Source organism: Pelobates fuscus, chromosome 7 (assembly GCF_036172605.1).
Source record: "Pelobates fuscus isolate aPelFus1 chromosome 7, aPelFus1.pri, whole genome shotgun sequence".
Lineage (NCBI taxonomy): Eukaryota > Metazoa > Chordata > Amphibia > Anura > Pelobatidae > Pelobates > Pelobates fuscus.
In genome coordinates this window covers 20225814-20343700 of record NC_086323.1, presented here as the reverse complement: position 1 = coordinate 20343700, position 117887 = coordinate 20225814, and the positions used below count along the sequence as shown (strand labels likewise).

Genomic DNA, 117887 nt, shown 5'->3' with positions numbered 1-117887 from the left:
ACCGTAGGAATGCCAACCACCGATTTTTATTTTATTTTATCAGACGCGTGAGATTTATTCACTTAAAATAAAATGTATGACATTTTTTTTTAGCAAAACTGCAACTTGCAATTATTTTGGAGTTTGATATATATATATATATTTTACAAATGACCTGTTTTTACCAAAAGTTTGCAATTCAGTTTTCAATTTGCTAAAATTCGACATTCGTGTTTTCAGGTGGCTCATTAATAGGGCTGTCCTGGAAAATGAATCAGCTGGTTGACCAGATTCCATTTGGATCCCCAGCAGAGTTGTTAGGGTAATTATATATGTATATTATACACTTTCACTTTTTATTGTAATTTTGTGGTGGGATTGAGTAATTATCTGCTGGGTGACTAGAGCTGCACTTGTTTTGTTTTTCTTTCACTGAAGGAATATTGATAACGCCGACTCCATCGTATATATATCGGTTTGGGTTTGTTTTATATTTCACAAAGCTTAGATAAAATGCATAATATTCAAATCTGAAATACAGAAAATCTGAGCACCTACATTGGGGCCAAGACAAAAAAATAGTCCAGAAAGCTACTCCTGGGACTATCCCAACCTACATTAAATTGGAATCTAAACAAGACGGATTTCTTGACAGAGACAGCAGCAGCCCAGGGGGATTATTAGTCAATTTATTATTAAACATATTGGAGGCTGTTTAGGGACAGATGGTTATTTGATCAATACTTTACCTTTATTATCTGTCTCCATGAGTCCTTCTATCCACTACCATCTCTTGAAACTGAATCTATACGGCTCACTCACCGTTTAGGCAATATACCTTGACAAAGACTAACTCCAATCCACTCGGTAGGATTTTAGTGCCGATCCAGTTAAGGACTAGGGCTGATGAGTGTTCTTTGGGATACAGACATTCTTTTTTATTCAGTTGAGGATGCCTTTTTTGTTCAAATTCTGATTTAGTATTCAAATCTGTGCTGGATAAAATGTGACCATGAATTTAGAATTTTTAAAGTGTCCCTGAGTAAAACTAGATGTCACATTTGTACTTGGGGCTGCAATGTATTTTCCAATAGTACCATGCCACTCCCGCTCCCCCAGCCTCTCCCCAAACTGTAGATTTTTTGTGTGTCTTACTATGCCCCAAATCTCCCTCTTACATAAATTACATGCGCATACTCACAATCAAACACACAGTGGTGTAACTACCAAGGTCATAGCAGTTGCCAATTAATTCAGCAGAAAGTAAAAGAAAATGATTCCTATCACTGTGCCGAAATGCCATGTAATATCAGCAATTTTTGCAATGCCAATTCCGAGTTGCCAAAATCTGTGCTGAAGTTCACCCACTGCACCTTCACTTGTAACACGCGAGAATGGTACAATGATGGGACTATCTTCCCGAGAGTGAATCGCAAGGGAAGTACATATTGGAAGACTAGAGCCTTCATCATATCCTTTTATTATAGAAGAGGAAGCACCTCCTACTGAAATCAAATGGGCCATCAGACAGGTGATTTTGTTACCATGCTGTTTTGACATGCTCCTGGCATTAAATCCAACAAAATGTTCAAGAGGGAGCTGGAAGACATGTCCCTGGAACATTGTGGACTAGGAGTCTGTCTGACCTTGTCACTAAGTGGCAGCAGGCTGCCTCTAATCTACAAAGTGTCCTCTTGTAATAACTCTGTATCATAGTCAATTTACTCCTGGAACAGTCTTAAATGTTGGGAAAGGTTGGGGTAAGAGCAATATCATCACTAGATTCCTTACCACCAAGACCAGGTTGCAGACACTACTTGAGTACTCTGTTCTACCTCTTTAGTAAAGAGTGCCACTGGTGACACCGACAGTCTCTGCTGAACTTTTCCTTAGTTGCTTAAATGATGGAGTAACTCAGGCAAAAAGTCTGGTTTCACCAACCCCTTGCTCCGAGCATCCTAAAACACAGAAGCTGTAACGCTTGAAATAGCTGCGGTAGTAGGAGCTGCACTGCTAGTGGAAATATCAGCAGAAGTTATTGCAACATGACAAGGCTGAGACACATCCAATTGTCTCCTGGTTGTTTAATTAGACTTAATGGGCATGCTGCTAATTCCACTAATTAGCGAATATATTCATTAAACAAGTATTCAAGACTGGCTAATGTCAATTATGTACTGTACATATTCCTGTCCAAATAGTGTCATTCATTGGTTAATGCACTCAGCCAATGAATGACCATTGTATCATCTTCTGAGCCAAATGCTCATCGCCCGTCATTAAAAGACCAATGGAATAAAAATAACCACTAGAATGAGCTGTAGTTGTAATGAAGAAACCTCTTAATGGGGATGTATTGCACATACTGAGTGATCCTCACATTCCCCTCTAAAGAAGAAAGAATTGGTGGATATTTTGGATATTGCTAGAGGTTTCCAGGACCACACGGCATCAAACAAGACTGGAGAAAATCTGCAAGACACTGAAAACCTAAATTTTTACTTACTGTAAATTTATTTTTCCATAGTCCAAGCGGCAGTCATAACAAGTGGGATGATATATAAAGATAAAAACACAGGATGGGAACAATATCACCTAGAGAACCCACCATGGGCGTCATTTCTGTGTGAGAATACATATGTGAATGGAGAAAGGCAGGAAGCTACAGCTTATCCCTGCTTCTTTCTCCTGACTGCATCCACAGGGGAGCAGCAGCAAGCAACTGCAGGGACAGCCTACAGATCAGGTAAGTGAGACATGGGGAGAGGGGGGGGGAGCTACAGATCAGGTAAGTGAGACATGGGGGGGCAGCTACAGATCATATAAGTGAGACATGGGGGGGTAGCTACAGATCAGGTAAGTGAGACATGGGGGGGGCAGCTACAGATCAGGTAAGTGAGACATGGGGGGGCAGCTACAGATCAAGTAAGTGAGACATGGGGGGGCAGCTACAGATCAGGTAAGTGAGACATGGGGGGCAGCTACAGATCAGATAAGTGAGACATGGGGGGCAGCTACAGATCAGATAACTGAGACATGGGGGGCAGCTACAGATCAGGTAAGTGAGACATGGGGGGCAGCTACAGATCAGATAAGTGAGACATAGGGGGCAGCTACAGATCAGATAAGTGAGACATGGGGGGCTGCTACAGATCAAGTAAGTGAGACATGGGGGGCAGCTACAGATCAGATAAGTGAGACATGGGGGGCTGCTACAGATCAAGTAAGTGAGACATGGGGGGCAGCCTACAGATCAGATAAGAGAGACATGGGGGGGCACCCTACAGATCAGGTAATTTAGACATGGGGGGCAGCCTACAGATCAGGTAAGTGAGACATGGGGGGGCAGTCTACAGATCAGGTAAGCGAGGGATGGTGGGGCAGCCTACAGATCAGGTAAGTAAGGGATGGGGGCAGCCTACAGATCAAGTAAGTGAGGCATGTGGAGGGCAGCCTACAGATCAGGTAAGTGAGACATGGGAGGGGGCAGCCTACAGATCAGGTAAGTGAGGCATGTGGGGGGCAGCCTACAGATCAGGTAAGGGAGACCAGAGAGGTTCTGCAAGGGGCAGGAGGGGTCAGTAAGGAATAGTAAGGAGCAGGAGGCGGCAGCAAGAAGCAGGAAGGGGTAGGAAAGGTTTGCAAGGAGCAGGAGGGGGCTGCAAGGGGCAGGAGGGATCTGCAAGGGGCAGGAGGGGTCTGCAAGGAGCAGGATGGGTCCACAAGGAGCAGGAGGGGTCAGCAAGGAGCACAAAGGGTCAGCAAGGAGCAGGAAGGGGCAGCAAGGAGCAGGAAGGAACAGAAAGAATCAGAAGGAGCACAAAGGTAAAGTAGGAGAAGGAAAAGAAAGGGTCTACATGGAACAGACAGGGCCGGTGCAAGGATTTTTGCCGCCCTAGGCAAAAGAAAGATTTGCCGCCCTCCCCCACCCCCCTGCTCTCACCTACCCCCCCCCCCTCTCCTCTCCCACCCACCCCCCAGTGACATCGCAATGCCCCATCCATATGATCTGCCATATGAACTAACGCCAGTGCTGCACACAGTGTGTGTTTACATTAAAAAGCCTGCAGGGACAAACTATAGACACCAGAACCACTTTATTAAGCTGCAGTGGTTCTGGGGACTATAGTGTCCCCTTAATGTGAGGTAAATTATAGATTAGTGTCACTAATAATATACTAGATTGCCTACTTACAATCAGATGAGGATGGTGATGGGCTCTGGCTGCACTCTGGCTCCACTGGTTCTGGTGTAGAACAGGATCTCTGGAGGCTGTTTGTAACTGTGTTCCCAAAATTAAATGTTCTGGGAGAACGGCAAGCAGCTCCATTTTTTGGGGCCCCTTACACAGCTCAAGGTCTGGGCCCCAGGGCCTGACGGTGAGTATGCCCATAAGGCCCACCCATAAGTCCACCTACATGTTCCACCCATGAGTTCGCTCACAGGGAGGGGAGTGTGTAGGAGATGTGTTATGTGTTACTGTAGAGAATCTAATGTGTGTGCTTATGGAATGTAGTGTATAGGGATACCAGTTTGTGTAGGTGATGCAGTGTGTTTGTGTGTAGTGGAAGCATTGTGTTTTTGTGTAAGGGATAAAAAGCAGTGTGTGTTTGTGTATAAGGGATGTATTGTGTGTTTCTTGTTGTGTGTAAGGGATGCATTGTGTGAATTTGTGTTTGTATGCATAAGGGATGCAAAGTGTGTTTCTGTGTATGTAAGGGATGCAGTGTGTGTGTCTGTAAGGGGTTCGTTGAGTGTGTGTAAGAGATGCATTGTGTTTCTGTGTCTGTGTAAGAGAAGCAGTGTGTGTTTGCATGTGTGTGTAAGGGATGCATTATGTGTTTCTGTGTATATGTGCAAAGGATGCATTGTCGTTATGTGTAAGATTTGCATTGTGTGTGTGTGTGTGTGTGTGTAATTGATGCATTGTGTGTTTCTCTGTGTGTAAGGGAAGCATGTTGTGTTTCTGTGTGTATAGGGATGCATTGTGTGTGTGTGTGTGTGCGCATAGTGTGAAAGAGCTCCCTGTCCTGCCCCCTGTCCTATAGAACTCTCCCTTCCATCCCTGTAATCTCTTCTTCTCCCCCTGTAATCTTCTCTTCTCCCCCCCCGTAATCTTCTCCCCTCCCCACCTGTAATTTTATTTTCTTCTCCCCCCTTCCCTCCCTGTAATCTCTTCTCCTCCCCCTAATCTTCTCTTCTCCCCCCCCCCCCCCCCCCGGTAATCTTCTCTTCTCCTCCCCTCCTGGTAATATTCTCTTCTTCTCCCCCCCTTCCGGTAATCTTTTCTTCTTCTCCCCCCCTCCCCCTGTAATCTTCTCTTCTTCTCCCCCCTCCCTCCAATCTTCTCCACTCCCCCCTCATTCCCTGTAATCTTCTCTTCTTCTCCCTCCAATCTTCTCCACTCCCCCCTCCCTCCCTGTAATTTTCTTCACTCCCTCCCTGTAATCTTCTCCCCCTCCCTCCCTGTAATACTCTTCCCCCCTCCCTCCCTGTAATACTCTTCCCCCCTCCCTCCCTGTTATATTCTCCCCCCTCCCTCCCTCCCTGTAATATCCCCCCTCCCTCCCTGTAATATTCTCCCCCCTCCCTGTAATACTCTCCCCCCTCCCTCCCTGTAATATTCTTCCCCCTCCCTCCCTGTAATACTCTCCCCCTCCCTCCCTGTAATATTCTCCCCCCTCCCTCCCTCCCTCCCTGTAATATCCCCCTCCCTCCCTGTAATACTCTCCCCCCTCCCTCCCTGTAATATTCTTCCCCCTCCCTCCCTGTAATACTCTCCCCCCTCCCTCCCTGTAATATTCTCCCCCTCCCTCCCTCCCCCAATATTCTCCCCCTCCCTCCCTGTAATACTCTCCCCCCCTGTAATATTCTTCCCCCTCCCTCCCTGTAATACTCTCCCCCCTCCCTCCCTGTAATATTCTGCCCCCTCCCTCCCTGTAATATTCTGCCCCCTCCCTCCCTGTAATACTCTCCCCCCCTCCCTCCCTGTAATATTCTCCCCCTCCCTGTAACATTCCGCCCTCCCTCCCTGTAATATTCTTCTCCCCTCCCTCCCTGTAATACTCTTCCCCCCTCCCTCCCTGTAATATTCTTCCCCCTCCCTCCCTGTAATACTCCCCCCTTCCTCCCTGTTATATTCTCCCCCCTCCCTGTAATATTCTTCACCCCTCCCTCCAATACTTCTCCCCCCTCCCTCCAATACTTCTCCCCCCTCCCTACAATCTTCTCCTCACCTCCCCTGTAGCGTGGCCGAGCTCCTCTCCGGTCCGCGACCCGGCCGGACTGACAGGAAGTGCACACTGAGTCCTGCTTATTATTGCCCCTTCCAGCTTCTTGCTGACCCATTCTGTTCCCAGGGCCGGCGCTTCCTATAAGGCGAACTAGGCAGCCGCCTAGGGCGCCATATAGGAGGGGGCGCCCTGTGCCCCCATCGCCAGCCCTTTAAATGCCTCAGCCGCCTGAGCGCTCTATAGAGAGCGTTCAGTTGGCTACCGCACTGCCGAACGCTCTCTATAGAGCGCTCAGGCGGCTTCATTCATTGCAAGGGTCACTATAGTCACCTGAACAACTTTAGCTTAATGAAGCAGTTTGGTGTATAGAACATGCCCCTGCAGCCTCACTGCTCAATCCTCTGCCATTTAGGAGTTAAATCCCTTTGTTTATGAACCCTACTCACACCTCCCTGCATGTGACTTGCACAGCCTTCCATAAACACTTCCTGTAAAGAGAGCCCTATTTAGGCTTTCTTTATTGCAAGTTCTGTTTAATTAAGATTTTCTTATCCCCTGCTATGTTAATAGCTTGCTAGACCCTGCAAGAGCCTCCTGTATGTGATTACAGTTCAATTTAGAGATTGAGATACAATTTTATTAAAGACACGGAGGCTCATATTATGCATAACTCTTTCTTTATTTCCTCAGCAGCAAAGATAGAGGAATATAAATATTATCAAAAACGAAAGAAAAAACTGTACAGGCACAACAGGCAGCCAATCACATAATAGAGGAAGTAGCTATATAAGTCCTGTGTCTCCCACAATCCCCCTCTTTCTTTGCTGCTTCCTCAGACAGCTAAGTATTTTACTTGAGCTCTCCTACGCATTGCATTTTGTTTTGTGATGTTTACTTGTGGTTCATGTTTCTGATTATGCTTATTACTATTATTGTTGTTTTTATTCATTGTTGATATTTTCTGGTACCCACATCGTTGGTGTATTTGGGGGTTCCCCTGGGACTTTGCCCGCCGCCGCGGGCTGTTTTTCCCCTCCCTCCCATCCCTGTTTGCCTCTTCTGAGCGCTATCTCTGCCGCGTGGGTCCTTCTCTGTGACCGCGGCTGAGTGTGCTCGTTTCCCCTCTCGCGGGCTGCCCGCGCGGGTAGGTGCACGCGCCCCTTCCCCCGCCGGGAGCCGGTCCGCGAGCGCACTCTGACACGTGCGGCGGCCATTTTGGGCGGTCACTCGCATCACCCTGTTCTGCCGTGCGGTCGGTCCCTGTCCTTCTCCGGGTTCCCCTGCTACACCAACGATCAGGTTTAGCTTGTTTTCTGTTCTGCTGGGTTAATCAACCCATTTCTAGTGTTTCCTTTTCGGCTTATATTAGTGCCCGTTTTTCTATTGTGCCTCATTATGCAGGATAGTAAGGATGGGCCTACTGACCCCTCTGGGGATTTCCCAATAGATAACCCTGAGGGTGCTATGGCCTCTCAGGAACTCCAGGCCTTATTAGAAGCTACTATGGCTTCCTCCCTTCAAAAGGCTATTGCCTCCGCTATGGGGGCTGTCTCATACTCCTTTACCCAGTCACTTCACTCTGTGTTTTTGCCTTCCATGGCTGCCCCTAACCCCCTGGGTGTGGGGTCCCCTTCCCCTGCCCAAACTGTGCCGGGTGCCCGTAAGGCGAAGGCAAAGTCTCGACATATCGGCTCCCACTCCTCGATGCAGGCTTTGCCTGCCATGACTGACACGCCTCTGGCGGTCGCAGATAGCGCGCATCCCACGCGCACAAGAGCCCCTGGCCGGGCTAAAAAGGCTAGATTATGGAAACGGGCTAGAGCCCTGGATGATGGGTCGAATACCGACCGGAGTGTGGAAGATGATTCCGATATTATGGAATATGACTCCTATGTTGAGGGCGAGTCAGGCGAGGATCAACCCCCTACGGGTGTAACCCCTTCTGGGTCCTCTGCCAACCCCCGAGGAAAAGTGCCAGGCCCCGCTGGGGATGATAATAAAGGGCTTTTAGACCCACAGGGTAACCCCCTGTTTGACCCGGATGACCTACGTCACCCGCGGTCTGCTGAATGGGTCCCTCTGGACCATATCGCCCAATATGTGGCTAAGAGAATACGCACACCTCTGTCCAAGGAAGGCCGCAATAAATTGCGTGCCGAATGCCCACGACCTTCCCTCCCTGGCGCTGCCTGTAAGACCCCAGACGTTGACCCTCAAATTGCCCAATTTTTAAATAAGTCTGGATGGAAACCTAAGAAGGGTCTTGATCACTCCCTGAAAGGGTGCCAAGACAAGATCCTAGACATGCTGGGCCCCCTATCAAAACTATACAAGCTTCTTGATGCCGCTCGTACTGGTGACTCTGTCTTGGATGTTGATGTGGCCATCGGGTGGGTCCAGCGGGCTATATGCCTTATAGGGAATGCTAACACAGCCATGTCTTCCGAGAGACGCAAGGCAATTCTTTTAAAAATAGACCCTAAACTGGCCGCTATGACCGTAGCTGAACCTGATTCAGCAGATGAGGGGATGTTGTTCGGCACATCCTTCGTAAAGGACATGGGGTCCTATGTCAAAACATTTACGGCGATCGACAAGGCGCAGGCAAATATGAAGCGCGTATTCGCGCCCAAGGTTTTCGGAGGGGCCGGGCGTAGCAGGAACCGTCCACCCGGCCGTGGTTTCCGAGGCTCGTTCCGTGCCACCAGAGGTTCCTTTTTCCCCTCCCGAGGGTTCCAAGATCCGAAAACGCCTCCCTTCTTTCCGGCAAGAGGGAGATCGTGGGGCTCCAGATACCCACGTGGTGGGTCTTCGGGCAGACGCCCTTATGGTGAGTACCCTTTCTTCCCCTCTCGATCAGGTTCGGGTGGCGGGGAGGCTGGCTTTATTCTACCTAAGGTGGGCAGATATAACCTCAGATGCTTGGGTTCTGCAATGCATAAAGGGTTATCAACTAGATTTCGTCTCCCTGCCTGTTCAAATGTATGCCCCCAGGGAATTATCTCTCCCACAGGAGCAGGACGCGATGATCTCCGCGGAAGTCGGGGAGATGTTCTCGAAAGGCGCCATCGAAGAATTGCCGTTCGCCACTCCAGGCTTTACGAGCAATCTCTTCCTAGTGCCCAAGAAAGGGGGCGGTGTCCGCCCAGTGATAAATCTTCGCCCTCTCAACGCCTTCCTACGCTACCAACATTTTCAGATGGAAGGCATTCATTGTCTCAGAGACCTTCTGAGACAGTCGGATTGGATGGCCAAGTTGGACCTGAAGGACGCGTACTTCACGGTTCCAATAGCAGTAGAGTCCAGGGACTACTTACACTTCACCTGGCACGGACGGCGTTGGCGTTTTACATGCCTGCCATTCGGTCTCTCCTCGGCCCCTTGGTGTTTCACCAAGGTGATGAAGCCGGTGGTGTCGTACCTCCGTACCCGAGGGGTTCGACTGATTATTTACCTGGACGACATCCTAATCATGTCCCAATCGTTGGAATGCCTGAGACTGCATTTGGACTGCAGTCAATCTCTTACAGAACCTAGGTTTCTGATCAACTGGGACAAGTAGGTCCTGAACCCAGCCCAGTCTATGGAGTTTTTGGGGTTCCAGGTGGATTCCGTACGGCAGTTCCTGTACTTGCCGGAATCCAAGATAAAAGCCATCCAGAAGGAGCTTCGTCGAGCTCTTCGTGCTTCGGACTTATCGGTTCGACAGTTGGCAAGGATCATCGGTCTACTCCATTCAGGCAATATTCCCAGGCCCTCTGCATTACCGGGCTCTCCAACGGCTCAAGGGGTCGCACCTACGTTCGGGTCACTCCTACGAATCTCGGATATGTCTGGACGAGGAATCCAGAGACGAGCTGGTATGGTGGCTAGCACACATGGAAGTCTGGAACGGAAGGGCGATTTTCGGTTCCATTCCGGACGTGATCATAGAATCAGATGCCAGCTTGCACGGCTGGGGGGCTCGTTGTGGCAACGTTTCCACGGGAGGCAGATGGTCCGACACAGAGAAGTCGTTACACATCAACTGCCTAGAACTTCTGGCAGGAGCCTTTGCGATTCGCAGCCTTACCCCTGGAAGGGCGAACTGTTGCGTTCTCCTCAAGTTGGACAACGTATCGGCGGTCCGATACATAAATCACCTGGGCGGCACCAAGTCCAGGATGTTGGCTCTCTTGGCGAAGGATTTTTGGCAGTTCTGCCTTTTCAACAACGTTTCGGTGACGGCGGAACATATTCTGGGTCTGGACAATTCAGGTGCGGATTGGAACTCCAGGCATTTAAGAGACTCGGGAGACTGGCGCTTGCACGCCTCGGTCTTCCAAAGCCTAACCGGGTTGTGGGGCGATTCGAGATGGACCTATTCGCCTCTCGCCTGAACACTCAATTGCCGAAGTTCTACAGTTGGAGACCGGACCCGGCGGCTGTGGCGACGGATGCCTTTCTTCAGGAATGGCCACCGGGCCGCCTGTATGCCTTTCCTCCATTCAACATGATTGCTCGTACGATCTCGAAGCTGGTTCGTCACGACTGCTGTCTGGCTCTGATCACCCCTCTGTGGAGATCCCGTCCGTGGTTCCCTCTACTGATGGAGTTGTCCATAGACTTCCCTCGTCTATTACCGAACTTTCAGAACCTCCTTCTGGATCCGGATGGGAACTCGCACGAGTTGGTTCTACGGCACCAGTTGCCCCTGGTAGCGTGGTTCCTTTCAGGGGACGCTGGGTTGTCCCTGACGTTCCACAGACAACTCTCTTGCTCCTCGATAACGCCTGGGCTCCGGGCACGCGATCAGCTTACCGAGCTGCATGGAAGTCTTGGTCTGATTGGTGCATGGAACGGGCAATGGATCCCGTATCTGCCCCTCTCCATTTGATCCTGGAGTTTCTCACAGCCCTGTTCGACTCGGGCAAGGCATACAGAACTATCAATGTTTCTCGTTCGGCCATATCTGCCGGTCACGGAGGTTTGGAAGGTTTACCCGTCGGCAAACATCCTTTTGTATGCCGTCTTCTCAAGGGTATTCGCCTCGTCCGTCCACCTAGGTCGCGTTTTTCGGCCTTTTGGGACGTCAACATAATGTTGCGGTTCCTGTCGGCGTGGTATCCTAACCATGACTTGACCCTTAAGCAGCTATCCTCCAAGATGGTTATGTTGTTTTGCCTGATCTCTTGTAAGAGATCGTCAGGGCTCTTGACTGGGGCGCCTTTGTGTTTACTCCTGAAGGCGTTACTTTCAACATATCTAGAAGGACTAAGTCGGCATCCAAATCCTTCGTATATCCTAGATTCTCGTTATGTCCAGCACTCTGTCCGGTGGATTGTTTGAAGGCCTATCTGGATGCTACGCGAGCGTTCGTCTGACCGACATCCCCTATTCATTTCATTTAAGGCTCCTCATCGCCCAGTCTCGACACCGACGCTAGCGCGTTGGATTCGTTGGCTTTTATCCCTAGTGGGTATAGACACGTCTATCTTTACACCTCATTCTGTACGAGTTGCTATGGCTTGGAAGGCATCCACAGTTGGTTGCCGTCTGGAAGACATCATGCGCGCAGCGGACTGGTCCCGAGAATCAACCTTCAGGGACTTTTATTTCAGACCAATTGAACACATCGCATCTCAGGTGATTGCACAGCTTTGAACTTGCATAATATGAGCCTCCGTGTCTTTAATAAAATTCCCAGATTTTACTAGTAACATGACGTAAAGTCATGATTTTATTAAAGACACGGAGGCGAGTATTATTCCCTCCCACCCTCCCGGTGTGGATTTGGGATAGGAGATGCTTCGATACTATACAGGTATGTTTTCAATTAGGTCTGTATTTGGATCATGTATCTATATCATGTAATTTTATCATGTTTAGATGATTTTGACAGTTTTATATTGGTTTCTAATTCTATATATTTTCTATTCCAGAATCCAGTTTCGTGTAGGACTCCTCACGGTTATGTTTGGTAAGTCTACAGTTTTGAGTTTGGAAATTACCATATTTTTCTATCTTTTTTAGCTTGAAGTTATCGCATTGTTTCCCGTTTCCTGTTTGGATCAAATGGGACATCGTTAATCTTACCTGGTCTTCGGTTTTCGCAAGAAAGAGGGGGATTGTGGGAGACACAGGACTTATATAGCTACTTCCTCTATTATGTGATTGGCTGCCTGTTGTGCCTGTACAGTTTTTTCTTTCGTTTTTGATAATATTTATATTCCTCTATCTTTCCTGCTGAGGAAATAAAGAAAGAGTTATGCATTATACTCGCCTCCGTGTCTTTAATAAAATCATGACTTTACGTCATGTTACTAGTAAAATCTGGGAATTATTTAAGGTAAATTACATCTGTTTGAAAGTGAAACCAGTTTTCTTTTCATGCAGGCTCTGTCAATCATAGCCAGGGGAGGTGTGGCTAGGGTAGCATAAACAGAAACAAAGTGATTTAACTCCTAAATGACAGTGAATTGAGCAGTGAAATTGCAGGGGAATGATCTATACACTAAAACTGCTTTATTTAGCTAAAGTAGTTTAGGTGACTATAGTGTTCCTTTAACCCCTTAAGGACCAAACTTCTGGAATAAAAGGGAATCATGACATGTCACACATGTCATGTGTCCTTGTGGGGTTAAACCATTTGGAAGAAATTGTGTAGGTCATAAGTTCATAAGTAGAAGGTGTGACATGTGCAGAATGGAAAAATTGCAACAAAGTTATAGATGCAATATTAATTTCTGTGGCAAACGCCTCCCTCCTCAGGCAGAAGACACTGTTACTTTTAAAATCCTAAGTGAGTGAGTAATTAGGATTTCTGTTAATTTATCTGTTGATTGGTGTAAATAATTTGTATGTCATCGATGTTTTTTGTACGCACTGTGACTATTGTTTGTATATAATAAATATTCCTTTATTAAGTTCTGTCTTTGTCTGGTAAAGTCTTGCGTTACCTGGTTACACGTTACCTGAAGAGACCAATTTATTAGTGTTTTGAAATTGCATAGATATTGTGTTTAATTGTATCTGGTAGGTTTTTATTCTCATTTACTTGGGTGCCTCTTTGCTAAATTGTCTTGGTGGTGACAGAGTTAAAAATAGTAATAATTATTTTATAATTAAGTGTGAGTGAGGTTAGGGGGGATTTTTATCTTTATTTCTTGTCTACTGCAGACAAATAGGGAGTTGTAACCCTTTCACCCCCAGAACCAGGTCACATGAACACTTCATGTGTAGGGTGCGTTCGTCACAGACGGTTTGTGGCATCTCAGTTCAGACAAATTTTGTCCATGCAATTGTTTCAGGAAAAATGTGTGTATATATTATTATATACTGTATAAAATACTTTTGCAGTACATTAATAGATGTGTATTTCTGCCTATCAGTGAGAAAAAATAATCAATAGAAAGAAAAAGCAGTAAGCAGTAACAATAATCTCTATATGTCTATGATATATTGCTTAAATATAACATATATAAATATAGATTTATGTTTCTTTACTGATCCTCATTTCTTGCCTTTATTTGTCACTTCTTACATGATCTGTGAATAAAATCAAAATATAGCGCTTGTCCCTGAGTCATCTCATTTTTTTTTCTCCCAACAATCATCTTTTCCATTACTAATAATTTTTGGGGGAGCCAACAGAACTCAGAATAACGAATAATACAAAAAATATATAAAAAAAAATTTAAAAACACAGCTAGTCCATTGTCTGTTTATTTCTTTTGTAATTTGGTCATATGGCAATTCAGAAATTTGGACGACTTGATGATCACCCAAACTATGGACATATTGTGATTTGGGAGAAAAAGAATGAACAAGTTTAGGAGAAACTGAATGCACAAGATGCAGGATCACAGTTATGTCAATCTACTGTTATCGTGATCGCCTTGTCTTCTTATCAGATCTGAGTGAGCCAACGAAGCGCGTTCATATATTTTAACACATTCTGTGACACCTTAATGCACATATACTTACAGTATAAATAAATGAATACATTGTAACAGCTCAGTTGTCTCAGTAGCCCTTACCACAGGAGCCTGCCCTAACAGCCAGTGACCAGGGGGTCCGGGGAAGGGACCTGAGTGACCAGGGGGTCCGGGGAAGGGACCTGAGTGACCAGGGGATCTGGGGAAGGGACCAATGTAATGATGTCATCAAGTTCTTTCTCTTCTGGAAGAACTAGATCAGCTTTAGCAGCATCAGAGACAAACAAAACACATACCCACCTATAGACAGCAGAGTTTCCACCAGAGATCCCAGACAGCTGAAGATGCTTTCTATGTAACTGTCCTTTCTGATTGTCTTTGCAATTCAGCCTCAGTGTACTCTGCTCAGACAGCTACACTGTAGCTTTTAGGAGAAAGAAGAAAAAATTACACATATGCCCTCTAGTGGCATTGAGGATATACAAACAGTTAGATGATTCTACCTGTACATGTGTTATGGGAATTATTCACTAAACCAGAAGTGTGGAGATGTATTATTAATGTTAATTGTAAAACACCAGCATATTCCAACCAAGTTCAGAATAGAAGGTGATGAGGGATTTGCTTACACCAAGTACATTTTAACGGAAGTGGGGTTTAATTACATAAATAGGTAAAATGCATTCAGTAACACATGGCTGCCTTCTGGGTTTAGAATATAGGATCCAGGAACAAATATGGCACATTCAGCAAGAGATAATGAAAAGTGAGTTAGGCGTGCGAGCTTATCGAATGGGATTAAAACTATTTAACTCCAAAGTCTTCAAATTGGTGCCCGATTCCTCTGCCCATGAACTTCTACCCCCATGGTTGATACTTCAGTCAGAAAGCCTCTGACCACACGCAATGATAGGCTGGGAGAATCAGTTGATGGTGGTATGAAACACTGCAGATACTGAGTCTCGTCCCTCTTCTGCAAGTGTATCGCCACCTTTGGCTGCGCCATTGGGGAATAATTAGCCAGCCCAGAACACGAGTTCAGGCTGACTTATGTCAATTCTGTGCATAGTTCTATGAACAGAGGGTCAGCTGATACTCTCAATGAATGGCTAACAGAATTGGCTTGCGGCTTCTTCAGCTCTACAGAAACGAGATGCACGTCTCCAGGTAAGAAGACAAACCATCTGCAAAATGTTTTGCTCCATTACCGGGGAGAGAGAACAGGGTACTCCTGGCATCATAAGTATTACAGTAGCCCTTTAATAGGAATGCATTGCACATACTCAGTGATCCTCCCATTCACCTCTAAAGAAGAAAGAGAATTGGTGGATCGCTTGGATATTGTTAGATGTTTATAGAATCACACGGCATCAAACAAGTCTGGAGAAAATCTTCAAGACACTGATATACAGACACAGGTTTCTTTGCCTTACCTTTTATTGCAATTAATATCTTTTCTCTCAATTGTATAAAACTGAGGTTTATATTCCTCCCATATCATTGTTTTAAAACTGCAAATAAACTAATTATGTTATCTCCTTTTAAAAAAAATATTTGATTTCCAATATGATAGTGATATTTACATGCAACTTATTTTTAAAAATACCAAAGTTTAGAAAAGTAAATTACATCAACTAATTACAGATTACAGTTTGCCTAACTGTCACTCACATAACTGACAAATGAATTGCAAATTATTGAACAAAACAACCAAATTTGTAAAAGTGATCCAACTCAGCTAGATTTCTGTGTAAGTGTCTGTTTTGGACTCAAATTTGCAATTTCCATTATGGTAAATAACCATTTACAAAGGAAAAAACATAGTGTGTGTCAGATAACTGACAAAAAAAACTATATAAAGGTAGATACATAGAGTATTTTTTTTTTTTTAAATCTCTAATTTCTTAATAAAACAATGTTCATTATTATATTCAATTGAATCTTTAGGTAATTAAGTACATTTTTTTAAACAACCTCTCTAAATAATATTAAACAGACTATATGAAAAGCCCACACATGATATAATTTGCCCCTTATTTTTTATAGACACACAAATATAAAAAATATAAATTTATGCCAATGTATGTAGGTATACATTTGATTTCTCCATAAATGATCATTATCAATTTTAAAATCAATATACTGGTCATATTCCACTGCTTGATGTCTCCCGCAATGTCGACTCAAGCAATGCTGCGTAGATTGGAGGCTGGAACGGACCACTACATCAATTCGAAAATGTTCACCTTACTATTAAATGAAATTACCATGATGCCATTTTGAGCTGACACATAATTTGCCTTCATTCCTTTCTGGCATTCTTGAGATACAGGTGAATTCCATTCTTTGACCTCAGTACCAGCATTGTTATTTTGATGGGAGTCTGGGCTGGATCCAATGACAGCTCAAACGCATTTAGAGTCAAAGCGAGAGCCACCTTCAACTCATTCATTGCAAAGTTCTGGCCGATGCAATTTCTGGTAAAATAGGAAACACACAATCAGTGACAGAAAACATGGTATGCTTTGCTTCTGGTTTTAAGGGATACTAAATGGTGTATTTACTGAACTCTCGTTTCAGGTAGACTTTTGGGATTCCAAAACGATAGACCAAGGTATGAAGTCAATGTTTAACCCTGAACCCCTTCACCAATGGTGGAACTAATGTTGTATGTAGATTCACAGTGTTCCTACAACAGGTCATTGAAATACATGGTAGCTTTTTAGCACTAGCTCTATTTAATTTGTCTCCAACTTTGGAATTAGTGTAGGACCCACCGATATTGGGGTACTGTGAAGTAGTGGTGAGCTTTACACAAATGGCCATATGCTGCAACTGAATCCCCATATTTGTTTGCTGAGATAGGTGATTTTAAGTAGCCTTCTAAAATGGCATGAACTTGTTTGGGGCCCCCTCCAGCACAAGAGTGGTCAAAAGGTAAATTCCCATTTATCGCAAGGCGTTTTTGAGAGCAGGGTTTGTGTGTTTTGAATGTAAGCATGTTTTTATATGGAGTATGTGTGTGTGAATGTAAGAGTGTATTTGTATGTACTTTTGCTATTTGAATGCTAGGGATGTGTTTGTGTTCAAATTCTGGTGTGCATTTGTGTGCAGTGCTGTTTGAATACAGGTGTACATTTGTGTGTAATGGTGTTTGAATACAGGCATGTGTTTGTATGTAGTGTTGGCAGTTGAATGCATATGTACACTTGTGTGCACTGTTCCTCTTTGAATGTAGCTGTGTGTTTGTATACAATGCTGGTGTTTGATGCAAGGGTGTGTTTGTGTATAGTGTTGTATTTGAATGCTAAAATTTATGGACATATACAGGGAGTGCAGAATTATTAGGCAAATTAGTATTTTGACCACATCATCCTCTTTATGCATGTTTTCTTACTCCAAGCTGTATAGGCTCGAAAGCCTACTACCAATTAAGCATATTAGGTGATGTGCATCTCTGTAATGAGAAGGGGCGTGGTCTAATGACATCAACACCCTATATCAGGTGTGCATAATTATTAGGCAACTTCCTTTCCTTTGGCAAAATGGGTCAAAATAAGGACTTGACAGGCTCAGAAAAGTCAAAAATAGTGAGATATATTGCAGAGGGATGCAGCACTCTTAAAATTGCAAAGCTTCTGAACGTGATCATCGAACAATCAAGCGTTTCATTCAAAATAGTCAACAGGGTCGCAAGAAGCGTGTGGAGAAACCAAGGCGCAAAATAACTGCCCATGAACTGAGAAAAGTCAAGCGTGCAGCTGCCAAGATGCCACTTGCCACCAGTTTGGCCATATTTCAGAGCTGCAACATCACTGGAGTGCCCAAAAGCACAAGGTGTGCAATACTCAGAGACATGGCCAAGGTAAGAAAGGCTGAAAGACGACCACCACTGAACAAGACACACAAGCTGAAACGTCAAGACTGGGCCAAGAAATATCTCAAGACTGATTTTTCTAAGGTTTTATGGACTGATGAAATGAGAGTGAGTCTTGATGGGCCAGATGGATGGATTGGTAAAGGGCAGAGAGCTCCAGTTTGACTCAGACGCCAGCAAGGTGGAGGTGGAGTACTGGTTTGGGCTGGTATCATCAAAGATGAGCTTGTGGGGCCTTTTCGGGTTGAGGATGGAGTCAAGCTAAACTCCCAGTCCTACTGCCAGTTTCTGGAAGACACCTTCTTCAAGCAGTGGTACAGGAAGAAGTCTGCATCCTTCAAGAAAAACGTGATTTTCATGCAGGACAATGCTCCATCACACGCGTCCAAGTACTCCACAGCGTGGCTGGCAAGAAAGGGTATAAAAGAAGAAAATCTAATGACATGGCCTCCTTGTTCACCTGATCTGAACCCCATTGAGAACCTGTGGTCCATCATCAAATGTGAGATTTACAAGGAGGGAAAACAGTACACCTCTCTGAACAGTGTCGGGGAGGCTGTGGTTGCTGCTGCACGCAATGTTGATGGTGAACAGATCAAAACACTGACAGAATCCATGGATGGCAGGCTTTTGAGTGTCCTTGCAAAGAAAGGTGGCTATATTGGTCACTGATTTGTTTTTGTTATGTTTTTGAATGTCAGAAATGTATATTTGTGAATGTTGAGATGTTATATTGGTTTCACTGGTAAAAATAAATAATTGAAATGGGTATATATTTGTTTTTTGTTAAGTTGCCTAATAATTATGCACAGTAATAGTCACCTGCACACACAGATATCCCCCTAAAATAGCTATAACTAAAAACAAACTAAAAACTACTTCCACAAATATTCAGCTTTGATATTAATTAGTTTTTTGGGTTCATTGAGAACATGGTTGTTGTTCAATAATAAAATTAATCCTCAAAAATACAACTTGCCTAATAATTCTGCACTCCCTGTAGACATAAACTGCTACACACATACTGACCAGGATACGCACACACCACCACACACAGATACACACGCACATACTGACACCACTATACATACACGCAGACATTCACACTGCCACACATTTACAAACATACTGCCACAGATGCATAAAAACTCTGACACATACATACATACACACCACCACACACAGATACACACGCACATACTGACACCACTCATTTACAAATATACTGACACAGATGCATAAAAACTCTGACACATACATACATACACAGTGTTCTTAGAACACATTTTTAAAATACGCTTTAGCTTATTTAGCACTAGCGCTATTTAATTTGTCTCCCACGTTGGAATTAGTGTAGGACCCACCAATATTGGGATACTGTGAAGTAGTTGTGGGATTAACACTATATAGCCATATGGTGGAACTGAATCCCCATATTTGTTTGCTGAGATAGGTGATTTTAAGTAGCCTAATAAAATTTAACATTTTTTTTTTTGCGCTGTTCCTTAATCTGTATTATGTACATAGGTATACACACAGATACACACATTGACACAAAACAAACAGACATCAGAATGTACATACTTTTTGCCACTTCCCTACTTCAATAGATTTTAGGTCCAGGAGGGTGGCTCTCCTTGGTTCCAGATCTGACTGAGGCTAATGGGAATCTGTTCCAGGCTCATTTCTCAGCCTCATCCTAGCCCTACCCACATGGCATTCCTTAAGCTGAGAGGAAATGACCTGCACTCACATCCTCCGAGCACTGCCAAGCTGACATGGCCATAGTCACGATGTGAAAAGGCTATGTTGCTCATGAATGGGCGCCTGATCAAAGATGTTTATCGTGTGTTTGACGTGTGAAGGACACCCAGTAGGGTGTCTAAGCTTGCTGGACATGGTAATTTTGCCAGTGCTCTTTATTATAAGAAATGGTGAGTGACCGTATCATGTGAAGTCGGTCTCGCATTGTCCAAGGTCTCAGAAACATTAGAGAAACAAATTAAATAATCTAACAATATCCAATGTAATGGGAAACATTAAGACCACTAATTTTTTACCATTTGAGCACAGTTGGATGGAGAACCCCAATGAAAAACAACCTTCTCTGGGCTAACTTGGGTGCTGGGTCCAGTGGGACCAATTTTGAAGATTATAAAGATAGGAAATAGTTCTCAGCTGTTATCTTTAGCCTTGTTTTTTATTTTTCGAGGGGAAATATTTTGCACTCAATGGGTCTGTTTAAAAAAAGCCATAATTGTTAGGAACAGATCATCTCCTTTCACATATTTTATCTTCTCCAGATCAGCTCAATGGGAATCTATGCAGAAAAGTAATTAAGATTTTGCTAAAGGGGAGTTAAGAAAATATTTAATGGGTACCTGGGGCCAGCCGAAAAAGGAATAAATGAATGAGAATGTCTTTGTGTTGCGTCGTCCTGAGAGAACCTCGAAGGGTCGAATACCTGCAAGACACCGCAGATGTCATACATAAGACAAGATAAAAAATATGTCCTAAATTAGGTTATTGATAACAAATACAAATTAAAGTCAGAGAACTTGTATAGCAGCAGAAATCAATGCATTTTCAAAGGATTGCCATATAGATTTATGGTTACCAGGTTATGTGACACCATGGTATAATTGGATTATTAGACTCCTTGCCATGATGGGTGTAGAGACAACAGTAGTTATAGGAGTTTCTTTCAGGATACACCTAGTCCTTTTTAGCTTTAAACAAACATTAACAGTTTATTTCTTACCTCGGGGTCATTCCAGACAGAAGGGTTTCTGTGGATGCTATCGATGCACACAGACACCAGGCTACCTGTGAGTAGCAGAGAAGAACAGCAGTAGAGTCACTCAGTAGCAAGTTAGTAAGACAGATTTACAATGGTAAGAATTAAAAAAGACTGTTACCCAGGGCTGTAATTCAAAGCAAATCTCAATGACTACTTCCAATGTCCAACTCTACCCCTTGACCGTTCAAGTGTTACCTCATGGGTTCCCCACATTGCTACTAGTTATGTGCATTTGTTTTCAGACGATTGAGCATCAATTAAAATTTTAGTTAATTTTGCCAAAAAATAAATAACCTGTCGCCATATAATGAATGACCAATTGAACGAATGGATGACTGAAAAATTTCATTCAATGCCACTCATTCATTTGTTTGCATTATCACCAATGCAAAATAAAACTATATATATATATATTTATTTTGAAGTGCATAAAGAGTACATACAAGCTAAATTTGCCACGACAGCAAAGACAGGCTGAATTAAGCGAACAATAATGTGAAATAGAGGGACTATGCACAATTTCTATAATAAAAGCATGCTGGAACATACCATGTCAGAGGATAAGTGTGTGAGAGTAAGTCACACAGACATTGTGCTTATTCTTAAAAATAAATAAAAAGCCCTATGGGCATTAGTTGGCAGGACATATTCACTTGGGGCCCAAGCACTGGAGTTATATCTAACAATAAATTGTAGCATCGTTTGATAGGACCACTGCAGTAGTGATATGTTAAAAGCACCTGAGTAACGTGAGAGGCGTATGGGAGATTAGAGGGCAGGTGCAATGTCGCATCTGGTCTTGTTAGTAGTGTGCAACAGGAGGTGCTGCGTATTGTTTGAGTAAAACCCCTAACTGAGCGGGGGAGGTGGGGGGGGGAATTAAAATCTCGCCAATTAGCTTTAACCTTTAAAGAGTATTAGATCAGGCAAAGGTGGTAACCCCTGTAAGAGATGCCCAATTATAACATATTGAACAATATTTTTAATATGAAAAATGTGTAAAGATATTCTGTGTGGTATATCTTAACTATTTTATTCTTTATGTGTATTGTATTCCCTAATTTTATCTTTTGCATTTTAGGAATACCAGCCCTTGGCTGTACTCCTAAGATTATTTGGAGTAATCTGTTAAACACTAAAAGAAAAGCTATTGATCTGCAATTGGCTCCCTGGCACTTAACAAAAAAGGTATTGAACTCTGATTGGTATCTCTGGTACTGACCTTCTGGTAGAGACCGCCCATCGCTGAATGTGATTGGCTGACTGATCTGCCTGGCTATGATTGGCACTGGTGTGTTGAGGCGCAAACTCTCCTTAATACACATGGTGGTGTACGGCAACTTACTCAGGTCATCCCTGAAATACACAGACAGCGCTACACCAGAATCTTTACACAGAGATACATACATAGAGAGATACATGCTCAGTCATTTCAGAATTCAGCAAAAGACCAGATTTTGGTCTGTTTGAGTTCCTTTATTAAAATGATATCATATTTTAACTTGGGTTAAATGGTAATCTCTTGTGGAAAGGAATCCTGAATTGCTTTCATGATTTCCTTGAAGTCATGAAAAAAAATGTCCCACCTGTAGTCACCACAGAAATTCCTTTAAATATTATTTTTATTATTTCAATGCAAAGTCTACGTGTAACTACTGACGTCATGGTTTGTAAAACTCCACTGATAATTGAATATTTTTGTTCTCAGAACTGGAAGACGACATGGAGGGTTAGAACCAAAATACATAATTCAACCTACTTTTTACAGCTTCCATGATTGCAATGAAGGGTCCTCAATCACGGTTCATTAAATAGCTCCCAATACCTACTGTTGTGGAAATATACACTCTAGATCTTTTTCAGAATGTGCTTTATCAACATTCACTAATTTTTCAACATACACCATAGTTTGATAAACCCTTAATTTCTCCGACATTATCAACTGTTACAATTAGAACCAACTGACATGGCATATGCCATTTACAACGAACATATTTGGATGAAAAGTTGCCAGGTCTACTGTCAATGATGAACTATATCTCAATTCAAAGAACAAGGTGTTGCAGCTTCCTGCTTCATTGTATCCAGTTTGAGTTCACCTACAAGATGGATGTTCATTTTTTTGCTCAAACTATATATAAATACAAAGGCAGCAAACCAGTTCCCAATGTTACACTCTAGATCTTTTTTTTCCCCCCTCTTTTGTGCTGCTGCTGCTTGATTGATTGGGGGAGTGTTCATTAATTGCACCTGTGTGGGATTTGTATCCCTATAAAGGCACACCCCTAACTCACAGAGCTTGCTCACATTATTTGGAAGCAGACTCTATTAAGTAGACTCTTTCAAGTAAGAGTTAGAAAACCAGGAGTTGAAACTAACTAGGGGTTTAAACTATCAAGGTAATTTTTAATTATATATATATTTTTTCTTTATATCTATTTTATTTTTATTTATTATCTATATCTGGGGAAATGAGTGTTAGCAAGATTGTTAGTTTAACTCAATGCTCATCTTGTTGCATGTATGGATGCCTGGATGTACCCGTCCATGGTCCATACCTCTGTGATGGTTGTGTGCGAGTGGCTTCTCTGGAAGCTCAGATTGGAGATCTTGAGAAGCAAATCGCAACTTTGAGGGAGATCGACAATCTTGAGAGGAGTCTGCTGACTGAGCAGAGTTTAGTGGGGACAGGTAGTGGAGAGGGAGGAGATATGACAGATGGGGAACAGGCATGTAGCTGGGTGGCAGTGGGGCGAGGAAGCAGGGGGGGAGGGAAGAGGAAAGGGCTAGCTAGTCCTGATATGGTGCAACCTAGCAGATTTGCCCGTTTGAGGGAAGATGTTGGGAACATCAGCTCAGGAGTAGCTGTATTAGAGGAAGCTGTTACTTCTAACAGCCGAGGTGACAGCCCCTCTAGTACGGGTGGGGATCAAAATGTAAGGAAGGCAAGACAGGTTGTGGTGGTAGGGGACTCTATCATTAGGAGAGCAGATAGGGCAATCTGCCACTCTGATCGGCTCAACCGGACAGTTTGCTGTCTCCCGGGTGCTCGGGTCCGGCATGTTGCTGACAGAGTGGATGGATTATTGGGAGGGGCTGGGGATGACCCAGCGGTCATGGTCCATGTTGGTACCAATGACAAAGTAAGAGGAAGATGGAAGGTCCTAAAGAATGATTTCAGGGAATTAGGTAGCAAACTCAAGAAAAGGACCTCCAAGGTGGTATTCTCTGAGATATTACCTGTGCCACGTGCTACAGTGGAAAGGCAGCGGGAGATTAGAGAGGTTAATGCGTGGCTGAAGTCTTGGTGCAGGAAGGAGGGTTTTGGGTTTTTAGAGCACTGGGCCGACTTTGCGATTGGGTACAACCTATATAGTAGTGATGGATTGCACCGAAACGGAAGGGGGTCTGCAGTGCTGGGGGATAGGATGGCTAGAAGGTTGGAGGAGATTTTAAACTAGTAGTAGGGGGGGAGGGTCATAGCAATCTACAAAATGGAGATAGGACAGAAAGGAGATGGGCTTTAGAACAGTATAAGGAGGGTGGAGATGGGGGGAGGGGCAAGCTCAGAACAGAGAAGCTATGTAATGTTGGTAATTCACAAAATAAACAAGAGACGCATGATATTAAATGTATGCTTACTAATGCAAGGAGCCTAAATAACAAAATGGGGGAACTAGAGGCATTAGCATACACTAAACAATATGATATAATAGGCATAACTGAAACATGGTGGGATGAGACACATGACTGGGCAGTTAACTTAAATGGGTACACATTATTTAGGAAGGATAGGAAAAACAAGAAGGGTGGTGGGGTATGTTTGTATGTCAACCATGATTTAAAGCCAAATCTTAAGCAAATTGAATGCGATGAGGAAAATGTGGAAGCTTTATGGGTAAATATCTGCTTGGGGGAAAAGAAGGGAAACCAACTATTGGTTGGGATATGTTATAAACCACCTAATGTTAATATTGACGAGGAACAACAGCTGTTTGAGCAAATTGAGAAAGCTGCAAATCTTGGTAACACTTTAATTATTGGAGATTTTAATTACCCAGACATAAATTGGGACATAGGGACTAGTAGCTCAGCAAAGGGAATTAGGTTTTTAAACTTGTTAAATGACAACTTCATGTCACAACTTGTACAAGCACCAACTAGAATGGACGCTTGTCTGGACCTGGTTTTAACAAACAACGTTGATCTTTTGACCAACATTCAAGTAGGTGAGCACTTGGGAAATAGTGATCACAATATAGTGTCCTTTGAAATAAACTCAAAAAAACAAAAGCACATGGGGTATACTAAAACATATAATTTTAAAAAGGCCAATTTCAATAAGATAAGGGAAGCTTTACAATATATTGACTGGCATAAACTCTTTAGTGAAAAGAACACTGAGGATAAATGGATCATCTTCCAACAAATATTAGAAAGGTACATTTCTCAGTATGTACCATTGGGAAATAAGTATAAAAGAAACAAATTAAAACCAATGTGGCTTAGTAGAGAAGTAAAACAAGAGATTAAAAATAAGAAAAGGGCATTTAAAGCATTTAAATCAGACAAATCAGATGCATCTTATAAAAGATATAAGAAAGCAAATAATGCGTGCAAAAAGGCAATTAAACTTGCTAAACTTCAAAATGAAAAAATGATAGCTAAAGAGAGCAAAACCAACCCCAAAGCATTTTTTAAGTACATAAATTCCAAAAAACCCAAAAATGAAAGTATAGGTACACTTAAAAATGAAACGGGGGTGTTAGTTAATGAAGACCAAGAAAAGGCAGGAATTCTAAATAACTATTTCTCCTCCGTATATATAAAAGAAGAACCCATGGCAATCGATGTGCAAATGATTGCTTCTAAAAACTTGCAGAATAATTGTAATTGGTTAACTCAAGACAATGTGCTGCAGCAACTAAAGAAAGTTAATATAAACAAAGCTCCAGGGCCTGACGGTATCCATCCACGTGTACTTAAGGAACTAAGTGTAGAAATAAGTGAACCTCTGTTTTTAATCTTTCAAGATTCTTTTCTTTCAGGAAGTGTTCCAGAGGATTGGAGGAAGGCAGATGTGGTTCCTATATTCAAAAAGGGTTCAAAATCCTTGCCTGGAAATTATAGACCTGTGAGCTTAACTTCTGTGGCTGGTAAAATATTTGAAAGGTTATTAAGGGATAATATTCAAGAATTCCTTGAGAAGAATATGGTTATCAGCAAAAATCAGCACGGTTTTATGAAGCACAGGTCATGTCAAACTAACTTGATTGCGTTCTACGAAGAAGTAAGTAGAAGTATAGATCAGGGTGTTGCAGTGGATGTGATCTATTTGGATTTTGCCAAGGCATTTGATACAGTTCCACACAAAAGATTAGTGTTCAAACTCAAGGAAATCGGTCTCGATGAAAATGCTTGTTCTTGGGTAGAACATTGGCTTAAAAACAGAATACAAAGAGTTGTCGTTAATGGTAAATTTTCAAGCTGGACAGAGGTGGCAAGTGGTGTCCCTCAGGGGTCTGTTCTGGGACCCCTTCTATTTAACATTTTTATAAATGATCTTGAAGACAGCATTGAAAGTCATGTTTCAGTGTTTGCAGATGACACAAAACTTTGTAAAATAATACAATGTGAGCAAGATATTACTTTGCTGCAGAAGGATTTAGATAGACTGGAGGACTGGGCACTCAAATGGCAGATGAAATTTAATGTTGAAAAATGCAAAGTTATGCACTTCGGCGTAAAGAATACACAAGCAACGTATACCCTTAATGGAAGTGAATTAGGGATAACAACACACGAAAAGGACTTGGGAATTGTTATAGACAACAAACTATGCAACAATGTGCAATGTCAATCAGCAGTGGCCAAGGCCAGTAAGGTATTGTCATGCATGAAAAAGGGCATTCATTCTCGGGACGAGAATATCATTTTGCCTCTCTATAAATCACTGGTAAGACCACATATTGAATATGCTGTGCAATTTTGGGCACCTGTTCTAAAGAAGGATATCATGGCACTAGAAAAAGTGCAGAGGCGGGCTACAAAATTAATAAAAGGAATGGAACATATCAGCTATGAAGAAAGGTTAACAAATTTAAACCTATTTAGTTTAGAAAAACGTCGCCTGAGAGGGGATATGATAACATTATACAAATATATTCGGGGCCAATACAAACCATTGTGTGGAAATCTATTCACAAACCGGACTTTACATAGGACACGAGGCCATGCGTTTAGACTGGAAGAAAGAAGATTTCGTCTAAGGCAAAGGAAAGGTTTTTTTACTGTAAGAACAATCAGGATGTGGAATTCTCTGCCTGAAGAAGTGGTTTTATCAGAGTCCATACAGATGTTCAAACAGCTACTAGATGCATACTTGCAAAGACAGAATATTCAAGGATATAATCTTTCAATGTAGGGTAATAACTGCTTGATTCAAGGATAAATCTGACTGCCATTCTGGGGTCAAGAAGGAATTTTTTGTCCTAGCTTGTTGCAAAATTGTGCTTCAAACTGGGTTTTTTTTTTTGCCTTTTGGATCAACAGCAAAAAACAGGTGTGAGGAAGGCTGAACTTGATGGACGCAAGTCTCTTTTCAGCTATCTAACTATGTAACTATGTAATGTTCACATTCACCAATAAAATAACTAACACTGAATCCTTAACCCGAAATTACCCTATTCTCCTTTTAAATATTATTCCTCTTTGAACCAAAAGGTGAATTTCACACTCAGGTTTTTACATTTTCCCAGCATGTGACAGAAGGGAGAAATTTTACTTCAGACATAAGGCTCATATTATGCCAAATCTATCTTTACTTACTCCCATCGCAGTAAAGTAAACACATATAAGGTTTGTGTGCAACATTATGTTCATCACTTTTGAACAGAATGTTGCAGTAACCAATCAGAGAGCAGCATGGTTGATGTAAGTTCTATCTGGGGAACAGCCTAAGTGAGTTTTGAAACTTGAACCAGCTATGGAAACTTAAAGGGACACTCCAGGCACCATAAACTGCAATATTTATCTTGCAGGGTTAAGTCCTCCTCTAGTGGCTGTCTACTAGACAGCCACTAGAGGACACTTCCGTGTTCATAGAACACGAAAAGGGTGTTATACGATGCTGGACGTCCTCACGCTATGTGAGGACCTCCAGCGTCGCCGAAATCCCCGGAGGAAAACATTTAAAGCATTATTCAATGCTTTCCTATGGGGAGGTCTAATGCCCGTGCGCGGCATTGCCGCGCATGTGCATTAGGTCTCCCCTGCCGCTGGCCGCGCATGTGCAATAGGTCTCCTCCACTGGCTGACGTCGGTGGGGGAGGAGCGTAGGCAGAGCCTGACCCAGCGCCGAGGGACATCGGAGCTGGATACAGGTAAGTCACTGAAGGGGTTTTAACCCCCTCAGCAACCTGGGCTGGGAGTTGGGAGGGAGAGAGGACCTGCAGTGCCAGGAAAACGGTTTGTTTTCTTGGCACTGGAGAGTCCCTTTAACATCTGATACAGCTTGCACTTGTCAAAAAAAAATCTCAACTATTAGATCATGCTTCCCCACCCAAAGTCCACCTAAATCCTCTCCCCCCCACTTCTTCAGAAACATTCTCTTCATTCACAATCATCTCTGATTATGATCTCTGTAATGACGCCTGGTACTTCGTATACTCTGTTTGTTCATCTACTCCCAAAATGCTAGGGACTTTCGTGATTATAGTTCGTTCCCGAAATCCAAGCTGTTCAGAGTAAATGCAGCGGTTCATCGGTCACATACCCAAACATCAGTCGAGACTTGATGAAGGGTACAACAGGAATGTTTTATTATGGCCTGGTAACCCACTTTTATACACAGACCCCCAGCAGGGGGTCTCAACCAAGAACATAGCAGAACACTCCCACAACACCCGCATGAAACTCCCACAACTCGCCCAGGAGTCTGTGTCTTGGAGATAATTTAGTGTACTTTACTTAAACAAATTATATCCCAGGCACTAGAGTTACTAATCATAAAACATAAAATATTAAAAATGCACATAAATATTATATCCCCGGATAGCTTGGTTCTGAGCACCCAGATCCAACGAACACCGCCATATCGCCACCGGGGTAAAGTTTTGACCGAGTTCCAAAACAAACAAAAAAACGAACGGTTCCCCTGGCTCATAGGTAGCGATTGTTTGCCTTGTCGTGGAAAGTAGCAGGCATTTGTGAGAATTTAAATAATTCACACCCACTTACAAAAATATACAGAGTAAAAAGGATATACCACCTATTGCAGATATAGATATGGAGGTTACATCTGTAAAACAAATGAGACATACATGTGTTTTCCATATAGGTAAAAACAAACAATTGTATCATATGAGGATTGAACTCACAAGGATGGAGCCTCTTAGGCTCTATGTACTTCGCTCTCGGGTGCCTATTCAGGCTTTCGATAATTTTCAGTTGAAGACCCAGACTCCACAAATTCAAGAGTAAATAAGGGTTTATTAATTGATGAAATATTATATAAAATATTAATAATATAGGACAAAAATAGGCAGATATATGTATAAAATACAGCGTGGTATGGTACTGCAATAATGGCCAAAATTAAAAGCAGCAAAGCACCACAGCATATACACAAAGTAACAATACCGCCAAATGAAAGTCCCAGTAAAAAGTCCAGTAAAGTGCAAACGCGTTTCAGCCCTAGATAGGGCCTGCCTCGGTGCTAAATTCCTGGAGAAACTTCAGGGCTTAAGTAGCCCCCTTGATAAGTCCAACTGCATCCAGCTGTGCTTCAGAAATGCCGCCGGCCACATCACTTCCGGTTTCGGAAAAAAAAAAAAATTCTCCTCCTCTTTGTGACTTCCGGTTGGATGCGGTCATGTGATGTATTTGCGTTCCACCATGCGTTCCACACTCGGGCATGGTGGAATTGACTACAGAAAGTGTTCATATTGAAAGAGGGCATTTGCCCAAACAAATAATACAATAATATAGTAAAATAAATAAACAAATTGAGTAAGCTGTGAATAAATAAATCGGAATAGAAATATAAAATACAAAATATTTGTTAATATAGGTATATATAAAACATCATATATAAAATAGAAGAAATGTAACTCAGGGGGATGTGGAAGGGAGAGGAAACGTCCTAGAAGAAAAGATATTAATATAAAAATGTAAATATAATATTTAAAAAATATATAAAATGTTATATTATAAAAAATGGACTAACTCAAAATCTATGTTGAGACCTTTAGGGCACATAGTGTCCAAAGTGAAAATCCATTTACCCTCTAACTTACTAAGTTCTCGGACATTATCCTCTCCTCTCCAATTCATCCGCTTCTTCCCAATAACCATAAAACTTAAGAGAGAAGTGTCACCATTATGGAATTCAATAAAATGTGCTGACACACTATGTTTAGTGTATCCCCTCCGTATGTTCCCCATGTGCTCCATAATGCGAGTTTTTTTCCTAAGTACCATTTGTCAGGATCGGGACAGGGATCCAACACGCAGAGTACAAAGAGTGGAAAGGTACGTATACCGGGCCTTAGAATGGCCGGACTAACGTACCGAGAGTAAAGAATAGTCAGAGACAAGCCGAGGTCGAGGGAACGAGAAGACAGATAAGCGAGAGACAAGCCGGGTCAAGGGATAACAGAGAAGCAGGGTAGTACAACGAGCCGAGTCAAAACCAATAGAGCAAACTAGAATACCAGAGCACTGAGTGACTAGACAAGCTAGAACCACGACAGGGCAATGAGCTGAAGTAAGGAGTAAGCTTAAATACCCTGGCTCTGGATGGAAATCACGCCTCTGACAAGTACCGATTGGATATCGGACACTTGAGTGACAGATTGCTCGTGATAGCGTCATGACGTCACGTATTGAGCGTCCTGCTAGAAAAGGACGTGGATTCCTCGCGGCCGGTGTTTAAGTGACTGGATGAACCGCGAGGAACGGGGCAAACAGCTCGTCTGGACGGATAAACCACCAAGTCTCTACCTCCCTTAGAGGTAGAGGCCTCAGGTACCCTGACAGTACCCCCCCTCTCAGATACGCCCACCGGGCGGAATGAACCGGGGCGAGATGGGAAGCGGAGGTGAAATGCTCTGCGAAGGCGAGAAGCATGGACGTCCTCCTGAGGTACCCAACTCCTCTCCTCAGGACCATATCCCCTCCAGTTGACCAGATATTGCAATTTTCCCCTTGAAATTCTGGAGTCAATGATGGAGCTGACCTCGTACTCCTCCCGACCCTCCACCTGAACAGGACGAGGCGAGGAGACCTTAGAGGAGAATTTGTTGCAAATGAGGGGTTTCAACAAGGAGACATGAAAAGAGTTAGGAATGCGTAAGGCAGGTGGCAGAGCAAGGCGATACGCAACCGGATTGATACGAGTGAGAACCCTGTAAGGGCCTATGTAGCGAGGAGCAAATTTCATAGATGGAACTTTTAGGCGAATATTCTTGGTACTCAACCATACCCTATCCCCAGGAACAAAAACAGGAGCCGCTCTTCTATGTTTGTCAGCGTGTTTCTTGAACAGCGAGGAACTATGTAATAGAATTTGCCGAGTCTGATCCCATAATTTCTTCAGGTTGGCGACATGATCATCAACCGACGGTATCCCCTGAGAAGAGGAAACCGAAGGAAAAATCGAAGGATGAAAGCCATAGTTCATGAAGAAAGGGCTAGAGCGAGTTGAATCGCAAACAAGGTTATTGTGTGCGAACTCCGCCCAAGGAATCAGACCGACCCAATCGTCCTGGTGTTCGGAAACAAAGCAACGCAGATACTGTTCGATCTTTTGATTAGTACGTTCAGCAGCTCCGTTAGACTGAGGGTGATAGGCAGAGGAGAAGTTCAATTTGATGCCCATTTGAGAACAAAAGGATCTCCAGAAACGTGAGACAAATTGAGAACCTCTATCAGAAACAATCTCTGAAGGAATCCCATGTAGGCGAAAAACCTCTCTCGCAAAAATCTCCGCCAATTCAGGAGAAGTCGGAAGTTTAGGTAATGGCACGAAATGGGCCATCTTAGTAAATCTATCCACCACCGTGAGAATAACAGTCTGTCTCTTGGAAGCAGGCAAATCAACGATAAAGTCTATGGACAAACAGGACCAAGGTTTCTCAGGAATGTCCAAGGGGTGTAAGAGGCCACATGGAGATGCATGAGGTAGTTTAGTCTTGGCACAAGTCTCACAAGCTGCGACGAACTCCTCAATATCTTTTCGAAGTGAAGGCCACCAGAAATCCTTGGATATCAGAGAGTATGTCTTGCGAATACCAGGATGACCAGCTATTTTACTTTCATGAAAACATTGTAAGAGCTCCAGTTGAAGTTCAGGAGGAACAAAGTTTCTTCCCTCAGGAGTGTTTCCGGGAGCTAGATGTTGTGACTTCAAGATCTGGTCAAGTAGCGGAGAATGAATTTTGAGACTGGTATTAGCAATAATATTGCATTTGGGTACAATGGAGGACAAAAGTGGTTCAACTGAAGCAGAGGGTTCATATTGGCGAGATAGCGCATCGGCTTTAGAATTCTTTGACCCAGGTCTGTAAGTCAGAACGTAATTGAAATGGGTAAGAAACAACGACCAACGAGCCTGCCTGGAGGACAGACGCTTGGCCTCTCCGATATAGGACAAGTTTTTGTGGTCTGTCAGAATGGTAACAGGATGTAATGTACCTTCCAATAAATGTCTCCATTCTTTCAAAGCCTTGATAACCGCTAGTAATTCTCTGTCACCAATGTCATACCTGCTTTCAGTACCGGTCAATTTTTTAGAGAAAAATCCACATGGATGTAATGGTTTATCAACACCCAACCTTTGAGATAGAACAGCACCTAAACCAGTCTCTGATGCGTCTACCTCAAGCAAAAAAGGCAGAGAAGTGTCAGGGTGAACTAAAATTGGAGCGGAAGCGAAAAGCTCCTTGAGAGTCTTGAACGCAAGGAGAGCTTCAGTAGTCCAATTCTTAGTATCAGCCCCCTGTTTGGTCATGTTAGTGATAGGTGCAATAATGGAAGAATAGCCCTTAATAAAGCGCCTATAATAATTGGAAAAACCAATAAATCTCTGTATGGCTTTAAGACCTGTGGGTAAAGGCCACTCTAGAATGGATTGGAGCTTATCCGGATCCATCTTAAATCCCTCCCCAGAGATCACATAGCCGAGAAAGGTTACCTGGGTTTGATCAAAGCTACATTTCTCCAACTTGCAGTACAAGCCATGCTGGAGAAGTTTGTGCAAAACCCTCCTGACTTGCTTGTGATGAATCTCAATCTCACTAGAATGAATGAGTATATCATCTAGGTATACAATGACGCACTCTTGCTGAAATTCCCTAAGAACCTCATTTATCAGATCCTGGAACACAGCTGGCGCATTGCATAACCCAAAAGGCATAACAGTATATTCATAGTGACCATATCGAGTATTGAATGCCGTCATCCACTCATGTCCCTGCTGGATTCTCACCAAGTTATATGCCCCTCTGAGGTCTAACTTGGTGAAAATTGTAGAGCCCTTCAAACGATCGAAGAGTTCGGTGATCAAGGGAATCGGGTAGGCATTTTTAATGGTTATCTTATTCAAGCCTCGATAATCAATACAAGGTCTCAAAGAACCATCTTTCTTTTTAACAAAAAAAAATCCAGCCCCGGCAGGGGAGGAGGACCTCCTGATGAATCCCTTGTCTAAATTCTCGTGAATATATTCCTCTAGGACTGAGTTCTCCTTTATAGATAATGGGTATACATGACCTCTGGGAGGCATGGTACCAGGGAGTAGGTTAATTTTGCAATCAAAGGACCTGTGTGGGGGTAAGGTATCGGCTTTCTTTTTGTCAAATACTGCCTTTAAATCTAGATACTGAGGCGGAATTTGTGTCTCTGTAGGATTGTCAGAGGTATTCGATGTATTAGTTAATCCAAGAGGTAAGACCTTCCGCAAGCATTTTTCTTGACAATTCTCTCCCCACGAAACTATCTCCCCTGATTCCCAATTAATAATAGGGTTGTGTCTCCTCAGCCAGGAGTACCCCAGGACTATGGGAATAGACGGAGAAGAAATGAGCATTAAGGATATATCCTCTTTATGCAGGATGCCAACAGTCAAGTTAATCGGTATGGTCTCATGGAAAATAACAGGCTCAAGTAACGGTCTACCATCGATGGCCTCGACAGCCAGAGGTGTCTCTTTTAACTGGGATGGAATAGCATGCTTGGCAGCAAAACCCTGATCTATAAAGCTCTCAGCAGCTCCAGAATCGATTAGTGCCATAGTCTTAACTACTCCCTTCTCCCATTTTAAAGAAACGGGTAACACAAGCCTGAGCTCCTTGTAGTTGTGAATAGAGGACAAAGTAGAAACACCCAAGGCCTGTCCTCTAGAGGAACTTAGGTGCGAGCGTTTCCCGAACGATTGGGACAATTTAGGCGTAAATGACCCCTGACTCCACAATACATACATAAACCCTCCCTTCTCCTGTACTGTCTCTCCCTTTCAGTGAGATGAGTACTGCCTATCTGCATAGGTTCAGGAATACGTAAGTCTTCGAACTCAGAGATTTGAAAGGTAGGCGCTAGTTTAAAGGAGGGTCTACGGGTCCTATCTCGAGTGTTCTGCCTCTCTCTTAAGCGTTCATCAATACGAGATATAAAAGAAATTAAATCCTCCAAATTTTCAGGGAGTTCTCTAGTAGCGACCTCGTCAAGAATTACATCTGATAACCCATTCAGAAACACATCTATATAAGCCTGTTCGTTCCACTTAACTTCTGCCGCCAAGGATCTGAACTCTAGTGCATAATCCACAAGTGTTCGATTGTCCTGTTTAAGGCGCAACATTAATCTAGCTGCATTGACCTTTCTGCCAGGAGGGTCAAAAGTTCTTCTAAACGCAGCTACAAAGGCATTATAATTATAGACTAGTGGATTATCATTCTCCCATAAAGGATTGGCCCATCTCAAAGCTTTTTCAATGAGTAGAGTAATAATAAATCCAACCTTTGCTCTATCTGTAGGATAAGAGCGGGGTTGTAATTCGAAATGGATGCTAATCTGGTTTAGAAAGCCACGACACTTCTCCGGTGACCCGCCATAACGTACTGGTGGGGTAATACGGGAAGAAGCACCTACAGTGGCTACCTCTAGACCTGAGACTGCAGGAGAGATAGAAGGAGTACGTGTCTCCTCAGGTGGATTACTAGCACGAGACAAAAGTGCCTGTAGTGCCAAAGCCATCTGATCCATCCTATGTTCCATGACGTCAAACCTGGGATCCGAAGAACCAAGCTGACTGTTTGTACCTGCAGGATCCATTGGCCCTGTCGTAATGTCAGGATCGGGACAGGGATCCAACACGCAGAGTACAAAGAGTGGAAAGGTACGTATACCGGGCCTTAGAATGGCCGGACTAACGTACCGAGAGTAAAGAATAGTCAGAGACAAGCCGAGGTCGAGGGAACGAGAAGACAGATAAGCGAGAGACAAGCCGGGTCAAGGGATAACAGAGAAGCAGGGTAGTACAACGAGCCGAGTCAAAACCAATAGAGCAAACTAGAATACCAGAGCACTGAGTGACTAGACAAGCTAGAACCACGACAGGGCAATGAGCTGAAGTAAGGAGTAAGCTTAAATACCCTGGCTCTGGATGGAAATCACGCCTCTGACAAGTACCGATTGGATATCGGACACTTGAGTGACAGATTGCTCGTGATAGCGTCATGACGTCACGTATTGAGCGTCCTGCTAGAAAAGGACGTGGATTCCTCGCGGCCGGTGTTTAAGTGACTGGATGAACCGCGAGGAACGGGGCAAACAGCTCGTCTGGACGGATAAACCACCAAGTCTCTACCTCCCTTAGAGGTAGAGGCCTCAGGTACCCTGACACCATTCCAGTGGTGCTATGGAGGTTTTCGAGAGATTAGTCATAGAGGACATTAAAAAAATCCCCAAAAATAAATATGGAAGACGTGAGAACAACCTTCGACCGATAGAGAAAAGAGCCCTTAGGGAATTAAGCAAAGATGACCAAATTATTATAAAACCTGCCGATAAGGGGGGGGGGCTGTGGTTATTCAAAATAGGGACGACTACGTTAAAGAGATCTATAGACAACTGGGGGACTCGAACACTTATTTAAAGTTGCCGGGTAACCCTATGGTGTCTATTAAGGATAAATATTTTAAACTAATAGAGAAAGGACACACACAATTTTTTTTAAATAAAGATGAATATGATTACTTGAATGTTAAAACTTCTAAAATCCCTGTTTTTTATACCCTCCCCAAAATCCATAAAGATAAGGTTAACCCACCAGGCAGACCGATAGTGGCTGGGGTTAATTCCCTATTGAGTCGACTGTCTGAATACATAGACAGATTGTTACAACCTATAGTCACTTCACGTCCTACCTATCTTAAGGACTCCTCCCATCTCATTAGAGAGTTACAAAATATAACATGGGAGGAGGGTCACATATTAGTAACTTGCGATGTTAATAATTTGTATACTATTATTAAACATGACCTAGGATGTGACTCAGTTAGACACAATTTATCAGATAGTTCAGTTCCAGAAACCCAAAGAGATTTTATTATAGAGGGCATTTTACTAATTTTACAGAATAATTTCTTTTGGTTTGAGGGTTCTTATTTTTTACAACTGATTGTGAATGCGATGGGGACCAAGTTCGCACCGGGTTACGCAAATTTGTTTATGTCCTTCTGGGAGGAATCTTTCCTCTCAGGGGATGTACCTTGGAGTGCGAACTTGGTCCTCTATCGCAGGTACATAGATGATATTTTTTTTATTTGGAGGCGGGGAGAACAGCACCTTACTTCATTTTTTAAATGTTTAAATAATAATTCTAGAAATATCACTCTCACCAGTGAATATAGTACCTCCCATGTAAATTTTTTAGACCTGGTTATCTATATAGAGGATTCTTGCATTAAAACCAAAACGTTTTTTAAACTGGTTGACGTCAATAGTTACATTGACACAACCAGTTGCCATTATGCCCCTTGGATCAACAACATGCCAAAAGGACAATATATAAGAATGCTGAGGAACTGTACAGATCACCATCAATTTGATAACCAAGCAAACACATTGACGTCATTTTTTAAAGAGAAACATTATTATCCTACTGTCCTGAAAGAACAGATTCAACAGGTGAAGAACATGGACAGAGTTGAGGTATTAAAACTTAAACCAAAGAAAGATACAATAAGTAGGGATAAAGAGTATGTACCTTTAATTTTAGATTATAATACCAACTCTAAACAAATTAAACATATAGTGAATAAACACTGGCATATTTTAAAAACGGATGGGGATCTTAAAGATATCATAGGTGAGAAACCGAAGGTTTTTTTTAAAGGGGCTAAAAATATTAAAGATCACTTGGTTAAAAGCTTTATTAATTGCAAACAGGGAGACAAGAATGTTTTGAACCAAAGACCAGGTTTTTATCCATGTAAAATGTGCTTACCGTGCAAGAATACTACTTTTAAGAAAGATACACAGAGCACGTTTAAATCCAATGTTACAGGAACTAGTTTTAAAATACGTGATGTTGTCACATGCCACTCCACTAATGTGGTGTATCTCCTCTGGTGTCCCTGTGGGCTCCAGTATGTCGGCATGACCACTAGAAGCCTAAAAACTCGCATTATGGAGCACATGGGGAACATACGGAGGGGATACACTAAACATAGTGTGACAGCACATTTTATTGAATTCCATAATGGTGACACTTCTCTCTTAAGTTTTATGGTTATTGGGAAGAAGCGGATGAATTGGAGAGGAGAGGATAATGTCCGAGAACTTAGTAAGTTAGAGGGTAAATGGATTTTCACTTTGGACACTATGTGCCCTAAAGGTCTCAACATAGATTTTGAGTTAGTCCATTTTTTATAATATAATATTTTATATATTTTTTAAATATTATATTTACATTTTTATATTAATATCTTTTCTTCTAGGACGTTTCCTCTCCCTTCCACATCACCCTGAGTTACATTTCTTCTATTTTATATATGATGTTTTATATGTACCTATATTAACAAATATTTTGTATTTTATATTTCTATTCCGATTTATTTATTCACAGCTTACTCAATTTGTTTATTTATTTTACTATATTATTGTATTATTTGTTTGGGCAAATGCCCTCTTTCAATATGAACACTTTCTGTAGTCAATTCCACCATGCCCGAGTGTGGAACGCATGGTGGAACGCAAATACATCACATGACCGCATCCAACCGGAAGTCAAAAAGAGGAGGAGAAATTATTTTTTTTTTTTTTCGAAACCGGAAGTGATGTGGCCGGCGGCATTTCTGAAGCACAGCTGGATGCAGTTGGACTTATCAAGGGGGCTACTTAAGCCCTGAAGTTTCTCCAGGAATTTAGCACCGAGGCAGGCCCTATCTAGGGCTGAAACGCGTTTGCACTTTACTGGACTTTTTACTGGGACTTTCATTTGGCGGTATTGTTACTTTGTGTATATGCTGTGGTGCTTTGCTGCTTTTAATTTTGGCCATTATTGCAGTACCATACCACGCTGTATTTTATACATATATCTGCCTATTTTTGTCCTATATTATTAATATTTTATATAATATTTCATCAATTAATAAACCCTTATTTACTCTTGAATTTGTGGAGTCTTCAACTGAAAATTATCGAAAGCCTGAATAGGCACCCGAGAGTGAAGTACATAGAGCCTAAGAGGCTCCATCCTTGTGAGTTCAATCCTCATATGATACAATTGTTTGTTTTTACCTATATGGAAAACACTATGTATGTCTCATTTGTTTTACAGATGTAACCTCCATATCTATATCTGCAATAGGTGGTATATCCTTTTTACTCTGTATATTTTTCTAAGTGGTTGTGAATTATTTTAATTGTTTCACTATACCTTTAGGTGTTAAGGGATTACACCTTTCTGTCACACTTACTTTTAAAGTCTATTTTAAGTTGGAAGCGCCTACACAACTATACACCTTGTGTATATTTTGTTTGCTATTTGTGAGAATTTGTCGGTGTTTGCGAGGTCAAGTGTCCAACTCAGAGTTCCAGACACTCAATGACCAAGTCCCGCTGCTGCTTTCATGCTACAACACCTGTTCCTGTTGTGGTAGAAGGGCCAGACGAGTACGAGGTCCAGTCTATTGTGGGTTCCCGTCTCTCAAGGGGAGCCCTTCAATGCCTCATTCACTGGAAGGGTTATGGCCCTGAGAAGAGGTCCTGGGTGGGGATTGATGATGTCCATGCTCTTCGCCTCCTCCGGACTTTCCATTCTCGCTTTCCTGATCATCCTAGTAGTTTACCATCCAGTGGGCGGTTCTAAGAGGGAGGTAATGTCAGTGCCCTCCCACTTACCTTATCAGTCCACCAATCTTCCAATGCCAGGATCGGTCGGCTCGCCGCTCCCACGCCAGGAGAGGCTCCACTCAGCCTCAGGGGCACCGGCCGCTATGCACCCGCCCCATTTAATGATGCGGCTCATGCGTGCCGGCATCATGAACTCAGGAGAGCATCACTTCCGGTATTGCGGTCGCCATTTTACTTGTGGGCAATAAGTAGGGAAAGTAGCAGAGTACCATATATTCGTGCCTGTCACTTCCCTTATGCCCTTTAACCCATATTTTTTTTACAATTTGTATTAGGCAAGTAGAAGGATGTACATATATCTTATATATTGTAAAGATGTCCTCATTTGTGTCAAGCATGCAGAAAAAATGATTGGGGCATAAATGAAAAAATGAGAATATATATATCAATAAACTGTGCATTAAATTTAAATACAATGAAAATTGACATTCCCACAGCATGTATATAAATCCTTTCGAAAAGCTTTAAAGCAGTAGCTACATAAATAGATTATGTAGTGAGATAAGATTTAACTTAGTTAGTAATAGTAATTTTAAATCCCCTGTGATTAAAGTTTCACTTGAATCGTATAGAGTAGATGTGATAAGCATCTTATATAGGGAAAAGAATCTATTCACTCCAAATACATAATAAACATAGAGGATTAATACATGCTGTTCGGGATAATATCATAAAAAATTACACATTTCAAAATCGCCATTAAGGCCGGTGGGAATCATAGTGTTGAGATTGAAAATCCATCTCATCTCTTGTTGTCCCATCTTGGATTGGATCCTCACCCCTCCAATTGATGTTAACAATTTGAATACCCATAAATGTCAATTGGGTTGGGTCACAATTGTGCTTATGTTTAAAATGTGCTGAAAGGCTGTGTTTATCAAAACCCTTCCTAATATTACGGATATGCTCCTGTATTCTTATATAGAGGGATCTAGTGGTCCTACCTACATAACTTAAACCACATTGACATGTGATAAGATAGATGACTTGTTTAGAATAGCAAGTTATAAGTTGATTTATTTTATAGTTATTAGGCTGTTTGCTTGAAATTGAAACTCGCAGGTAGAGAATTAAGTTATAAACTTCATTCTCTACCTGCGAGTCTCAATTTCAAAGCAAACAGCCTAATAGCTATAAAATAAATCAACTTATAACTTGCTATTCTAAACGATGTGATTGGCAAACCAATGAGGAAATCTACCAATGAAGAACCGGACCAGGATATTTAAACCAGAATGAGGAGAAGAGCAATGAACACCGATTGAGAAAGCCCTCAAGTAGGGTGAAACGCGTCTCGTAAGTGAAGGATGGGACATTTTTTTATTCTGTTTTATTTGTTTGTATTTTACTGCCTGCTGGCAAAATAATTTTTTATTTTTAATTCAAGTCTCCTCTGATCTTCACCAAACCTGCTCCAAGAAGGGAAAGTGTCCCTTATTGACACTCAAGCTGGTAAACTCAGAGCCGAGTACCTGGCTCTGAATAAGGTGAGCACCTATTTAAAGATACAGTATACTCACCTTTATAACCTAAGTTACTACACTATATTATCACCTATGACGTTTTTCCCTGTATCTCTTATCTCTGAGGGATTCCACCAACGCTTCAAAAAAAGGGGACAAGTACCACCAGACAGTACTAAAGCGCAAGTGATTTGAGCCTATCCCATCTTAGGCTCTAAAAAATGTGAGTTAGCATTCTGTTTTGATCACTGCACAATGGTTAATCAACATACAGATTTGCACTATTATTTCCCTGTATATGTTTTTCTTTCTATGTATATATACGATGAATTTAAAGTGATACTGCTACAATATCAGGACTAGACGGCCCTTGTTATAGGGTAAGTATCCATTACGATCACTGTATGCTCCACTCATAGAGGTGAACTGCCTCTGGCTTTTCTACCTTTCTTCTAGTTTCTACAATTTGAGGTGGGTGTGAGGGACCCCCACAAGAGTGTTGTAGCATCTACACGATTTTCAATATTTTATAAGCGCCTTTTATACACAGTTTTCTTCGTCTTTTTCTCAGCCACTGATCCACCTGTGCGTTCAGGGCGGACAGGAGTGCTGGTCCGGTGTGACTCTCTGCTTTCAGGCAAGTCAACCCCAAGACGGCGTGACACTGCCGTATCCGGGATGTGGAATAGTACCTGGGGAGCTGGGGGGGTGCCGTTGATGTGGAGCAAGACGCAGCAGCAGAAGAGGACTCAGCTGAGGAGGTTATGGAATAGGATGGAGTAGGAGGAGTAGAGGAGGTGGCAGCAGGCCTGCCTGCAAGTCGTGCGGTGTCACCAACTACTCTGCAGAGCCACGCATTCCATGCTTGGCAGCCGTCAGCAGGTTTGCACAATCGAGTACAGGTTGGGGATTGCCTTTTGTGCAAAGAAATTTCGGCCGGGTACCTTCCACTGCAGTGTCCCAATAGCTACAAATTTTTGGAACGCCTCAGACTCCACCAGCTTGTATGGTAAAAGCTGGCGGGCTAAGAGTTCAGACAAGCCAGCTGTCAGATGCCGGGCAAGGGGGTGACTTTGTGACATTGGCTTCTTACGCTCAAACATGTCCTTGACAGACACCTGACTGTGGGCAGATGAGCAGGAACTGCTCAAGGCGAGAGACGGATGGTTGAGAGGGGGCAAGGAAGACAGCAGTGGTTGACGTGGCTGAAGATGCTGGACCAGGAGGAGGATGGCGGCTTTGAGTTTGTGTGCTGCTACTCATGTGTTGATCCCATAGGTGTTTGTGATGTGCGATCATGTGCCTTCGCAAAGCAGTTGTACCTAGGTGGGTGTTGGACTTCCCACGACTCAGTTTCTTTTGGCACAGGTTGCAAATGGCATAGCTGTTGTCAGAGGCAGACACACAAAAAAAAGGCCACACTGCTGAGCTCTGCAATGACGGCATTCTGGTGGTGGCAACAGCATGCGTTGATTGACATGCTATCTGACTGACCCCGGGTGCCGATGCATTCTGTCTGACTGTGCCACTAGCTCCTTGCGATGACCTCCCCCTGCTTCCAATTCGTCTCCTCCTCCTCTCTGTCTCCCCATCTGAACGTTCCCCCTGTTCTTCTTCTCTTCTAGCGGGCACCCACATGACATCCACGGACGCATCGTCATCATCAACCGCTTCACTTGTATCTGACAACTCAGCAAAGGAAGCAGCAGCGGGTACAACATCATCATCATCACACCGTACGTCCATGTGTGTAATGCTGCCTGACTGAGACATATCCCTGTTATCTACATCCTCTGGCAATAATGGTTGCGCATCACTCATTTCTTCTAACTGATGTGTAAATAACTCCTCTGACAGATCAAGTGAAGCGGCTGTGGTGCTAGTGTTGGTGGTGGCGGCAGGCGGGCGAGTGGTAACTTGAGAGGTGCCCGAAGCTAAGCTGGAGGAGGATGGTGCGTCAAGGTTCCGATCGGAAGCTGTAGAAGATTGGGTGTCCTGTATTAGCCAGTCAACTATGTCCTCAGAACTTTTCGAGTTCAGGGTACGTGGCCTCTGAACACTGGGCATTATTCTAGGGCCAAAGGGAATCACAGCACCACCACCACGACGGCCCCTGCGGGGTGGCCTGCCTCTGCCTGTCATTTTTTTTTCGATTAGTGGTACTATGCGTGCAAGCTACTGTGACAACAGATATGAGTGGCACTGTGCACTGGCAGAAGTTGGCAGCGTAGACGCTGTAGGCCTGACACACACGCTTGCAGACAACTAACTGCTATTCAATCTATTACTGTCAAAAAAATGTTTTTTTAAATGTACACTACTGTTACACCAGATATGAGTTGCACTGGTGTGACACTGTGCCCTGGCAGGCCCTGAAACGCACACGTGTGAAGGAAACTGACTGCTATTATATTACAGTCAAAAAAGTTTTTTGTTTTTTTTTAAATGCAAGCTATTGTGACACCAGATATGAGTGGTGACACTGGGCAAGTGGGCACAGTATACGCTGTGAGCCTGACACACATGCTGGCAGGCAGGCAACTGCAATTAGATTACACAGGAATAAAAAAAAAGCAGACTGATGTTCTAGCCCTAAAAAGGGCTTTTTGGGGTGCTGTCCTTACAGCAGAGATCAGATGAGTCCTTCAGGACTGTAGTGGACACTATTAAATCAGCAGCAGCTACACTGTTCCTCCTCTCACTAAGAATGCAGCTTCCGAATGAATCTAAAATGGATGCTGTCCAGGAGGTGGGAGGGTCTGGGAGGGAGGGTCTGCTGATGATTGGCTGGAATATGTCTGCTGACTGTGAGGTACAGGGTCAAAGTTTACTCAATGATGATGAATAGGGGGCGGACCGAACATCGCATATGTTCGCCCGCCGCGGTGAACGCGAGCAAGCTATGTTTGCCAGGAACTATTCGCCAGCGAACTATTCGGGTTCTCTCTACTCCACAGCTATCCCATTGTACTTTTGTCATTATCCCATATCTTGTACCCAGGAACCAAGATACTCCACCTATTGAGTATGTATATATTCTGTTTGAGATTAGTGTGGATAGAGAGGTTACCGCACAGGCATTTTGAGTTACTTGGTCAGTGTTTGGGTCACATGCTTAGACTCTGTATTTGTATTTTATGTAATTGTTACATATTGTTTCTCCTGAAGCAACCACCTTTTAATCCACACTCAAATTAATTAGTTCGAAAAATAATATATTTTCTGGACAAATTGTTCAGTTCAAAACAAAATACAGTAGTCGCTAGCTTACAGTGCAAGATTGCCATCTTGTGGCAGAAAAGTGCATAATTACTTCAATTAGTTGGCATGTGCCACAAAAAAAATTGTGGCACATGCATAATTGGTATGGATTACAGCTCATAATAGATATACTATGTTTGTAGAAAATATATGTACAGTTAGAAAAGAAATATAAAAATCACACATTGGATGTTCTACCAATTTAACAATTGAAACATTTTCTTTACAATCGTAAGAGAATGTTTAATACATTCTCTAGTTTTGGATTTATGTGTATATGTGTAATAGTGACTGTGACAAGATCCAATGAGTCTTTCTTTAAGTTTAGAACTCTTGAAAGTTAAAGGAACACTATAGTCACCTAAATTACTTTGGCTAAATAAAGCAGTTTTAGTGTATAGATCATTCCCCTGCAATTTCACTGCTCAATTCACTGTCATTTAGGAGTTAAATCACTTTGTTTCTGTTTATGCAGCCCTAGCCACACCTCCCCTGGCTATGATTGACAGAGCCTGCATGAAAAAAAAACTGGTTTCACTTTCAAACAGATGTAATTTACCTTAAATAATTGTATCTCAATCTCTAAATTGAACTTTAATCACATACAGGAGGCTCTTGTAGGGTCTAGCAAGCTATTAACATAGCAGGGGATAAGAAAATCTTAATTAAACAGAACTTGCAATAAAGAAAGCCTAAATAGGGCTCTCTATACAGGAAGTGTTTATGGAAGGCTGTGCAAGTCACATGCAGGGAGGTGTGACTAGGGTTCATAAACCAAAGGATTTAACTCCTAAATGGCAGAGGATTGAGCAGTGAGGCTGCAGGGGCATGTTCTATACACCAAAACTGCTTCATTAAGCTGAAGTTGTTCAGGTGACTATAGTGTCCCTTTAACCCCTTAAAGACCAAACTTCTGGAATAAAAGGGAATCATGACGTGCCACACACGTCATGTGTCCTTAAGGGGTTAAAGACACATCATCCCAACAGTTTCCAACTGGTTGACAATTTGTTTTTTTGCAGCTACTGATACTTTGCTACATAGTTACATAGGCTGAAAAGAGACATGTGTCCATCAAGTTCAGCCTACCTCACATTTGGTTTTTGCTGTTCCAAAAGAAAGCAAAAACAAAAAAAACAAAAAAAACAGTTTGAAGCAAAGAAATTCCCTCTTGACCAAAGAATGGCAGTCGTATTTATCCGTGGATCAAGAAGCTTTTGCCCTACATTGAAAAATTATATAATTGAATATTCAGTTTTTGGAATTATGCATCTAGTTGCTGTTTAAACATATGTATGACCTCTGATAAACCACTTCAGGCAGAGAATTACATATCTTTATTGTTCTTACGGTAAAAAAAATATAAAAAAATATTCTTTGCTTTAGACTAAATCTTCTTTCTTCCAGTCTAAACGCATGACCTTGTGTCCCATGTATAGTCCTGTTTATGAATAGATTTCCACACAATAGTTTGTATTGGCCCTGGATATATTTGTATAATGATATCATAACCCCTCTGAGGCGGCATTTTTCTAAACTAAAGAGGTTTAAATTTGTTAACCTTTTTTCATAACTAAAATCTTTATTAATTTTGTAGCCCATCTCTGCACTTTTTCTAGTGCCATTAAATCCTTCTTTAGAACAGGTGCCCAAAACAGGTGTCTGCCTGTGACTGTGTGCCTGTAACTGTTTGTGACTGTCTGCCTTTAACTGTATGTTTGGCTCTGTGACTGTCTGCCTGTAACTGAGCATGTGTGACTGTCTGCCTGTAACTGTGTGTGTGTGTGTGACTGTCTGCCTGTAACTGAGCGTGTCTGACTGCCTGCTTGTAACGGTTTGTGTGACTGTCTGCTTGTGCCTGTGTGTGACTGTATACAGGCAACTTGGTGAAGCCGTGAAGACTTTTCGCACAGGGCGCCTAATGGCCTAAGGCCGGCCCTGGACATTGCACATTGTTGCCTGGTTTGTTATCTATAATAATTCCAAAATCCTTCTTGTGTGTTATCCTTAACTTTGCTTCCATTTAGGATATACGTTGCTTGTGCATTCTTTACGCCAAAGTGCATAACTTTGCATTTTTCAACATTAAATTTCATCTGCCGATTTTCGAAGACAAAATCGACTAACTCACCTGCATTCACCGTGCCAGCGGCCCGGCAGAGTCTGGGAGAAAAATACCGAGCTCAGATCACAATCTGCTCCAGAGGCCTACAGTGTCAAGCGGAGTGAGGGGGACGGCCGCCCCTTCACCTCACTAACCCAGCATTTAGGGCCCTGTTCCCCCCCCCCTTTGGACCGGTGGGGGTTATCCCGGTCCCCACTGGCAAACTAACCTGACGCACCTGCTCACAGATAGCCCTGCAGGACTGAACACCCAAGAGCATCTTGCAGCATGGCGAGCGTGGAGGAGCCATCCAAGATGGCGGCCGTGCTTACTTCACAAGAGCAAGCCTCACAGCAGCATGAGGGAGACCCTTCTGACCCACTACAGCGATCCATGAAGCGGCTGGAGGAGATCTTCACACGCTTCTGGGCAAAACTTGAAAGCCGCATAACACCCCACCAGGCTCAAAGCGACGGCAGGGTAAGAGGGTACCCTCCAGACAGCACCCCTACTCTAACACACTCATTGCCTACCGCAAGCCCGCCCAGGCAGAGGGCCGCCAGGGGCACCCCAAAGCACCACCCACGAAGACAGAGGATACCCCGCCGACTACGACAGTCTCACAAGACCCCCCACTACACCCGAAAGGGGACAGGACGGGACTCTCAGGGACCTAGAGCTCAGGACTCACTGAAGCTATCAGTCGCACAAACCTGGGGATTGAGGATTAGCATGCCCTGCAAACACTGCGCCACTACGGGCAGTGCCTACCCTGCTCCCATAAAATGCCTCCCAAGTCTGGGCATAGGGTGACTCTGGACTTGCCCTACTACTGCTGGTGCTGCTTGGCGGACTCTGGTTACTATTCTTCCTACCACAGTAAATCGCAGACCAAGTTTTATGTTGTTGACTCCCTTGTTTAGTTTTTTATACCGTGATCCTTCATATGTTAGTAGGAAATATATCCTCATATATGAGGTCGGCCCCAGTGACATATTTAGCCTGATTATACTATAATAGTAGGCAGGTACTATCCCACTCACAAAATCTCACAAGCTTGGCGACTAGCACGTTTAGTGGGTAGCTTAATCTCTCCCACACCTAACCAAGCCTCTCCAACTCCTGCCACTAGAGATTAATAAGCGTCACTTTCCCTTGTCCACTGCACAACCCTGCTTTAGCATGTATACCTATAGTAAACCAAGCCTATGCTGTAGCTACTAGCGTATAAGCAATAACTTCCCATGTCCAGCAATAAGCTCTAGGGCAGCCTAGTCAAACGGGTTATCAATCCTGTTATTAGTACTACTCAATGACCCACCTCAGCTATGGCTTCAGATTAGTTGTGCATTAGTTTTATCTCTAGATGTCGAAACCAACGTAATCCACTCACCTAAGACATGCATAAGACCCTACATAGCCATAGTATTACTCGCGCTAATTGCATAACTGAGCTGCACTCGCCACTGAGACTAAGCAACCTATTGTGTAGCATGTTTATTTTCACTCTGTTCAGCTTTCAGATGCCATAGCCTAGTCCTAGCCTGTATTTAAATAATCTGCAAATGAATAATCGCTTTATCCTAACTTGAAGTAACTTTACTATTCTTAACATAAAATGAGGCTAACGAATATTTAGAGATGATATGTACTGCATTGTATTTCTCCCGACTTGTATGAAACTTTATTGTTTCCCCGCTTACATTCTGTACCCTCAAAATTTTATGCCTCAATAAAAAAAAAAAAAAATATTAAAAAAAATTTAATCTGCCGTTTGAGTGCCCAGTCCATCTAAATCCCTCTGCAGCAAATCAATATCTTGCTCATATTGTATTACTTTACAGAGTTTTGCACCGAAACATCACTTTCATTGCTTTTCTCAAGATCATTTATAAACATGTTAAATAGGAGTCCCTGAACAGAACCTGAGGGACACCACTTACCACCTCTGTCTAGAGTGAAAATTTACCATTAACGACAACTCTATTTTTAAGCTAATGTTCTACCCAAGAAGAATATTTTTCATCTAGACCAATTTCTTTAAGTTTGAACACTAATCTATTTTGTGGAACTGTATCAAATGCCTTGTCAAAAGCCAGATAGATCAAATCCACAGCAACACCCTGATCTATACTTCTACTTACTTCTTTGTAGAATGCAATCAAATTAGTTTGAGATGACCTGTTCTTCATAAAACCATGTTGATTTTTGACAATCACATTCTTCTCAAAGAATTCTTGAATGTTATCCCTTAATAATCTTTTAAATATCCCAGCCGTAGGCAAGGACTTGAACCATTTTTGAATATAGGAACCACATCTGCCTTCCTCCAATCCTCTGGTACACTTCTTGAAAGAAAATAATCTTGATAGATTAAAAACAGAGGTTTACTTATTTCCACATTTAGTTCCTTAAGTACTCGTGGATGAATATTTCCTGGTCTACATTAACTAACACCCCCATACCCGTTTTTAGTGTATCTACACTTTAATTTTTGTTTAGAATTTGTGTACTTAAAATGCTTTGGGGTTGGGGGCAGCCATCCTGTTTAGACACCATTTCAGCTTGCTCTCCAGCAACCTGATACAATCTATGAAATCTCACTAACCGGGTCCCATCCAAACAAACAAAGCACTCACCCGGCATCATGAAGGCGCACTGCATCGATTTATGCCTTTCTTTCAAGCTCCCAAGCAGCCTAGCCAGCACACGCGGTACACCCACTGAACGCCGCTCCGGCCTCAGAATCCGAAAGCAGGGAGCTTACTAACACAAAAACCCTCAAGCTGAAGACACCTTACCTCCTGAATCCCTTCTGAATCCCTCGACGATTCAGCCCCCACCACAGGAAGGGGACCTGAAAGTACTCTTGGGAGACATACAGAAGTTGCTGACAGCTGATGTTGCACATGTCAAAAAGGACATACAAAATGTTTCCGACCGCGTAAAAACTGGGGAGGATGACAACTGAAGTCCACAACACTGTTACCACCCTCAAGGACTCCATCCAACAACTACATGCAGAGCAACAAGTGCTAGCTTCCCAAATAATGCCCCTCGAAGACAAGCAATGCCAGACACACATCAAAATCTGCGGTGTCCCCGCTACAGTTCAGACTGCCGCACTACTCTCCTCAATTTTGTCATAGACAATTGCTAAGAAAATCATCTTAGATGGGACCTATCGAGTGACCATCTCAGACTGCATCTCCCCAACAACCACTTTGAGAAAAGCCAGCATACCATACAGATGGGGAAACACTGGCTCCCTACTTATCCACCGCAATGGGACTGCCCACAATCTCGCATCTATGCCTCAGTCTTTCTGACAGCAGTAGGTCTGCCTCCTGCCCCAGCTCCTTCTACAGCTGGAAATTGTCCGGAAAACGGGGACCCTGACCACAGACGCCTCTTGGCCTGACAACAAGAAGCCCCCAGGCTCTTGACACATGAAACCCCTCAAGGACTACGGCACCCAAATATGTTGCCGGCAACATAACTCTTACCAACAAGTTTACAACTCAGTTCCTTTCCATGTATTTTATGTTTTGTTTATCTTTACTTGCTTTAGTTCGGCAAATGGGCCAGAGTTCCAATTGCCCTGCAGGGTATAATGGAGCCCTCGCACACTATTAGGTCTCCGTGGCTCACTACAGCAAGCATAGTTAATGTCCCACACCTGGAGTATCCCAGGGGCACAGCTTACAACACTCTCTAAGTTTGAAAAAAAAAAAAAATTTTTATATTCTTTATTTTATTTGTGCATAGATAGAACAATCAAGCTTGACGTGCCACAACAGCTAGGGCAAACAGTTCAAGACATGTATAGACAGTTGTATGGCACGTAATAGTGCTGCACATTTTTTATAAAATAAAACATTGCACAACAAGAAAATATAGCCAAGCCTACTAAAATGCTAAAATGAGTGATGTATCAGCAGGGTAAGCAGACATGTCCCAACATTAGATAGAACTGACCGTAACATTAGCGTATTGTAAGTATGGGTATGAGGTGAGTATACAGATGTATATATGTGCAAGATGTCACTCGCGTCTAGGTTATAGACTGAAATTAATATATTCTCTGTGTGTATCCAGATAGGTTCTGAGCGATATCATGTGTGATTAAGAATTACAAACCAAACAAAACACTGAGACGCATATCCTTAGAACATGGCTGTCCTGTGTGGTGGGAAACAGAGAGTTTGCTAGATATAATAGGTAATGAGATGTATCATGCTAAATATATTTAAACATGCCATATAGCAAATAACTGTAAGCATTAGATTCCACTGGGCAGGTATAGTGAGGAAATCATTGTAGTAGAGGGAAACACCTAAAGGATAGCCGGTATTGTGTGCTGTGGAAGCAGCGTTTTGATAGCAGCTGTGAAAGACATTGATATGCCACCTAACCTATGCCCCTGCTTGCAGACCCAGTCCCCGGAAAGTTCGCTCCGGTCCCCCTTCCACAGACAGTCCAGGTTTCGGCTGGAGTTCATGGTTGTGGTCTGTGGTCTTGTGGTCTTGTGCTCCCGGCAGCATAAGGGAGAGATCTTCCATTCAGGCTGGTTGTGCTGGAGGCAAGGGAGCGTATCCCCTTGCTGGTGAGGTGAGTGGTTGCAGGAACAAGGCATTGGATGAAGTGGGGTCGTCCATCGCTGCGGCTTCTTGCGCCGTCTTCTGTGCAGCACCTCTCGGGAAACACGTGGGAGATGCTTATGCTTGTGGTAGCGTGCAGCAGGACGGCTACGGGCACCCACAGGTCAGTCAGCAGGAGCAGTGGTAGGTGCCCTTTCATAGTGCCTCGCTCAGGGTATGGCACAGGTGCGGTCGGGCACCATCGGTAGTGGTTCCGCACATGTCGGCCCCGGCAGGGTGGCCATGGTGCACTGCTGTGTAGCAGGGGAGGTGAGTGTGTCTGATCTGTTTGTTATACGTTCCCAGAACCTCCGACATATTTCGGCAAATCTTGTGTTTAAGTGTTCTCTCCACTCCAGGTCCGCCCGGCGTGGCTAAGCTTGTGCATGGCGGCCATCTTGGTCGCGCTACGTGGCTTTAAAGGCTGCAGGATAATCTTGCAGAGCAGGAGAAAGTGTGCCCAGTGGGGACCGGGATATCCCCCGAAGGTTCAGAAGGGATTTTCAGGCCAGATTTATCAAGTTGCACTATTCTAAATAGCAGCTTGCGTGCATTCCGGGGCCTCTGTTGCCAATATGTCAGCTTTAATCGCTGATTTATAGCGCAATGTGCCAGGAGCTAGTGGAAAGCACGTCCGGCCATCTTGGATGTCAGGCCCCGCCCCCCATAAGTTTGATAATTTAATGCCACTCAGGGTATGTCACCAAACCTGTCTGTATCAAGAAAAAAATGCTTACTATCCTCGTGTACATGTTTATCTTGCTGAAAACCACAATGTTTTGCATGAAAAAAAAGAGTTAATATTGTAATACTTTTACCTCATGAAATGTATGATCTTATTGAAACACGAAAGCACAAAAAATAAAGTATCTTTAAAAAAATTGCTTTGGGTTGGTTTGCTCTCTTTGGCTATCAATTTCTCACTTTTTATAGGATGCCTCTGATTTGTCCATTTAAAAGGCATTGAATGCCCTTTTCTTATTTTTAATTTCTTGATTCACTTTCCCACTAAGCCACATTGGTTTCAATTTGTTTCTTTTATACTTATTACCCAATGGTACATACTGAGAAATGTACCTTTCTAATATTTGTTGGAAGATGATCCATTTATCATCAGTGTTCTTTTCACTAAAGAGTTTATGCCAGTCAATATATTGTAAAGCTGCCCTTAACTTATTGAAATTGGGCTTTTTAAAATTATATGTTTTTGTATACCCCATATGCTTTAGTTTTTGTTGAGTTTATTTAAAAGGACACTATATTGTGATCACTATTTCCCAAGTGCTCCTCTACTTGAATGTTGGTCAAAAGATCAACATTGTGGGGGCGGAGCCTGGCCGTCGACCTAAGCAGACGCAGGGGACACGAGCTCCTGCTTCCCGGGCAGGAAAACCTGCATAATCGAGGGCTAAATAGCCCAAGGAACCACCAGGGTGCATCACCCAAGTCGGGGGTGCACCTCTGGGCACACCGAGACCCTTTTTGAGCTCGTAGGAGGGGGAAAGCCGGGACGGAAAACATGGCCTACAGAGGCCGGAGCCGGGGAGAGGCGGCTGCTCTCTCCGACACCGGATTCCCTCTGCGACGAAGCAGGTTCTAACCCCCCCCCCCTTTGGACCAGTGGGGGATATCCCGGTCCTACTAGCCGGACAGACCAGACAGGCTGACCAGACTCGAGCACACACAACCGGGAGAATCAAGCAGAAGTCAGGCGGAGTGTGTCTAAGATGCAAAGGTGTGCAGCCCTCCTCCCTAGAGGCCCTCGACAGGCTCTGCTCGGCCTTCTACAAGCTACAGTGCAGCAGGGGCATGCCCAGTCTTCAAGCGGCACGGGCGGTGGCCATGTGGATCCGACCGCTGACCCGCCGACGCCATTATCGCGCCCCACTACAGGCACTCCAAGCGGGCGTTCGTCCACACAAGCACCGACAAGCGACTGGGAAGGAGACAGATCACACCAACTTGGGCACCCATACCTACTTACACGCAAGCGGTAAGGTGCAAGCCGTACAACCCGAAAGCCAAGAGCGCACCTCCGACCAGCTGACCACCATGCAGCTACCTGGGACAGGAGTGGCACAACAAGCACCGCTGACATCACCCGCCCGCCGCACAGCCATCACCGCTGAAACAAACCAGAAGGGAAGAGGCGCTCAGTCACCAAACACACACCTAGCCAGCAACCACCATTTACCACTGCAAGGACCGAAGATGCCACAGCAGACCAGCACCTCCCTAGCAGCCCACTCTGGATCCGCATCCACGACCTCCAGAACGGGTATCGACTAGGTACAAGGGGACTGTCTCATCATCTGGCTTCCAGCCATAGCCCACACTCACAACATGTGAACTCTGCTAATTAATTACACGTACCTATACCACACTCGATGGCAGAGCCTAACCGCTCCCACACTTACATGCTAGTCCCAAACACTCCTAAATCTGTTATAATCGCCATGCCTGTTTTATGTGAATGCCCTGGCTTGACTTAGCTCTCGTGACACACAGGTCCAGAGTAACTATGCAATGTAGGTTTGAATAAGTTCTGTCAATGTCTCTTCTCCTTGATGTTGTCCCTCCCTCGGATATGCAGAGCTTTATGTTTTTATGCTATCAATACTCAGTGGCTTTATACTCCCACACATTTGTTCCAGCTTGCTCCTTTCTTCGCCCTACTCACACTGTCAGTTATGCCTAGTCTGTAAAACTCTTGTTCATAACAAAATGTGCCTAGTCAGACAGGAAGTATGTTTAACTAAACCGCTATAATGCCAAAGCGACTGCTGATAGTACTAATCGACTAAAAAACGGGATTAATGCGACTAACTGAAATCTAGCCTGAACATCTACTATAATCAAACTGTACCAACATGTTTAAGCAGCTATAATAATATACATGCATAACCTGTAACATCTATAGACTAGCATAAACATTGATCAAGCCTTATTACAGTATATACCTATTTCTACCAGCCTAACTTAAGTTGCATAAAATATAAAAAATGTGCCTGTAAATCTTTTGCCCCGCATGTGCGCGAGGAAAATGCCTGAGCACTGCTTTCGGGGGACATCACGCCTGATTGTAATATCTATGTGCACTACAAAAATAAAGATCAACATTGTTTGTTAGAACCAGGTCTAAAAGCAACTAGAGTCCCCATATCCTTAATGAACATGGAATCCCCTAGTAATCCTTCACTTTATCTCACATGTTTCTAAATTTAAGTAAGCTCTTTTTTTGTCAATTAGTTTTTTTTTTTTTTTATAAAAACACAGGAGCTGCCCATCCCCAAAATGATGCTGTTCAGTCAGGATTGGGATAACATTTATTGGCCTAGGGATTATGCAAATGAATTACACACACATCTATTTATTATTATTTATAATTTATTTATAAATTTATATTATTTATATAGCGCCATCAAATTCCACAGCGTTTACAATGGGTGGACAAATGGACATGTAGTTGTAACCAGACAAATTGGACACACAGGAACAGAGGGGTTGAGGGCCCTGCTCAATGAGCTTACATGCTAGAGGGAGTGGGGTAAAGTGACACAAAAGGTAAGGATAGTATTAGACTAATGACAGGAGCTATTAACAGTTTAATTTATACGCTTTTATGAAGAAGTGTGTTTTTAATGATTTTTTGAAGTAGTGGAGACTGGGTGAGCATCTAACAGAGGAGGGAAGCGAGTTCCACAGGAACGGTGCAGCTCTCGAGAAGTCTTGAAGGCGAGCATTAGAGGTGGGAGTACGGACAGAAGATAGACGTTAGTCTTCAGCAGAGCCTAAGGGCCTAGACGGGACATACTTGTGTGTTAGGGAGGATAGATAGGTGGGAGCAGCATTATGTAGAGATTTGAAAGCAAGAACCAGAATTTTAAATTGAGCTCTATATCTTACAGGAAGCCACTGTAGGGACTGACAAAAGGGTGAGGCGTGGGGGGTGCGGGTGGACAGGAAGATGAACCTCGCCCCGCATTCATTATGGACTGTAACGGCGCAAGTTGGGAGCACATAAGACCACTGAAAAGCGGATTACAGTAGTCAAGGCGAGAAAAGACAGTGGAATGGACCAGCACCTTAGTCGCATCTAGCGTTAAGTAGGGTCGGATGCGCGCAATGTTTTGGAGATGGAAACGACAGGATTTGGCGATAGACTGAACATAAGGGGTTGAAGGAGAGGTTGGAGTCAAAGAGAACACCTAGGCAGCGAGCCTGCATGGTGGAGCTGATGGTAGCACCGTTGACTTGGAGGGAGACAGACGCAGGAGTAACAACACTTAGGGAGGGAGGAAAGACCAGAATTTCAGTTTTGGTCAAGTTGAGTTTAAGGAAGTGGGCAGCCATCCAGTTAGAAATAGCAGAGAGGCAGTCAGAGACACTAGTCAAAAGGGACTGGGAGAGATTAGGAGAGGACAGGTAGATTTGCGTGTCAACCGCATAGAAATGATATTGGAAGCCAAAGGAGCTAATGAGGCAGTATAGAAGCCAAGGGAGGCAGTATAGATGGAGAACAGTAGGGGACCAAGGACTGAACCTTGGGGGACACCAACAGAGAGGAGTTGGGGAGAAGAAGCAGAGCCAGAGAAAGAAACACTGAAAGAGCGCTGGGAGCACCAGGAGAGAGCATTATCTTATAGACCGATGTTGCGGAGGATGAGAAGAAGCGGTTGACGACCAACAGTGTCAAAAGCCGCAGACAGGTCAAGGAGTAAATGTAAATGTGATGTGTGGATTTAACACATGTAGGCTGCTGGAGATGTGGGGTGTGACATAATGTATCCCTGCAATTTGCACCGATATGACCTGCACAGCATGAGAGATCTCTTATTCTGATTCCTACAACTCTATTTGTGCCATGTCTAATACCTCCACACCATATATATTCATCATAAGCTGGTCAGCCTCTAAAACTGCAATATATTGGTAGTATAGTCCTGCACAGAGGACTATGGAGATCACCAGCCCAAGGACAGACTCACTGAATGTAAAGACCCTGCGCGTTATATTTTAAATAAATAGATTTTCTCACACCTCCTGGGTGGTATGTTTATTCCTCATGCTCGGGTCCTCTACCAGAGGCCTTTAAGTTTGAAGGTTCTGTGCAGTATCTTCCTAGAACTGCACTCTTCTGGACAGCGATCTCAGGTGTCTCACTTGGAATCTGTTAAAGTCACTCCACCAACGTGGGAGTCACAGCCCCTGAGTGCCCCTATCACAACTGGGACTACTACGGTCTTCACTTTCCACATACTTTCTAGCTCTTCTTTAAGTGCTTGGTATTTTTCACTCTTCTCATGTTCTTTCTTAATGATGTTATAGTCACTGGGTATTGCCACATTAAACACTACAGCAGTCTTCCATTCCTTGTCTACCACTACAATGTCAGGTTGGTTGGCCAGTACTTGCTTGTCCGTCTGGATCTGTGGTATCTCCCATCTGGGCAGGTCTGTCTCTTGGTACACAATCCCAGCTACTTGGTTGTGCCTCTGTGCAGATGTCTCTTGGTACACAATCCCAGCTACTTGGTTGTGCCTCTCAGTGTATGCTGTTCCTGCTAACATCTTGCAACCGTCCACTATGTGCTGGATTGTTTCAGAGGCCTCTTTAGATATATTCTATTTCTTGGAGTTTTCATAACTATTTATTTTACATATTTATGTATCCAGTCAAATATTACATGCACAGCATTATGTTGATAATATAATTCAGGTGCTGCATGTACTTTATAGCAACACAATATAGTACAACATTATGCTAAAAAGTAGTTTGGTAACACAACAAAAGGTTCTCACCATTCCAATGTGTCCCTGTCAGCCAGGACCTCTCTGATCTCCTCACGACATCTCTGCTGGTGCTCGGGGTACTTGGCCATGCAGTACAAGATCCAGGAGATCCCACTGGCTGTGGTATCATGTCCTTCAAACATGAAGGTGTCCACCTCTGCTCGCAGATCTTCATCAGACAGACCCTGGCCATTCTCATCCTGCAAGATGAAACAAACAGTAGATAACATGGAAGATTTTTTTTTTTTTTTAGACATTCGCTAGTAAAAAATGTATTGTTTAACAGGAAATATATGAAATTCATGCAAACATTTCAAATAAACACCCTTAAAGGAACACTATAGTCACCTAAATTACTTTAACTAAATAAAGCAGTTTTAGTGTATAGATCATTCCCCTGCAATTTCACTGCTCAATTCACTGTCATTTAGGAGTTAAATCACTTTGTTTCTGTTTATGCAGCCCTAGCCACACCTCCCCTGGCTATGATTGACAGAGCCTGCATGGGAAAAAAACTGGTTTCACTTTCAAACAGATGTAATTTACCTTAAATAATTGTATCTCAATCTCCAAATTGAACTGTAATCACATACAGGAGGCCATTGCAGGGTCTAGCAAGCTATTAACATAGCAGGGGATAAGAACATCTTAATTAAACAGAACTTGCAATAAAGAAAGCCTAAATAGGGCTCTCTTTACAGGAAGTGTTTATGGAAGGCTGTGCAAGTCACATGCAGGGAGGTGTGACTAGGGTTCATAAACAAAGGGATTTAACTCCTAAATGGCAGATGATTGAGCAGTGAGGCTGCAGAGGCATGTTCTATACACCAAAACTGCTTCATTAAGCTAAAGTTGTTCATGTGACTATAGTGTCCCTTTAAGGTTATTTACTGAAAGTAAGAATTCCAAGGAAAAGGGTTTTAAGGCACTTCTTAAAAGATGCAAGACTAGGGGAGAGTCTGATGGTGGTAGGCAGGCTATTCTATAGGAAGGGAGCCGTCCGCGAGAAGTCCTGCAAGCATGAGTTGGCTGTACGGGTGCGAGCAACGGACAGGAGGTGGTCACGGGCAGAGCGGAGAGACCGAGAAGGGACATACCTATCTGTGAAGAGATCTAAGAGTGGCTAAAATTGTTCAGTGCTTTATAGGTGTGAATTAGTACCTTGAATTGACTCCTATAGCATACAGGAAGCCAATGTAAGGCATGACAGAGGGGTGAGGTGTGAGAGAACCGACTAGAGAGGAAAATCAGTCTGGCGGCAGCGTTCATTACGGACTAGAGCGGGGCGGTATGGCTTTTGGGAAGACCAATCAGGAGAGGGTTACAATAATCCCTGCGGGAAATTACTAGAGCATGGACAAGCTCCTTGGTAACATCTTGTGTAAGAAAGGGGAGGATGCGGGCTATGTTTTTAAGATGGAATCTACAGGATTTGTCAACATACTGGATGTGAGGCTCAAAGGTAAAGCCAGAATCAAGTATGACGCCAAGACAGTGCGCTTGCAAGGATGGACTTGTGGGTACCACTAAATTGAAGGGAGAGTGAAAGAGGAGGATCGGTATTAGGAGGAGGAATGACAAGGAGCTCAGTTTTAGAGAGTTTCAGAAAGCGGGAGGACATCCAGTCAGAGACGGAAGAAAAGCAAGCAGTGACACATTGCAGGACGGCAGGCGAAAGGTCCGGGGAGGAGAGATATATCTGGGTGTCATCAGCATACAGGTGGTAGTGGAATCCATAAGAGGTAATACGTTTGCCAAGAGAGGCAGTATAAAGATAAAATAGAAGGGGACCAAGTACAGAGCCTTGGGGGACTCCAACCAAGACAGGACGAGGGGAGGAGGAGTCATTAGAGAAGGAGACACTGAATGAGCGTTGGGAGAGATAAGAGGACAGAGTCATAGAGACCGAGTGATTGAAGAGTTTGAAGAAGGAAAACATGATCAACGGTGTCAAAGGCAGCAGAGAGGTCAAGAAGAATTAGTATGGAGTAGTGGCATCTGGATTTAGCTGCCATTAGGTCGTTAGTAACTTTGATAAGCTCAGTCGCAGAGTGGAGAGGGCGGAAGCCAGAATGAAGACGGTCAAAGAGAGAGTTGGATTTGAGGAAATGAGACACACCGGGTAAAGACAAGTCTTTCCAGAAGCTTTGAGGAAAAAGGGAGCAGGGATATAGGACGATAGTTAGAGGTGGAGGACGGGTCAAGAGATGTTTTTTTCAGGATAGGTACTATAGTGGCATGTTTAATATCAGCAAGGACAATGCCAGAAGAGAGAGAGCAGTTGAAGATGTGTGTTAATGAAGGCCCGAGACAAGTGGAGAGAGATCTGATAAGGTGAGATGGGACAGGATCGAGCGGGCAAGTGGTGGGGCGAGAGGAAAAGGGAAGAGCAGCCACCTCTTGGTCAGTAGCCGGGGAGAACGTCTGAAGGGTAGGAAAGGCATGATCTATGTGTGGGAGAGAAAGAGAACGGCAAGGAGGGGAGAATTCTTTCCTTAGCTGTTCAATCTTGTCGGTAAAGTAACATGCAAAGCTATCGGCAGTAAAGTTAGTTTGGGGGGTGGCCACAGCAGGACGAAGAAGAGAATTAAAGGTGTCAAAGAGACGCCTGGGATTGCGTAAGCATGAACTAATGAGAGAGGAAAAGTAGGACTGTTTGGCGAGGGCTGTGCTGTGTGAACACAATATGAATCTATAATGGAGAAAGTCTGACTGGGTACGAGACTTCCTCCAGGAGCATTCAGCACAATGGGAGCATCTTTGCAGGTAGCGTGTTGATTTAATATGCCTCAGTTGGGGGCGTGTCCTCCTCGAGCTACTTGTTTGGAGCGGTGCTGCAGCGTACAAGGCAGAGGTGAGGGTAGTGTTATAAGTGGAGATTGCCAGTGAAGGACAGGAGAGGGAAGGGATAGATAGCAGTTGTGAATAAATATCAGCTGACAACTGCTGGAGATCAAAAGAATGAAGGTTCCTCCTGAGTTGAGGGGGGTTAGGCTGAGGTTGTTGGGTGAGTGGGTACACAAGAGCAAACGATAAGAGGTGGTGATCAGAGAGAGGAAATGGAGTGTTGAAGATATTAGATACTGTACATGAATAAGAGAAGATTAGGTCAAGGGTATTGCCAGCTACATGGGTGGGAAAATTAGCCCACTGTGATAGCCCGAGGGAGGAAGTAATTGAAAGTAGTTTGGAGGCTGCTGAGGTCAAAGGTGGGTTAATGGGAATATTGAAGTCCCCAAGAATTAGGGATGGAATATTAGAAGAGAGGAAATAGAGTAGCCAGGCAGCAAAGTGGTCAAGGAAGAGGAGAGGGGAACCAGGGGGACGATAAACAACGGCAATGTTAGCATAGAAGGGTTTGTAAAGGCGAATTGAATGTATTTCAAACGATGGGAAAGAGAGGGGGGTGGGTAGAGGTTTAAAGGAGCAGTGACGGGAGAGGAGAAACCCTACACAACCACCTTTACATTCAGAGTTTCTTGGGTTGTGGGTAAGTTGAAGACCACCAAAGGACAAAGATGCAGGGGTAGCAGTGTCAGAGGGGGAGAGCCATGTTTCTGTTAAGGCCAGGGCCAGATTAAGAGCCCAGTGGGCCTGGTGCTGATAATTATGACGGGGCCTAATTACAGAAACTTATCAATCAAAAACACTAAAACAGTCATACCTCCCAAGAGTCATGTATCTGATGGAGTTGGTGTTGGAGGGAAACAGCTTTAAGAAAACACATTCACATTCTATGCTAATCTCTATATCTAATTAATGCTTTCATCTTTCAAGTAAATCCATACCCCATAACAGCAGTGTCCATGGGCGGGGTAAAAGGTTGCACCACTGACACGAATCACGTGACCAGAACTGCCAAAAGGGGCGAACATGCCCAAAAAGGGGGCATGTCTGGCCAAAGAATTGGAAGGCCAGCCTGGCATCAGTGTCCCTATGTATCACAGTGTCAATGTCCCCATGTCACCCAGTCCCCTAGTCTCCCAGTGTCTGTGTCCCCATTTCTCCCAGTGTCCCCATGTCTCAGTGTGTCCCATGTCACTAGGATACTAGGGGACACTGAGAGACATGGGGACACTGAGAGACCCGGGGACACTGAGAGACATGGGGGCACTGGGAGACATGGGGGCACTTGTTAATACAGACATGGGGACACTGGGAGACATGAGGACACAGACATTTGGAGACACTGGGAGAAATGAGGAGACAGACACTAGGGACACAGACATGGGGACACAGACACTAGGAGACATGGGGACACAGACACTAGGGACACTGGCTGGGAGGCATGGGGACACAGACACTTGGGGACACTGAGAGACATGGGGCACTTGGGGACATAGACATGGGGACACTGGGAGGCATGGGAACATTGAGACATTTGGGGACACTAAGGACACAAAGACATGGGGACACAGACACTGGGATACATGGGGACACTGAGACACTAGGGACACTGGCTGGGAGACATAGGGACACTGGGAGACATAGACACTAGCTGGGAGTCATGGGGACACAGAGACATGGGGACATTGAGAGACATGGGGACACAGAGACATGGGGACACAGACACTTGCTGGGAGTCATGGGGACATTGAGAGACATGGGGGCACAGAGACATGGATGGGGACACAGAGACATGGGGACACAGAGACAAGGGGACACTGGGAGACATGGGGCACTTGTGGACATAGACATGGGGACACAGACATTTGCAGACACTGGGAGACATGGAGACACTAAGGACATAGGGCCATGGGGACACAGACACTGGGAGACATGGGAACACTGAGACACTAGGGACACTGGCGGGGAAACATAGGGACACTGAGAGACATGGGGACACTGCCTGGGAGTCATGGGGACATTGGGAGACATGGGGCCATTGAGAGACATGGGGACACAGAGACACGGGGACACATATACTGGGAGACTAGGGGACACTGGGAGCCATGGTGACACAGACATTTGGGGAAATTAAAACACTAGGGACACTGAAAGACATAGGGACACAGACACTAGGGACACTGGCTGGGAGGCATGGGGACACAGACACTTGGGGACACTGGGAGACATGGGGCACTTGTGGACATAGACATGGGGACACTGAGACATTTGGGGACACTGGGAGACATCGGGACACTAAGGACACAGAGACATGGGGACACAGACACTGGGAGACATGGGGACACTGAGACACTGGCTGGGAGACATAGGGACACTGGGAGACATGGGGACACTGAGACACTGGCTTTGAGTCATGGGGACACTGAGAGACATGGGGACACTGAGAGACATGTGTCCACATGTCTCCCTGCTGCCTTTCCCTCCATCCTTCACATACCTGAGCTGTAGTCTGTCTCTGAAGACTGGGAGCTGCTGTCTGGACTCTCTGTGCTGTGTAGCTGCTCCCCCGCGGATCAGTGAGTAGAGAGAGGCAGGGAGATGCTGTAACTTCCTATCCCTGCCTCTCTCCACACACAGTGACCCCTACTAGCCGGTGCTGGTATTGCAGAGTAATCTCCGTTTATACGGAGAAAAATATTTGCATTTGTATTGCTGGTATTACTGCAGTACCGTCACGGCCAGGCAGCTTCCACAATCAGGTGGTAAACCTAAGAGTAGTCTGTAAAAACCAAAATGTAAAAAAAATTTTTTTTTTTTTTTTTTTTTACAATGGGCCTATTCCATGGGCCTGGGCCTGGGCCTGGAGCTGCAGCTCCATCAGCCCCTATGTTAATCCGGCCCTGGTTAAGGCTAGTAAATCTATTGAATGAGAGATGAAGAGGTCATGGACAGCAGTGGATTTTGTAATATTGCAAACAGAGCGTGCATTCCAGAGGGCAGTATTGAAGGAGGATTTAGAGGAACATGAGATGGGTATGAGATTAGTGTGGATCCTTGGGTTAGTAGTTGGAGCCCAGGTGCAGGAGATGGCACAAGGAGAAGGCAAAAAACAAAACACAGTACACATAAAGGGGTAATCCAAAGGTAGGGTTTAGACGAGAAGCAGAAGTCAGGGCTGGCACGGAGTATCGTAGTCAGTAAGGCAGGCAAAGGTCAGAGTCCAGGAAATCAGTCAGCAGAGTAACAAAAATCAGAGTGACAAAAATTCAGCAGGAAAAAACAAACAGGCAAAATGACCAGATACTAGGTTTCAGGCAGAACTGGCTTTTACAGCATGCTGATTAAGAGCAGTTGACCCTAATTGGTAAGGGGCTGCAGGTGGATCAGCACAGCTCCATCCAGGTAAGGGGTCAGGAAGCAGACAAATACAAGTATATACTGAAGCTCCCTCGTGGACAGCAAGGTAGAGAACCTGACTTTGATGCTGGAGCTGTCTTTTAAAGGGGCAGTCACACCTTGTGGTCTGCAGGGTTCGGGGTGCACCTTCCTTAAAATATGTTGATGCTGGACACTTGGCATCTCTGGGTTTGGAAGCACAATCTTATAGTTGTGGTTTTACCCTAACATGACATGTTCCAGCTCTGTTGTTTATTAAAATTAATGTGCGTCTCGTATAAGATGGCAACCTTCCAAACCTAGTGCTGATCACAAAGCCAAGGTGCTATGCTCTCCCAATTTTACTATCTTCATCTGTTTGTGCAGCAACCTGGATTGGCAGGGAAACAACTTACTTGTGCAAAAAGAAGTATATCCAGAAAATCTAGGTGTCTCCTTTTCTGGATTTTTTCCAGCTCTTCATCGTGTTTCACAGACTCTTTCCTCTGTTTGATAACATTCTCTATTAAAGGGGAAAAAAAAACAACAACATTACTGTTTGAGTTACAGGTACTACATTATATATACGTGATGAAGGCACTTTGCAAGTTGAAACTTCAGGAGTCTGGTGCAGAGAACGATTAGACACAGGATAAGACCAGTGAAAGCATTTTCTCTTTAACTTTATTTTATTTAACTTATCTTGTGTAGTTTAGCAATACATTTACAGCAGACCATCTGACGAAAATAACATTCAAGCACATGTGTTCTCATGCATCTCTTTCAAAGTATGCTATGTGCACATGAACAGCAGAGGTTGAACTAATTTACATGTTGTGCCCTGGCTGTGCCCTGGTTTTATCACAAGATTCCCTATATCATATATATAGTAGCAATTACAACTCATGACATATATTGTGTAATAATACTATAGTCTTAACTAGAATACAAATGTCTGTTTATTGACTGCATTCATATAATCTTAAGTATGGGTTCCCAGCATGAAAGGATTAAGTTAAAATCTACTATTATCTCAGATTATATCTTTACTAAGTATCATGAAACAATTAATTTGCTTACATAGTGTCTGGAAATTCAAGTCAATGACTGCTTCTACTGGCAATTACAATTAAAAAATTGATGTTCTAAAAAAGGGCTAGTCCTTTAATGACACAGTCCAGATGTTTTCAAGAGTTATATTGGAATTATCCCTGGAACAATGTGGCCCCTACAGGTACCAGTAGATATTTCTTAAATAAATGGGAGCGGGTAGTTACATTAAAGTGTATGTGTGGTGATACTTTCCCCTCTCAAGACAGTGGGCGATATACTTTATAGACAATCAGCTTGGGTGTGCTGATCAGCTAATCTAGACAGACTAATGAACAAAGGGAACGAGACTGACCTATGTCAGTGAGGGACTTGGCAGCATCACTACGACTTAAGAAAAGGAGACCAAAATCAAATAATCTGACCTTTTAGTTATTTAAAGTAACAATCAAAGCTGAATTAAAGATACTCTCCCTACTGCTGAAAATACAGTCTCTAATTCCAATTTTGTCATAATTAGAGCTAGTACAAACACATAATCTTGTGATTTAGTCTCTGATCTGGAAACATACGTGTTGCAGAGAAACTCAGGATTACATAAATTTTAAATAAAGAAGTTGTTAAGATCCTCTGGTTTAGGTTGTGCTAGGGAGAGGTATATTGAAGATGGCCCAGCTGATAAGATGGATACGAGAACCTGGGAATACAAATATTTGCAATTCAAAAAATAATTTGCCCCCAGAAATGAATTAAATTACCTGTGTGATCATGTGAAATTTTACAAGCTTTTTGAAACTGCCGCCCTTGTGGACTGAGATAAAAAATGAGATCGCTGTGAAACGGGAAGAAACGCAGTCTGTTGTTCACCTGGAACGTGAGGTCATACACAGCCTTTGTGTACTGATTCTCCCTGATAAGAAATGGACATAGCACAAGCACTCAATAAAAAATGGCTCAAATTAAAGTTAGATGGGGGAGTGTGAGAAATATGTCTTTCCAAAACGGGTAGTAGATACCTGGAACTGCCTTCCAGCAGGAACAGAAAGGGCTGATTTAGGAATGCCTGAGATATGCGTAAGGCTCCCCTGAAGGACAAACTTGTAAAACCAACACTGTCACAATGGGTTTACTAAATAGTCCACTAGGGTCTGTCGTTAAAGGATTGTTCCAAGTACTGTGACCACTTCAGAGATTTGAAGTGGGCATGGGGCTTGGAGTCTGTAGATGTAGCAGTTCATTAGGAATCACTGCTCATACATAAATGAACCCTTCTGCTGCCTAAAGTGTAACTCAAACTTCAACCGCATCATTGGGGCTCCACTAGACAGCCCGGAACAAGAGTTCCAGGTGATCAATATTAACCTTCGTCAATATGGCATCTGATGCCAGCATCTACAGGATGCTTTTGCCAGACAGCAAATGGCAACATGACCTGGACTGCCCATGTCCATTTATCAGCCCACACTCCCTAAACTCGGTCCCCCTCCGCCAAGGGGAAGTGACATCAGCAGAGAAAGACTGGGCTAAAGGGAGAACTTGGCCTTTGCGCTGGAAAAGAGGTACGTTTTAATTTATTTTCTTGTCAATAGCTCCGATAACCGTACAGCATCTCTAAAACATGATACATTGTGCTGTGCTATAGGGCCATGGTGGGTTTACATCAATGATGCAGGCAGAGCACAGGTGAGGCTAAACATCAGAAAGCTGATGGAGGAAACACTGACATTTGCTATAATGCTTTGAACAAGTTTGAATATTCTAAATCACTGCTGTTAAAGTCTGAAGAAAAGCAGCACTGAATGACAAAGCCCCATGTTTCAGTGAGGATACAAAGTATACACGTGGTCTCACCTGTCCGTCTGGCAGTTCGTATGGCAGCTGAACGCACATTTCATTATAGTGTCCAGTGTCATCTTGCTGACAAATGGGTAAATATCAATGGACTGGCCTGTGGATCCCTGCTTCTGGAGCTGATCCTGGAGAAGAGACAATAAACATCATGCCACAGGTATTATAAGGGCTGTTACTAGGGTTACCTGGGCTGAGTGCGGTCCTGGAAAACCCAGTTAACCCTGGGTCCTCTGTAATATTTAGAGAGAACTCACACCTCAAATGACATCATTTATACAGTAATGCAGTGGATTCTGGTTTAAATCTTCTAGTTTGGTGTGAAAGCCAATAGTGTAGAGTGTACACAGCATGGTTTAGGGTTAATACAGCAGATGTGGAGATTATCAATATAAATTTACATAACGATCTGAATTAATTCAAAGATTTGGCATCATGAGGCGATTTAAAACGTTAGGGTTGGATATATAGGGCGTGGTACTGTGATGCTACGTTTTTAAGAATACTTAGTCAGTGGTTTACTTAAATAGGAACAGACAGATTTAATAAAACAAACAAAATTGCAATAAATCTTAAAGGCAAAAATGGCTGCATACCAAGAGAGAGGAATTTGAGGCAAGACAAGAGCATGCATATTTCCTGTCCGGCACCATAGAGACTGTAGAGGACATGTTACCAGCATCAAGAAGTCCTCCAACATACTTAAATTAGGCGATTATTACTAAAGGGCACCAAATAGCATGTCTCCTAACAGTCCTGCTTTTGGCAGGAGAGTCCTGATGTTGGTCTGTCCTGCCATTCTGCTTTAGTTTCCATGTGTTCTGCCTCCATTGACACCAGAAAACTGTCCCTGGAAGCACATTGTGAGAGCATTATTAGATGCAATTGTGCTGTGCAACGCTAGGACCATGCAGAGTGCGCTTTCTGCGTTCTCCTGTCAGTATGGACAAGGTGGACCCGTCCATTATAGGCATTGCCGGTGACTTAGTTATGTCACTGGCAATGCTCCCCTGTCCAAATTGCATACCTCCCGGTGTTGGGAGGTATGATGTAGGCATGATGTCTAAACGCTGGTTGTCAGTACCCAGATTCACTTTTTGAATTGCACTGGTCTGTAACAAATGATACTGCCCGATACACACAGAAATATGGGTGCTGGCACACTCTGGGTTTTACATGTAGCAAAATCTGCAGGTGGGTGCGGTAAGTAAAGGAGAAATTCTATTTCTTTATTTACACTGACATTAAATCCGTTGTATACAATGTGCTAGGTGACATTGTAACCATTATGTAAACAGATTTAATTAAAGTTCATCAGTAATATAAATAAAAAAGAAATGACATTACAATAGTGTCCAATTGCATCTTATAACATATCAGTAGGCAGAAATTACAAGTTTAGAAACTGAGCCACGTCTTTACGATATAAAAGAAACACCTAAAACATAACATCTGCCGACAGACAAGATCATGTCCATCAAAAGGGAAATCAGGGCCAGTTACATTACCAGGTGCTATAATATATCAAAGTCTTGTAGCTCCGAACAGGTCATTCATACGAAACTCAGATCATTGGATGCAGAAGTCAAAGAAGATTTGATGTGGTGGCTTTCCCAACCGAGTCATATTCGGTTGGACACCAGACGTGATAATAGTCCAACACCAACTTACACGGTTGGGATACTCGCTGCAGGAACATTTCTTCTATAGGTGGAAGATGGTTCGTAGACGAATCTTTCCTACACTTCAACAGTCTGGAACTATTGGAGGGATCATTTGCCATTCAAAGTCTTTCCCCTCTGACAGATTCTTGTTCAATCCTGCTCAAGATGGACAATGCACCACGAGGCCCAAGACTTTGGCGGTGTTTGCTTGAGATTTCCCCATTCCAAGAAGGTCCAAAAGGACAGCCGACTGAAACTAGTGATACAGGAGACTAGCATTTGCAACGATCTGTTCCTCAGGATCACTCATCTTTGGGACCCATTGGATATCGACCTGTATGCCCCTCACTTAACTTCTGATCTCCCACAATTTTTCAGCTAAATACTGGAATCAGATGCTCTAGCTATGGACATCTTTCTACAAGATTGGACTCCGGCGAGGCAGTGTGCTTTTCAACCATGGTTTCCTCAACTTATAGAGATGTCCATGGACCTTCCTCGGTTGCTACTAGATTTGCCTGCAAGTCTCCTAGATAGGGATGGGAACTCACATGACCTAGTGAATCAGAATTTCCATTGTCTGATGGCTTGTTGATTTCAGGAGGCCCTGGTCAATCGAAGGAGTTCTACAATCAACTCACTGACTCCTTGCAGATGCATTCACTTAATATTCCTAAATCATTATGATTTTATTTATTATGATGTGATATTTGATATTCTTTGACGATATTTTAATATGGTGATATATGTACTTTATTATGAGTTGAGGATTACTGTATTTTTTCTCTCTCTTCTTTTCGGCTTAAAATATCTCCTTCTGGTCTGGAGTGTCTGCTTTGAAGTCATTGTTCATGTTGGTTTCTGTTGGTGGTTTCCCTGTTGGTGACTTAGCATGGTCTTCTGTTGAGCAACAAAGACAGGTTGCTGGAAGTGGGCTGTGACATTATACGTCATGCTCGGTTATGATTGCACTACATGCTGCTAAGCAAGTTTTAGAAAGCAGATAGACAGAAATAACAGGATTATGGAGGAGGGAAGTTTTTTTATATGTGAAATGGGTGTCTTCAGACTGCTGCACATGATACGTCTTCTGCAATGTGTGTTATATGGGTGCAATGTGGCTGATTGGAGTCACAGGAAAAATTGACAAGTTCACTAATATGTTATGTGTGTGACTAATGTGTGCTAAATATCTTAAATGCAATATATCTAATGAGTGTAGTGCAACGGACTGGTGGCTGTCATTAGGTGGCAAGTGGCACATCATTTCTGGCTCTGCTTTTCTGAGCTGGCTGCTCAAAACAGGATACCTTTGTTAAGCCAAGGGTGTAGTCATTGAATACAAAGAATAGCATTTAGATTCATACATTCCATTTAGATATTACATAACGCACTAGGCAAACAAATAGCAAATGCGTTTTTTTACTCATGTTTTGTCGCTTTTGAGTCCTGACAAAAGGGCTGCCTTGATGATATCAGCATGTACATGTCTCCTCATTATGTTCCCGGTCATTATTTCTCCCTCCCAAATAGTAATCTCTGCCTGTCTTAATCCAACTGGAGTAATCCATTGTTCTCCCTTATTTCTTAATTCCACCCAAGCCTGCTAGTGAGTGTGTGTGTATGTGTGTCTGTTAGTGAATGTGTATGTCTGTTAGATAGTGTATGTGTGTCTGTCAGTAAATTTGTGTGTCTGACACTACGTATATATGTCTGTCACTGAGTGAGTGTGCATCTGTCAGCGAGTGTGTATTTATTTCTGTCAGTGAATGTGTATGTGTGTATCTCAGTGTGTGTGTCTGTCTGTGAATATGTGTGTGTATGTGTTCGTCTGTCAGTGAGTGTGTACAACTGTGGGTGAGTGTAACTGTGAAAGTGTGTGTTGTTTTTAAACAGAGAAATTTAGGAGGGGTGGGGTGTGCCTGTGATTTGTCATGCCTAGGGCAGCACAAAACCAGTATACACCACTGTTCTTGTTTAAATTAATACTTTTCTTTTCAAATTATTCTGTTTTTCCACCTATCTATTTTATCTCCCGGCTATTTGTTGTGTTTTCTGTTTTCACTTTCCCAGCTCAGCTGACTGAACAAGTTTGTTCATCAGTACAGCCAGAAATATAAGTAAGCAAATATAATTAATACTGAAGCAGACACCTAGGATTGACTTGGAAACTACTAACATCAAATTGAACTCCTTAATAAAGAAAGATATTACATGTTACCAGCATGACTTTAGTGCAGTCGCCCATTATCTTCACATACGGCTTCAGTACATCATAGTGAAAGCCAGGGGTCAGCAGGCGACGGTGCTGGAACCACTTCTGTCCGGACAAAACCAATAGTCCTCTCCCTGAACCAAACAGAGACAAGTCACAGATACATGTTAGCACATGTCAATCTTTCAGAGATGACGTTCTTTGGTACATGAACGTAATAACTATGAATTACTAAAAGGCATTTGAATTGGGTTGTGTCTTAAACCGTTCTTCAATGACCACTGACTAATGTTCCAATTGGAGCTAGTAGACTTGAAAAATTATTTTGTGGCAGTCTCTCTCACAGGCTCAAATGATGATACTCTTAAATTCAGGGGCCTGTGGAGCATGTTTAAAGTTTAGAAGACCGTAGTCTTTCAACCGCAAAATAGATCACTCGTATGACATAAACACTGCTGTTTTAGACAGGGCATCTGCCCACCACCCCAAGTCATAATGTATCATAATAACATGTATCATAATAATCAACCACTGCTGCCACCAGATGTATTTAATCACTTTGTTTCCATTTTCCCCCCACACATTCACAAGTAAGTAAGATAGAAATGAGTGGGTAAATGGGCATGCTGGCTGGGGAACAATATGTCTGGAAGGGAAAACAAGATGCCTGGAGGGGGAGTAAGAGGGCTAGAGAATATTATCAGTAGTGCACTATGGAGAGCAGTATAAACATAATGATTTAGAAGGGATTTATAGACATAGGGAAAATACTGGGTGGGAAAATATGGAGAGAACATGACAATTAGCTAAGGAGGAATTTAAACAGGGAACACAACAGCTGTATCGGGGATGGAAAGAGACAGATAAAACAAAACATATGACTTGGGAAGAATAAAGAAGGACATGGAACATGGAGAACGAAAAAGAAGGACATTGAACTCTGTGCATGCATGGCTGGGGAAGGAGAAAGAAGAATGTAGAACATTGTGCATATATAGCTGGGGGAGGAGATAAGGACATGGCTGGGGAAGGGGGGAAAGATGCATGGTTTGGGTAGGATTAAGAGTGTATGTGGACAATTTTGATGGAAGGCAGAGGACACAATGGATCATTGCTGGGAAGTTGGGAAATAGGTAAAACAAAGGAGAGAAAGAAAGGCAGGCAATAAATACAAACCTCTCAACTGTCCCTAGTTAGGAGGGACATTCCCTGTTTTGGGCCCAAATCCCTAATGTCCCTCTTTTTCTACAGGCTCCCTATTGTTGATGTGTCTTTCTGTGCCACAGAGCTCCACTGCAATAATACTCCTAGCAATGCGTATTTAACCCTTTCCCAGCGTGTAGAGCAAAGCATTCAGTGCGCGTGGCATTGTGTCACAGGCTTTCTTGCAGTCAATCCATTGGACTGTCTGGTTCTAGAATCCCATGTTACTGCATGGTCTACCAGCAGTTAGTGATTTGATCCTCAGATGTTGTTTACAATCCCCTTTTGAGTATTTCCCATCTATATGACCATCGACCTTGGAGGCTATAATGTCTGACAGGGCCATTCATGTTGTTGGGAGGCAGATAAATGGTCGTTAAATCGATGGTGTTGTTCTCTTGTGAGGGCCCTTTATGACCAGTATTGTTCTGCCTTCTGTTAGCCTGTCCATGTGGGAGCCCATTGCTATTATATTGTTCATTTGTGCTGCTAGGCTTTCAAGCAGCATTGTTAGGTTCTTTATCCAGGAGGTCTGGATCATGTCAGGTCCTGGGGCTGACCAAATCTTTATGTGGGCTACTCGTTTTGGATAACTTCCACTGTGATAGTGACTGGTTTATGTGGTATGCTTATAGGTCTGGTAGCCAGTCGGCCTTAGTATGCGATGCTTCTTTCTTCCAGATGTTCTTCCGGTACTGTTCAGTCTCTGATCTGAGTGGCTCTTTTGTGGATATGTGGTGGTTACCCTGCAGTTGTGCATACACCTTGGATGGTTCTTTGGTAAACAGGGCATTTATTATTTGCTTCTCTGATGTACCTGCTCAGTCTGGTTGCCAGTGCTGTCAGCCTTTGCCCAGGGCCGGCGCTACCTGTTAGGCGGACAGGCAGCCGCCTAGGGCGCCCCTTGGGAAGGGGCGCCGCCAGGAGCGCCGGCCCCCCTAATGCTGCAGCCGCCCGAGCGCTCTGCAGAGAGCCTCAGGCGGCTGCAGCTTTGCCCGGGCTGGTGCGTCCATGAGGGCGCACCGCCTGTGCGCAGCATGAGGAGAGGGACTAACAGGAGGGAAGCGCTCAGCGCTCCCTCCTGTCACTCCCTCACTGTAGCGTGGCCGAGCATCTGTCTCCTGTACCCGGCCGGACTAAAAGGAAGTGAACACTGAGTGTTCACTTCCTTTTAGTCCGGCCGGGTACAGGAAACAAAAGCTCCCTGTACCCGTGGACCATACAGCGCTCGGCCACGCTACATCATAGGTAGGGGAGGGGGGGAAGAAGGAAACAGGGAGGGAGGGAGGGGAGAAGGAAACAGGGAGGGAGGGAGGGAGGGGAGAAAGAAACAGGGAGGGAGGGTGAAAAAGAAACAGGGAGGGGGGGGAGAAAGAAACGGGGGGGAGAAAGAAACAGGGAGGGAGGGGGGGAGAAAGAAACAGGGAGGGAGGGAGGGGAGAAGGAAACAGGGAGGGAGGGAGGGAGGGGAGAAAGAAACAGGGAGGGAGGGAGGGGGAGAAAGAAACAGGGAGGGGGAGAAAGAAACAGGGAGGGGGGAGAAAGAAACAGGGAGGGAGGGGGGAGAAAGAAACAGGGAGGGAGGGGGGGAGAAAGAAACAGGGAGGGAGGGGGGAGAAAGAAACAGGGAGGGGGGAGAAATAAACAGAGAGGGAGGGAGGGGGGAAAGAAACAGGGAGGGAGGGGGGAGAAAGAAACAGGGAGGGGGGGCTGAGAAAGAAACAGGGAGGGAGGGAGGGGGAGAGAAAGAAACAGGGAGGGGGGAGAAAGAAACAGGGAGGGAGGGGGGAGAAAGAAACAGGGAGGGAGGGAGGGAGGGGGGGGAAATAAACAGGGAGGGAGGGAGGGGGGATAAATAAACAGGGAGGAGAAATAAACAGGGTGAGAAATAAACAGGGAGGGAGGGGAAAGAAAGAAACAGGGAGGGAGGGGGGAAGAAAGAAACTGACGGGGGAGGGGGGAAGAAAGAAACTGACAGGGGGAGGGGGGAGAGAAAGAAACTAACAGGGAGGGGGGAAAGAAACTAACAGGGAGAAAGGGAAGAAACTAACAGGGAGAGAGGGAAGATACTAACAGGGAGGGGGGAAAGAAACTAACGGGGGGAGAAACTGACAGGGGGGGAAGAAACTAACAGGGAGAGGGGAAAGAAACTAACAGGGAGAGAGGGAAGAAACTAACAGGGAGGGGGGAAAGAAACTAACAGGGAGGAGGAAAGAAACTAACAGGGAGGGGGGGGGAGAAACTAACAGGGGGGAGAAGCTGACAGGGAAGGGAGGAGAAAGAAACTGACAGGGAGGGGGGTAGAAAGAAACTGACAGGGAGGGGGGGAAGACATTGACAGGGAGGGGAATTGACGGGGAGGGGGGAGTGACAGGAGAGGGAGGGAGGAGTGACAGGAGAGGGAGGGGGAATGAGAGTAACAAGGGAGGGGGGAGAAGAGAGTGATAAGGGAGGGGGGAGAGTGACATTCATCACACACACACACACAATCACACACAATGCACCCCTTACACACAAAGACAATGCACCCCTTGCACACAGAAAAACACACAATGCATTACACACACAATGCATTACACACACACACACACGCAATGCAACCCTTACATACACATCCCTTGCAGCCCTTACACATACAAACACAAATTCACACAATGCATTCCTTACACACAAATCAGGACATCCCCTACACACTCCACCCCCCTGTGAACAAACTCATTGGTGGACCCTGGGACCCAGACCTTGAGCTGTGTAAAGGGCCCCCCAAAAATGGAGCTGCTTCCCGTTCTCCCAGAACATTGATTTTTGTGACCACAGTTACAAACAGCCTCCAGAGAGCCTGGTCTACACCAGACCAGTGGAGCCAGACTGCAGCTAGAGCCCATCATCATCCTCATCTGGTTGTAAGTAGGCAATCTAGTATATTATTTGTGGCACTAATCTCTAATTTACCTCACATTAAAGAAACACTATAGTCCCCAGAACCACTGCAGCTTAATGTAGTGGTTCTGGTGTCTATAGCCTGTCCCTGCAGGCCTTTTAATGTGAACACGGCGGCACTGCAACACTTGCGTTAGTTAACATGGCAGGTCATATGGGTGGGGCATTGTGATGTCACGGGGGGGGGGGGGCGGCAAACTTTACTTTTGCCTAGGGCGGCAAAAATCCTTGCACTGGCCCTGCCTTTGCCTCTGGTGTGGGCATACCCTTGTATTTCTTCACTGGCCAATCTGGCAAATTTCAATGTGTAAAATGTGAAATGGGCAAGCTCTTTATTGGACCCTTTAACGTTACAACCCCCCCCCCCCCCCCCCCCCCCCCAGTAAAACTAATGGTATTATGACATTCAAAGTTAAAATGCCATGCAAAACTTGGGAAATAACAATATGTCTTAATTGCTCACACTTTTGTAGATATTATTCATATTAAATTATGTTTCATATATACATTTCTTAGTCTTATTTCTCCTAAACAAAATTATATATAACAAGTGTGGGTGCACTTAATATGAAAGAGGTAAATTATGGTTGAACAACATATAGCTAAAATTCTAGGTTAAATTTTGATTTAGAACTTTAAAAATGACCTCCATCCTTAAGTGGTTTAACTATAATAAATGTGTTTTCTAAATCTGCCTGTGTAAATAAGATACATTGCTCTTGTTCTAAATTAGTTTCTTTTTCTAAAAACACCTTAGACACAACTGGGTAATCCCTAATTCCTAGACTGTTAGGGGGTACTTGAGGACTGAGTTGGGAACCACTGACCTAGACGGAGTTCTTTGCATGGGTCATGGGACAATATACTTTATTTGCAGTAATATATTATAAAACTGTACCCTGACCTGTATTAGCAGATAACATGGTGACTTTTGAACGTTACCTGTGCCAACTCCTATTGATAATCAACAAGCTTCAGCTTATTAAAAGATTACTTGAGATTTATTAAACCGAGGGCAAACCATTAAAGAAGAATTCTAAATTGACTGGATGTGGTGGGAGCTACAATCCACAGCAGTCGGAGTAAGACAGAGCAAGCAATTTATGGCACTCCAATTTCTGTGAAATAAAACCCAAATAAAAAGAAAAAAATCATTACATAAAAATATTATGTAATACATCATGGTGAATTGTATTTGGGGGTGAATGCTAGAGGAAGGATTGTGGACATGTCCATTTCAGCCTTTGTAAAATTATTATTATTATTATTATTATTATGATGTTATTTATATAATCAAATTCATCAAATTCTGCAGCGCTTTACAATGGGTGGGCATGCTTACCAATCCAGGGAATTAGATGTTCATAGTTCACATTATCCTTGCGGTCTGTAATAACCAGAAGAAAAAAAATGAAATGCTAAATATAACTAAATCCTGGTTATTACAACACTGTAAGCCAATCACTGAATAGGCAATAAGTAGTAACAGACAGCAGTACAAAGTCAGACAGGAATTCCTTACAAATTTACTAATATAAAAAGTATTACACAATACAATAAAAGTACACAGCTCTTGGAGAGGACAGGAAAATAAAACCATGAAGACAAAGTAATATCTCAGAAATGGCTAAAACAAAGGTTTCTTTTTTTTTTTTTTTAGAAACTCACCCAAAATAATCCTTAAAGGGACATTCTACCTACCATAACCACTATAAATTATTATGTATTAATATTATTTATTCTGCGTGTAGCCTTTGGTTATTGGTCTCCTGTTTTTGAGCATTTTTAATAAAATCGGGCTCTGTGTATCAGACACTAAAGGCCCGTTATAAAATATGAAATAAACAGATTTGTAACATCTAGTAATTGGTGTACTGCAAATTAGATTGTCATAATAATGAACCGATGTGTATTTGCTTGTTTTCTTTTTTCACTAGAGCTTCTATTTATATTGTCTACGTCAATGTAATAATTGAGCCAAAGTGGAAGTACAGGGGAAACATATTTTAGTTTCTAAGCAAACTCCCAACAGCCTTTTAGGAGGGACAGACCCTATTTTCCCAAATTTCTCTGTGCCTCCTTTTTATCCAAATATCCAAATTTCCCTCTTTTCTAGAGTTGTTGGTGTGTACAGGGCCGGCCCTAGGCCATTAGGTGCCCTGTGCGAAAAATCTTCACAGAGCCTCCATCCCAGTCATACACGTTCATCCATGTATGTGTGTTTGTATAGGGGATTTATTACATTAATAATAATTTTAAAACAAATATTAATTCTCCCTTCCCAGTTGTTACCTTTCAGTGAAAGGGGGAATGCTGATCTCTGGTGTTCCCCCTTCACCGGGTGCAGACTATGAGTCCTCGTTAGCGCGGGCATTTATAGTGTCAGAGCTTTCCTGTGGTAATCCGCAGCAACGCACTTATTGCCCGGAGCTCTGAAGACAGCTACTTATGGTCTGCAGCCAGCAAAAGTGCAGGCCAAAGGTGCCAAAGGTGCAAACACAGAGGCACTCTCACACACACACACACACGTAGACAGTCACACACACACACGCGCAAACAGTCACACACACACATAGACAGTCACACACACACACACACATGCAAACAGTCTCACACACACACACACACACACACACACAAACAGCTACTTATGATCAGGCCAGAGGTGCCAGACTGCATCCCCTGCATTAACGAGGGGCAGACTAAATATGTCACACACAGGCAGACAGTCACACATGCTCAGTTACAGGCAGACAGTGACACACACACAGGCAGACAGTCACACACACGCACAGACAGTCACACACAGACAGTTACCTCTTTCCATTATGGGATGGTAGGGACTAGGGGGGAGTGGAGGCAGTGAAACTGTAGTCTAGTTGTTGGGGAAGCAAGGACTCCTGCTCCCCCCTTCCTGTGCAGCAGTTACCAGGGGCTTCTGGGAGCTTTTAACCCCGCCCCCGATGCCATGTTAGCCCCTCCGCTCGGTAAGCTCTGCCCTGCTGCCTAGCTATTTTTTCATAGACATAATGAAATCCTCCACCCAGGTACCTGATCCAGCTTCCCCCTGCACAGCTGTCACCCAGGCCATGTGTGAGCTGTGTCGGCCACATGGGGCCACCTGCTCCATGGCGAACTGTGCAGCTGCATGGCTCGCACACCCCTAAGGCTGGCCCTGGGTGTGTATAATATGTGTCTTTAAACTACAATAAATGTGTTTAGAAATCATTCTGTGTAAATAAGATACATTTACTCAAATCATTTTTGTTGCATAAATTGTTATTAGTCAGTCAACAGCCTCGCTCCAGACAACACCTCCACTTACACCCCTAAAATTAAAGAATCCCTCTTTGTCAATTTGACACTAATGCATAGTCAAAGTAGTCTACCTGTCCCCAGCTCAGTTGGCAATTTTGGTAATTTTTCCATTAGCTCATTATATAGTAGATAATAAAGATGACAAATTTGGCCATATCGCAGTCTAAAGGAATGTGTTTTGTTTTGCGCTATTTTTGTTTTAGCTATAATAATGAATGTTTTTAAAAAATTTTATTATTTTTAGTTTAAATATATTTAGTAACTAAATGTAAATGTGTTTTATGAATAAAAATCTTAATCTTTTTTTTTTTTTTTTAAGCCAAACATTTTCAAAACTTTTGGGTGCAAACCCCAATGAAATGAGCTGCACGCACTTACACTTTGATCACTGTATTTCTAATCTAACAGAGCCAATTCCTGGTCCAGCAATGGGATTACGCTGAATATTATCATATTTTTTAATTCGATAATCTTTTTTGTAGTTTTGGTCTACAAACATTGTATGTATTTTTTTTTTCCTGCTTTTAGGTTTTTTGTTATCATCTACATTTAAAGGCACACTTGAGACCCTTACAGCACTTTAGCTTACTGAAATATTTTATGTGTGTAGTGTGTCCTTTAACCCCTTAAGGACCAAACTTCTGGAATAAAAGGGAATCATGACACGTCACACATGTCATGTGTCCTTAAGGGGTTAAAAAAATTAAAATAAAAAAAGGATATTTCAATGCAAATTTACACTATTGTAAATTAACTCTATTGCAACTCCCTGACTTTCAAGCAGACCACTTATCCTGTTACTTCCTGGTTTATTTAGCACCGTGGAGCATAACTTAAAAGGCAGCAATTGCCTAGGGCACCCCATTGAGCTGCATTGAAAAGTCTGATTGGACAGGAACAGAATGTCTGGGCAGGGTTAGAAGGGGAGGGCTTGCAAAGGCTGCAGACTTTTGCTGTTGGTGTTAGATATTCCCCCAATGAAAAAAAAATGCTTAATTAAATACATGTATGTTTTAATAGGGAGTATATCTACTAAACAGTGATTTTATTTATTTATTTTTTTACATTTGGGCAGTGGATTGCCCCTTTCACAGGGAGCAATTGCAGCTTTTTAAAGGCTGTAGAGAAAAGGCTAGGCATACCAGCTACAGACATAGAGCAAGGAATTTGTTCAACTACAAGCCCCAAACAACGATTTTCTTCACTAAACACTGAAGTGAAGTGATTTGAAAATTGAATTGTAAATAAAAAAAAGACTAAAATGCTGATTTGGAAAAATTCAGATATAGTCACAGCTATTTTAGTCTGAATTTGGCAAGTTAGCTTTTAAATCAGTTTGGTGTTTAGCGAATACACCTTTCACTGATTTGGCAGTTCATTAGGATAATGGCTAAAGCTAAGAGTTCATGAATAATTAAAGCACGTTACCTGTCCTTGAGAGTAAAGTTTTGGCATATTCTGGATGAGTGATGTTTAAATATGCAACAAACTGCCCAAACCACAAAGGATTGGCATATGGGAATTGGGTGGCCCAGGACACGAGTGTATCCAGTGTCTTCCCATCTTCATAAAACTGCAGTATAAAACATAACACATCAGACATTAGAGATTAATGGAGAACTAAAACATCAGTAGAAATTACACCATTGGATAAACTATTGAAAATGACATAACTTTTGTTGGTCTTTTTTTATTATTATTATTATTATTAATTTTTATTGGAAACATTTGTCATGTACAGAATAGAAAGAAGTCACGATTACATGCTTTATATTTGCATTACAATACAGTAGTGTTGTTCAATGTTTACTGTAAGAATACATTTACATCATATACACCATTTAGCTGATGGAATAAGTGAAGGAATGCAGTTGTGGATATAACCCTTATCTACAAGTCTGTGTACTCTTGGTGTGGTCTGTACAGGAGTACAGCCTGCGTAGACGGTGGCTTGAGACATAGATATATGTAAAACATTTCAAATATGCCACTGAAATCGCTCGTTGCTTGCTTTTGTAATGGTAGGTCTTCAAGTTTAAATACATTCTAATGTGTCAGTGGCGTACACACAATCCATGGGACCCGGATGCGAAACTGATCCGTGGGCCCACCTCCCTATCTCTCCCCCCCCCCCCCCCGACAGACACACACATACATACATACATAGAGACACACACACGTAGACACATACACACACACATACAGACAGGCACACATATATACAGACACACACACATACAGACCAACACACAGACACAGACAGACACCCACACAGACAGACACATACACATACAGACACACACACACACACACATACAGACATACATACAGACAGACAGACAGACACACACACACACACAAGACACACATACATACAAAGACACATACATACCTACAAACAGACAGGCACAAATACACACAGGCAGACACACACACAAACACATACAGACACACACACACACACAAACATACAAAGGTGCATAAATACAAACAGACAGGCACATACACACACATACAGGCAGACACACACAGACATACAGACAGACACACACAGACAGACACACACACATTCATACATACACAGACAGGCAAACATACAGACACATACATACAGACAGACACATTCATACAAAGACATACATACAAACAGACAGAAACACATACAAACAGACAGGCATACATACAGATAGACAGACAGACACACAGACAGACACATACATACAAACACACATACACACACAAAATGTTTAAGTCACCCTCCTGTTTCCTACCTTTAGGTGCAGGAGGGTGACTTTCCCTGGGGTCCAGTGGTGGCTCAGGTTGATGGGAGTCAGAGTTTCCACTCTGACTCCCTGTTCTTCCTCCCACGCGGCTCTCTGTATGCTGGGAGGAGTACCGTGCAGTCACTTCCTCCCAGCTTGTGATGTTATCACAGGGGTCCGGTCGCGCTGTTAACCCCCTTAAGGACACATGACATGTGTGACATGTCATGAATCCCTTTTATTCCAGAAGTTTTATCCTTAAGGGGTTAAAGCACCCAGCGCTGATCGGGCCCCCTGACAATCCATATCCATAGGGTGGCCCTGACAGCATGGGCCACCCGATGGACCCCTTGGACGGCGGCCCCGGCACGGGCCAGGGCCACAAAAGATGGCGGAAGGTCGCAGCTGCGCCCCTGCGACCGCGGTATGTACAACAGTGTAATGTGTATATCCACAGCTGTTGGGATTTTGTGTAGTCTTTGGAGAGTAATCTATTGTTTGCAGTACATGAGCAGCGACTGAGGGTGGTATTGAACTGGGGGAAAGGAACCAATAACAAAAAGAGTAAGATAGAACAAAATAAAATACTGTAGATAACGTGAGATAAAATAAGAGAGAGCCCTGAGCGAAATTTTAGAAATGGTATTAGTGGTTGTATAGGATCTCCAGTAGTGAATCAGGGGACCTTGTCTTTGATAAGGCATAGTCAACATTGTGGTATTGTGTCAGTGTATCACCTTGTGTAGTTACTTGAAGATAGCTTGAAGTCTCTATTCAACAAGGAGACTATACACGCTTAACTAGAGTTACATAATTACATAATTACATAACTGAAAAGAGACTTGCGTCCATCAAGTTCAGCCTTCCTCACATATGTTTTTGCTGTTGATCCAAAAGAAGGCAAAAAACCCAGTCTGAAGCGCTTCCAATTTTTCAACAAACTAGGAAAAAATTCCTTCTTGACCCCAAAATAGTTATTTACAAAAAATCTAAAACCAATATTTCAATGGAAGAGGTGAGGGGATATATGTCTGTTGTGATTTATGTGGGTGACTCCTCCATATAAGCTATCCATGGTTGCTAAATACATTTATATGTGAAAGCTTTGCCCAGTGAAGACCAGGGCCGGACTGGCCCACCGGGATACCGGGAAATTTCCCGGTGGGCCGCGGCACCTGGGGGGCTGGAGAGAGAGAGGGAGCCCTGCTCCCTATATTGTATTTATATCGGGGCCGCCGGCCGCATGTCGGTGCCGCCGGGTGGCCAGTCCGGCGGAACACTCTGAGGTGATTAGTCACCTTGCGGCCGGCGGCCCGATCTCCTGTGCTGTACTGCTGTCAGTATCAGTGAGTGTGCCGGGCGGCCACCTAAGTGATCCGGCGATACACTCACTGATATTGACAGCAGCATAGCTGTCAGCACAGGAGGACTGAGGGAGGGGGCGGAGCTAACTACCATGCTCCCTCGCGGTTCCCATGATTCCCAGCATGGACACATCATAGAGTAGTGATTACTCTATGATGTGGCTGTGCTGGGAATTATGGGAACCGCAAGGGAGCATGGTAGTTAGCTCCGCCCCCTCCCTCAGTCCTCCTGTAACAGCAGGTACACAGAAAAATAGGGGAAGGGGACAAAAGCTTGACATTTAAAAACAAAAAAATGTTTTTCACTGTAATAGATTGAATAGCAGTTAGTTGTCTGCCAGCTTCTGTGTCAGGCTCACAGTGGATACTGTGCCCACTTGCCCAGTTCCACCACTCATATCTGGTGTCACAATAGCTTAAGCTTGACATTTAAAAACAAAAACATTTTTTCACTGTAATAGATTGAATAGCAGTTAGTTGTCTGCCAGTTCTGTGTCAGGCTCACAGTGGATACTGTGCCCACTTGCCCAGTTCCACCACTCATATCTGGTGTCACAATAGCTTAAGCTTGACATTTAAAAACAAAATTTTTTTTTCACTGTAATAGATTGAATAGCAGTTAGTTGTCTGCCAGCTTCTGTGTCAGGCTCACAGTGGATACTGTGCCCATACTGTGTGGATACTGTAAGCTAATAGCAGTCAGTGTCCTTCAAGCTGGTGTGTCAGGCCTTCAGCGTGTACTCTGCCAACCTCTGCAAGTGCACTTTGCCACTCATATCTGGTGTGACTATAGCGTGCCTTTAAAAAGAAAAAAAGTTTTTCACTGTAAGCTAATAGCAGTCAGTGTCCTTAAAGCGGGTGTCAGACCTTCAGCGTGTACTCTGCCAACCTCTGCCAGTCCACTTTGCCACTCATATCAGGTGTGACAATAGCGTGCTTTTAAAAAGAAAAAAAGGTTTTCCACTGTAATAGATTGAATAGCAGTTAGTTGTCTGCCAGATTCTGTGTCAGGCTCACAGTGGATACTGTGCCCACTTGCCCAGTGCCACCACTCATATCTGGTGTCACAATAGCTTAAGCTTGACATTTAAAAACAATTTTTTTTTTCACTGTAATAGATTGAATAGCAGTTAGTTGTCTGCCAGCTTCTGTGTCAGGCTCACAGTGGATACTGTGCCCACTTGCCCAGTGCCACCACTCATATCTGGTGTCACAATAGCTTAAGCTTGACATTTAAAAACACAAAAATGTTTTTCACTGCAATAGATTGAATAGCAGTTAGTTGTCTGCCAGCTTCTGTGTCAGGTTCACGGTGGATACTGTGTCCACTTGCCCAGTGCCACCACTCATATCTGGTGTCACAATAGCTTAAGCTTGCATTTAAAAACAAAAAAAATGTTTGCACTGTAATAGATTGAATAGCAGTTAGTTGTCTGCAAGCGTCTGGGTGTACTCTGCCAACCTCTGCCAGTCCACTTTGCAACTCATATCAGGTGTGACAATAGCGTGCCTTTAAAAAAAAATAAGTTTTTCACTGTAAGCTAATAGCAGTCAGTGTCCTTAAAGGGGGTGTCAGGCCTTCAGCGTGTACTCTGCCAACCTCTGCAAGTGCACTTTGCCACTCATATCTGGTGTGACTATAGCGTGCCTTTAAAAATAAAAAAAGTTTTTCCACTGTAATAGATTGGATTGTCAGGGTATTTATATCGGCAGACATTTTGTGCTATGATAGAAATACAAAGTGTATATTCTGAAGTCATTGCTAAACAGACCAGACTCCATTTTGTATCTTCAAGCTAACAAAAGAGACACAAAAGTTCTATCCTTTCTCTAAAACTGACTGCTTTGCCCGAGCAAATAGATAAGACATTGAGAATGGGGGTGGACAGACTGTCTAATTGCAAATGGAATATAATAAATTCTAAAAACCCAGACCTGGGTGACAGAGGATTAAATAATTAAATTTTACTTTCTATACCAACAGATTCTCATTGTATTTTGAGTTCATCTATAGTGTTATAAGCTGTCATATTAGGAATTATAGCAGAATTTGCAGACGCATAGTCTGGACAAAACTGAGAAAGACCCTGTGATCTGACAGATAAAATAAGTTATAGGCTACATAAAGATAACATAAATGACATCAAAAATAGCCACCAGGAAAAGTTAACTCTTTCCTGGATAGGTATGTCTAGTGGAACAATACCGCCATCTAGAGTCCAAATATTAAAATGGTTACCTAGAAGGCAACCACACCCCACATTTGTGATTGGCTATCACTTAGAGGAATTTCCCCTTTAAAAAGTTAAGACAAGGGAAGAGTGGGGGATTCAAAGATTGAAGAGAGAGAGATTACAACACTCTCGGGAGATTCAGAGAGATCCAGGCAGAATCGGACACTCAGAAAATCAAGACACTCCATGCAGAGAAAGAGACCCATGACACTTAGCTACCTGAGAACATCTGATGAGAAAATATCTACTTAACTGGTAAATATACAGGCATTTAATTAATTAAATTAAATTAATTAAAATTAATAGCATGATATATGACTGGATAAATCGTGATTAGATTTCATATTTAGAAATTTTAATTATTAAAGAATATATATATGGTTATAGCATCCCATCTGCAGCTGGGATTAATATAGCCATTAATGTATTTGTGTGATTAATATCACGTTAGCATATCATGACCATTTATCCAGCTGTATTGATTGGCTCTAAAATAAGATAAAATATCTATTTAGACAAATTAATTAAAATATCAGCTTATGTAACATAGTAAGATTTCTCATTGGATGCAAGGAAATGATTAAAGACTATAACTTTTAAATATTAATTTTTATTTAAAACCACACAGAAATAGATCTTAAATCCCTAGAGGAGGTCTAGCCAGCATTGAAAGGGTTACTTCTGCCAGAAAGTTATACTGCAGCTCTAAGGAATGCTCTGTCTCCCTATGAAACATTCCCTCTGTGAAGTCCATCGTAAATCTTATCTTGACAGCTTGTAGATTCAATGCTTTATTAACCAGGAAGTAAACTGCCACTTTGTATTGCATATTGTTTTTATATACTGCATATTAATTATTATTGCCATATTGTATTACATATTCATGTTATACTGAAAATTCCATTGATTATTATCATGCATGTTACTTATATTATCATTTGAATATAAAAATAAATATCTATTTTTTTTAACAAATTTGTGATTTTAATTACCGGTATATGGTTATACATTTCACTTATAACGATAAACGTTCTTAAGGATCTGAGAATTTAAATAGTGGGAAATTCTCAAACTGTTTACAATTATTATCCCATAAATATCCCCACAGGATAGCAGTTAGTTGTCTGCCAGCTTCTGTGTCAGGCTCACAGTGGATACTGTGCCCACTTGCCCAGTGCCACCACTCATATCTGGTGTCACAATAGCTTAAGCTTGCATTTAAAAACAAAAAATATTTTTTCACTGTAATAGATTGAATAGCAGTTAGTTGTCTTCAAGCGTCTGGGTGTCAGGCCTTCAGCGTGTACTCTTCCAACCTCTGCAAGTGCACTTTGCCACTCATATCTGGTGTGACTATAGCGTGCCTTTAAAAAAAAAAAAAAAGGTTTTCACTGTAAGCTAATAGCAGTCAGTGTCCTTAAAGCGGGTGTCAGACCTTCAGCGTGTATTCTGCCAACCTCTGCCAGTCCACATTGCCACTCATATCACAATAGCGTGCATTTAACCCCTTAAGGACCAAACTTCTGGAATAAAAGGGAATCATGACATGTCACACATGTCATGTGTCCTTAAGGGGTTAAAAACAAAAAACTTTTTCACTGTTATAGATTGAATAGCAGTTACTTGTCTTCAAGCGGGAGTGTCAGGCCAACAGTGTGTACTCTGCTAACCTCTGCCAGTGCACATTGCCACTCATATCTGGTGTCACAATAGCGTGCATTTAAAACCAAAAAACTTTTTTCACGGTTATAGATTGAATAGCAGTTACTTGTCTTCAAGCGGGTGTGTCAGGCCAACAGTGTGTACTCTGCTAACCTCTGCCAGTGCACATTGCCACTCATATCTGGTGTCACAATAGCGTGCATTTAAAACCCAAAAACTTTTTTCACTGTTATAGATTGAATAGCAGTTAGTTGTCTTCAAGTGGGTGTGTCAGGCCTACAGCGTGTACTCTGCCAACCTCTGCCACTGCACAGTGCCACTCATATCTGGTCTCACAGTAGCTTGCACGCATAGTACCACTAATCCTAAAAAAAACGACAGGCAGAGGCAGGCCACCCCGCAGGGGCCATCGTGGTCGTGGTGCTGTGATTCCCTTTGGCACTAGAATAATGCCTAGTTTTCAGAGGCCACGTACCCTGAACTTGAAAAGTTCTGAGGACATAGTTGACTGGCTAACAGAGGACACCCAATCTTCTACAGCTTCCGCTCGGAACCTTGACGCACCATCCTCCTCCAGCTTAGCTTCGGGCACCTCTCAAGATACCACTCACCCGCCTGCTGCCACCACCAACACTAGCACCACAGCCGCTTCACTTGGTATGTCAGAGGAGTTATTCACACATCCGTTTGAAGAAATGAGTGATGCGCAACCATTATTGCCAGAGGATGTAGATAACAGGGATATGTCTCAGGCAGGCAGCATTACACACATGAACGTACGGTGTGATGATGATGATTTTGTACCCGCTGCTGCTTCCTTTGCCGAGTTGTCAGATACAAGTGAAGTGGTTGATGATGACGATGCGTCCATGGATGTCACGTGGGTGCCCGCTCGGCAAGAAGAAGAACAGGACGAAAGTTCAGATGGGGAGACAGAGAGGAGGAGGAGGAGACGAGTTGGAAGCAGGGGGAGGTTGTCGCAAGGAGCTAGTGGCACAGTCAGACAGCATGCATGGGCACCCGGGGTCAGCCCGACAGCACGCCAATCAACGCATGCTGTGTCCACCACCAGAATGCCGTCATTGCAGAGCTCAGCAGGGTGGCATTTTTTTTGTGTGTCTGCCTCTGACAACAGCGATGCCATTTGCAACCTGTGCCAAAAGAAACTGAGTCGTGGGAAGTCCAACACCCACCTAGGTACAGCTGCTTTGCGTAGGCACATGATCGCACATCACAAACGCCTATGGGATCAACACATGAGTACAAGCAGCACGCAAACTCAAAGCCGCCATCCTCCTCCTGGTCCAGCATCTTCAGCCACGTCAACCACTGCTGTCCTCTTTGCCCCCTCTCAACCATCCGCCACTCCGTCTCTCGCCTTGAGCAGTTTCCGCTCATCTGCCCACAGTCAGGTGTCTGTCAAGGACATGTTTGAGCGTAAGAAGTCAATGTCAGAAAGTCACCCCCTTACCAGCGTCTGACAGCTGGCTTGTCCGAACTATTAGCCCGCCAGCTTATACCATACAAGCTGGTGGAGTCTGAGGCGTTCAAAAAATTTGCAGCTATTGGGACACCGCAGTGGAAGGAACCTGGACGAAATTTCTTTGCACAAAAGGCAATTCCCAACCTGTACTCGATTGCGCAAAAGGAAGTAATGGCATGTAAAGACGTGTTGTTGATGGAGGACATGCAGAGCTTTTTAAGTCCTACGCATCGCCACATCCCTTCGGGATCAACCCTCAGAGAACAACTCGACCGACAGGTAGCAGACTTCTTCACCTTAACTGCAGATATCGACACTCTGAGGAGCGATGAACCCCTTGACTACTGGGTGTGCAGGCTTGACCTGTGGCCTGAGCTATCCCAATTTGCGATAGAACTTCTGGCCTGCCCCGCTTCAAGTGTCCTGTCAGAAAGGACCTTCAGTGCAGCAGGAGGTATTGTCACTGAGAAGAGAAGTCTCCTCGGTCAAAAAAGTCTAGATTACCTCACCTTTATTAAGATGAATGAGGGATGGATCCCGAAGGGACTGACACTGGGCGATACATTCGACTAAAAAAGGCCTGATGAGATGAGCTGCCTTGGGCTAAAAATGGTCCACACGCTGCTGTATTTTAGCTCTGAATGCCGGTTGACTTACGTGACTTATCCGCCACCAACTAGGGTTCACACCGCAATGTTTTAGGGCACTTTCTGCCTGGGAAACAAACATCAATTTTTCTGCCCGCTGCTACAGCAGCGGCTGCAACCTTACCTAATTTTTCAGGCATGTGTACATGCCTAATTTTTCGGCCCTCTGTTGCTGCACTGTGGCTTCAAAAACCAAACCAAAAAAAAGGCACATAACAGGGATTAAACTGATAGGAATAGTACTACTTAACACACCACTCCTATCTGGTGGCACATTAGATTGCACGCGCAGTGCCCCAAATTTGAAGTAGGAGGATCGACCAAGCATCTTTTTCCATCTCCCGGATCCTAAAATCGATGCCATATACACGTCCCCTGATAGGGCGCCAGCTCGTTATTCTCTTGGGCGCCAGCTCGTTATTCTCTTTTTCACTTCACTCGGGACACTTTACTGCACTATGGGCACTTAGACCCACTCTTTGTCTTGCACACTGTTATTCCTAGCCAGCATCTGTGATGGGAAATCAGGCTGTCATCTAAACGTTTAGATTGAGCTTTAGCTTAGAACACCCTTGAAGGTGTTTAAGGAGATTAGGGCTAGTTTAGAGGATTCTTCTTAGACCTCTCTGAGTCTTTATAGCCCTTCTACCTATCCAGCATTTCTGGAAACTAGCTAAGAGAAAGGGTGGCTATGTGTCTGTGATACATTTAACTTTATATCACCTTATTGACACTTTATCACTCCGGTCTCCATACTCTCTGCCTATACCCATCTATTTAGAGGGAATTTCCTTGCCCCTGCCAATATTATATAATAGGTAATAGTATTACCATTATTACACAATTAGGTCTCTGAGGACAGGTGTCAATCCATATCTGCCCAGTGACCCTATGTAGGGGGAACAGTCCCTATTCTGCTCTGTGTCAGTGTGTATCAGGGGCTCTGAGGGCAGGTGTCAATCCATATCTGCCAAGTGACCCTATGTAGGAGGAACAGTCCCTATTCTGCTCTTTGTCAGTGTGTATCAGGGATCCTTAGGACAGGTGTCAATACATATCTGCCAAGTGACCCTCTGTAGGGGGAACAGTCTCTATTCTGCTCTGTGTCAGTGTGTATCATGGTCTCTGAGGACAGGTGTCAATCCATATCTGCCAAGTGACCCTATGTAGGGGGGACAGTCTCTATTCTGCTCTGTGTCAGTGTGTATCAGGGATCCTTAGGATAGGTGTCAATCCATATCTGCCAAGTGACCCTATGTAGGAGGAACAGTCCCTATTCTGCTCTGTGTCAGTGTGTATCAGGGATCCTTAGTAGTGATGTACCGAACTGTTCGCTGGCGAATAGTTCCTGGCGAACATAGCGTGTTCGCGTTCGCCGCCGCGGGCGAACACATGGGCGGTTCGATCCGCCCCCTATTCGTCATCATTGAGCAAACTTTGACCCTGTGCCTCACGGTCAGCAGACAAATTCCAGCAAATTAGCAGCAGACCCTCCCTTCCACACCCTCCTACCTCCCTCCCAGCATCCATTTTAGATTCATTCTGAAGCTGCATGCTTAGTGAGAGGAGGAAAAGTGTAGCTGCTGTTCATTAGATAGGGAAACTGATAGCTAGGCTAGGTTATTCAGTGTCCACTACAGTCCTGAAGGACTCATCTGATCTCTGCTGTAAGGACAGCACCCCAAAAAGCCCTTTTTAGGGCTAGAACATCAGTCTGCTTTTTTTTTCTGTGTAATGTAATTGCAGTTGCCTGCCTGCCTGTCAGCTTCTGTGTCAGGCTCACAGTGCATACCGTGCCCATTTGCCCAGTGCCACCACTCATATCTGGTGTCACAATAGCTTAAGCTTGACATTTAAAAAGAAAAAAAAAGTTTTCACTGTAATAGATTGAAGAGCAGTTAGTTGTCTGCCAGCTTCTGTGTCAGGCTCAGTGGATACTGTGCCCATTTGCCCAGTGCCACCACTCATATCTGGTGTCACAATAGCTTAAGCTTAACATTTAAAAAGAAAAAAACTTTTTTCACTGTAATAGATTGAAGAGCAGTTAGTTGTCTGCCAGCGTCTGTGTCAGGCTCAGTGGATACTGTGCCCATTTGCCCAGTGCCACCACTCATATCTGGTGTGACTATAGCGTGCCTTTAAAAACAAAAAAAGTGTTTCACTGTAAGCTAATAGCAGTTAGTTGTCTGCAAGCGTCTGGGTGTCAGGCCTTCAGCGTGTGCTCTGCCAACCTCAGCAAGTATAATTTGCCACTCATATCTGGTGTCTGTATAGCGTGCTTTTACAAAGAAAAAAAGTTTTTCAGTGTAATCTAATAGCAGTCAGTGTCCTTAAAGCGGGTGTCAGGCCTTCAGCGTGTGCTCTGCCAACGTCAGCAAGTGTAATTTGCCACTCATATCTGGTGTCTCTATAGCGTGCATTTAAAACCAAAAAACTTTTTTCACTGTAATAGATTGAAGAGCAGTTAGTTGTCTGCCAGCTTCTGTGTCAGGCTCAGTGGATACTGTGCCCATTTGCCCAGTGCCACCACTCATATCTGGTGTGACTATAGCGTGCCTTTAAAAACAAAAAAAGTTTTTCACTGTAAGCTAATAGCAGTTAGTTGTCTGCAAGCGTCTGGGTGTCAGGCCTTTAGCGTGTGCTCTGCCAACCTCAGCAAGTGTAATTTGCCACTCATATCTGGTGTCACAATAGCGTGCATTTAAAACCCAAAAACTTTTTCACTATTATAGATTGAATAGCAGTTAGTTGTCTCCAAGCGTCTGTGTGTCAGGCCTACAACGTGTACTCTGCCAACCTTTGCCAGTTCACAGTGCCACTCATTTCTGGTGTCACAATAGCGTGCATTTAAAACCCAAAAACTTTTTCACTGTTATAGATTGAATAGGAGTTAGTTGTCTTCAAGCGGGTGTGTCAGGCCTTCAACGTGTGCTCTGCAGACCTTTGCCAGTGTACTTTGCCACTCATATATGGTGTCCAAATAGCTTGCATTTAAAAACCCAAAAACTTTTTTCACTGTTATAGATTGAATAGCAGTTAGTTTTCTCCAAGCGTCTGAGTTTCAGGCCTGCTCATCTGCCCGTGTCTGTCAAGGACATGTTTGAGCGTAAGAAGCCAATGTCAGAAAGTCACCCCCTTGCCCGGTGTCTGACTATTAGCCCGCCAGCTTTTACCATACAAGCTGGTGGAGTCTGAGGCGTTCAAAAAATTTTTAGCTATTGGGACACCGCAGTGGAAGGTACCCGGACGAAATTTCTTTTCACAAAAGGCAATCCCCAACCTGTACTCGATTGTGCAAAAGGAAGTAATGGCATGTCTGGCACACAGTGTTGGGGCAAGGGTCCATCTGACCACTGATACCTGGTCTGCAAAGCATGGTCAGGGCAGGTATAACACCTACACTGCGCATTGGGTAAACCTGCTGACGGCTGCCAAGCATGGAATGCGTGGCTCTGCAGAGGAGTTGGTGACACCGCCACGACTTGCAGGCAGGCCTGCTGCCACCTCCTCTACTCCTCCTACTCCATCCTCTTCCATAACCTCCTCGGCTGAGTCCTCTTCTACTGCTGCATCTTGCTCCACATCAACGGCACCCCCCCAGCTCCCCAGGTGCTATTCCACATCCCTATTCTGCTGTGTGTCAGTGTGTATCATGGTCTCTGAGGACAGGTGTGAATCCATATCTGCCAAGTGACCCTATGTAGGGGTAACAGTCTCTATTCTGCTCTGTGTCAGTGTGTATCATGGTCTCTGAGGACAGGTGTCAATCCATATCTTCCAAGTGACTCAATGTAGGGGGAACAGTCTCTTTTCTGCTCTGTGTCAGTGTGTATCAGGGGCTTTGAGGACAGGTGTTAATCCATACCTGCCAAGTGACCCTATGTAGGGGGAACAGTCTCTATTCTGCTCTGTGTCAGTGTGTATCATGGTCTCTGAGGATGGGGAACAGTCTCTATTCTGCTCTGTGTCAGTGTGTATCATGAGGACAGGTGTTAATTCATACCTGCCAAGTGACCCTATGTAGGGGGGACAGTCTCTATTCTGCTCTGTGTCAGTGTGTATCATGTTCTCTGAGGACAGGTGTCAATCCATACCTGCCAAGTGACCCTATGTAGGGGGAACAGTCCCTATTCTGCTCTGTGTCAGTGTGTATCAGGGTCTCTGAGGACAGGTGTCAATCCATATGTCAAGGTGTCAATATGTCATATGTCAGGTGTCAATCCATATCCATTGTGATTTAGGAATGTTAGGTGATTTCTGCCCTTTATGTATTAAAACCAGACTCTACATCAACTGTGTAATTTTCCATGGGAGTTTTGACATGGATCCCCCTCCGGCATGCCACAGTCCAGGTGTTAGTCCCCTTGAAACAACTTTTCCATCACTTTTGTGGCCAGAAAGAGTCCCTGTGGGTTTTAAAATTCGCCTGCCCATTCAAGTCAATGGCGGTTCGTCCGGTTCGCAAACGTTTGCGGAAGTTCCCGTTCGCGAACCAAAAATTTTGTGTTCGCGACATCACTAATAAGGAGAGGTTTCTTAAAACATAATGTTTCTTCTCATTTTTTAAATGTCCATGGTGGAGACCCTACTGGGCTTATTTTCCATGCGATTCAACAAATTAATTGCCATTGGAGAGGGGGCCATGTCGAGTCCGCTTTGAGCCGCTGTGAGATGAGATGGATCTTTAATCTGGACACCTTGTCTCCGGGCGGACTCAACGTGGATTTCGAGATGGCAGCCTTAATATGAATTATAAAGATCATAAATTCCATATATTTTTTTAAAAATATTTTTTTTAAATATATTCACTTGATGATATATATTTTTATATCTAACTTCTCCTTATTGTGTGATATCAATTTTGCGTTGGATATATTAATCTATTGTCTGCCTATATAAAAAAATAATTTACTTATTTTCTATATATATTAGCTTCCCTTTAATATATCATATTATATGAACTCCATGCCAGTTTCCAAAATGGCAATCCTGTTAAAATGGACTTCCTGTTTGCATACATTTGGACTAAAGAACGAAAGAAGTGAATTTACGATCATGTGATACGTCCGAAAAAACCTCCGATCACATGATGTGCCTGAATATGAAATTAGCTCCGTCGACGTGATGACGTCTAAAACCAGGAAGTTACTGCATCGCCATCTTGGTATCCCGGCACACAAATGAAAACAAACCAATCGATGTATTATACAGGAGAGAAGGACGGAAAGAATATGCATCACTTATATAGAAGCTAAAGTTAAAAATCTTACCTAAGTATACTTGTGATTATTGGATGTGTTTTATATGTATTTGTGTTGATTGTATAGAAAGAAGGTATTTGACCTTCCCAATATAGCGGTATCTAAACGGAAAGACCATATATGGATTTCATTTAACATGTGTTTTAGATTGTGTAATTACCTATATATATAAATCAGAATGTAGTGAACTTACTAGATTATGCACCTGAGGAAGACCTGTTATGGTTGAAACGCGTTGTGCCTTGTTTTATTGTTGTTTTGAAAGTAAAAAACTTTTTATCTAAATCCATCTGGTGTGGCATCCGTGGTATGGGAGAAAAATACCTGATTACCGAACATCATTGGAGATATAATATAGCCAGAATAAGCTGATTATTCAAACGTTTCTACAGTAAGAGCCTGCTTCCTAAGGCTCTGCAGATCGTGAGTGACCCATTACCTCCGATTAATTCTGCCTACAATGTGTTACAGTATTATGCTATGTATATTTTTCTACTTTTAGGTTGATTCAGAGATTCACCTAATATAAGTATAATACTGGTTTATTTTATTCATTGCACATCCCTATTCCTTTTCTTTGTTTTTATCAGTAATCACAAAACAGTATCCCTGAAACCAGAATGACAGAACCAGGAAAAGAGCAGATGGGAGCGATGGCTAGTTCATAACTAGTGCTTTATAATCATACGATATCCACAACAGTCACACATATGATGGAATGTTCATAACGGGCAGGAAGTTGTTCATTTTTGTGGGTTGTACACAAGACATATGTGACATCTGTTTTTATTCAGGGACACATTAAAAATTCCATATCTGGGGTCTTACTGAGTAAATGTTACAGAGCGAGCAGTACATGGTCACATTTTACCAACAGAGATCTGAAATTTATGCATTTTATCGAAGCTTTGTGAAATATAATCCTAAACTTTGTGAAATATAATTACACTGAGATCCCGTGGAAATCGTATTGATTCACTGATTTCCTACCAGTAGTCAGTGAATATTTTCGGGCATCGCTTGTCATGACCCGCTTGAAAATATAAATGTTGAATTGTGACAAATTGAAAACTGAATTGCAAAATTAAGACAAATATTCTCCAATTCCAATATAGTTGAATTTTTGCTATTTTCCCCCTAAATTTCAGTTTATTGACTAAACCCCACAAGCCTGATAAACAATTTGGTATTTTGCACCCCTGATTGTATGAATGCAATGCTCACCATCTCTTCATACAAGGGGTGACATAGTTTAAACAAACTAAGGAGAAAGGAGCCTGCAGGAAAGCAACTGCGGACAATGAAATGTTCAGTTACTTTGTTGTAACTGAATGTTGTATTTTTATTATTTTTTTTTTATTTTTTTTCGTTCACGACCAATAAAAATGAAACATAGAAAAATAAATCATCTTTGATTTATAAAGTTATGCAAAGGTGTAAACATTTTAAAGAATGCACCAGTCTATTGAGATCTTATCTTGGTTAAAGTGGTCATTCACGACAAATGCCAATTATATTATCTACAATTATTACAAATTATAATGTAGTGGACTTTAGCAGTATAATATCTCTGTGTTATAATGTGTTTGTGCCAACACATGTCCTTTATCGTTTGCAGAAAAAGATTACTTACCATGTAACCCCTTCAGGACCAATATTAGTTAAATCTCACGACACCCATGTCATGTTATCAGATCTGCGGGAGCGAATTAACTGTGTTCACATATTTTAACACATTCTGTGACACCTTAATGCACAATACTTACAGTATAAAGTAATTTATACATTGTGACAGCTCGGTTGTCTCTGTATCCCTTACCACATCAGCCTGCCCAAACAGCCAGTGACCAGGGGGTCCGGGGAAGGGTTGCAATGCTGTCATCAAGCTCTTTCTCTTGTGGAAGAGTTGGATCCCCTTTAGCAGCACCATAGACAGACAGAACACAGCGGCTAAATACAGAATCCTATACCCATCAATAGACAGCAGAGATTCCACCAGAGATCCCATTGTCTGCAGACAGCAGAAGATGCTTTCTATGTGACTGTACTTTCTGATCGTCTTAGCAATGCAGCCTCACTGAGCTCTGCGCAGACAGCGGAAGAGGTTTGTTATATAGCCGTCCTGTCTGATTGTCTTTGCAATGCAGCCTCACTGAGCTCTGCACAGACTGTTGTGTTCACAATCCACTGACACACTGTAGCCTTTAAACGAATAAATAAATAAATAAACATACGCCCTGCCCTCTAGTGGCAATGAGGATATTTACACAGTCAGATGATTTGACCTGCGCACACTTTATGGAATTTTTTTATTAATGTTATTAGTAAAGCACCAGCACATTCCACAGCGATGTACGGCAGATAGAAAAACAATCAACTAGTTGCAATAATTCAAGTTCAGGAATAGAAGGCAATTAGGGGTCTGCTCATACCAAGTTGCTTTTTAATAGGACGCATTTTTTAAGGCCACACTGTCAACCCCCTCCTCCCCCTCTCCGCCCCAAGCAAAATGCGAATTTCATAAATATAAAATCTTTATGAAATTCTCATATTGACTGTGTTGAAATTTCACTGAAATTCCAGCCCACCAAAAACCAACTAGCTGACCTGGTAGCCTCCTGTGTCATGCTCTGCCCTGATAAGTTCACTTTGTTGTGGGTGTCACGTCCATCATCCCTGGTGTCTCCTGATAACAGGCACTGCCGCTGGGGAGTGAGACCGGTTATCTCCACTCCCTGTAGGGAACACTGCCGCTGTGGATTAAGATCGATTCTAGGTCAGAAATAAAGAAAAGAACCGTTTCTTAAAGAGAAAGAGAAGAGGAAACAATAGGAGAAAGGTAAGTTTGGCATGACAGTGCCGCTTTAAAAGGATGAGGTATGAAGAGGGGGAGTCCTAAGAAGAAAAGGTAGAGTCTAAATATTTTAGCTTAGGGGGTGCCCAAGTTTAGTCATACCTAGGGCAGCACAAAACCAATATACCCAACTGACCACCACAGTCAGTGTGAATGTGGCCAGGGGCGGGGTTCTTCTGAGACATTATAGGTGACTTATTCATAACAATTTATACAACTAAAATAGAATTTAGAACAAGAACAATGTATCTTATTGTTTTTATGCAGTTCTGTGACACGATCAGACACACCAACATTATGGAGCTCCTAGAAAAGAGGGACAGAGGGGGTTGGACTAGCGGTGTGAGAGCTCCGACACACCCTAATAAAGGGCTGTATGTCCCATGTGTACTTTATCGGTTACAGAAGGAGTGAATGAAATGCATAGACTTTACATATAGACAGTTATACAACATACATTATGCTACTGTATTATATTAAAATATATTATATATAGTCATTAACAGGGCTGGCCCAAGACATTGTGCTGCCTGGGTCCAAGGATGAAATGTCTCCCCCCTGCCCCGTACAAAAACCACACTCACAAAAACATACCCACATCCATTAATTTATGCAGTGTGTGTTGTGAATGCAGTGTCTGTGTTTTTGTATTGTCTGCAGTGTTTATGATGTGGAATTATTAAAAATTATCATTGTACTTGTATTGAATTATTGTACTAACTCCATTTTAACCTTATATTGTGACAATCCTCCATTTTGTCCTCCTAACCTGACTTCTTCAAATCCTCCATTTTGTCCTCATGACTTAACTTGTTCATTTTAAAACTACATTACGTGACTGAACTTCTCAACCCAATTAATATAGTAGACAAAGACTGTGTTTTCCTACAAGGACAAATGCCAGGAGGTGCTGGGTACTCCTTAAGACTTGCTGGCTACTCCTTAGAACTTGTAAGATAGTATAGTTTGAAGGCCACAGAACACAGTAGTAATGAAATGTTCTATTCATAAGAGACCTTGCACCTGGACATGAAGTCTGATATTATTGACCGTGTAAAATGACGCTTAGGACCCCCTTATCCCCCCCGTGTCCAGAATAATCCCACCTCTGATGGGTGGGCACGGGACTAACCTCTTAATTTTATGAACCAATAGGTAAGACACTAACCCCGTCACTTAACAATTAATCCAATTGATGATGTTTATTTGCTGATATTCTAATAATCAATGATGACGCAAAATGCCTCTTAAAAGGGCCTGCGCGCCCGCTTTTACTTCACTTGCCAATAAACTTTCTCGAAGTTATTTTAACCTGAACCCCGTGTGTCAGACTTAATTACTTCAGCGTATATACGCAATTTAATTTTATTGATTTGGACAGGAACAGATAGACTTTGAACATTTTGGTTTACTCTCAAAAAGTACCATAACAACTTGGCGCCCAACGTGGGGCATCGGGCTATGTCCGGCCGGTGAGCCGTCCTAAGGAAGACAAGGGTGGACGGAGGAATCCAGGGGGAAGGAAGGGAGATTGATCACCTCCAGATACACGGTAGAGACTTCTGCAGAGCCACCGGTACGTTCCGGCCCCTTTGATTGACCCGTCCACGTGTCTGTGACTGCTTCCCGGGAGGACATCAAAGACAGGTAATATCTTGCCCGGTGTCTCGTTACTCACTTGTTTACCTGCATTTTAGTCTATCTGTTGCCTGGGTGTGTTTGAATTGTGTTTGAATTGTTTGCCTGTTTCCCCATTTTGAGATAAAGCGGGGGTGGACCTGCAGGGGATTTGCCTGGGGTTCTGTCTTGCTTGTTTTCCCCTTTTTGGGATAAAGGGGGGTGGACCTGAGGGGACTTGCCTGGGTCTTCAGTGTGTCTGTCTATCTGTTTGTATTTTACCCCTTTTGGGATAAAGGGGGGTTGACCCGTGGATGCGTTCCTGGGGGGTCTTCTGTTGCCTGTTTTACCTCTTTTAGGAACCACGGTGCTGTGGTTGTAAGGAAAAAGGGGGGTTGACCCGTGGATGTGTTCCTGGGGGGTCTTCTTTGCCTGTTTACTTCTTTTAGGAGCCTCGTGGCTGTGGCTGTAAGGAAAAAGAAGTTTGTGGAACTGTGGGATCTGTGTAGAATCATAGTTTCCTGTGATCCAAGTTTGTGTCACTTTGATAGCCTAGCTAGCTTCACTGTGCGCGTTCGGACTATCCAGCTCTAGTTGAGTTGGGGACGTCCTGACCCGGACCATCCAGCTCTGGTTGAGCTGAAGGTCCACTGATTATTTAATTGTGGTAGGAGACTTAGCCTTGTGGCAGGGGACTTTGTTTCCTGGGGGAATTCAGGCAGGTATTGCTTGTTTTTCGCATCACGTGGTAGTGAGACTTATAAAGTGGGTTTTATAGGGGCACTACGGGAGTGAGGATAGACGTGGCCACATTCTTGTGGACTGCAGAGTAGAGAGAGGCTGACGGAACTCGGACCGGTGTCAGTTGTTTTCCGTGGCCGCTGGTAGTGAGACTTATGAAAGTCGTTCTCCGAGCGGGGACACTACGAGGTTGAGAAAGGTGACTTTGGAGTAAGCACATGTAGAAGGAAAGGGATTATTGTTGATTTTATTTGAACTGTAATGCATGCACTGTATTTCAATTGTATTGTTGTCTTGTCTGTTTTATTAGGAGTCTCATGAACTCCTGTGTCTGTCTCTAAGGATTCTTCCTTGCCTTTCATCTTTTCTAAACTTCCTATACTATTATACTATCCACTCCCATTTCTCTTGAAAGAGAAGTGATTGGTCACACACTTCTCACCTCGCTCCAATCCGTGTCTACCACCCCGGGTAGGCGGATTCAGTGACTAGTCTACGTTTTGGGAAGACGCACCTGAGAAAGTCCCACGATTCTCGGGTGGCAGTCGAGCATTGTAGACGTTCTTGTTCAGTTTTCCTTCTCTCTCCCTATATCTAGGACGCTGGTATAGGGGTAAAGGGATTATGGGACAGGATTTAAGCAAGCCCAGTAAGGGCTGGTTAGCATGTGATTTAGTCGAAGACAGAGAGGGTGAGGAAATGGTTAAAGGTGTTGAAAAGATTGCGAAAGTATGTAGAATTGCTGTACCGACATGTGGAAGATTGCAACCGGAAAGTTGGCGTAGGTTACTGACAGAAAAGAAAGGCAAACTTACAGATAATGGGTTATTAAAGACTGCTGAAGCATGGTATAGAGTAGCGAAGGCTATTCAGCTAGAAGGTTGGGTTGAGGAAGAGATAAATCACAAAGGTGTGAAATTGTTTGTGTATCATAATAATTGTGTTGCTGGGGTCTACCCTCAGCCAGCGCCAAAAACCGGCGCCCAGGGAATGTCTATCCCCAAGGTTCAGTCAGCCATAAGTGATAGCCAGCTGACTATGTTCCCCACTCCCAATCCTCCTAACACCCATCCCATTACCTCCCCTGTCTGCCCGGTCCTGAATTCCGATGGATCTTTCTTTTCCCCTTCCCCATCTTTGACATTCCCATCATCCTCATCCATCCCTACACTACCTGCTATACCTTCCCCTAACATTTCATCTGCCATTCCTTCCCTACAATCCCTCTCCATTAATGATCCCCTCCCCTCTGCATCCGCCCAGCTAACCACCTCTTCCACCCTCACCCCGGCTCCTCCCTCTACACCCACCCCTACCAATCCCTCTCCGTCCCCTCCCACCTCCGCCCCAGTCCAATACCCCACCTCCTTTCCCTCCCCAGCCTGGCCCTACCCCTTCCCATATCCCATGGCCCTGCCCTATCCCGGATATCCACTACCCCTTCCCCAAGCCACTCCCCAGGTTCCGGTTATGCCCAGTCCGGCACAGGTTGCTCCAGGTGTGCCCACATCTAACATGGCCGCCACTCCTTCCCTTAACCCTAATGTAACACCTTTTCCGGCCACCAATATGGCGGCCCCCAGTTCGGCCCTGATGCCGGTAATTCCCGGTGACTACCTATCCCCAGGTTATGACTCGCTAGCCACCCCTGCATCTGGGGCTCGTTCCCAACCACCGATCCTTTCACCTCATGCGGGCCCTGCACCGCGCAAAAGAGCCAATATCATAGAATTCGATGATGACGAGATGGACAGGGTGTCCCATGTCTCATCGGAGCTTTCCGCGGGAGCCCCAACTCATCGTTCTATCGATGACCCCTTTGGCCACAAGGGTCGGGGAGAACAGGCCCCTCCTAAATATGTTGCTTTCAATCCCACTCAAGCTAGTGCTCTAATGAAATCACTCCCTGACCCAGAAAAACAGCCTATGCCCTTCTACCGAGGGATAGTTCAAATTCAGAAGACTTATTCCGCTGCATGGCGTGATCTACTGAGCATTTGTGCTATAAAAGCAGGGGATGCATATTGGCCAAGTATGGCCCGACACCTCAGTACAGATCTGCTCAGCAGTGATGTTGATTACCCCTCTGGAGTAACTTTTTGCACCCAATTAAGAGAATGGGCTAAGGACAAACTTGCGGATCAGGCTGCTGGCCTTACTGATGTTATTCAAGATAAAGGAGAATCAGTGGAAAGGTTTCATGCAAGACTGTATCAAATGTTCACAGATTTGGGATTTGATCTTACAGACAAGATTCATTCACAAATGCTGTCAGGTGCGTTTGTCCAAGGTGTTAAAGACTCTATACGCAAGGGAATCATTGCTGCACGTCCTGAATACAAGGTTGTTCCCTTGGATACCCTGCTTTTAGTTGCTAGAGGTCTGGAATCTGTTCAGACCCCAAGAAGACCCAATCCAGCTCCACTCATGGTGGCCCGCGCTACCCCCACCACCTCTGGCACCAAGGGTGTCAAGTTAGAGGATGTAACTTGTTTTAATTGTGGGGCTCAGGGACACTACAGAAGTGATTGTCCGGAACCTAAAAAGGAACCTGGGGCACCCAGAAAGTTCTCTAAGCCTGCCCCAGGCCCCAAGACCGAGAAAAAGATTCCAATTATTGAAGAACCAGATGATTAGGAAACTGGCAAGCCTGTGTCTGTAACCCCTGTAATGGCAGCGTCTACAGGGGATAAGGGAGGGCCACTTGCCACAGTGACTTTGCCCATTGAAGACCATCCTACTACATTTCTAGTTGACACAGGTGCAGCCCGTAGTGTTCTACGAGAACAAGACCTGCCAGACCCATCCTTCCTGTCCAGTATTGATGTCTCTTGTGTTGGAGTGGATGGCCAGCCAAGACGTAGCCCTTTAACAACTCCACTACGAGTTGGCTCTAGCCTGCTTGCTCGCTTTGTAGTATCCTCCACATGCCCCATTAACCTGTTAGGTGCTGATGTTCTCTCACGCCTGCAAGCATCCATCACCTTTACCCCGGATGGGCAGGTAGAAATGTTTACACCTCTATCTGTATCAGACACTTCAGCCCTGTGCTCCTTGCCTCTGATGCTACATTTAGAAAAGCCCCATGAGGAAGCAGCAGAATTAAGGTCTAACTTCCCAGAGGAGTTAAAAATACAAGTGCCCGCCAAGTTATGGTCCTCAGGCCCAGAGGACATAGGTCACCTAAATGTTCCCCCTGTGGTGGTAAAACTTGTTTCAGGAGCTAAACTACCAAGAAAACCACAATATCCATTAAAACCAGCACAGTCTGCTGCAATTTCTGTCCACATCAAGGCACTCTTGGAGAAGGGTGCCCTTGTCAAATGTAAATCTGAATGCAACACCCCGTTATTTCCTGTGAAAAAGAAAACTCCAAAGGGTGAGCCAGAAAAGTACAGGATGGTCCAGGATCTCCGTGCTGTTAATGAAGCTACCGTCCTGGACACCCCTCTTGTACCAAATCCTCATACTCTGCTCTCTGGAGTCCCACCATCTGCAAAATTCTTCACAGTTATTGACCTGGCCAATGCCTTTTTCAGTGTCCCACTGGACCCATCCTGTCAATACCTGTTTGCTTTCACTCATGAGATGCAGCAGTATACCTGGACTGTCATGCCCCAAGGGGCACAAAATTCTCCAAGTCAATTTGCAAAGGCCATGGGCACCATCCTTGACCCATGGCAAGCTGACCACCCAGAAGTTGTCCTGCTTCAGTATGTGGATGATCTACTGCTGTGTGGAGATGATATGCCCACTACTGAAAGGTGTTCACTTAGTCTTCTTTCCTATTTGGCAGAACAGGGATGTAAAGCTTCACTCATCAAGCTACAATTCTGTCAGTCTTCAGTGATCTTCCTTGGACATTGTCTATCTCAAGGTACCAGACATCTTACTCGGGACCGGGTGAGAGCTGTGCTGGACATTCCGCCTCCAAGGACTTCTAAGTCTCTTCATGCCTTCCTAGGCCTCATTTCCTACTGCAGAGCATGGATCCCGGAAGCCTCTCTGCTTATGCAACCTCTCTATGATGCTCTTAAGTCCGACCCCTTCGGTCTGACCAATGAAGCTCTGGACAATTTTAATGCCCTCAAACGTGCCATTGCTTCTGCTCCTGCCTTGGGCCTACCTGATTACTCCAAACCTTTCAAATTATTTGTCTCTGAACGACAAGGCCATGCTACAGGAGTTCTCACCCAAACTAATGACCTGAGAGGCCGCCAGAGACCTATTGGATATTTCTCGTGTCAACTGGACATTGTGGCCAGAGGGACTCCTTCCTGTCTCAGGGCTGTGTTTGCTGCGAGAGAACTCATAGAAAGAACCTCAGACCTGGTCCTTGGTCACCCTCTGGTTGTTTTGGCCCCTCATGACATCTCTGCCATCATCAACCAAGTCCAGCTCAAACACGTGTCTCCAGCCAGACACCTGCGCTTACAGTGTCATCTTCTTTTGCCTGACAACATTTCCATCCAAAGATGTCAAGTGCTTAATCCGTCCACTCTTCTTCCACTCCCTGAGGGGGGTATCTATTATGGATTTATCACAGATGAAACCTACATCTACCTGCTCTGTGGATGTATCAAGAAAGTCATGCATCCACACTTGTCATTTCATGAAGATGAGACACCTCTTTGTGTAAGCCCGGATTACGCCTTCTGCACCATGTGGTACAAACCGAACATTACTCCTGAACCTTGCTATGAAGATGAGCTTTACCACCGGACCGATGTAAAGCTCACTGCACAAGACTTCTATTGTGACTCTGAAGGCAATAGCATGGTCTTGATCCAGCTACCTCAACAACTTAACTACCTTTACCGTCATTGGGATACTGCTATCCCACATATTCCTGTTACCAAGTTGAAGACAAGGTCATGGAATGATCTTGGGCCCATGGCAAAACTATGGGCCACCATGAATGAAGAACAGCTACAGGAAAATGGTATTGTCAAATACCCAACAACTGACCTTCTAGAAGCATGGCCACGCCACTTCCTGGAAAAGGAATTTCAAGATCTGGTCATAAAGAATGATTATGACCCAGAAACACCTCACGACTGTTTTGAACAGATGAAAATGGAAACAGTGCACTTACCAACTGTGCATGAGAACCCATTACCAGATCCGGATTTTACCCTGTTTGTGGACGGATCGAGATATGCCGATGAAGGAGGAACATATCACACAGGATATGCCGTAACCACAACAGATGAAGTTATTAAATCATCATCCTTACCGCCAACAATGTCTGCACAAGAAGCTGAATTACAGGCTCTGACTTCAGCATGCAAAATTTCCGAAGGAAAACGTGCCAACATCTATACAGATTCAAGATATGCTCTGGGTGTGGCACATGACTTCGGCCTAATTTGGAAGACTAGAGGATTTCTTACCACCGCCGGTACACCAGTCAAACACAGCACTGCAATCAAGGAGCTAATGGATGCCCTCCTACTCCCCAAAGAAGTGGCCGTTTTGAAAATTAAGGCCCACGGGAAATTGGATACAGATGAAGCAAGGGGCAACCATTTGGCTGATCAAGCTGCTAAGTTAGCGGCCAGGGATCTGCAGGAAGTGGATGAAGAAGTGTCCGGACAAGAAGAAGAAGAAGAAGAAGTCCCTATTTTTGCTTTGCAAACTCTTCCTACTGATTTGCGAATTTTACAAGAACAACAAGCTGCAGTCACTCCTGAGGAAATCCAGAAATGGAAAAAGAAAGGAGCTGTCCAAAAGGACGGAATATATTACAACAACTTCAAATTTTGTCTTCCCAGAAATTTATACCCAGCAGTGGTCCAATGGGCACATGGGCCTGCACACCTGTCAAAAGAACTGATGGCCGCCCTCATACAGAAGTATTATGAAGCACCCGGAATCACAACATTGATAAGCAACTTCTGCAAAGCCTGTGTTATTTGTGCAAAATGCAATCCGGGAAGACCAGTCAAGGTGCCTGCAAAGAACCTGGCAAAACCCATGTACCCCTTCCAACGAATTCAAATTGACCACATCCAAATGCCCAAGAGTGGGCCCCATGAATATGCACTAGTCATAGTGGACATGTTCTCAGGATGGCCAGAGGCATACCCAGTGGCCAATATCACTGCAAAAACAACCGCAAAGCGCCTACTTACAGATATTGTATGTAGATTCGGACTCCCAGAAGTCATTGAGAGTGATCAAGGCGCAGCCTTTACAGCAACTGTGACTAAAGAAATTTGGACTGCTCTAGGGGTGACTCTAGCCTTCCATACCCCTTACCACCCACAAAGTAGTGGTAAAGTGGAGCGCATGAATGGCACTCTAAAAACCAGAATGTTAAAAATGTCACAAGAAACAAAGATGCCCTGGCCAGAAAGCCTACCAATAGCTCTATTTAGTGTTAGGCACACACCTAGAGGGAAGCATTCACTGTCCCCATATGAGGTTCTATTTGGGACAGCACCCAGACTAGGTTGTTATTATCCGCAGCAGTTGCAACTCCAATCAGATGTTTTAGTAGACTATGTAACTGAACTTGCAAATGTCCTAAACAAAATACATGCCCAAGTTTTCTCTTCAATTCCAGATCCCGAATTGGATACAGGTTCCCATAACCTACTCCCCGGAGATTGGGTCCTGGTTAAGAAGTTTGTGCGGAAAAATACCCTAGAACCGAGATTTGACGGTCCATTCCAAGTTCTCCTGATTACCGCAACCTCCGTCAAATTGGCCGGTAGGCCAAATTGGATCCACGCTTCCCACTGCAAGAAATCTCCTGCCCCAGAGGAAGCGAATATCGCACAAACATGTATCTCTGGTACATCTTCTCCTTAATTAGCCTTATGAAGGCCCAGCAAGTAGCCATTACCAAAGACATTAGTGGGTACACCTTCTGGTATAATTCATCATGCACCCAGGTGGCTACTTATACCTTTGACTACTGTGATATTGTAGAATGCCCATTTCCCACACCACAAATCCAGAGCATCTATAGAGATATCCCTCATTCGAAAGACCCATATGTTTGTGTAGTTGACAAGCAATGGGGGCACAATTGTGACCATTGGGGGGCGGCGGGGTGGAATGCCGGGCCTGCCTGGGGTTACAAACCAAAAAGTGCCATAGCTAAAGTAGATGATCATGGTAGATCGCTTCTCCAGAGAATGACTTTAAGAAAGCCTGGGGGGAGCACACCAATGAAATTAATCCTTAACATTGAGCACCCAAGCCCAACAGATGCAGACCAGTATGTGATGGGAATGTATTGGAAAAGGGGTTCCTACCAGAAATTAGGGCATTTCTACCTCAAAGATATGTGCAACTCTTCTGAGTGGCAAGGGGCCACCCATATGGTCCCTAACCCATTAAAACCTCATATCCAGACCTTTCAGGACATGATGGCCATTGCTAACCCCACTTTTGAAGATACCATGGCCGCTGAAACAGGTTTTAATGATGTAAATTTATGGTTAGAATGGATGAAATATAATGCTAATAAGCATAATAGAACCGCATGTTATGTGTGTGGCGGTGCCCGGCCTCACCTGGGTACCGTACCTTTAATCCTACCCGTAGATATAGAAGAATGTGTTTTAAGCCTTTTTGCCTATCACTATAATTTTAACAGGTCCATATGTATTGCATGGACAAAGGAGTATCCTCTTCTAGCCAAAGACGTCAAACCCCCTGATGGTATTACCGTATATAAAGGTAATTACACTTGCTATGCCATGTACGATGGTATTGGTAAATTTGTAGGTAACTTTTCCAAAGGTTATTGTGCTACATACAGAACTGTCCCTGTACGCTTGCTGCAACATCACACTAGGTCGCTAGGAGACATTTACTGGTTGTGTGGGGATTTACAGCTAAGATCCAGAATGGACACGGAATGGTGGGGGGAGTGTACTTTGACTAAGGCCATTATGCCTATACACATTATTTCTGACACACACCTCAACACCCATGAGTCCAGCCACACTAAGGTTAAACGTGACGCCCCAGTGAAAGGAAGTTTTGATCCTCATGTGTATATCGATGCCATTGGGGTGCCCAGGGGGGTACCCAATGAGTTTAAAGCAAGGGATGAAGTTGCCGCAGGATTTGAATCAATTTTTACCATAGTTACCGCAAACAAGAATTTAAATTGGATAAATTACATTTATTATAACCAACAGCGTTTTGTTAATTACACCAGAGACGCCCTCCAGGGGTTGGCCGAACAGTTGCAGGCCACATCCCAAATGACTTTCCAGAATAGAATGGCCCTAGATATGATCTTAGCCGAAAAAGGAGGGGTCTGTAAAATTTTGCCCGACACCATGACATGTTGTACCTACATCCCAGAAAACACAGGCCCTAATGGTAAAGTCACACTAGCCATAGAAAAATTAAATGACTTGTCTGAAGAGTTAAAAAGGAATTCTGGGATAAAAGATCCCTGGGAAAGATGGTTTGGTTGGATGACAGGATGGCAAAAGGCTTTAATGCAGATTGGTATGGCTATGCTAATTTTTCTTTTTATTTTTGCTCTTCTCTTTTGTTGTGTCCTCCCATGTCTGAGAAAATCCCTCATGAAGACTGTTGACCAAGCAGCACCCACTTTGACCCATCTCGAAGTTGATGACCAAGAATTCCAAGACATCAACTCACCCTGTCTGCCGCTGCAAACATTCCCTTTTGTTGATAAAGTGCAGGAATTCTAGGAAGGGACTAGCTCAGGGACAGCATCTGTCAGTGAATGGTAAAGGCCCCGTGCGGAGAAGTGGTGGGTTAGCTGCCATGGGACACCCATGGGTGTGAAGTGTTCGAGAGCCATACTGATGGATGAGTTAGCCTATTAGGGTCAGTTCTAGGGATAGACTTGCACTTTGCATTAACACCTAGCTAGCGGCCACGGGGTTTCTGTGCCTTTGGGTTAACACGTCTTCTGATACTAACATAATAAAGTTTTATCTCTTAGAATCTAACATTTCATAGGGGGGACTGATGTGGAATTATTAAAAATTATCATTGTACTTGTATTGAATTATTGTACTAACTCCATTTCAACCTTATATTGTGACAATCCTCCATTTTGTCCTCCTAACCTGACTTCTTCAAATCCTCCATTTTGTCCTCATGACTTAACTTGTTCATTTTAAAACTACATTACGTGACTGAACTTCTCAACCCAATTAATATAGTAGACAAAGACTGTGTTTTCCTACAAGGACAAATGCCAGGAGGTGCTGGGTACTCCTTAAGACTTGCTGGCTACTCCTTAGAACTTGTAAGATAGTATAGTTTGAAGGCCACAGAACACAGTAGTAATGAAATGTTCTATTCATAAGAGACCTTGCACCTGGACATGAAGTCTGATATTATTGACCGTGTAAAATGACGCTTAGGACCCCCTTATCCCCCCCGTGTCCAGAATAATCCCACCTCTGATGGGTGGGCACGGGACTAACCTCTTAATTTTATGAACCAATAGGTAAGACACTAACCCCGTCACTTAACAATTAATCCAATTGATGATGTTTATTTGCTGATATTCTAATAATCAATGATGACGCAAAATGCCTCTTAAAAGGGCCTGCGCGCCCGCTTTTACTTCACTTGCCAATAAACTTTCTCGAAGTTATTTTAACCTGAACCCCGTGTGTCAGACTTAATTACTTCAGCGTATATACGCAATTTAATTTTATTGATTTGGACAGGAACAGATAGACTTTGAACATTTTGGTTTACTTTCAAAAAGTACCATAACATTTATAGTGAATGTATTGTGTATATCTGTGTAGTGGATGCAGTGTCTGTGTAGTGGAAACAATGTTTGTAGTGGGTGCAATGTGTGTTTGTGTAGCAGACGCAGTGTGTGTGTCTGTGTAGTGGAAGCAGTGTGTATTTGTGTAGTGGATGCAGAGTATCTGTGTTTGTATAGTGGATGCAGTGTCTGTGTTTGTGTACTGGATGCAGTGTCTGTAGTGGATACAGTGTGTGTATTTGTGTACTGGTGTATACTCGATGCAGTGTATGTGTGTTTGTGGTGTGAGCTGTGGGGAGGGGAGCAGTTTTTTTTTTTAATTATATATATATATATAATAACATTTATTCACCCCTTCCTGTCTCTTACCTGTGGGCAGGAAGTGGGGACACTATATTCCAAGGTGGTCCAGTGACATAGCAAATCTCGTGAGGTGCTAGAGTGTTTCTGCGAGTTGCCATGGCAATGCTCCAACATTGTATGTATATGTGAGTGCATGGAAAGTTGGGAACGTGATTGTAAAAGTATGTGTATTTGGCAAATATCACTCACTCACACACAATTACACTTACAAACACATATAATACCTTCAAATATACACACCAAGCACATACACAAATACAGGCTCACTGACAAAAACACCCTCAAATACACACACACACATAATTAAACCCTCATACACACACACACAGACAATTACACCCTCCAACACACACACACACACACACACACACACACATACACCCTCAAACATACATACACACACACACAATCACAACCTCAAACACACACAATTACACCCTCAAACATACACACACACACACACAATTACACCCTCAAACATACACACACACACACAATTACACCCTCAAACATACACACAAACAATTACACCCTCAAACACACACACACAAACACACACAATTACATCCTCAAACACACACACACACACACAATTGCACCCTCAAACATAAACACACACACACACACACACACAATTGCACCCTCAAACATAAACACACACACACACACACACAATTACACCCTCAGACATTTACACCTTAAGAATCAGTAAAATGAACATGAAATACCTGGGTGTCAATGCCCACTAAGCCCACCTTGCTCCTTGAAATTATCTGTGCTCACTCCTGGTTGAAACTTCCAGCTTCCATCCAGCAGAAGGGGGAATCACAGTGAAAGCTGAATTACAATAAAAGCGAAGCTCTTCCCCTCTGCTCTGTTACTGCCTCCCTGCTCACCCTCTCCCTGCCAGCGGCTTTGTTACTGCCTCCCTGCTCACCCCTCTCCCTGCCAGCAGCTCTGTTACTGCCTCCCTGCCCACCCTCTCCCTGCCAGCGGCTCTGTTACAGCCTCCCTGCTCACCCTCTCCCTGCCAGCGGCTCTATTACTGCCTCCCTGCCCACCCTCTCCCTGCCAGCGGCTCTGTTACTGCCTCCCTGCCCACCCTCTCCCTGCCAGCGGCTCTGTTACTGCCTCCCTGCCCACCCTCTCCCTGCCAGCAGCTCTGTTACTGCCTCCATGCCCACCCTCTCCCTGCCAGCGGCTCTGTTACTGCCTCCCTGCCCACCCTCTCCCTGCCAGTGGCTCTGTTACTGCCTCCCTGCTCACCCTATCCCTGCCAGCGGCTCTGTTACTGCCTCCCTGCCCACCCTCTCCCTGCCAGCGGCTCTGTTACTGCCTCCCTGCTCACCCCTCTCCCTGCCAGCAGCTCTGTTACTGCCTCCCTGCCCACCCTCTCCCTGCCAGCGGCTCTGTTACTGCCTCCCTGCCCACCATCTCCCTGCCAGCGGCTCTGTTACTGCCTCCCTGCCCACCCTCTCCCTGCCAGCAGCTCTGTTACTGCCTCCCTGCTCACCCTCCTCTCCCTGCCAGCAGCTCTGTTACGGCCTCCCTGCTCACCCTCTCCCTGCCAGCGGCTCTGTTACAGCCTCCCTGCCCACCCTCTCCCTGCCAGCGGCTCTGTTACTGCCTCCCTGCTCACCCCTCTCCCTGCTAGCAGCTCTGTTACTGCCTCCCTGCCCACCCTCTCCCTGCCAGTGGCTCTGTTACTGCCTCCCTGCCCACCATCTCCCTGCCAGCGGCTCTGTTACTGCCTCCCTGCCCACCCTCTCCCTGCCAGCAGCTCTGTTACTGCCTCCCTGCTCACCCCTCTCCCTGCCAGCGGCTCTGTTACGGCCTCCCTGCTCACCCTCTCCCTGCGGCGGCTCTGTTACTGCCTCCCTGCTCACCCTCTCCCTGCCAGCAGCTCTGTTGCTGCCTCCCGGCTCACCCCTCTCCCTGCCAGCAGCTCTGTTACTGCCTCCCTGCTCACCCTCTCCCTGCCAGCGGCTCTGTTACGGCCTCCCTGTTCACCCTCTCCCTGCCAGCGGCTCTGTTACAGCCTCCCTGCCCACCCTCTCCCTGCCAGCGGCTCTGTTACTGCCTCCCTGCTCACCCCTCTCCCTGCCAGCAGCTCTGTTACTGCCTCCCTGCCCACCCTCTCCCTGCCAGCGGCTCTGTTACTGCCTCCCTGCCCACCATCTCCCTGCCAGCGGCTCTGTTACTGCCTCCCTGCCCACCCTCTCCCTGCCAGCAGCTCTGTTACTGCCTCCCTGCTCACCCCTCTCCCTGCCAGCGGCTCTGTTACGGCCTCCCTGCTCACCCTCTCCCTGCGGCGGCTCTGTTACTGCCTCCCTGCTCACCCTCTCCCTGCCAGCAGCTCTGTTGCTGCCTCCCGGCTCATCCCTCTCCCTGCCAGCAGCTCTGTTACTGCCTCCCTGCTCACCCTCTCCCTGCCAGCGGCTCTGTTACTGCCTCCCTGCTCACCCTCTCCCTTCGGCGGCTCTGTTACTGCCTCCCTGCTCACCCTCTCCCTGCCAGCGGCTCTGTTACTGCCTCCCTGCTCACCCTCTCCCTGCCAGCAGCTCTGTTACTGCCTCCCTGCTCACCCTCTCCCTGCGGCGGCTCTGTTACTGCCTCCCTGCTCACCCTCTCCCTGCCAGCGGCTCTGTTACTGCCTCCCTGCTCACCCCTCTCCCTGCCAGCGGCTCTGTTACTGCCTCCCTGCTCACCCTCTCCCTGCCAGCGGCTCTGTTACTGCCTCCCTGCTCACCCCTCTCCCTGCCAGCAGCTCTGTTACTGCCTCCCTGCTCACCCTCTCCCTGCCAGCGGCTCTGTTACTGCCTCCCTGCCCACCCTCTCCCTGCCAGCAGCTCTGTTACTGCCTCCCTGCTCACCCTCTCCCTGCCAGCGGCTCTGTTACGGCCTCCCTGCCCACCCTCTCCCTGCCAGCGGCTCTGTTACTGCCTCTCTGCTCACCCTCTCCCTGCCAGCGGCTCTGTTACTGCCTCCCTGCTCACCCTCTCCCTGCCAGCAGCTCTGTTACTGCCTCCCTGCTCACCCTCTCCCTGCCAGCGGCTCTGTTACTGCCTCCCTGCTCACCCTCTCCCTGCCAGCGGCTCTGTTACTGCCTCCCTGCTCACCCTCTCCCTGCCAGCGGCTCTGTTACTGCCTCCCTGCTCACCCTCTCCCTGCCAGCGGCTCTGTTACTGCCTCCCTGCTCACCCTCTCCCTGCCAGTGGCTCTATTACTGCCTCCCTGCTCACCCTCTCCCTGCCAGTGGCTCTGTTACTGCCTCCCTGCCCACCCTCTCCCTGCCAGCGGCTCTGTTACGGCCTCCCTGCTCACCCTCTCCCTGCCAGCGGCTCTGTTACTGCCTCTCTGCTCACCCCTCTCCCTGCCAGTGGCTCTGTTACTGCCTCTCTGCTCACCCCTCTCCCTGCCAGCGGCTCTGTTACTGCCTCCCTGCTCACCCTCTCCCTGCCAGCGGCTCTGTTACTGCCTCCCTGCTCACCCTCTCCCTGCCAGTGGCTCTATTACTGCCTCCCTGCTCACCCTCTCCCTGCCAGTGGCTCTGTTACTGCCTCCCTGCCCACCCTCTCCCTGCCAGCGGCTCTGTTACGGCCTCCCTGCTCACCCTCTCCCTGCCAGCGGCTCTGTTACTGCCTCTCTGCTCACCCCTCTCCCTGCCAGTGGCTCTGTTACTGCCTCTCTGCTCACCCCTCTCCCTGCCAGTGGCTCTGTTACTGCCTCCCTGCTCACCCTCTCCCTGCCAGCGGCTCTGTTACTGCCTCCCTGCTCACCCTCTCCCTGCCAGCTGGCCCACCCTCTCCCTGCCAGCGGCTCTGTTACTGCCTCCCTGCTCACCCTCTCCTTGCCAGCAGCTCTGTTACTGCCTCCCTGCTCACCCTCTCCCTTCGGCGGCTCTGTTACTGCCTCCCTGCTCACCCTCTCCCTGCCAGCGGCTCTGTTACTGCCTCCCTGCTCACCCTCTCCCTGCCAGCAGCTCTGTTACTGCCTCCCTGCTCACCCTCTCCCTGCCAGCGGCTCTGTTACTGCCTCCCTGCCCACCCTCTCCCTGCCAGCGGCTCTGTTACTGCCTCCCTGCTCACCCCTCTCCCTGCCAGCGGCTCTGTTACTGCCTCCCTGCTCACCCCTCTCCCTGCCAGCAACTCTGTTACTGCCTCCCTGCTCACCCTCTCCCTGCGGCGGCTCTGTTACTGCCTCCCTGCTCACCCTCTCCCTGCCAGCGGCTCTGTTACTGCCTCCCTGCTCACCCCTCTCCCTGCCAGCGGCTCTGTTACTGCCTCTCTGCTCACCCCTCTCCCTGCCAGCGGCTCTGTTACTGCCTCTCTGCTCACCCTCTCCCTGCCAGCGGCTCTGTTACTGCCTCCCTGCTCACCCTCTCCCTGCCAGCGGCTCTGTTACTGCCTCCCTGCTCACCCTCTCCCTGCCAGCGGCTCTGTTACTGCCTCCCTGCTCACCCCTCTCCCTGCCAGCGGCTCTGTTACTGCCTCTCTGCTCACCCCTCTCCCTGCCAGCGGCTCTGTTACTGCCTCCCTGCTCACCCTCTCCCTGCCAGCGGCTCTGTTACTGCCTCTCTGCTCACCCTCTCCCTGCCAGCGGCTCTGTTACTGCCTCCCTGCTCACCCTCTCCTTGCCAGCAGCTCTGTTACTGCCTCCCTGCTCACCCTCTCCCTGCCAGCAGCTCTGTTACTGCCTCCCTGCTCACCCTCTCCCTGCCAGCGGCTCTGTTACTGCCTCTCTGCTCACCCCTCTCCCTGCCAGTGGCTCTGTTACTGCCTCCCTGCTCACCCCTCTCCCTGCCAGCGGCTCTGTTACTGCCTCTCTGCTCACCCCTCTCCCTGCCAGTGGCTCTGTTACTGCCTCCCTGCTCACCCTCTCCCTGCCAGCGGCTCTGTTACTGCCTCTCTGCTCACCCCTCTCCCTGCCAGTGGCTCTGTTACTGCCTCCCTGCTCACCCTCTCCCTGCCAGCGGCTCTGTTACTGCCTCTCTGCTCACCCTCTCCCTGCCAGTGGCTCTGTTACTGCCTCCCTGCTCACCCTCTCCCTGCCAGCGGCTCTGTTACTGCCTCTCTGCTCACCCCTCTCCCTGCCAGTGGCTCTGTTACTGCCTCCCTGCTCACCCTCTCCCTGCCAGTGGCTCTATTACTGCCTCCCTGCTCACCCTCTCCCTGCCAGTGGCTCTGTTACTGCCTCCCTGCCCACCCTCTCCCTGCCAGCGGCTCTGTTACGGCCTCCCTGCTCACCCTCTCCCTGCCAGCGGCTCTGTTACTGCCTCTCTGCTCACCCCTCTCCCTGCCAGTGGCTCTGTTACTGCCTCCCTGCTCACCCTCTCCCTGCCAGCGGCTCTGTTACTGCCTCCCTGCTCACCCTCTCCCTGCCAGCGGCTCTGTTACTGCCTCCCTGCCCACCCTCTCCCTGCCAGCGGCTCTGTTACTGCCTCCCTGCTCACCCTCTCCTTGCCAGCAGATCTGTTACTGCCTCCCTGCTCACCCTCTCCCTTCGGCGGCTCTGTTACTGCCTCCCTGCTCACCCTCTCCCTGCCAGCGGCTCTGTTACTGCCTCCCTGCTCACCCTCTCCCTGCCAGCAGCTCTGTTACTGCCTCCCTGCTCACCCTCTCCCTGCCAGCGGCTCTGTTACTGCCTCCCTGCCCACCCTCTCCCTGCCAGCGGCTCTGTTACTGCCTCCCTGCTCACCCCTCTCCCTGCCAGCGGCTCTGTTACTGCCTCCCTGCTCACCCCTCTCCCTGCCAGCAACTCTGTTACTGCCTCCCTGCTCACCCTCTCCCTGCGGCGGCTCTGTTACTGCCTCCCTGCTCACCCTCTCCCTGCCAGCGGCTCTGTTACTGCCTCCCTGCTCACCCCTCTCCCTGCCAGCGGCTCTGTTACTGCCTCTCTGCTCACCCCTCTCCCTGCCAGCGGCTCTGTTACTGCCTCTCTGCTCACCCTCTCCCTGCCAGCGGCTCTGTTACTGCCTCCCTGCTCACCCTCTCCCTGCCAGCGGCTCTGTTACTGCCTCCCTGCTCACCCCTCTCCCTGCCAGCGGCTCTGTTACTGCCTCTCTGCTCACCCCTCTCCCTGCCAGCGGCTCTGTTACTGCCTCCCTGCTCACCCTCTCCCTGCCAGCGGCTCTGTTACTGCCTCTCTGCTCACCCTCTCCCTGCCAGCGGCTCTGTTACTGCCTCCCTGCTCACCCTCTCCTTGCCAGCAGCTCTGTTACTGCCTCCCTGCTCACCCTCTCCCTGCCAGCGGCTCTGTTACTGCCTCTCTGCTCACCCCTCTCCCTGCAAGCAGCTCTGTTACTGCCTCCCTGCTCACCCCTCTCCCTGCCAGCGGCTCTGTTACTGCCTCTCTGCTCACCCCTCTCCCTGCCAGCGGCTCTGTTACTGCCTCCCTGCCCACCCTCTCCCTGCCAGCGGCTCTGTTACTGCCTCTCTGCTCACCCCTCTCCCTGCCAGCGGCTCTGTTACTGCCTCTCTGCTCACCCTCTCCCTGCCAGCGGCTCTGTTACTGCCTCCCTGCTCACCCTCTCCCTGCCAGCGGCTCTGTTACTGCCTCCCTGCTCACCCTTTCCCTGCCAGCGGCTCTGTTACTGCCTCCCTGCTCACCCCTCTCCCTGCCAGCGGCTCTGTTACTGCCTCCCTGCTCACCCCTCTCCCTGCCAGCGGCTCTGTTACTGCCTCTCTGCTCACCCCTCTCCCTGCCAGCGGCTCTGTTACTGCCTCCCTGCTCACCCTCTCCCTGCCAGCGGCTCTGTTACTGCCTCTCTGCTCACCCTCTCCCTGCCAGCGGCTCTGTTACTGCCTCCCTGCTCACCCTCTCCTTGCCAGCAGCTCTGTTACTGCCTCCCTGCTCACCCTCTCCCTGCCAGCGGCTCTGTTACTGCCTCTCTGCTCACCCCTCTCCCTGCCAGTGGCTCTGTTACTGCCTCCCTGCTCACCCCTCTCCCTGCCAGCGGCTCTGTTACTGCCTCTCTGCTCACCCCTCTCCCTGCCAGTGGCTCTGTTACTGCCTCCCTGCTCACCCCTCTCCCTGCCAGCGGCTCTGTTACTGCCTCTCTGCTCACCCTCTCCCTGCCAGCGGCTCTGTTACTGCCTCTCTGCTCACCCCTCTCCCTGCCAGCGGCTCTGTTACTGCCTCTCTGCTCACCCCTCTCCCTGCCAGTGGCTCTGTTACTGCCTCCCTGCTCACCCTCTCCCTGCCAGCGGCTCTGTTACTGCTGTGTTTTTTAGATTTTATTCATATTAAATTATTAAATTATGTTTCATATTTAATTATCTGATGTTAAATGAAAGCCGTGTTTCTTCTGAATAAAATGCTATGTAATAAGGCGGAGGTGAATTGTTGTTTTATATATACATATAGTCAGAACTTGGCTCCGCCCCTAATGGTTAATAATAATGATAACATGTCACGCGGGTATAAAGTCACCTAATGTTCCATAATAGCCCCAGCCACACCCACTAAAATGGAAACATTCCATTGGCCATTTAAAATGGTGGGTCACGTGTAAGGGACAAGGTTAGAGAGCGTTCACTGTGTAAGGGGCGGGGTTATTGTGGTTGACAGTGTAAAGGGTGGAGTTAATCAGCAGTGACTTTGTGTGGGGCGGGGTTATAGGTCAATGTTCCTAGGGGCGCAGTTATTATTATTATATTATTTATATAGCGCCATCAGATTCCGTAGCACTGTACAATGGGTGGACTAACAGACATGTAATTGTAACCAGACAACTGGACTTACAGGAACAGAGAAGTGGAGGGCCCTGCTCCATGAGCTTACATCAGGACCGCCACCAGAAATTTTGGGGCCCCTAACTGAGCTCAGGGTCTGGGCCCCTGGGGGCCCGCCTCCAAAAACCCCCACAGAAACCGCCTCCAAATCCCGCCCACAGGAATACACACAGACACAAAAACATTCACTGATACAAAAGGACACAAATACACACACACACTGATACATACTAACAGACACACATACTGATACGCATATAGGCATACATACTGACACACATATACAGACACACAGGCGTACATAGTGACAGACACATACTAACATACATACAGACACACATGCATAAGGACATCCAGACACAGACACATTCATAATGACATACAGACAGACATTCATACTGACATACACACATTCATACACACATAATGACATGCATACAGATAGACATACATGCATATAGACATACATTCATACAGACACTGACATCCATACATACACACATTCATAATGACATACATTCATACAAACAGACATACACACATTCATAATGACATGTAGACATACATACACTCACATTCATACACACATAATGACATGCATACAGATAGACATACATGCATACAGACAAACATACACACAGACAGACATACACACAGCTCATTTTCCAGCCACCCTCCTGTTTCTTACCTTGTCTTTGCAGGAGGGTGGCTGGCTGGGGCTGATGGGACTGGCAGTCGGCTGGCTCTCCCTCTTCATGTCCAGCGCGAGCGCTCCTCCCGCACGGAGTGAGCTGGGAGGAAGTGACCACGGCATTTTTTTTTTTTAAAGGGGCCCGGTCGAGCTATACCACGGCCGCAGCGCTGACCGGGCCCCTGAAGATATGGGGCCCATCGGGTGGCCCTAAGTGCATGGGCCACCCGATGGGCCCCATCAGCGTTCGGGCGCCAGTGCAACTCCACAGGCGGCAGTTCCGCCGCTACACGTGGGGCCCGGGACCCCCAGGGCCTGTGACAACCGTTATGGTTGTCACCCCCTGATGGCGGCCCTGGCTTACATTCTAGAGGGAGTGGGGTATAGTGACACAAGGTTGTTAGAAAAGTATTGAGGGCTTAGTAGGTAATTTTGACAGTTGCAGGAGAGGGTGGGGGATAAAAAAACTGCTAACAGTTTAATTGATATGCTTTCTTGAAGAAGTGAGTTTTCAATGATTTTTTGAAGGAGTGGAGACTGGGTGAAAGTCTTACAGAGAAGGGAGTTCCACAGGAGAGGTGCAGCCCTGGAGAAGTCGAGCGTTAGAGGTTGGAGTACGAACAGAGGATATACGTAGGTCTTTGGCAGAACGTAGGGGCCTTGACGGGATATAATTGTGTATTAGGGAGGATAGGTAGGTTGGAGCAGCATTATGTAGGGACTTGTAAGCAAGCACCAGAATTTTAAACTGAGCCCTATATCTAACTGGAAGCCAATGTAGGGACTGACAGAGGGGGGGAGGTGCGAGCGGACAGGAAAATGAGCCTCGCTGCCGCATTCATTATAGATTGCAACGGTGCAATCTGGGAACACATAAAACCACTGAGAAGAGTATTGCAGTAGTCCAGGCGAGAGTGAACAAGAGCATGGACCAGCACCTTAGCTGCATCTGGGGTTAAATAGGGACGGATGCGCGCTGTTTTTGAAAGGGAAACGGCAGGATTTGGTGATTGGTTGGATATGGGGGGTGAAGGAGAGGTTGGATTCAAAAAGAACACCCAGGTAGCGAGCCTGCGAGGTGGAGGTGACTCGGAGGGAGACAGACACGGGAGTGCGAGCCTGCGAGGTGGAGGGGACTCAGAGGGAGACAGACACGGGAGTGCGAGCCTGCGAGGTGGAGGGGACTCAGAGGGAGACAGACACGGGAGCGCGAGCCTGCGAGGTGACTCGGAGGGAGACAGACATGGGAGCGCGAGCCTGCGAGGTGGAGGTGACTCGGAGGGAGACAGACACGGGAGCGCGAGCCTGCGAGGGGACTCGGAGACAGACAGACACGGGGTGCGAGCCTGCGAGGTGGAGGAGACTCGAAGGGAGACAGTCACGGGGTGCGAGCCTGCGAGGTGGAGGAGACTCGGAGGGAGACAGAGACGGGGTGCGAGCCTGCGAGGTGGAGGAGACTCGGAGGGAGACAGACACGGGGTGCGAGCCTGCGAGGTGGAGGAGACTCGGAGGGAGACAGACACGGGAGTGCGAGCCTGTGAGGTGGAGGTGACTCAGAGGGAGACAGACACGGGAGTGCGAGCCTGCGAGGTGGAGGAGACTCGGAGGGAGACAGAAACGGGAGCGCGAGCCTGTGAGGTGGAGGTGACTCAGAGGGAGACAGACACGGGAGTGCGAGCCTGCGAGATGGAGGGGACTCGGAGGGAGACAGACACGGGGGTGCGAGCCTGCGAGGTGGAGGAGACTCGGAGGGAGACAGACACGGGAGCGCGAGCCTGCGAGGTGGAGGTGACTCAGAGGGAG

The 117887-nt window shown here is 44.9% G+C and overlaps 1 protein-coding gene across 1 annotated transcript; it reads right to left on the bottom strand.

Annotated features, from left to right (window-relative positions):
- Nucleotides 1-15535: 15535 nt before the first annotated feature.
- LOC134568994 (cytochrome P450 4B1-like) lies at nucleotides 15536-94543 on the bottom strand. The gene is made up of 12 exons (XM_063427767.1): nucleotides 94175-94543; nucleotides 78371-78515; nucleotides 74967-75011; nucleotides 69488-69615; nucleotides 65606-65730; nucleotides 64513-64664; nucleotides 63121-63227; nucleotides 56492-56682; nucleotides 22028-22161; nucleotides 20767-20831; nucleotides 20387-20469; nucleotides 15536-16605 (listed from the first exon to the last, which is right to left on the bottom strand). Exons 1-12 carry the CDS (start codon nucleotides 94361-94363, stop codon nucleotides 16431-16433), a joined length of 1539 nt encoding a protein of 512 aa, XP_063283837.1. The 5' UTR covers nucleotides 94364-94543; the 3' UTR covers nucleotides 15536-16430.
- Nucleotides 94544-117887: the final 23344 nt, after the last annotated feature.

Bases quoted from the DNA above. Each gene is read 5' to 3' on its own strand.
- LOC134568994 (XM_063427767.1), bottom strand. From the start codon at position 94,363: ATGGGATCTCTGGTGGAATCTCTGCTGTCTATTGATGGGTATAGGATT. The intron at 78,516-94,174 runs GTAAGGGATACA...TTTATACTGCAG, and splicing joins TGTTTGGGCAGGCTGATGTG to TTTTATGAAGATGGGAAGAC. The intron at 20,470-20,766 runs GTAAGAAATAAA...GGTGTCTTGCAG, and splicing joins CTGTCTGGAATGACCCCGAG to GTATTCGACCCTTCGAGGTT.